We start from the raw sequence: 134,556 nt of genomic DNA on the forward strand, positions 1-134,556 counted from the left end.
CAGAGCCCCAGGCTTCTCTCCTGCCCTTGTCCCTAACTGGCTGCATCCTGGCCACCTCCAGCCAGGAGGCTGTGTGGAAGCCCCTGGACCTGACCCCAGGGGGAATATTTTCCCTTGTCAATAATTAAGCATGTGGTGTTGACTCATCCAGGCAAGTGATGATGAAAGGCATGGCAGCTGGGCATGCCCCCAGCCCTGGGCACTGCTGGATGCTAGCGCCCAGTTCTGTCCCTGGCACGGACCATCACCCCAGGCTGCTGCAGGCACCACCCACACCTGCTGGGTGCCTCGAAACGGGCACTGGGGTTTGTCTGTGCCAGCCCTGTGTCCTTACATGCACCATGCCAGTGCGTTTTTGTACCCATTGTGCTGGAGCCCTTCCCTGCATACCCCCAGGTGCCGAGGGGCTGCCCCAGAAGCAGGGTCTCCTCTGCACAGCTGGGGGGCAGGTGCTGCCCAAGGCAAGGAGCAGCAGCAGTTCAGGGAACGAGCTGCTGTCCCCAGCTGACCTTGGCTCTGTGCCTGTGTCAGCGCTGGGGCTGCCCGAGCAGAGCTGGCTGGGAGTGTGCGGGGCCCCCAGCCTGGTGAATCTCAGGGTGAGGGGGTGCTCTTCCTGGGGGTTCCACAGTCGTGTGAGCCCCTTGGGCACAGCCTGGCACCCCGTTAGCACCAGCCCCACAGGGACCACCAGGGGCCTTGGTTTGGGAACAAAGAATCATTGAATCATTTTGACTGGAAGAGACCATCAGGATCATCGAGTCCAACCGTAACCCAACTCTAGCACCAAACCATGTCCCTAAGGGCCTCGTCTAAATGCCCTTTAAACCCCTCCAGGGGTGGTGACTCCACCACTGCCGTGGGCAGCCTGTTCCAATGCCCCACAGCCCTTTGGGGAAGAATTTTTTCCTAATATTCAATCTAAACCTTTCCTGGTGCAACTTGAAGCCATCTCCTCTCATCCTATCACTTGCAGCGTGGGAGAACAGACCAACACCCTCCATGCTCCAATCCCCTTTCATATAGTTGTAGAGAGTGAGAAGGTCTCCCCTCAGCTCCTGTTCTCCAGGCTGAACAGCCCCAGCTCCCTCAACCGCTCCTCATCACACTTGTGCTCCAGACCCTTCACCACCCTTGTCACCATCCTCTGCACTCTCTCTAGTATTTCAATGTCCTTCTTATGATGAGAGGCCCAAAATATGCCCCCATCCCGTGCTCTGGCAGGGATCTTGCAGTGCCTGTCAGGCTGCTGCCCATGCTGGGGGCTGCACTGTCCCGCTGCTCTTCCCTAGGGCATCCCTGCCCCCTCCTGTCCCGCTCCCAGCCCCTTCTCCTGCTCCAAACCCCATGCTGGGACTCTGCTCTGTTTCCACCGGGTCCCCATTCACTACCCCCTGCTGCCCCTCCCATGTGGGCACTGCCACCTCTCACAGCCCATCCTCTGGGGTGACACTGAGCAGGGAGGGGATGACCTGCCCTACACGGCCTGGCAGCATCAGGGCAAATCTGGGCTGGGCACGGTGTGGGGGCACCAGTGAAGAGCTCACCCAGCTGTGGGGCACAGCTGCCCCCCAGGCACCTGGGGGGCTGCAGCTGGAGGCAGACAGTGATGCCCAGGCACTGGGTGCCTTGCGAGTGCCCTGTGGATGCTTCGCAGAGGCACTGGCAGCGCCCAGCCGGGGTGGGAGGTGGTGACAAGGGGCTGTCCTGCCGTTCCGGGCCACTCAAATTGTGCAGGACAGTGACCAGGGAAGAGCAGTGCCCAGCAGAGACACCCGACAGCCAGAGTCAGCAGCACCATGGCAGCCTCAGCACCTGTTGCGCCGGGTACCAGCCGAGGTGGCAGGGCCAGAGGGGTCGTCCCTGCCCCCCCTGGACACAGTCACCAGCCTGGCACTTCTCCTCTCCCTCCTCTTGCTTCTCCCTGGCTCCTTCCAGGTGGGTCTGAGCATGGCGGGTGGCCCCCAGGGCCCAGGGGGCTCTGCACCCCTTTCTCTGACCCATCCACCCCTCTGGGTGCTGCAGGAGCCTCGGGGAGCTGGGGGACACACGGCCTCCCGGTTGCCCTGCATGACGCCATTCTGGAGGATGGTGGGCAGCAGACCCCTGGGTGCCCACTGCCGGCATGGCCTCGAGTGCATCACCAGGGCCTGCAGGTGAGCAGGGACCCCTGCCCCTTCCCTGCATCACTCCCTGCCCAGCCTAACCTGCACCCCTGGGATCCTGCACGCATCTCCATCCCCACAGTGTCTCTAGCCCTGGGACCTACCTATGTACCTCAATGTCCCCAGCCGTGGGGCCCCACAAGTGCCCCAACCCCACCAGCCCCCTCAGCTTTGGGAGTTCTCCACTCTGGGACCCCCCACTCCTATGCCACTCTCTGCTGCCCTCAGCCTAGGGACCTCCAGTGCTTCCCAGCCCCAGTGCCCCAAGCCTGGGGACCCCCATGGCTGAGCTCTAGCAGAGCCCAGCTTTGCCCCCCACCCCAGGCACACCTAGCCCAGGGGTGACCCCCTCCAGGGACCTTGGCACAATGCTCATGGCTGCTCTGCCCTGCAGGGCCGGGCGCTGTGCCCCGCCACCGTTCGAGTGCTGACAGCCACCAGCAGCTCCAGGAAAGCCCACCCTGCACTGGGACCACTGGGGAGCAGGGTGTGCCATACCCTCACCACCAGGACAGGACCCCTCTGCAGCCACGTGCCCTGCAGGGCTGGGCTGGGGAAGGGCTGCAGCCCCAAGCCCCCTGGGGCAACACTGTGCGTGGCTCAGCCCCTCTGGATGCTCTGTACAGGCAATAAAGCACCTGTTCCCCTGCCTGCATCCAGCAGCTTCCTGCCCCTGCCTGCCTGAGCAAACACAGCTTACATGTGTGTTGGGGCCACATGAGCCTTGGGGTGGCAGAGGGTGGCATGCGGGACTTGTGGGCTCCTGTCTCATGTTTGATGGGTGCTGAATCTGCCATAGCACCCACTTGACTCCCACCTGCCTAAATGGGTCCCTAGGGTGAGGGATGGTGGGGTGGCTGTGGGCAGGAGGGACACAGGGTCCCCAGGAGCCCATGGCACCTGCATGCTGCCAGTGCTTCTCTGTGTATGTGTGAGCGTTTGTGCGTACACATGTATGTAGGTGTATATACATCCCTGTGCCTGTGTGTGTGTGTATTTGTGTGTGTGCATGTGACTATGTATGTGCACGGTAAGTATATGCTTGTGTGAATGTATGTCTATGCATGTATAAATGTGTGTGTATGTGGGTGTGCACATATGTGTGCATGTATTCCTGTCTCTGCACATGTATATGTGTGCATGCCTGTATGTGCCATGTGTGCCTGTATCTACCATGTGTGCTTGAGCGCTGTGCACACATGGGAGTGCAAGGCTCTGTGTGCGCAGGGTGTGTACACGTGGGTGTGCACAAGCAGGTTTGCCTGTGCACACACATGCAGGCTGGTGTGCACATATCTGTACATGTGCATGTGTGTGCATGTCCATGCCTCTGTGTCTGTATGTCCTCACCTGTGCAGGTCCATGTCTCTGTCTATATGCATGTGTGTGTCTGTCCCTGCACCCACAGTGGCACACATGTCCATGTGTCCACCCGTACACACACACTGGCACACGTGTGCATCTGTACAACCCCACACCACTATGTGTGTCCGTCTGTCCACGGGAGGTTCCATTTAAATTTGAGAAGAAACTTGTTCCTGGTGAGGGTGGCAGAGCCTGGCCCAGGCTGCCCAGGGAGGCTGTGGAGTCTCCTTCTCTGCAGACATTCAAACCCGCCTGGACACCTTCCTGTGGAACCTCAGCTGGGTGTTCCTGCTCCATGGGGGGATTGCACTGGATGAGCTTTCCAGGGCCCTTCCAACCCCTCACATTCTGTGATTCTGTCCGCTCGCAGCGCTGCGCAGACTCCAACCGGCAGGGGGCGCCGCTCGCCGCCCGTCACTCCGCCCCCGCCGGGGCCGCCGCGGCGGCGGGTCCTGCTCGCTCGGTAGTGTCCGCCCCACGGGCCGGGAGCGCCGTGGGCGGCGGGGAGCGCAGGGCAGCGCGGGCGGGGACGCCGCTCCGGAGGTGCCGCGGTGCCCGGGGTGGTGCAGCGGGTGCCGGGGCGGGGCGGGGCACCCCCGACCTCAGTGCCGGCCCCGCCTCCTCAGCGCCGGCCCCGCCCCCTCAGTGCCGGCCCCGCCTCCTCAGTGCCGGCCCCGCTCCCCCAGTGCCGGTCCCGCCCCCTCAGTGCTGGCCCCGCCCCCTCAGTTCTGGCCCCGCCCCCTCAGTGCCGGTCCCGCCTCCCCAGTGCCGGTCCCGCCGCTCGGTGCTGGCTCTGCTCCCGCCGCGCCGCTCGGTGCCGGTCCCGTCGCCGCCATGCGCAGCCGGAGCAACTCGGGCGTGCGGCTGGACGGGTACGCGCGGCTGGTGCAGCAGACGATCCTCCGGCACCAGGTGCGGGGGGGCTGGAACCCGCCTCGCCGCGGGCCCCGGAGCGCCCGCCGGCTCCTGGGCTGGGGAACCGCCAGGCCGGGTCAGGCGGTGTTAACTGGGAAAGGGGCCGCGGCCCCTCGGTTGTCCCTGCGCAGGACGCGGTGACGGGCCTGCTCCCCGCCAGCGCCGACCACCGCGATGCGTGGGTCCGGGACAACGTGTACAGCATCCTGGCCGTGTGGGGGCTGGGCCTGGCCTACCGCAAGAACGCGGACCGGGACGAGGACAAGGCCAAGGCCTACGAGCTGGAGCAGGTAGGAGGGAGCGGGCGGGACAGCGGGCACGGGCTGGCAGTCCCAGCCTGGCCGGTGGTACCAGGGAGCCGCTGCCACCTCCCGGCTGGTTTACTTGTGGCACGGCCTAGCTCTGGGGCCAAAAGGGCAGCCGTGCACTGAGGGCAGGGACAGGGCTGTCCCCGGCCAGAGGTGGCAATAGGGAGACAGGGCAGAGCCAGAGAGCTGCAGCTGGAGCCCAGCCCAAGGGTCCAGCTCTCTGGTTTGGGGGTGACCTGGGGACACAGCCCTTCTTGCAGGGGCTGGGGAGCTGTGCCCTGCAGCCATGCCCTCGCTCCCCCTGCACAGCACAGCAGCTCGGCCTTGCTGGCAGGTCAAGAGATCTTGCTTTGCTCTGCTGTCGCCTGGGGAGCAGGGGCCATGGAAATGTGAGCAAGGTCTCCGGTTACAGACGCCAGTGCCCTGCAAAGGTCAGCGGCCAGCTGATCCTGAGTCAGGGCTTCTTCTGGCTGCGTGGGGATTCATGAGGCTGTTTTCCTTGTTCCTGCAGAGCGTGGTGAAGCTGATGCGGGGACTGCTCCAGTGCATGATGAGACAGGTAGGGGCTGGGGAGCGCCCCTGAGAGCTGAGCGGTCTCCTTGCAGCCCAGCTCTGCTACAAAGACTGTCAGTCCCAGCTGTGCTGGCTCTCCCCTGGCGAGCGGAGGGAAGGCCTCCTTCTAGCAAGTCTTGAAACATGCTCTGACTTGGCATCTGTCCGTGGTGGAATGGAAGTCCCGGTACTGTGGGCTGGTGGCCAGTGGAGCCTTTGCCAGCTGCTCTCTGGCTGATGCTGAGACTCTGCAGCTCTTTTCCCTGAGAGCATTTGGGGTGACCCTTTCTCTCCACATAGTGCCACTATGACTGTGGGCCCTCCAAGGCTGCACTCGCTGCCTTGGTGCGTGAAGGGGCTCAGCCCGGAGGTTGTAGGATTTCTGCCCTGCTCCACATGCTGGGTTGATGGCACGGGGCAGCCCTTGGCTCTGGGGCTACCAGACATTTCTGGAAACAGCATTTGAACCCCTGCATCTCTTTGTCCTTCTTAAGGTGGACAAGGTGGAGGCGTTCAAGTACAGTCAGAGCACCAAGGACTGCCTGCATGCCAAGTACAACACCCACACCTGTGCCACCGTGGTGGGGGACCACGAGTGGGGCCACCTCCAGATGGATGCCACCTCCCTCTACCTGCTCATGCTGGCACAAATGACGGCCTCAGGTGACGCTGTTGGGGATGCCATTTCACCTGGGAGCCTGCTGATCTCCAGGGCCCTCCGTGTTGTCGGTTTGAGTGCAGCTTCCTGGGTGCCAAACTACTGTGGTGGCCTCCCTGGCTTCATGGTTTTCTTACGCTCACAGCACCCATGGTCTATTTGGGCCCCTCAATGTCCATTTCTCTAAGAGCCCCTGTTTGCCTGAAACCCCAGAGCTGCCACAGGGGGGTGGGGACAGGAGCCAGCCAGGACGTGGCTCCCGAGGGAGGGTCTGCAGTGAAGAGGAGCGATCCAGCCTGAGTTACTGCAGCCCCTTCCTAGAGATGGTTGCCTGAGGGCTTGGAGCAACTAATGTGAATTCTTCCCCCTGCTTCAGGCCTCCACATAATTCACAGCCTGGATGAAGTCAACTTTATCCAGAACCTCGTGTTCTACATTGAAGCAGCCTACAAAACTGCGGTGGGTAGCCCATGCTGGGGAAGGGGGGTGTGCCCCAGGGGTGCGGGTGGTGGGCTGGTGTCTGGGGGCAGCTGTGGGTCCCTCCTGAGCCTCGGTGGGCAGAGTCCCATGGGTCCTCCTGGGAGCACCACTGATGGGTGGGATTCAGAGGCTTGCTGGCTGTGCTGTGACCGCTGCCTGCTCCAACGTGTCACTGCCTCTGCGCAGGACTTCGGGATATGGGAGCGTGGGGACAAGACAAACCAGGGCATTACCGAATTGAATGCGAGCTCTGTCGGCATGGCCAAGGTGAGCTGGGGGGAGGTGCTGAGTGGGTGCTGGAGAGCAGCAGTGGCACTTCACTGCTTTTTTTACAGGAAAAGTTGGGCATCTTGAACTACTGAGGCTCAATGCCTCATGCACTGTTGCACCCCTGGGAAGGAAGACCTTTCTCCTTGCGTGCTGGGATACAACTTTGACCCTCTTGCCTTGGTTTTGCCTAAACTGGGAGTGAGAAATTAATTGGGGTGTGTGGCAGAAATGTCCATGGTCCTGTTGATTTCTGGCTGCCTGTGGCTTTGGAGATGTGGTCACACTCTGACCAGTGGTTGTCTGCAGCCACAGCGGGATTTAAATTTGCTTAGATTTGGGCAGTGCATTACACAGAGGGGCTGGCATGAGGTGGGAGCTCTTACAGACGAGCAGCACGGTAGAGGAGTCGCTGCTTTGGGTCTCGCCCTGCTTGCAGGCTGCCCTGGAGGCACTGGATGAGCTGGATCTCTTTGGAGCAAAGGGAGGCCCACAGTCGGTGATACGGGTGCTGTCAGACGAGGTGCAGCACTGCCAGGTGAGACCCGCATGGGCTTTACGCCACTGCAGGATTAACCGTCATCTGCTGGGGTTGTGGTGTGACTGATGCCCAGCAACCTAAACCCCTCCTCATTCCCCTGCACCCAGTCCATCCTCCACTCGATGCTGCCCAGGGCCTCCTCGTCCAAGGAGGTGGATGCTAGCGTGCTCTCTGTCATCTCCTACCCAGCGTTTGCTGTGGAGGACAGCGAGCTGGTGGAAATCACGAAGCAAGAGATCATCACGAAGCTGCAGGTGGGTGGCTTTGCCCTTGTTTTGCCCTTCCTGGGAGCCAGCTGCCCTGTTGTAGCCCTTTTTTCCCCAAAAACGTGCTCAGGGAGGGGTGCTGCTATGTCCTCTCCCAGTCTGTGACTTGTGGCAGGGCTGTGCAGAGAACCAGTCCAGCGCACTGTGGCCCTAGGCTATGATTGTATTGCCTGAGCACTAGGTGACCAAGTGAAGGGGTGTCTGGCTGGAGGAGACCCCCCGTGCATCTGTACTGAAGGTACAAGGCATCTCATGCTGCGCTTCCTGCTCAGCACCTCTTTCCTCCTCTTCCAGGGGCGCTATGGCTGCTGTCGCTTCCTCCGGGATGGATACAGGACCCCCAAAGAGGTGAGAGTCTTCAGCCCTGACAGAACTTGAGTACCGAGCAACAGCTGCCCTGGGTTGTGCTTGCAGACCCCCCAGCAGCAGCACAAAGGCGGTGGGAAGATGAGAGCCCTGAGTAGCCGCGGGCAATGTTATGTGTCTTGGCAAGGCTTCCCAAAGTGCCAGAGCCTGCTGCAGAGGTGGCACATCCCACCCATGCCCACAGCAGATGGGCAGAGCTAGGCTCTGCCTGCATCTTGGGACCTGGTAGCGTTGTGTATCTCCTGGGCTGGGGGAGACGGGGCCACTGCCCCGTGTGGGAGCCAAGGTGGGCTCTCCTCAGCTCTCCCAGGTTTGCACAAGCCCACAGCGAGGGCCAGAGGCCTGAGAAGGTGACCGTACAGTGCTTGTCTGTGACAGCCAGGGCTCTGCCACATCACTGGAGATCACAAAGCAGCTTCTGCTTCTCCCAGCACAGCAGGCAGCTCGTGTACTGCCACACTTGGCTCTCAGCGGAGCGAGCAGAGGCTTTCCTCTGCTGCTTTGGGGAGGGAAACCAGGAACATTTTATAAGCAACAGTCGCATTTGATAATGCAGAACCAGGAAACTGTACTTGGAGGCTCTTAAATTGTCACTGACTTTTGAGCCCATAAGTTGGTGAGGCTCCCTTGAGAGCCCATCAGCTTAGTGCTTCTAAGTGCTTCTCCTCTGCTGTTCCTCTTCAGACCTGACCATAATAGGCAGTGTGTGTGGCTGCATCTCTAGAGCCAGAGAAGAGCAGCAGCATCTCCAGCTTCCCAGCGCTCACGAGCTTTGCCAGCATGCAGAGCTGTGGGTTATTTCTGGGGAGCAGGGAAGCACGGGAAGGGCAGCGCTGCCTGCAGAAGCACTGCAGCTGGCTGCAGTCTAGTGGGAATCTGGAAGCTTGTGGCTGGTGTGCAGGCACTATAGAAAACATCTGGTCTCTCTGTCCTTGCTGTCACCTCTGCTTGGCACTCTGCTAAGGCCAGCTCTCTTCCTTCTCTGTAGCAAACAGTTAAAGCACTTGGCAGGGCGGTGGAGCACAGGTCCCTCGGGGCACTGCACCCCTCACATCTGGCATGGGAGGATTCAGTCTTGAGCACCTCCCTGTGTCAGGTGGGATCCTGCTCTCTGTCCCTGTGTCACCAGCCCAACCCCTGTGCCTGAGCCAGCATGGTGATGCTGGAGGAGGCAGGTGCTGAGGGGCTGGGGCAGAGCAGGCGAGGCAAAGGGGGTGCAGGTGTCCCCAATGCAGTGAAGGGGATGTTGTGATGTTGTACAAGGGTCTGGGGTGCTCTCCTGGGGCTTCCTTTGCCCAGGAAGGGTGAGTCCCTCTGATGTCAGTGCAGGGGCCTTGGAAGGGGACACAGCCTGGAGGTGAAGCTGCTTTTTGGCTCTCAGACGCAGAGGAGGACTGGGAGGGCATTTGGGGCTGGGGCCTCAGGGGAGTAGGAGCCCTGTCTGTCCAAGGGGATCCTGCCACCCACCACCTTGCTGTCGTGCCCTCCCTGCAGGACCCTAGCCGCTCCTACTACGAACCTGCGGAGCTGAAGCTGTTCGAGAACATAGAGTGCGAGTGGCCTCTCTTCTGGGCGTACCTGATCATCGACGGAGTTTTCAGTGGAAACATGGAGCAGGCAAGGGAGGCAGGACCTGCCGGGCTGGTGGAAAGAAGTTCCTGGCAAGGGAGGTGTGTGGGGAAAGGGTGCTGGGAGCCACGACCGGGGACAGATCCCCTTTCCTCTCTCCTCAGGTGGAGGAGTACCGGGAAGCCCTTGAGGGGATTCTCATCAAGGGGAAGAATGGGATGCGCCTGATGCCAGAGCTGTACAGTGTCCCACCCGATAAGGTGAGCCGTACTGAGCTACAGTGGGAGCGGGAATGTGTCGTTACCAGATAGTGAGCTTTTAACTGCTTATTAACCCAAATTGGTAGTAAAGCAGCATATGTAGGGCATGGAAACCTCATGTAAAAACAGTGTGTCTTGGAGCTGTTTTAAAACCACATTGGATAAATAAACTACCTTTTTTCCACAAAGCGTTTCTTGCCCCCTTATACAAGGGTGCTTTGCTGCCAGTCTGCTGGCCTGGAGTCAGAGTCTTCTCTCTCAGGACACGTGGACATGGGCTGTGCTGAGCTCCCGTTCAGTGGTGGGGGTGTTTGCGTGGGCCTAGACTGAGTGCAGCGGCCTCCTGGTGTTCAGGGGGTACAGGACTGGTGCTCTCCCTGCCAGCATTGAGAGCATCACCCCGCTGCTCCTGGGGTGTCCGTCGTTCCCATGGGTGGCCCATGTTGGGAACCCAGACACAGCCTGAGCAGCTGCTTTGTTGTCTGACGCAGGTGCCTGGGGGCAATCACGAGAAGAGGGGAAGAATGTAGCCAAGGATGTTTTGGACCCTCTGTAGCAAATGCTTTCAGAGGCTCTTGTTTTAAGCCTTGAACTGCTGGACTTTAAAATGCAATGATGATGCTTCCCTCAGTATTTGGTGTCTGTGGATCCCCCCCTGACCTCCTGACTTGTCTTCCAGGTGGATGAGGAGTACAGGAACCCCCACACTGTGGACAGGATACCCATGGGCAAGCTGCCGCTCATGTGGGGACAGTCCCTCTACATCCTGGGCTGCCTGATGGCTGAGGTAAGCTCACCCCTGGTGCTGGAGAGGGCTGTGGGTCCAGGCACTGAGCTTTGAAAGGGCAAATGCTGCCACCCTGAGCCACCTACTATAGGGAAGGTGTCACCTCCATCTCCCAAGACCTCTTAAAGGAGGGTTTTCCATAGGCATCACCCATTCTACCCTGCTCATGAAATGTTTGTCTCCTCACGCCTCTTTTTCCTCAGGGGTTTCTAGCTCCCGGTGAAATAGATCCCCTCAACCGCCGGTTTGCGACTGTCCCCAAGCCCGATGTGGTGGTCCAAGGTGAGGGAAAGGGACGGGTCCCAAATCCTGTGGCTGGCAGGCCTGGTACTCTGCCTGTGCAGGATTCACAGGGGTGGCTCTGGGGTGGCTCTGTTGGCTGGGTGGCTGCCGGTTCAGCCAGATCTCAGCCCTGGCAAGGTGGGTATAAGATGGGGTGCAAGTCCTTCCACTCCACCCTGTGTTGCCCCAGGGAAATGTCTCCTGCTACAAGCTCCTCTGCAGAGAGGTTGAGAACTGTCCTGTCCTCCTGCTGCTCAGCAGAGAAGGCTTGGGTGTAGAGTCTTAGAAGGAGCAAGGTAGACCTCTGGAGTGGGACCTGGTTCTCAAAGGACCCCGGACAGCTGCCTCTACGTGATGTGGCACCTTGAATGTGTCCCCAAAGGCCAGGGGCAGTGCTGTTGCACCTTTGTGCCCATGCCACACTGAGCCTGTCATCTCTCCCCAGTGTGCATCCTGGCAGAGACGGAGGGGATCAAGGCTGTCCTGAGGAAGGAGGGCATTGACGTGGAGACTGTGGCGGATGTCTACCCCATCAGAGTGCAGCCTGCTCGCATCCTTAGCCACATCTATGCCCGGCTGGGTGAGTTGGGCTCCTTGCTCTTGCAGCAAAGGGGCTGCAGAAGGGTCTGTCCCATCTCCTGGCACTTTTGCTCATAGATTCTCATGTCCTGCCCTGCTCCTCTCTGCCTGGCTGACAAGAGCTCTGCCCCCCATTCCTGGGCCTGGTAAAGCTGCTCCTGCCCACAGGGAGCTGTGTGGCTGGCAGTGCTGTTCACGGTGACTCTGAAAGGGATAAAGCTTTTGGAATCACAGTTTCACAGTCACCCCAGGGACAGGCACAGGCTCTGATCTATATAGATGGACCCCGTGTGGGCAGGAGCCAGCTTCTGTTCCTGTACCGAGATCTCAATGGAGGATGCAAGCCAGAGCCCAGAGGAGGGTCTCCTGGCAGGCTCTGGCTGAGAGAGCCCATAGCTCAGGCTGGACAGGTGTTGTTGGAGGGTTGGCAGGGCTGAGTGTGAGGGGAGGTTGTGCTCCAGAGCTCTGCACACTCATTCCCTGATGCTGCAGCCCCTTGGACATGGGGCTTGTTGTGCAGGAGCTGGAGACGCAGCCTGGGCCACAGGAGAAACCTGATCCACCACAAGCTGCACACACACGCTAATTTAAGCCACCAAAAGGCCAAGTGTGACATGGGCAAAGGGGGCAGGGGAGCAGCCTGGCAGCTGCCAGGCCTGACATGACCGAGCGGGGATGCTGCTTCTGCACTGTTCTGGGAGTAATCCAGGAGCAACGGCAACTCTGATAGAGCTGTGAGCTTTGAGGGGCCAGTCCTCTGCAAGGGGAAACCTGCCACAGCTTCTGACATCCCCAGAGAGGGAGTGGTGGCATGTCATGGAGGTCGGGATGGGCTGTATGTCCCTGTTTCAGCAAGAGTCCCTGGGGAGGGCCTGACTGTCTCTAGCCCCCTGAACATGGCTGGGGAGCAGAATAGAACTGTCCCTTAGAGCTGTGCCAGCTCGACACAGGGTCCTGGGGTACCCCAACCACAAACCAGCCTTCTCCTGCAGGCTGGTAGCACAGGGGCCTGTCTCTGCTGCTGCACCCCCTTTTGTGGGGAGGCTTGCACTGAAACCTCCTCCTCCTGCCCTCCTAGGCCGCAACAAGCAGATGAGCCTGACGGGACGGCCCTACCGGCACATGGGCGTCCTTGGGACCTCCAAGCTCTACAACATCAGGAAGAACATCTTTACCTTTACCCCGCAGGTGGGTGGCATTGCACAGGCTCATTCCAAGCTGTCAGGTGATCGGGAACTGGGCAGGAGGTTTCTCCACTCACTGAGTGCTTGAGTGGTTCTCTGAACAGCCTGGGAGGATGGAGCAGCCTCAGCTCCACGATGTGAAACAGCGGAGTGGGTCCTGGCTGTGTGTGTGCTGGGAGGAGATGGTGTCAGCTTCTGATGGTCAGTGTTGGGTGAAAATCTCTGCTCACTCTGACAAGAGCACCAGAAGGAGGTTGATGGTCGGACAGGGATCCATCTGTCCCTTGTGTGCAGCATGGTGTGGGGACAAGCAGGGCTGCGAGCCTGGCACTGCGGGAAGCGTGATTTGCTTGGGACAGGCATGGACCGGCTGTGTGGGGCCTGGGTGCCACTGCTGCTGCTTAGCTGTGCTGTTAACCTCTGTAGCTGTTGGTGGCCAGTAGCTGCTCTGGGGTTTGAGGGTCCCTTTCTAGACTGTACTGGCACCTACCAGGTAAGGTGGGATGAGCTACCGGTGCAAAGGAGCATCTCTCCTGGGCACCTGTAGGAAGACAGAGGTGGCACCAAAGTGACTTAGTGGCTGGGGTAAGGGCTGCTCATGTCTCCTGCTGTCCTCACAGTTCATAGACCAGCAGCAGTTCTACCTGGCTCTCGACAACAAGATGATTGTGGAGATGCTGAGGACAGACCTCTCCTACCTCTGCAGCCGCTGGAGGATGACGGGGCAGCCAACCATCACCTTCCCCATCTCCCACACCATGCTTGGTATGGATGCTCTAGCCTCGCAGGGCGTTTGGCTAGAGCAGCCCTGGGAATTGGGCTCTGTGGGAGGAAGGGGATGGGCAGATGTCTCGGTAATGGGGACACGGTGGGCTGGAACAGTCAGTAGCTTCCTGTAAAGCTCAAAAGAGCCACACTGAGCTGGCAGCTGTCCTGGCAGCGCGCAGGGCTGCCTGCCAAGCACAAGTGCCGGCAACTCAGGGGAGGTTTGCTGGCACAGGGGTATTTGGTCTCCGGGCAGCTGGGCTTGTTGGGAGGCCTTTTGGGAGCAAGACCAAAAAAAAGTAATTCCCCTGTGAAAGTGTTCTTGGGGCTCTTCCTGCATCTTAATTCTTCACTAAGACTGCCTTCTAAAGGCTTTCCTACACAACAGGGAGGGGAAAACAGCAACCCAGAAGGAGCAAAGAGCTTTGCAATGACGCAGAGCAAACTGGCTTATCTGGAGCAATTCACAGCTTTCCTGTGAGCCTGGTGCAGGGAAGGGGCTCTGTTCTGCTTTCTGGCCTTTTTGACTCTCCTCATGTACTTGAAGTGCCTTCAGTGTCTTGAGTGTCTTTGCTATGGAGCCTTCTGCCCCCAGCAGCATTGCTCCCTCCACTGCCCCGTGTGAGAGCCAGGGACAGGGCAGGGGCTGGTTGGGTGCTGCTGGCTGGTACTGTCGGCTTCAGCTCAAGATGAAATCCCAGGAGCCTGGAGTGCACCTTCGCCTGGCTTTCCTGGAATCCAACCTGGACAGTCCTGAATTTCCCTTTTTGGGTGGTGCTTTTTGTGCCACAGCCTGGCCGTACACTCCAAAGCAAGAGTCTGGCCGATGCTGTGTGCTTTGTGTGCTGTGTTACCCTCTTTGAGCGAGAGAGCCTGACGGCCTGTGTCTTTGTCCCCAACAGATGAAACCGGCAACAATGTGCACCCCACGGTGCTGGCGACACTGCGAAAGCTGCAGGACGGGTACTTCGGTGGCGCAAGGTGAGCACAGCTTCCTGGGGTGCAGGAGGGGAGCGGGCTGGTGGCCCCCAGGAGCCTGCTTGTGAGGGTACCTGCTGAGCCTGAGCATCAGCTGCTGGGGAACAAGCTGTGGAGGATACATTGGGCTGTGCTAGGCTGTGAGTGCGACCCAGGGCTACTATCCCAACAGAGGAGATGCAAGAGAGGACATATGTCTTTCTTCCATTAAACCCATGGCTGCAGGATCCCTCTAATAGCTTTTGGACAGCCCTTCCATGCAGGAGGAGTTGCAGGCAGCTAAAGCAGGCTCTGGGGCTTGTGTTCATTCCTGGGCGAGTGTGTCTCCCCCTGCCAAAGGGCCTGCCCTGGGTCCAAGGAGGCAAAGCCAAGGGTATTGCCTTCACCTTCTTTCTGTGTGACCTCCCCTCCTCTCGCCCAGGATCCAGACGGGTAAGTTGTCGGAGTTCCTGACAACGTCGTGCCGAACGCACCTCAGCTTTATGGACCCTGGGCCAGAGGGTAAGGTCTTTGCCAAGAGTTACGAGCTCAGCATTGGCAGCTTTGAGGAGCTAAACGCCGAGGAGTGGCTGCATGGCTTGCAGATAGCAGAGGATGGTAAGGGGGAACAGGCCAGTCGCTGCTGTGGCGTGGCAGATGCCACACTCACCCGTAAACCTGTAACACCCAACCTCCCTGCCAGCATCTACTACCGTGTTCTTTATATACTTGGGCTTTCACCGTGTTTTCGTTTCCATCTGACTCTCCATCAATTAATCTTATCATGGTGGTGTTCATGGTGACACCAGTGGGGTGGGACTGGGTGAATTGATACAGCTGTTGTACCGCCTCGCTGGAGGGGTTTCCCAGCCAGCCAGGGCTGAGGCTGATGGACACAGCATGGAGGATGCTCTGGAACAAGCCGTTCTGACTTCCGTAGGGTGTTGCATGGGGAAGAGACGAAGGCTCTGCAATGTGTCTCCACTCAGGAGATTTAGCCGAGCATCTTTGTTGCACAAGTGATGGTGCAGAAAGTGATGTCTCAGTGCCTGAGATGATGGGGAAGAGACACCATGTCCCTGAGCAATCTGAGTGTTGTTTTTCCAAAGCCTTTACCCTCCCTGGGCAGAGCTGCCCCAGTGGGTGCCAAATTGTGGCCCTGCTGCTGTGGATAGGGTGCCTTGAGAGGGCCTTGGCCCATCAGAGCATGATGGACCCACCTTGTCCTGAGACCACGGTGGGGTGCACGTTGTGCTCCCCTTGCAGGCAGGCCTGTGTTTGTCCTCCTGCGTGACTTAGTGCTGGTCATCTTCCCAGCCTTCCCGTCAGTCTGCTCTGCCTCTGCTGCTCCTGTAGCCAGTGTTTGCACGGCTGCGACTCTGAATACTTATTTCTCTTGCCCCCCTCGTGCTTTGCCTGTGGTTTCCTTGCAGGCTGCGCCCAGGCTTCTCCAAGGTGTGTGCTTCCTCCCGGCCCCAACGGGAGACAGGGCCTGCCTGGCCTCTGCAGCAGCTAGAAGATGCTCGATTTTAAGTTTTTCCTGTGGTCAGACGCTGCAGCCAGGCAGGATGATATTCTCAAGCCTGATGTCTGGGGGACTCCTCCAGCCGAGCCTTCAGGCGCTGGCACGAGGTGTCCACACCAGGTGTGGACAGGGGATGCTGTGCTGTCAGCCCCGGATGCCGCCTGCAGCTCAGCTCCTGGGGCAGATGCACTGTGGAGCTTGGCTGCCAGCTGCAGGGCAGCGAGGCTCTGCCCTGGCCCACTACCTGCAAGTGCATTGACAGCTCTGCGAAGTATTGCATTGCCTTGCCATGAGGCATCTTCCCCCAGAGCATCTCGCACCCCGATGGGCAGGGTGTTATCTCCCAGCTGAGCGGAGATGAGGGCTCTGAGCAGCCTCCACCATGTCATAGTCAGGGATTAGTGGCTCTGGGGCGCTCCATGTGACACTGGGAGTAATGGGAGCTGCCGGAGGCTGGGCAAAGAGCAAGGCAGAAACTCCTCTAACTCATAATTAGAAAAAGTGGTAATTTCTAATTAGAAATAACTGTTGCAACACCCGCTCTGCCTCACCCTGGTGCTGGAGTCCTGCTTGGATGAGGCCCTTGGTGTGCTGGGGTGCTCCTAAGTGATCTCTCCTGCAACAGGCTGCCCCTGGCTGTGCCTCCTCTTGCCCAGAGGGACAAAGCGCAAGGGTTTCACCATGGGGTTTGAGCAGACCCACTGTCCTTGTGCAGGCATGGACAAGACACACGCCCCATCGTTTCCTTCATCCAGGTGGGACTCGGAGGGAGCCCCAGCTGGCGGGCAGTGTTGCAGGCAGCGGAGCAGTGCAGAAACAGGCATGCCACGGCTGCTGTGCTTTGTAAGCCTGGCTTCTGGCACTGTCCCCCTTGCTGCCAGCACTAGCCCCACGTTGTTGCTTTGTGCAGCCAGCAAAGCTTTGCCCATGTCAAGGCACAGCTGAGGAGCTCTCCAGGGCCTGGGGGTGCCCTGCCACAAAGCAGCTGATCCCCCCCCTTCTGCCTCCCCTTCCAGCGGACACATACGATGAGGTTGCTCAGTACTTGGACCACCTGCTGCAGCGCACGGTTCCGCAGTCGAACCTCCCTCCCACTGCCCAGCGGGGAGGGCTGAACCGCTTCCGAGCTGCTGTCCACACCACCCGCGACCTCATGTCCCTGGCATCCAAGGCCAAGGACCTTCACGTGCAGGGTGGGTAACACCAGCACCCTCAGCACCTTCGCTCAAGCCCAGGGGTGAGGCTGAGGTGCTTTGGGAGCTTTCCCAGCTGGGTGATGCTGGGGCCCCAGGGAAGTGTGTCGTGGGCTGCAAAGCAACCCAGTCTTTGCCTGGGCAAGTGCACAGTATGTCCATCGTGTCAGTCCTGGCCGTGAAGTATCTTGGAGTTGGTGCCTGTGCAGTCCTCAGTGCAACTGCTGCCCGATGAGTGTTGGCAGCTCACAGTGGCATTCCTCTAACCGGGTGGGCAGGGGCTGCTGGGGAGCAGAGTGTCAGATGGGAGGTGGTTTGGGGCACAGCAGTGATGGTTGGGGTTGAGAAGTGTCTGCACCAACCTTGGCTTTCTTTTAGATGTTGGGATGTACGTCCCCACCAAGATCTTCCAGGCATCCCAGCAGTCAGTCAAGCTGCTGAGTTCACCCGACCAGCAGGATGTGGATGGCAAGGTGAGCCCTGTCCCTCCGGGTCTGTCCGAGTAGTGCTGTCCTTTCAGCTGGAGCCAGAGGGTCCTTGTGGGGCTGCATGGGGAAGGCTTGGTGTTTGGCAAGGGCAATATCCACAGGTGAATGACCTTGCCTCCATAACCAGACTGCACTTGGTGTGGAGTGCTGATGGTGCTAACCAGGATCATGGGTCTCCCTTCCCCCAGAGCCACACGCTCCATGCAGAGATGAACCTGCCCCGTGATAAGGATGGCAACGTGGACTGCAAGGCACTGGTGGACCAGCTGCGCATCTGCCCCACACTGCAGGAGCAAGCAGACATCCTCTACATGCTCCACATCCTCAAGTACACTGAGCTCCAATCCCTGCTGGCTCACTGAGCAGAGAGAGCCAGCGCAGCCGTGCATGCATCCCAACCTGCAAACCTGGGGGCTGCCAGGGAGCTGCTGCAGGGCACGTTGCTGGCTGTAACCCCACATCTCCTTTACTGCAGGGGTCCCGACTGGCACACTGGGCTCGACAGCGAGCCTGGCCCCACCGTCAAGGAGCTCCTCACTGAGCTGTACGTGCGCGTGGGGAACACGCGCCAGTGGGCTCTGATCCGGTACATCTCTGGCATCCTCAAGAAGAAGGTGGAAGCTCTGGATGAGGTAACAACCTTGCAGCTGGCCTGTAGCAGGCTGAGTCTGTCAGGGAGGAGGAAGCAGAGCGGGCAGGCAAGCCCTGGCTGCATCAGCTCTGCCTCCCTCTGCCTTGTGCTGAGGCTCCCAAACCCTTAGCTGTTGGTGACGCTTAGGATGACCCTTTCTGCCCCCAGGCCTGCACTGCCCTCCTGTCTCACCAGAAGCACTTGACAGTGGGGCTGCCCCCGGAGCCGCGTGAGAAGACAATCTCTGCGTGCGTGTGGCACCTCTCCCTCCCCGTGGTAGCTGGGTTGGATGTGAGGCTGCTGCTCCAGAGTCTGTGGGCAGGAGCGGCTCTGGGTGGCTGTCCCCAGCCTGTGTCTCTCCTCTCTGGGCTGTCCAGACCAGGAGGAATGCAGGGCTCACTCTGCCGTCCCTCACCTGCTCTGCCATTCATTCCCTCCCCAGCCCGATTCCCTACGAGGAGCTCGTTCGCCTCATTGATGAAGCCAGCGAGAAGAACCTCAGCGTGTCCATCCTCACCCAGGTGAGGGGCCAGGGCGGCAGGAGACCCCACAGCTGGATGTCTGTCCTGGCAAGGAGCAGTGGGGTGATCTGCCTCTTCCCCTCCAGGAGATCATGGTTTACTTGGCCATGTACATACGGACAGATCCTGTACTCTTTGCTGAGATGTTCCGCATCCGCATAGGGCTCATCATCCAGGTGATGGCAACGGAGCTGGCGCACTCCCTGCACTGCTCGGGTATGTGCGGTGGGCACAGCACCATGGCTGGGGTGGGTGCTGCAGTGCTGGGGGCCTGTCATCCAGGAAAGAGAAAGGCTGCTAAAAATGGGCAGCTCAGCACCAGGATGAGACCCTGCATGAAGGGGTCTGCAGCCAGGACTGTTCTCAGGCAGCACAGGGGGGTGGTTTCACTGTGGTCTCTTGAGGCGTGTGTTGGGCTAACAGGGGGAAGAGTCCCTGTTGTGGGCAGCACCTGGAGTTGGCGTATGTCCTTGGAGGATGAGATCCTGTACCAGTGCTTCCCCTACTAACAGAATGGGGTGTTGGGTAAAAATGTCCCAGGAGGGCTGTGAAGCGGGGCACAACATCCCAACTCTGTTCTCTCCAGCTGGAGAAGCCACTGAGAACCTGATGAATCTCAGCCCCTCTGACATGAAGAGCCTGCTCTACCACATCATCTCTGGCAAGGAGTTCGGAGTGGAAAAAAGTGGTAAGACACTCAGCAGGGTTGCAAGAGCATCTGTGGGCAAAGCTGGGTCCTGGTGCAGAGCGTGGCCACCTCCAGGTGTTCCCACCTGTAGGGGACGTCCCTGTCCTCCCGCACATTCAGCGCAGTGGCTTCTGCACTGCAGTGGTCCAGCGAGAAGCTGTGCTCTTCAGCAGGGTGCTGCTGAGCTCATCTCCAGGAATCAAACACAAGTCCTGTGGCTATTGGGGCTTTGCTTAGTTTTGCCCTTGGCCTGGTCGGGCCTGAATTGAAGCAGTTCTGTGCTGTGCTCATGGACCTCTGATGCTGGCTGGGACAGAGAGCAAGGGTATGCAGAGGAACCAGTGTCTGAGCAGCGATGAGGGGCAGCCGTGCCCGCTCTAGACCTCTCTTCCCTTCTAGTGCGATCAGTCGGCTCGTCGGTCACCGCTGCCATCTCCATCTGTGAGGTGGGGGCTGTTGGGGCCACCAAACCTGAGCGTGCTGGCATCGTCAGGCTGAAAAGTGAGATCAAACAGGTGAGGGCAGGTGCTGCAGGCTGGGTGACAAGCAGCTACAGGACAGGCAGGATTGATGGGAGGGCAGGAGGGAACTCTTGGGTTTCAGAAAGCTTACAGTTGCTACCAGGAGCTCCTTTTGGCTCCAGTCCTGCCCTGGGGGGAGAACTGGGGTAAATCTGTTAGTGGGGTGGAGGTTGCTCTGGCGGTGCAGTGCCGGGGAGCACAGGGGTGCTTGAGAAGGTGCGTGGGTGGGGAGGACCATGCAGTGTCCCAGGCGTGGCTGGTGTCCTGGTGGGCCTCCTTCAGCAGCAGAAACTTCATCTCCTTCTTCTTTTACAGCAACTGGAAAAACGTAGGCAGTCTCTGACTGGGAATAAGGTGAAGCCATCCTGGTCCTTCTGCAGCCTCAGCTTTTACCCATCATGCCACATAGCAGGGCAGCTTTCCGAGCATGCATGAGCTTTCCTAAACAAACCCGCTGAGCAAGCTGCTGCAGCACTGAGCTGGCTTCCCCGCTCCGCACGCTCAGGGTTCCTCTGTTTGGGGCAGGGGAAGGGGGCTGGCTCCCTGGAAGGGATCAACGTGGCTGGAGATGCTTTAGGGCCCAGCACAGCTGGGGAGCTCCCTTGTGAGTGGGACCTGCCACGTTTGGGCTGGCGGGGTGGGTGTAGTGGCGTTACAGCCAGCCGGGAGCTGTGCTCCATAGCTGTTATGGCTGAACAGGTACCACGATACCTTCAAAAACATGCACAGCATGGTGGCATGACCAGCAGTGGCCCTGCGGGGCAGTTGGTGGATCCTGTCTGTAGCTTCCCCAGCTATTTCCTCTCAGGGGAAGAGGCTCCTGCCCAGCTACAAAGGACAAGGACCAATCCTGGTGCCTGGCACGTGCCCAGGAGGAGCCCTGAGCTCTAGGGTGTCCTCAAACAGACACGGCCTGCAGGGGCCAGGCTGATGCCGCAGGTTTATGGCCACCCTGCCACAGTGTGAAACCTGGCATCGCAGGGGGACCGTGTACGTGGTGAGGTGGGCTGTCTGTGGGTAGTGACATTGCTGCTGGTCCTCTGGTCTGCCCGATACTAAATCCCTGTGTGCGGCAGCAGCCAACAGAGCAGTAGCAGCCCCGCTCCTGTGTGCTGGCCAGCATGAGCCCACTGCTGCCGCAGCACCGGCACTTGGGGGCCCTGCAGCCACTCCATGCGCTGGTGTGGTCCTTCCCCTCTGATGCTGATGTGAGGCTTCCCACAGCTCGCCTCTTGAAACTACCTCTCCATCTCCAGCTGATTGCAGCCCCTGGAATAACTGCCCTGTGACCTGAGCTTGGTCCGTGCTGCCGCTGCTCGGCTTGCTGCTCTGGCTGCCCCGCTCTGGCACAGTCTTATATTTGCCTCTCCCTTTCTCCTTCAGCCTCTCAGTTTGCAGTCCACGGAGGCCGACCTGACGTCCTCTCTGGTAACGTGCATTTGTTGGCTGAACACACAGGATCTGTCCTGTTTGTGGCTGCAGAAAGGAGCTGTGCTGCAGGGGTGCTGCGGGGTGGGCTTTGCCACGGGCAGGTGGTGGCAGCTCTGCCCTGGGAACCAGGCTGGGCGAGCACAAACTCTTGGGCAGCAGTGGGTGGGCCACGCTCTTGTGGGGTATTTGATTTTACAGCAGTCTCTATCATCCTTGTTTTGTCTGCCCAGTCTGCTGGGCACTCAGAGCTGCTGGGCAAGGGCTCCTTTTCAAGCATGCTAGAAGGCCAGAGCAGTAAGGACAGCCGCCAGGGCCAGTGGCAGCGGAGACGGCGACTGGATGGGGCCCTCAACCGTGTCCCTATGGGCTTCTACCAGCAAGTGTGGAAGGTTCTGCAGAAGGTGAGCTGGACATCTGACTGGCTCCTCCACGCACGTGAGCCTGTGGTCCCAGGCACCAGCCTTGCCAGCGGGCACCCAGGGCTGGTCCCCAATGTTGTGTAGATACGTGCTTCATGGACAAGGCCTGCAGCTGGCCCTGGAAAGCTGGGGAAGACCTGGAGCTGCCTTGTAGGCGTGCAGGACCTACCTCATGCTGTGCCAAACCTTGCATAAGGGGGTTAGGTCTGCTCAGGTGCTTTATACGTCAGCCAGGCAGGGGCAAGGCTGGGGCCACAGCTGATGCAGCTCCAGGTACAGCTCATCCTCAGCACGGTAAGCCAGGGAGCAGAGCCCTGTGCTGTTCATGGGTGGGCTCCAGCTGGTGCCGAACCGGTGGGAAAGGAACAATGCTGTACAAAGAGTCAGGGGAGCACAGGCAGCACGTGCCAGTGCTCAAGTGGAAGCAAGTTGATGGGCTGGATATACCTTTCTTAGCACAGAACCATAACCGTGGCCTCTCCTTCTTGTTCTGCAGTGCCACGGCCTCTCTGTGGAGGGCTTTGTTCTTCCCTCTTCAACAACCAGAGAGGTAGGAGGTTTATGTGAAGGGGAAACAGGGCAGGTGGGTTGGTGTTGGGTGCTGGGTTGCCCTGGGTGAGTGCCCAGCATAGCTCAGGACTTGTGCTGGCGATATGGTGCATTTCTCTCTCCCTCTTCACAGATGACGCCAGGGGAAATGAAATTTGCTGTGCACGTGGAGTCGGTTCTGAACCGCGTGTCCCAGCCAGAGTACAGGCAGCTGCTGGTGGAGACCATCTTAGTGCTCACCATGCTGGTGGACATGGAGGTGCACACCATCGGCAACATCATAGCTGTGGAGAAGATCCTGCACATAGCAAATGACCTCTTCTATGAGGAGCAGGTAGGGGCCAGGGCTGCTGGCTGCGTTCCCCACAGCTGCGCAGGGTTCACCCACCTGGAGGGTCCTGCCTGTTGCACCTATTGTGTTCATAGGGTGCAGCGAAGATGTAGTGTCCCTCTGCCGCTCGCTATCGATGTGCAACAGAGGGTGTTTGGGGTGGAAGCTGGCGAGGGGGCTGTCCTTATTCCTAATTCTGCCTTTCTCCTTTCCTGTCCAAATCCCAGAAAGCTCTGGGCGCTGATGACCACATGCTGGAGAGGGATCCTGCCACGGGCATCTGCTGCCTGCTGTACGACAGCGCGCCGAGTGGCCGCTTCGGCACCATGACCTACCTGTCCAAGTCCGTGGCCATCTATGTGTACGACTTCCTGCCCGCCGACGGCTGCTCCATGCAGTAGCTCTTGCGGCTCCTCTCCTCAGGTTGCAGACACCGCAGGAGGATTGTTTCATACAGCTTTTAAAGGTGGACATTAGGCTAGTTTGCAGGCAGCCTGTGTGGCCATCTCTCCTCCCAGTCCTGGCCTGTGGTGGGCGCAGGGGTCTCCCACAGGAGGCAGGTGTGCTGAGCTGAGCTGGGCCTGCCCCGCAGCCTGTGGAGCGAAGGTTGGCAGGGAAAGGCTGAGCTTTCAAACCTGCTTGTGTTAAAGTGTCTGCCTGTGTGGCTCCTCCTTGGCTATCGCCCCTGGAGGGGCCTGTGTCTGAGGGAGACGGAAAGTCCCCTCGCCAGGTGTGTGTGCTCGGCCCTGCAGTGCCCCTGCCCAGCTCATGCTCTCCCTGCCTCCAGCAGATTTGAGGTTTTTAACCTGTTCTGTGCTGCTTTTTATTCCAAATCTGCGGGGTTTATACTAGTGTAGGCTGGAGCTCTTGCTCTTCCTGCTGCTGATGGAAAAGCTTTGTTAGAGGAAGAGGGGATGCTGCCTCAGGCTCTCTCCCAGCACACCCAAAATCAAAGCAGTCCCGTGCAGCCCATCATGCCCCTCTCAGGGGTCCAGTGTGTGTAGCTGGGGAGACTGGGGGAGCCAGGAACATCCCAAGGTGGTAACAGATCTCTGTTAGCACCAAGCTGTGAATACAGGGCTTCTGGCTGGCTGGGGGATGTCACCGGCAGCCGCTCCCTGCTGTCTCCTCTGCCCCTGGCAGTGTTGCTAACGGGCAAGTCAAAGAATCATTCGGGTTGGAAGAGACCCTTAAGATCATTGAGTCCAACCGTAATATTAACTCCAGCACTAAACCATGTCCCTGAGAACCTCGTCTCTGTGTCTGTCCAACCCCTCCAGGGATGGTGACTCCACCACTGCCCTGGGCAGCCTGTTCCAATGCCCCACAGCCCTTTGGGGAAGAAACTGTTTCCCAGATCCAACCTCAACCTCCTCTGGCGCAACTTGAGGCCGTTTCCTCTCATCCTAAAGTCACAGGTTCCCCAGTTCATACGTGCTCTGTGCAGCAACTCTGAGCTGGCTGCTTGGCCCAGTGTTAGCGGTGCTGTCACCGATGTGCTGAGCACTGAGCTCTACCACACACCCACAGCCGTGCGCAGGACAGGGTGGGGACATCAGGGGGTCACAGCTCGGCTCTGTTCTGCAGATCAAAGCCCACACACAGTAACATGGTTGGACCGATTGGGATCAGGCACACAGAACACAAAGTGGTGGGCAGAGTGGGGTTATAGAATCACAGAACAGTTTGGGGTGAAGGGACCGTCCCAGCTCCCCCAGTGCCCCCCCTGCCATGGGCAGGGACATCTTCACCAGCTCAGGTTGCTCAGAGCCCGTCCAGCCTGGCCTGGGATGTCTGCAGGGATGGTTCATCCACCACCTCTCTGGGTACCTGGGCCAGGCTCTCACCACCCTCAGGGACAACAATTCCTTCCTCATATCCAGTCTGAATCTGCTTTAGTTTAAACCATCCCCGTTGTCCTGCCCGGAGGCAGGCGGGTGCACACGAGCCTCGGGCCTGTTTTAGTGACAGTTCTTACGTTTTTAAAGAAAACCCGCCCCTCGGACGTGCGTGGGGTCCCCAATGAACCGCCTGTAGCGCGAGTCGCGCCCCGTCCCCCGCTGCGGGAGCGGGACTACAGCTCCCGGCGTGCTCGGGGCGCCGGCGCCTCCCGCCGGGCCCGGGGCCGGAACTTCCGCGGCGGGGAGCGGGGCCCGTCCGGGGGCAGGGCCGGGGTTCCGGCGTGGCGGGCCCGATGGCGGCGCCGCCGCCGGTCTATGTGTACAGCCCGGAGTACGTGGCGCTCTGCGACTCCCTCTGCAAAGTTCCCAAGCGGGTCAGCGCCGTGGCGGGGCGGGGGCGGTGGTGCGGAACCGCGGGGCCTTGGGAGCGCAGCAGTGGGGCCGGGGGAACTCCGGGGGCTTTGGGGCGGCTGTCGGCGCCTTGGGGCAGCGGGAGGGCGCGGGCAGCTCGGGGAAGGGGCGGTGGGGGTGTGGCCCGTGTCTCCCCTCGCACCGGCGGCACTTCCCGGGCCCCCCCCGCCCCGGGGTCCCGTGCGCTGCTGGGCCCCCCGCCGCACCGGGAGCGCCCCCGCGAACCCCGTGAGCGGACCTGGCCGGGACCCGCTGCCCGTTCAGCCGCAGGTCCGCCCGCCCCGCTCGCCGAGCGTCCGTCCTGCGCTAGAGCTGCTCTCACAGTCTTCTTCTCCGTTTTTTAGGCCAGTATGGTACATTCGTTGATTGAAGCGTATTCCTTACTTGATCAGATGAAGTAAGTGCTCCTGTGTTCTGTGAACAGAATATCTTCTTTGCTGAGGTTTGGAAGATACTGAGTGACTGCAGGTTTCTGTCCCTGCTGGCAGTGTGGTTATAGGAGCACACACGGTGTGTATTTCTGAGAGCTCACAGAATCCCAGAGTGTCAGGGGTTGAAGGGCCCTGGAAAGCTCATCCAGTGCAATCCCCCCATGGAGCAGGAACACCCAGCTGAGGTTCCACAGGAAGGTGTCCAGGCGGGTTTGAATGTCTGCACAGAAGGAGACTCCACAACCTCCCTGGGCAGCCTGGGCCAGGCTCTGACACCCTCACCCCGAACAAGTTTCTTCTCATATTTAAGTGGAACCTCCTGTGTTCCAGTTTGCACCCATTGCCCCTTGTCCTGTCACTGGTTGTCACCCAGAAGAGCCTGGCTCCATCCTCCTGACACTCCCCCTTTCCATATTGATCCCCATGAATGAGTCCCCCCTCAGCCTCTTCTTCTCCAGCTCCAGAGCCCCAGCTCCCTCAGCCTTTCTTCTGTGCTTTCTCCATAGAGCATACTGTCACCTGCTGCTCTCGTTGTTCTGAGCAGAGGTTGTGGTGTAGAAACTGTCCTTGTTGGTACTGCTCCAAATCCCTGGGCCAGTGCTGATGCTGAGAGGGACCATGTTGTTTTGCTGTGTCGTGACTGATTTGGGAGACTTTTTGTGAGGTCTTGGTGCTGTTCAGGAGAGAAGATGAGGTCTGAGGCAAAAGAGTGAGAACCCTCCTGCCTCATTAGGCTCTTGACACTTGGGGAATATGAAGGGAGAAAAAGACTTAGCTCAGCTTCTCTTAGGTTGCAGTTCAGCGGGGCCAGAAAGTCCTATGGGGGCTTTTTTAAACTGTTTTTTTTTCTTTCTGGTCATTTGGTCAAGCATGCTTGGGAAGTGGTGGTAGGTACCATTATAGAGGCCGAGCCAAAGGGCTCTTCCCCCTGCTGTGGGTGAGAAGTACCCGGCGCCTGAGCTGACCTGGAGCTGGCAGCTTCTTGCAGCCTTCCAGTAGCAATAGAGCTGTACTGGGGTGCCTGTGTGTGTGCCCCCCGAGTGTGGGATTTGGAGAGGGCTTTGACATGTCACAAGATTTATTTGGGCCGATTGCAGAGCTGGGAAAAATGATGTGCAAGTTGCTGAGGACAGAGACGGGCTCTGCTTTGCATGCAGGGGGAGTTAAGAGCGTGTAAGAGGTGCTGGTCAGCTCCTGACCCAGCGGGCTGGATTCCTGCTGCAGCACTGGGCTGAGCCTGGACGTTGTCACTCGGTTACTTCCCCTGTGTGCAAGCAGTGTTAGGTCTGCTGGGGATTGCTCAAGCTGGGAGATGGGCAGAAAAGGAGAAGAAACGTGAAGCAAATTGGAAAGGTGGATGCAGGCAGCACCTGCGGTCGTTCCTGATTGGGATGGGACACTGTTGGCACACTGGGGGAGAGGCCTGCTCCAGCTCAGCTGAGCCGCCTTCTCACTCTGACTGGCAGTCCAGTGCGAGAGGAGGAGGGGATTTTGTTTCCTTATTCAACAGTGACTGCCAAAAGAAGGCTCCTAGTCCGAGGAGGTTAAAGCTGGGCATTCCGGCTGAACTCTGGAGGCTTTTGACCTGACACTCTCCCTTCCTCCTCTCTGCCCAGGATAGTCAAGCCAAAAGTGGCCTCCATGGAGGAGATGGCGAGCTTCCACACGGACGCCTACCTGCAGCACCTGCAGAAGGTCAGCGAGGAGGGGGATGACGACCACCCGGAGTCCGTGGAGTATGGACTGGGTAAGGACGCGTATGTTCAGCGAGAGATTAACTGAGCAGCAGGTCCAGGGTGGTCTTTGCTGGGGGTCGGTCAGAGGGGTGAGCTCAGGCGTGCTGCTGGGCTGTTGGCGGATGGAAGTGCTCCTTGGGGTGTTGCTGAACCCTGGCAACCAGCCGTCCCTCCTCAGGCTGGTGTGTCCACTGCTGCCGGCAGAGGGTGCTGCCAGCCCCACACTGCTGCTCGCTGCCTGTCCCTCGCACACCTGGAGCCAACGCGTTTTGCTGCTGCTTTGAGGATCCGGAGTGGGACAGAGGGTCTGATGCACTGCCCTTGGCGCAGAGCTGAGAGCGGCTGCTGCGCTGGAGGCCACGTGTGCGCAATGGCCTGAAACGCCGCCAGGGACCAGAGCGGCTGCTGTTCGCCTGGTGGCTCTGCTCCCGTCCTGAGACACCCGCGCAGTGCAGCGGTGACAGCGGGCGGGTGGCGGTGGGTACAGTCTTTGTCTCAGGAATGGGAGTGACCCAGGACTGAGGCGGTGGTGCAGGGGCTGCGCTCATCTCCTGAGTATTCCCCAAATCTGCCCTTCACGTTGCTCTGCAGAGGAGCACCCTGGGCTCACACCTTGCTGGGGTTCGGCTCTGTAGGAATAGGTGCAGATCATATTCCAGCTATAGAGCTGCAGCGTACCTAAGCCTGTCTCCTTTGTGGACGTCTGTTTTTGGCAGGAGGTACATCGGTGACTGTGTCAGGGCTCTCCTGGTAGAGCAGCCAGAGAACTGAGTGGTTTTGCGAGATGGTACGAGGGACCAGTAGGTCGGGCTGGCCGGGCACACAGGTCAGAAGTTGGTTCAAGACCCGTCTGTGAATGACCTGAGTGCAAAGAAATATTTTGATGGTTGATTTTTGCGGCAGGTCAACCCTGGCTGTCTGCCAGGTGCCCACCAAGGCTCTTTCTCTCCCTCCTCAATAGGATAGGGGAGAAGATACGATGGAAAAGATCATGGGTCGAGGTAAGGGCAGGGAGATCACTCACCAGCTACCATCATGGGCGAAACAGACCTGACTTGGGGAAATTAATTCAATTTATTGCCAATTAATAACAAAGTAGGATAGTGAGAATTGAAAACAAAACTAGAATCGCCTTCCCTGTCATACACCCCCTTTCACCGACTCAGCCTCACTCCCAGCTCTTCTACCCACCTCCCCCTGAGCGCTGCAGGAGGACAGGGAATGGGGGTTGTGGTCCATTCATCACACGTTGTCTCTGCTGCTCCTTCCTCTCACACTCTTCCTCTGCTCCACCATGACGTCCCTCCCATGGGAGACCATCCTCCACGAACTGCTGCAGCGTGGGTCCTTTCCATGGGTGCAGTCCTTCAGAACAGACCCCATGGGTCACAAGTCCTGCCAGCAAACCTGCTCCAGCGTGGGCTCCTCTCACAGATCACAGAATGTCAGGGGTTGAAGGGACCTGTAAAGCTCATCCAGTGCAATCCCCCATGGAGCAGGAACACCCAGCTGAGGTTCCACAGGAAGGTGTCCAGGCGGGTTTGAATGTCTGCAGAGAAGGAGACTCCACAACCCCCCTGGGCAGCCTGGGCCAGGCTCTGACACCCTCACCATGAACAAGTTTCTCCTCATATTTAGGTGGAACCTCCTGTGTTCCAGTTTGCACCCATTGCCCCTTGTCCTGTCACTGGTTGTCACCGAGAAGAGCCTGGCTCCATCCTCCTGACACTCCCCCTTTCCATATTGATCCCCAGGAATGAGTCCCCCCTCAGTCTCCTCTTCTCCAGCTCCAGAGCCCCAGCTCCCTCAGCCTTTCCTCACACGGGAGATGCTCCACTCCCTCCAGCATCTTGGTGGCTGCGCTGGACTCTCTCCAGCAGTTCCCTGTCCTTCTGGAGCTGAGGGGCCACAACTGGACACAATATTGCAGGTGTGGTCTCCCCAGGGCAGAGTAGAGGGGCAGGAGAACCTCTCTGACCTACTGACCACCCCCTTCTAACCCACCCCAGGTACCATTGGCTTCCTGGCCACAAGGGCCCAGTGCTGGCTCATGGTCACCCTGCTGTCCCAGGACCACCAGGTCCTTTTCCCCTACACTGCTCTCCAACAGGTCATTCCCCAACTTATACTCGAACCTTGCCACTCAAACCCAATACAATTTTTTTTCCTACTTACGCCCCCTAAATCTGCTGTGTGAGTCCAAATCCGATACCTGTTGTGAGGGTTTTGTGCCATGACTTTTTCATTGTGCCTGGAACAGAAAGTTGGAGCAGCGGTTAGAGCTCAAAACAAAGAGGATGTGCTTCCCCGGAGGAAAAGGCCCGTTGTGTCTGACACACGGACTCTCACCCGCAGGTTACGACTGTCCGGCTACTGAAGGGATCTTTGAGTATGCGGCAGCCGTGGGAGGAGCCACCATCACCGCAGCCCAGTGCCTGCTGGATGGCAAGTGCAAGGTAGCGATTAACTGGCCTGGAGGGTGGCATCATGCAAAGAAGTAAGAAAACAATCTCTTCCCTTGTGTTTTCTCACCTGCTGTCTGAACCCCACCTCTAGCTCCCTGTGCATCCAGCGGGGATCGGCTGGAAGAGAGAACAAGGTGTGCGAGGGTGAGGGAAGGCAGGAGGTGGATGGGGCAGAAGCAGAGCGTAGGGCAGAGGCCTGGGAGCCGGCTGGTTATGCCCCGTCCTGGTGCTGCCAGGGACTGCAGCGCAGGTTGGGACCGGTGTGATTAGAGGTGTCCTGCCATCCATTGGTACTTGGTTATCTCTGGGATTTCCAGTGAGAATTGATTTTGCAAAGGCTGTGGAGAGGCAAGCGATTGGTGTCGCTCCCAACGTGGAAGGGAATGAGAACGTGGCAACACGTGGCCCAAATTGTTTGGTGTGGCTTTTCTGGTTCCTTAATAAGAGGTTTGGAACAGTGTAGGACTGACCTCTGTTTTTCCCCATGCACTGTGGGTGGCTGTTTACTCTGAGCCGTAATGTCAATAATGAGCTTCCAGAAAAACAGGAGAGGAAGTGAAAATTTTGTCTCTGAATCCCGTGATTAAAATAAAGTGGTGAAAACGATTTGTTTCCATGGCTTCCCTGTTTTCCATGGGTGTATGTTTTATTTTAACTCGTGTCCCCCATCTCACAAAGCATGAGGCCTGCCTGCAAATGCAGACAATACAACACCCTCCCTTGTCCCGTTAACTGGCCCTTGCATGTTCTGTTTTTACTGGGGAGCCCCAGAAATTGTCACGAACCACGTGTCTAACCCTGACAGTTTGTACATTAATGTGTAGGTTTCTCTTCTTGCTCCAGTGACTTTTCTGACCAGGGAGTGAGGTTTCTCTGGTGATGTGCAAATCCCAGGGATGGCAGCATCTCATCAGGACCCTTTTCCTGCTCAGCGCTTTGCTGGAGGTGCCTTCAGCTACGGCTTGGTGAGACAGGAGAGAGTTGGGCTTGGCTGAGCTGCGCTCTCTTGCTCCTTGCAGGAGGGATGGCTCTTTGAAAATCTTCTGTTCTCTTTTATCTCAATTGCATGGTTTATAAAATGCCTGTAACAGAAGAAATCTCAGCAGTGTTGCTGCCGCTGAGCGGTGCTGTTGGCATTGTTCTGGGAAGCAAAAAGTCTGTGTCAAAAAGGCATTTAATACTTCCTGATCCCAAAGGACCTTCCCAGCCACCCGGGGAGGTGGCCCAGGATGCTGCGGAGTCAGCAGCAGCCGTGGTGGGTGCCAGTCCAGTGTGAAGGTCCAGCCAGACTGACACCCAACTCCAGGACTTGTGTCCTAGCAAAATACATGTCCTTTTGTCAAAACAGACCTGCTGTCTAGTAGTGTGGTTACTTTCCGAGGTCATAGAGGTAGGAATGGTAACCACTGTCACCTGGGGCTTTTATTGCTCCCAGTTCACTGGTGTGCCTTTGGGGCAGAGGGTGGGATGCTGAGCTGCTGCCTTTTCTTGACCCAGCCCTGCCCTCCGTCCTGGCAGTGACAGCCCGAGCTGTGCTGTGTGGTCTGTGGGGTCAGAAATCCCGCGTGCCGGCCCTGAGCTGCAGCTCTGGTGCTGCTCAGCCGCTGTCCGAGCCGGCGCCCTGCTCTGCTCGGCCTCAGGTTTGAGAGAGGTGGTGTGTTACAGCGTGGAGAGAGTGCCCGAGACTGGACATGGTTCGCTTTGCTTCCTTACAGGCTGGGGAAGAGGGGAGGAGTACGGTGTGCAATTACAGCTCAGGAAGATTTCCAGGACACCCGCTAACATTACTGTAAACGAACAGCGTCACTGGGAGCAGCTGTGCTCCGTGACATCTGCAGGGGATGAGAGCATAGCAGGTCTGCTGCCGCGGGCTTGCTCCTTGCTGTTAGCAGCTGTTTGCTGGGCAGGGAGTGTTGGGGGAAATGAGCCGAGTGCTGTGGCTGAAAGTCAAGAAGCATTTCCAAGAGGCAGATCTCAGATCCCGGAGCCGTTTGAGCCCGGGGCGGAGCGGTTCAGATCCTCCTGCCGCTAAGTGGGAGTGTGTATGGGCTGGTGCCAAGTGGTGACAGAGACTTAACTTTGAAGCGAGTCTGCAGTAGGCATTAAGAAACTTCCTTGTTCCTTTGATGCCAGCAATATGGCAGCTGCCCCCCCGATGTATATGAGGGATAACTTTCCTTGCAACCTCTGTCCTTTGTTTATTCTGGCTGAGCCCCGGAGCTGTATTGTGAGGGACTGCATGTGGAGCGTCCTGTTTGCATTTTCCTGGGGTGGAAGGGAGGGTGTTGCTTTGGGAAGAGGCTTAACCTTCATCCCCTGAGACTCTGGAGCAGAGCAGCAGAGTGGTGCGACTGCTTTGGACTGCCAGGACTGTTCTGGAGCAGTGACCTGGGCTGCTGCCTCTGCCTGCCCGGCGCTTGCGGGAGAATGGCCAGGCAGGACTGTCCGGGACCTGTCCTCTTGCTGCGGGGGGAGAGGAGGTACAGCAGAGAGTGGGCTTGAGTCGAGTGGCTCCAAACTTCTTTAAAATATCTCAGGTGTAGAAAGCTAATGTTCTATTTGCGTGACAGTGCAACGTTCAGGGGTGCCCTGCCAAGCGCCCATGGGGCAGGGCCTCTCTGCAGTACAGCCAGCGTTACCAGCCACCAGCAAGCCCAGGGCTGAGAAGCAGTTGGCATAAGGAGTCGTGTCCTCTGTGCTGCCCAGACGTGCTTTGAGATGTTCCTGACCCATCCCTTTGTAGCTGCTGGGCCTTTGCCGGACTCTTCATCCTCCTTTGTGCCCCTGTGAGCTGCAGGCTCATGAAGTAAAAGTGACAACTCTGAGGTCAGTGGCGATGGCGATGTTCAACTTCTCAGGCATTGTTTTTACAGAGATGAAGCTTCTGGCTTTTGTTACCTGAACGATGCTGTCTTGGGGATCCTGCGGCTGCGCCAAAAGTTTGACCGTGTCCTTTATATCGATTTGGATTTGCATCATGGGGATGGTAAGGCTCAGCACAGGCTGCAGACAGCACGGCCACGCAGACTCGGGGAGGAATGGGAGAGGTCGAGGTCTGTGGGGACAGGAGGGCTTCACCTGCTGCAGCCGCTGCGGCTTTGCCTCCTTTCAGTGCAATCAGGTTCCCCAATCCCTTTCTGCCTTGTCCTGCTTGATGAATTTGCCCTGTGCTGCTCATCAGACCTCTCTTGAGGCTCTGGGCAGCAGTCTTGTACCTAAAGCCACGAACAGCATGTTTGCATTCCAGTAATCCCCTGTGGCAGTGGCTCTCCAGCCAGGACGTCCCCCAGCCCCTTGTCTCATCCCAGCAGAACAGCTGCTGACAGTGTTTGGTTGTTTAACGCCACCAGTGCTAGATGGAGGCAGTCAGTCAGTAGTAAATGCTGCCTTTAAGAGAAGGCTTGATGCTGTAAAGCTAAAGCCAGAGCTGGCCTTGCTGAAACTGCTGTCCTTCAGCGACATTCTTTCAACACCATTTAACTTTTCCTGCTCTCCTAAATGTTATGGTATGCTTCATTTTGCTCTGTTTTCCCCCACATTTGGTTTCTCTTAAGTTTCCTGTTACTTCTTTTTCCCTCTCCACCCCACTATTGTAACGTCTTTAAGGAAAGGCCTGTGGAGCTGCAGCAGTGCTGAGAACAAGAGCTCAGTAGCTCTGGTTGCAGTCAGAGCCATCTCTGGCCGGGGCGTCCCTGCTCAGCTCCCTCCCTCAGACAGGCGAGTGCTGCTGGCGTGGGCGCTGACCTGGGCTGTCGAGACCCATCCATTGCTGATTAGCGTGACACCCACCAAATGAATGTCAGTTGTGACCTTGCTGCAGTTGAATTCGGGTCTCTGTTGATTAAGGATGGATTTATTGACCCATGTCTGGTTTTCTGCCTTGTTCATTCCGTTCCCGCTCCGCTTGCTGCCCCATGGTTATTGAGCAGCTTGTTTGTGTGTTTAGACTCTGTCATTTATGTGAACGATGCATGGAAGCTTTTTCCTCTTCTCTTTTCTGGTAGGAGTTGAAGATGCCTTTAGTTTCACCTCGAAAGTCATGACTGTTTCTCTGCACAAGTTTTCACCAGGATTTTTCCCAGGCAAGTTGAACTTATGAAGTTGGTGCTAATTAGGTTCACACATCAGTGACAAGGCCCTGGCAAAGGCAAGTCCCATCCGTTCTGACCAGCAGAGATGTCTCGCTGCCTCTGCTGTTGACTCGGGAGAAGAGGGGCAGCTACATTGGGCATTTCCTCCTTTCTGCTTGTGGAAAGGGTGAAACTGGGGAATGAGCTGTTGGAGAGCAGTGTAGGAGAAAAGGACCTGGGGGTCCTGGGGACAGCAGGGTGACCATGAGCCAGCACTGGGCCCTTGTGGCCAGGAAGGCCAATGGTACCTGGGGTGGGTTAGAAGGGGGTGGTCAGTAGGTCAGGGAGGTTCTCCTGCCCCTCTGCTCTGCCCTGGGGAGACCACACCTGCAATATTGTGTCCAGTTGTGGCCCCTCAGTTCCAGAAGGACAGGGAACTGCTGGAGAGAGTCCAGCGCAGCCACCAAGATGCTGAAGGGAGTGGAGCATCTCCCGTGTGAGGAAAGGCTGAGGGAGCTGGGGCTCTGGAGCTGGAGAAGAGGAGACTGAGGGGGGACTCATTCCTGGGGATCAATATGGAAAGGGGCAGTGTCAGAAGGATGGAGCCAGGCTCTTCTGGGTGACAACCAGTGACAGGACAAGGGGCAATGGGTGCAAACTGGAACACAGGAGGTTCCACCTAAATATGAGGAGAAACTTGTTCGGGGCGAGGGTGTCAGAGCCTGGCCCAGGCTGCCCAGGGAGGTTGTGGAGTCTCCTTCTGTGCAGACATTCAAACCCGCCTGGACACCTTCCTGTGGAACCTCAGCTGGGTGTTCCTGCTCCATGGGGGGATTGCACTGGATGAGCTTTCCAGGGCCCTTCAACCCCTGACACTCTGGGATTCTGTGAAACTGCTGGGTGGCCACCCCAGCCCTTGAAAGCTGCAGGACAGAACTGGGCAGAGGGTGAGAAGCGGGTCTGTCCAACCCCTCCTGTGTTGGTGCTGGCAAGTGGGCTTCACTAGCACACCAAGGGTTCTGGCTCTGCTCCCATTGCACATCTGTCTCCTCCTGCTGATCCTCTTTCTCTCATCCTTAACCATGGGGTGTTTCTGGTTTTCAGGCACTGGCGATGTGACAGACGTTGGCCTGGGGAAAGGTCGCTATTACAGCGTGAATGTACCTATTCAAGATGGCATTCAGGATGAGAAGTATTACCAGATCTGTGAAACGTAAGCCTTCTTGCTCTGATGCAGTTTACTTGGATGGGATTTTAGAGGACAGAGACTGCACAGATTTTGTTTATTTACTATTTTCAATTATAGTCCTTCCTTAAGGCTTCTTGCACCCTCTGCTCTTGCCGAGGCGCTGCCAGATCAGGCATTCCTGGAGAACAAAGGCAAAGAGAGTGTGCGAAACGGTGTCACCTCCCTCGGTGCCAAGGACAGCCTCCTGCCCAGTGCTGCTGGAGACTGATCTGCCACAGCACAGTGATACAAATAAATGGGGAGGCAGTTTGGTCCTGGCATCTTGGAGCATGTGCACTTTGAGCTTTCCTTTTTATGATTTGCAGCGCTTGTGTTTGATCACTTGTGTTCTAGTAGATAAACCAGATAAACACCGCTTTCGAGGCAACGTGGCACATGGATCATTGCCTGTTGTTTCTGGAAGCTGAGTGGCACAGGCTCCAATTAAAGTATGTTGTTACTAATTTGTCCTCCTTACTCAAGGCAAGGGTAGGACAACATGGGCTTTGGGCAGAGGTGACGCCCCTCTCATCCATCCTGTCCTTGACATATGCCGTAGAGAGGCTGACTCAGGGTCACTTCAGGAAGGACGCTTATGCCGACTTGGCCGCTCTTCCCTTGGCACTGTGATTTTTCTCTGCCTCAGTCCGTTCAGCTTGGTGAGACTGTGGTCAGCGTGGGCTGGTAGCTGTCAAAACACAAATGGTGTGAGCAGCCAGCCCTGCCATGGTGCTGGGGCTGCGCTGCTGTCCCTGGGGTGAACACGCGTGCTGAGTGCAGATCCTGCTTTCACCCAGGCTCGTGTATTTACCTCTCAGTTTTTTCTGGACATTTTCTCTTCACCAGTCAAGTTTTTCCCCAATGGTGCCTGAATTTCAGCAGTGAATTTGTGGTGTTTGTAGAGCTGGCGGCCTCGGCCCCGCAGGCCCCTGCCTTGGCACTGGGCTCAGTGGGGCTCCTTGTCTGGGCGCAGTCACTGTTTAAGTTTCTTCAGGTGACTGCTCATAAATGCTCTTTGTCATGGAAGCTGCTCTGCAGTGGCTTCTAATTCCATATGAGATAAGAACTGGTGCTGCTTTGGTTCTCTTAACCAAGGCAAGAGCATTTATTCCAGGGGTCACATCTGTTTCTAGTTTAGCAAAATAGAAACTTTGTTGTGAAAGGGACATGTTTTTTTCCATTATTTGCGTTGTATTTTGGGCTTTGGGGCACAGTGCTGGGAACGGGATTATTCCCTTTGTGGTGTTCATGATACTGAAAGCCTCCTGGAGCAAAGCCAAATGTCTGACGTGCCCAACTGCCTTCTGCAGGAGAGAATACTTGGAATAAACTGGCTCCGGGGGCTGGCCCTGCTGCACCCCAGCATCCTTTAGAGCTGCAGGGAAATGTATTTCTGCCTCAAGAGCCATGTGGGAGAGAGGAGAGTGAGGACCTAGACAGAGCCTTGCTCTGCTCAACCCGGCTGGTCCTGCTGAGAGGTGTGTGAGAGTTCAGGATTGTTTTCCCAGATCCTTCTCTTCAGCGTAACTTTTACAGAGGAGAAAAGCCCCTGCATTTGGCTCTTGCAGCCCTTCAGCTCTGGGCACCGATGTAAGCGTGTGGCTTGGTGCTGTCACCAAGCTGATCAGGACTAGATCCCCCTCCCCTGTGTGTTCTTAGTGATGTTTTTGCCTTCGCCAGCCCTGTGATCAGTGCTTTGAGAGAGAAACTTACTGCAGGAGAGTAGCAGAGGGCTAACTGGGACCAGAGGGAGCTTAACGGGTATGAGGGGAGTGTGAGAAGACAATGCAGAAACCTGGAGGGGCATCAGTGGATCTGAGGGACCCAGCACCCCCCGAGCTGTGCTTACAGTAACCCCCCGCTTCTCTCCGCAGCGTGCTGAAGGAGGTGTACGCTGCCTTCAGCCCCAACGCGGTGGTGCTGCAGCTGGGGGCGGACACCATCGCTGGAGACCCCATGTGCTCCTTCAACATGACGCCCGAGGGAGTGGGCAAGTGCCTGAAGTACGTCCTGCAGTGGCAGCTGGCGACTCTCATCCTGGGGGGAGGTGAGTGCACACGCGTCCTGCTGCTCACAGGGAAAGCGGTTTGTCCTCCCACAGCCCTTCCTCGAGTGTGTGCCCGTGGGCTGGCGCTGGCTGGAGTTCAGCAGGGTGACCACTGGGCAGCATCAGGAGGACACTGTGTTTTCACAGAATCCCAGAGTGTCAGGGGTTGAAGGGCCCTGGAAAGCTCATCCAGTGCAATCCCCCCATGGAGCAGGAACACCCAGCTGAGGTTCCACAGGAAGGTGTCCAGGCGGGTTTGAATGTCTGCAGAGAAGGAGACTCCACAACCTCCCTGGGCAGCCTGGGCCAGGCTCTGACACCCTCACCAGGAACAAGTTTCTTCTCATATTTAAGTGGAACCTCCTGTGTTCCAGTTTGCACCCATTGCCCCTTGTACTGTCACTGGTTGTCACCCAGAAGAGCCTGGCTCCATCCTCCTGACACTCCCCCTTTCCATATTGTTCCCCAGGAATGAGTCCCCCCTCAGTCTCCTCCAGCTCCAGAGCCCCAGCTCCCTCAGCCTTTCCTCACACGGGAGATGCTCCACTCCCTTCAGCATCTTGGTGGCTGCGCTGGACTCTCTCCAGCAGTTCCCTGTCCTTCTGGAGCTGAGGGGCCACAACTGGACACAATATTGCAGGTGTGGTCTCCCCAGGGCAGAGCAGAGGGGCAGGAGAACCTCTCTGACCTACTGACCACCCCCTTCTAACCCACCCCAGGTACCATTGGCCTTCCTGGCCACAAGGGCCCGGTGCTGGCTCATGGTCACCCTGCTGTCCCCAGGACCCCCAGGTCCCTTCCCCCTACACTGCTCTCTAATAGGTCATTCACACAGACCTGAAATCCTTAATACCAACAGGTGTAAATCTCAATCCTGACCCTAAGTTTTTGAGTTAAAGGCTGCTTGGCTCCTCCAGGGAAGAGCAGAGGCTGTTATCCCTGATGTTAACCAGTCTGAAATCTGTGACTGTGTCAGGACTCCATCACAGGTCCATGTTTTATGCCGTAAACACCAACCTGCCTCAGTTCTCCAGTTCAACACTGCATGCTTTATTCTTTGAGAAACAGAGCCTCTACAAGTTCAGCTGTAGGATTTTCCCGTCTGCCTCCTTTTTCCATGACGTAGAATCACAAACCCATAGCACATTTTAAGTTGGAAAAGACCTTTAATATCATCATATATTAGTTTCTGATATTTTCTCACATCTGTTATTTGCTTGCTGAAGCTGCTCCATTCATGGAGTTCAATAAATGGTGTTTACCATCAGAACAATTTGATTCTAGTATGATGACCTGTATGGTTCCTGATGAGCTGTCCCTGGCTTCTCAGTGGCACCTCTTACTCCCCTCTCTGCTGATCTCTTCAGCCATTCTCTTTAAAAGTGAGCACTGTGCTCCCAAACCTTGGGCATCTGGCAATGAATGGTTCTGTTTGGATTTAAGCAGGGGCTTGGGAAAGGACCCAGGTGCCCGCACGGAACAGTGGGGCTCTTGCACCCACAAAAGCTAAGGTGGACCTAGCTCTGCCATGCTGCACAACCAGCTGCTTGTCCAGTGGGGACAGCAAAGAGTGACCCAGCACTGCGCTCGTGGAAGCATTTGAAGTGGAAATTGGGGGAAGAGTCAATACTTGACCAGGGGAAAACCACGAGAATCCCAAAGAGAAAGGAATGTTGAAAAATACAGTCTCCCTCTCTTCAAAGTGGTTTTCTATTTTACTATTTTAGTTGTCTTTGTGGGAAGACAACTCTGAGTCTCCTGCAGGATTGCTTTCAGCTCAGGTTTCTCCTTGTGGGCTCATACACTGTTACCACAGAGGTGGCCATTACCATAGTGACTATGGAACTTCATTTACTTGTAAAGCAGTCACAAGTTGTACTAATGAGCTTCCTATTTGTCCTCTCAAACATGACAGTGCTGAAGAGCTCACCAGCAAATGGCTGGGTGAGTGTGTTGTGCTTGATGGGTGGAAAACGCAGTAAGAGGGAAGAATCCCCCATCCCCAGCGCTGCCCTTCGCTGCTCCCGTCACCTTCCAGCACTCGTCCTTGTTGCCAGGGGCTTGTGCTGGGTCTGATATGGTGGCTGGAGGATCCTGGCGTGTGCCCTGTAACTGGGGTCCGGTTTGGGAGGTCTGTCCTTGCATATGGTGTCATTTGCACCTGGCCTTGTGTAGCCAGCAGGTGCACAGTGTCAGTTTTGGGCACAGCTTGAGTGGATGGAATAAGCTGAATGGATGTAAACTGTTCATCTTCCCTCTGTGGGTTTTTTTTTCCCTTCCACTAAAATCTCTCCCCTTTCTTCCCTTTCCCCACTCTTCCCCCTCCAAAATCACAATTCTTACTGGAGACAGGAGGCTACAACCTTGCCAACACAGCTCGCTGCTGGACATACCTGACCGGGCTCATCCTTGGGAGAACGCTGTCCTCCGAGATCCCTGACCACGAGGTAATGCCTTGACAACCCTCCCTTCTCCCCGCACGAGAGCCGAGTCACCCTACCGCATCCACATGGCGTCCTCGCTGCTCAATACTGTTTTGTTGAGACACTCTTGTAACAATAATGCACTGTCCTAGCAGCACAGTGGCTGCTTGTTCCCAAAACCTGAGGCTGTCGCATCTTCTTGCAAAGGATCTCAGGTGCCAATAAACTCCAGTCTCAGGTGATTACAGAGAGGATGGGGAGGGGGAGTCACTGGTTTGCTCAAATTACTCTTCAGGATGGGCGTGTACTAATGCCAGGAAAGAGCCAGGCCTTTCTCAAGGGCTTAAATGTTGGCCTTGCTTTCCTCAACTTACAGAAAGTACCAAGTTGCAGCTCAGGTGCTGTTCATCGTGACCACATATGAGCTGTCTCGGTTCCAGGGCTGCTGCTTTTAAAGTCTTGAATGGAGCTGGGCAGCTGGTTGGAGGGACACAATCTGGACTGAATTTTGGTGGAGTAAATACAAGTTCATAATAGGTCTCAAACCACAGATCAGTGTTACTGACCCTACAGAAATAAAACTGCACGTGCAAGGCCGTTCAAGCCTACAGTGACCACAGAAAATTATGGTTTTGCCTTTGTCTAAGGATCTCACAGACCAGGATACGTGAGGAAGTAAAGTGTTTGTGTGTACTGAAACTGGGAATTCGTCATTACAGACACAAGATGCATTTTGAGAGGTGTTGTGCTTAAATATGATCCTTTAGCCAGGTTTCTGCAGAAACGGGTTTTAAACAAGACTTGATATTTCTCTTGTATTCAGGAAGTCAAAAGAGTGGGTCCCTCTGCAGGAATTAACTGCTGAAAGTGTTAGGGTTTGGCAATTTGTTGTTGCTCTGAACAGTTTATTTGCTGTGTTAATGATTTCTGTACCAAGAAATGGTACAGAAATGAGGGAATAAGTTGATTGCAAGATGTCACAAGGTGCACGGCAGGGCCCTGCGTGCTCAGGCTGCTCCTTCTCAAAGGAACTGGTATCTCCGCTTGGGCTGCAGAGCTGAGCCAGCTGCGAGTTGGTGCTGCTGGCCGTGGTCTGTTTGTGTTCCCATTGCAGCAAAAACAGTGCTTGTGGTTTTGTTTCTGGAGATGAGATGAGATGAGATGAGATGAGATGAGATGAGATGAGATGAGATGAGATGAGCTGAGCTGAGCTGAGCTGAGCTGAGCTGCTCGGGGTTCACCATGGAGAACAGTTGTGAGAGATCAGCCCAGCTTATCTGTTGGAGCTGTGGTGCAGCACTTGAAGAGGGAGGAGAAACATGGGCTGTCTTGGATGGAGCAGTTGCCAAGTGCTGCTGTTCTCACTTGGGCACCTGTAGGAGACTTTTATGGCAGGCTCGTAAAACCAAGTTCCTGGCATGAACAAGTCTTGAGTCGTGCACCACGGAGAGGGATCGTCCCTGGGGTGGTGACGTTACCCAGCAAAGCAGCCGGTGAGGATCAGGAGCATGGGAACGCTGGTGGGACGCCAGGTAAAGTGTCTGGAGCGGCAGTTTGTCACAGCCAGAAAGCTCTTGGGCGAATGGAGTTTGAATTGGGAACAAGTCAGAAATCCACGGTGCTCTGCTAGAATATACATCAAGTCCACAAAGAATGCATGGGGACAGTGGCATGTGATAAACTGATTGTTTTAAGGCCAATGGCCATGTGCTTTATTGAAGCCTTTGAGATAAAGTGACCTTGATGATAAGAAATAGCCTTGGTAGGTGAGTTGAAGGGTTCTGGATCAGATAGCAGCTGAAAGATGGTGATGTCCATGTCAGTAAGCAGGGAGCAGCAGCCTGCCTTCCTGGGGTCTGCCTTTCTCTTGGTACCCAGAGGATGCAGGTCAGTGAGTGGCAGCCGATGCAGATGCCCAGGGACCAGGCCCCTCCGTTACCAGGTGGGAGCGGTGAATGGTGTTTGAAGCACGGCCCTTAGGTCACCGTAGGAACCTCCTGGTACAGCTCTGCTCCCTGGCTTTGCAGCACTGATGAACTGCTAATTAAAAGACATTGGGAGGAGCGTTCCTTGTCAACAGGTTTATCCCACAAGTGCCTCACTAGTGGCACCAGATGCTATTTTTAATTTACATTTATAATCCTGTTCTGAAATGAGTTAAGCAGTTTGTATCAACAAGTATCCTGAAAGCCAGGGCCACCGGCTGATGCTGAGAGTTTTCCAAAGGATTTCCTTTATCAGTTTTAAATGTGTTCTTGCCTCTTCCCATCAGCATGATCTGTGTTTTTAGCTCCTGAACTCACAACCAAGATCAATAATTTCTGTAAGCAACTGTGTTGACAATAACATTGAAGAATCATCTTTGTTTTCTTTAATATAACTCTGATGTAGTTACCTGCCCCTCCCTTCTAAACAGGGTTACTCTGTAATGCTGAGCGTAAGATTTACTTGCCATGGGGTAAGGATCCCTCTCATATTTTCAGATTGGCTTGTGTGCAGTCGTGCTCTGTCTTCTGGGGTCCTGGGGACAGCAGGGTGACCATGAGCCAGCACTGGGCCCTTGCGGCCAGGAAGGCCAATGGTACCTGGGGTGGGTTAGAAGGGGGTGGTCAGTAGGTCAGAGAGGTTCTCCTGCCCCTCTGCTCTGCCCTGGGGAGACCACACCTGGAATATTGTGTCCAGTTGTGGCCCCTCAGTTCCAGAAGGACAGGGAACTGCTGGAGAGAGTCCAGCGCAGCCACCAAGATGCTGAAGGGAGTGGAGCATCTCCCGTGTGAGGAAAGGCTGAGGGAGCTGGGGCTCTGGAGCTGGAGAAGAGGAGACTGAGGGGGGACTCATTCCTGGGGATCAATATGGAAAGGGGCAGTGTCAGGAGGATGGAGCCAGGCTCTTCTGGGTGACAACCAGTGACAGGACAATGGGCAATGGGTGCAAACTGGAACACAGGAGGTTCCACTGAAAGATGAGAAGAAACTTCTTCCCAGTGAGGGTGTCAGAGCCTGGCCCAGGCTGCCCAGGGAGGCTGTGGAGTCTCCTTCTCTGCAGACATTCAAACCCGCCTGGACACCTTCCTGTGGAACCTCAGCTGGGTGTTCCTGCTCCATGGGGGGATTGCACTGGATGAGCTTTCCAGGGCCCTTCAACCCCTGACATTCTGGGATGTTCTGTGATTCTGTGATTCTTAGGACTGCCCGATGACGTGTTTATGAAGTCTTGATAACCTTGTTTAGTCCCCCCAAACCACTCACAAAGCGGAGATGGTAACACTGACAGACTTTGAGCAGGGAAGGAAGAAACCCACAGCACGAGACTGATGTCCCCGAGTGTCTCAGTGGACCATGGGTGTTCATAAGACATACGAGGAGCAGTTGGGGTCACTTGGCTTGTTCAGCTTGGAGAAGAGAAGGTTGAGGGGAGAGCTCATCATGGTCTGCACCTTTCTCAAGGCAGTAGAGGAGGAGCTGCTGATGTCCTTTCTGTTGTGAGCAGAGATAGGACACGAGGAAATGGAATGAAGCATCAGTAAACAAGTGTGGAACGCTTTCATAAACGATGTTGAGATCTTTTTGTGGGGTGAGGTTTTTGTGGGGTTTACAGAATGGAGGAGGCCGAGGGTGCAGAGTGCGCGGTGTGAGGTGGCCGGGTGGGCTCTGCTCATCGGGCAGGGCCGTGTGCTGCCTGCTGGAAGGTGGCTCGCTGGGGAGAGGTTAAATGGAATCACGGGATCATTTCAGTTGGAAGAGAGCCTCAGGATCACCAGTTGAACCATAACTCAGCTTAACTCCAGCACTAACCCATGTCCCTAAGAACTGCGTCTAAACGCCTTTTCAACCCCTCCAGGGATGGTGACTCCACCACTGCCCTGGGCAGCCTGTTCAAAGCCTGACAGCCCTTTCTGGGAAGAATATTTTCCTAATATTCAATCTAAACCTCCCCGGCGCTACTTGAGACCAAACGTCACCCGGTTTTGCACCCAGCCGGGGAGGTTTTGCGTCAGTGTGACGTGCGCTTCGGCTGTGCCTGCAGGAATCAAGCGCTTTGTGTGAGATACTGGCTGCGTATAGAGAATCATAGAAGAATCATTTTTTTGGAAAAGAACTTTAAGATTGAGTCCAACTGTTAACCCAACGCTGGCTCCAAACCATGTCCCTAAGAACCTCATCTCCGCATCTTTGCCCATTTGACATATTGCGATGATCTTAAATAGCGTGGGAGCGGGCAATCTAGAGGATGGCGCCTCCTTCTCTGCAGTATTGTCCGGGAAGCTGTCAGTCTGTCTGTCTCACCTCCTCTCTGCCACAGTAGCTATGCCTGCTCTTTTCTTCCTCCAGCATTTCTCTCCCTGCAGTCATTGCACATTCCCATCTCCCGAACCCTGGACACTGCTCCTTTCTCTGGGACATCCCGTGATGGGAGGGAAGACATGGGTACGTCTCCCTCTGGGTTAAACCTCAGCTCCCTTTGGCCTGCTCAGAGCTTCAGGGTTGCCCATCAGACATCTGTGATTCTCAGTTTGGGCACGCCTGAGTTTTAAATAGGAGCAGTTGGGAGCTTCCCGGTGAGCTGCTGATGAAGGGGAGGATTTTTAGCTCTCCTTGTGAGTCTTGGTTCTGAACACTGCTTGTTTCATCCCTGAAAATGGCAAGGTTTTTTTCAGTGTATTTTGGGAAGTGTTATTTTCCCCTGTTACAAATAAATGGATGAGTGATTAGTGCAGGCATTTTGCTGTTGCTGAAGCATGAGCTTGCCTGCTTGTAATACAATATCTTCCTTATTCTGAGAGATTAAGGAGAGTTCTGAAGCACTGGAAATGACCTCTTGAATCCCCTCCAGGCTGCAAGAGAGTGGATACAAGGTGCTTGTACTATGGCTCTTCTGTAATGTCTTCAGAAATATTAAAGCTCAAGCCTCCCGCCTCAAAGAGAAAGCCTACGTTATGGGTTTGTTTTGGTGGATTTGCCTCTCTGGATCCCTGTGGTGGGTCAAAACTCAGCTGATTCCCAGGTGCTGCTTTTTGCTTCTGTCAATTGGTGAGTGGTTGAAAGAATTTCCTTTGTTAGTGCTTCCTCGAAGACATGAAGCATCTCTAGGGGCAGCAGTGAGAGGTGGCCGTGTCCTCATCCTGCTGCTGGCACAGGGCAGGAGAAGTGGGCAAGGGATCCTGTCTCAGCCCTTGTGTCTTGGTCTGGGACCGGGGGTGACACATTTTCTCCTGCCTCCTGCACAGGAACCTGCACTGGAGGGGTAGGAATGTGTTGTGTTGAGCAGCTGGGGCTGTTTGTTTCAGAGCAACTGCATCAGAGCTCTTGAATCGCAGCATCACAGAATAGTTTGGGTTGAAATGCCATCCAGTCCACCCCTGCCATGAGCAGGGACATCTTCACCAGCTCAGGTTGCTCAGAGCCCCGTCCAGCCTGGCCTGGGATGTCTCCAGGGATGGTTCATCCACCACCTCTCTGGGTACCTGGGCCAGGCTCTCACCACCCTCAGGGACAACGATTTCTTCCTCATGTCCAGCCTGAATCTCCTCTTTTTTTAGTTTAAAACCATCAGCCCTTGTCCTATCAAACAGGCCCTGATAAAAAGTCTGTTTTTGAAAGAATGCTCGTGGCTGTTCTTCAGAGACAGCTCTTCACACTCGTTCCATCTCTTGATGTAGAGGGCAACCCCTCCACCCTTCCTTCCTCGCCCGTCCCTTCCGAACACCCTGCAGACATCGATCAGCACCCTCCAGTCACAGGATCCACCCCACCACGGTTCAGCGGTGGCCACGAGGTCGTAGCCTTCGAGCAGCACGGTGGCTTCCAGCTCCTCCTGTTCGTTGCCCACGCTGCTGCGTGTGTTGGTGCAGAGGGATCTCAGCCGGGCTGTTGGCCGCGTCGCCTTCTCAGAGGAACAGCCCTTCATTCCTCTGCAGTATTTCACTGGGCTTTCCTGTTGGCCTCCATTAGCTCAGGAGCCCCTGACTCATCTCCGTGAGACTTCAGGTGTCCTCCAGTGAGGCCAACACAGTTCAGGGCCATGGCTGCGGATCCTCACAGGCACCCTGCCCCTCTAGCCTTGGCGTCTCGTCCCACTGCTTGTCACGGGTGGCTCTGATATCATCCCTGTCCCCGATCACAATGGCATTACCCAGTTCCAGATTTACCAGGGGTCCGCTGCCACTGCCTGTGCAAGCAGCTGGTTGTGCAGCCGAGACCCGTTACTGGGATGTGTGCTTTTCCATGGATGCTGCAGTCAAGATTTTAGGTGTATTTCCTTTTTTCCTGCAACTAAGCCAGCTGGCTTGGTTTGTGGAGTCAGTGGGCTTTGCCAGTGGAGCCTGTTTGCTCCGGGAGTAACCGTGTCCTGTTCAAGAGCAAACTCAAACCAGTCTAGAGGCGCCAGCTCTCGGTGAGGACTTCGCAAAACGTATCGGCTTCTTCTGCTTTAGCCATTTTCAGTCTTTCTAAGCAGGAAAAATGTCAGTGTTCCCCTCTCATGTCAGTATTTCAGCAGGGACTTTGCAAAACAATCTCTAGGCGGAGGTGGGGAAAGGAAAACGTTCAGCTATAAAGGAGATTACCTAAGAAAACTGTAAAAATAGTCTCCTTGAAAAATATACATCAGTCGTTGGGCTGACTGTGGAGAAGCTAATGAGATAATTAGCTAAGCATGTGCTCCCAATGCTGCTTGACACGGCTGGATAGGGCTCCCATTCAGGCTGGCCCTGGGTCCATCTCTGATCTGAATAGTCATGGTTGTTTTGCAGCCACAATGTACTGCAGCTTCTGCTGCCCACGTTGCTTTGGGGTTGGGTGTGATCTCATTCGCACAGCACGGAAAGCACGGATTGCATCTTTACCACTGATGTTTTGAACCCTGGTGTGTCTACTTCTTCGCTTGCTGTGGTGTGCTTGTGCAGTAAAACTGCTGGCAATCATTTGCAATTCTGCATTGTGGTGCAGAGCCCACGTGCTGCAGGTTTTTCTCCTGCAGGCTCAGCTGCGTGCACAGCCAGGAAAGACGCGTTGTTCACCTCGAAGCGCACTGATTTTTCTCCGAAAGTAAGGATATCTAATAGGCAGCACTTGAATCTTGTTTGTTAAAAAAATCAAGTTTGCAGGTAACCCTGTGTAAAATGGGCAACAACAGCTTTCCCAAATAAAGCATTGGGGTAGACATGAGGCTATTCTGGCTGTACCACTGAGCCCTTGAGTTGGTAGCAGTTGCAAACTTCAGGTGGGCACAGACACTGCAGAAGCTCCTCATTGATGTAGTTAAGCTCCATGTGCCCAGAAGATGGGGAAAATGTACCCATGGGGGGGCGTCCCTCCAGCCTCTCTGCTGACTGCCCTCTCCTCTTCCCCACAGTTCTTCACAGAGTATGGCCCTGATTATGTGCTGGAGATCACACCGAGCTGCAGACCAGACCGCAACGAGCCACAGAGAATCCAGGAAATTCTTAACTCTATCAAAGGTGAGTTGTCCAAAGCCAACACTCCTGCTTGTAGGTCATTTTGGAGAGGACTTCAGGAAAACTCGCTGAAGCCTTTCTCGCTGATGAGAAAGTTGAACCACATTCACCTGGCTGCTCATCGTGTATGACGGCATCGGTCTCCTGCTTCGTGTGTGGTTTCAGCGTTAGTGGCCCATCAGCTCGGAGATGTGGGTCCCTGTCGGCAACAGGTGCCGTTGCCTTTTCTCTGGCTGCGCAGAGCAGTGCGGGGCTTCGTCCTTGTTGGACTCATGGAACAGCCCAGGTTGTAAGGGACTTCACAGGTCATCTGGCCCAACCTTTCATGGGAAAGGGAGCCCAGGTGAAATTATTTAGCACCCTGTCCCGTATCATCTTGAAAACTTCTAGCCATGGGGACTCTCCCGTGTCGCTGGGGAGGTTCTTCCAGCCATTAGTTGTATAAAAAGTTTCTTTCTTATAGCGAGGTGATACCTCTCTTGGTGCTACTCACACCTATTGCCCTTTATCCCCTCCATGTGGCTCCTTGTGAAGAGAGAGCCCATGTCGTCTCTTTAGCTGCCCTTCAAGTACTGCAGTGCAATTATGAGGTCCTCCCGAGCCTTCTCTTCTCCAGGGAGGAGGCCCAGCTCCATCAACCTTTTGTCATAAAACAAGTTCTTCAGATCATCTTTGTGGGCCTCCTGTGGACCCTGCCTGATCCGTCCATCTCTTTGGATTTGTGGGGAGCAGAACTGCACACAGTACTCCAAGTGCAGCTGACAAGCGCTGAGGAGAGTGGGATGATCCCATCCCTATCTCTGCTGGTAATGCCCCTGCAATTGCTGCCCAGGATCCAGTTTGCCCTGGTTGCTGCGGTGACACGCCGCTGTGTCATCAGATTGCTGTCCCCCAGGACCCCCAGGTCCCTTTCAGCAAGGTGGATCCAGCCACACAGACCACATCCTGAGCTGGGTCTTCGTTGTGCTGTCCCAGGTGCTTTACCTTGCCCTTGTCTTTGTTAAAGTTCATGCTGTTCTTGTCAACTGACTCTTCCAGCTTGTCCAGGTCTCTGTAAGAGGGTTCTCCCTTCTGCCGTGTCCACCTCAACACTCAGCGTGGTGTTACCAGCTGACTTGGTGAGGTTGTTTTCAATCCCATCATCCAGATCGTTTATGGAGATGTTGAACAGCGTGGGGCCTGGTATCGATCCCTGGGGGACCCGCTTGTGACAGGCTGCCAGCCTGAGTGAAAACCATTGGTCACCACCCTCTGTGTGCTGCCTGGATGGCTGGAAGAAAGGAAACATCACGCCTGTTTTAAAAATTATAAAAAGGAATACCCTGAGAACTACCAACCAATCAGCCTCAGGTCTGTAAGGTCATATAGCTGGTCCTCCTGGAAGTTAAGTCAAGGTATATGAGTAACAGAGAGGTGATCAAAGACATCTGGTGGTCTTCTAAAATGGAATGACAGCATTGGTGAATAAGGGAAGAGCAACTGATGTCATCTCGCTGGACTTCTGTAAGGTGTTGGACATGGTCCCACACAACATCATTGTCTCTAAACTGGGGAGATATGGATTTGATGGACGGATGGATGGATGGATGGATAAGGAAAAGCTGGATGGGCGCATCCAAGGAGTTGCAGTCAATGGCTCGATGTCTAAGTGGAAATCAGTAACGAGTGGTGTCTCTCGGGTCCACACTGGGGCTGATACAACTCAGTATCTTTATTAATGATATGACAGTGGGATCAAGTGCACCCCCAGCAAGTGACACGCCTGAAGGATGGGATACATCCAGAGGGACCAGGACACGCTGGAGAAGTGGGTCAATGTTAACATCATGAGGTTCAGCAAGGCCAAGTGCAAGGTCCTGCACCTGGGTCAGGGCAACCCCCAATATCAATACAGACTGGGGGATGAAGGGACTGAGAGCAGCCCTGAGGAGAAGGACTTGGGGATACTGGGGAATGAAGGACTGGACATGACCCAGCAATGTACGCTTGCAGCCCAGAAAGCCAGTTGTAACTTGGGTACATCACCAGCTGCATGACCAGCAGGTGAAGGGAGGGATTCTGCCCCTCTGTCCCCCTGGTCAGGCCCCCTGGAGCTCTGGGGTCCCCAGCACAAGGAGGACATGGACCTGTTGGAGCAGCTCCAGAGGAGCCACGGAAATGGTTGCAGGGCTGGAACCGCTCTGCTGGGAGGAAAGGCTGAGAGAGTTGGGGTGTTCAGCCTGGAGAAGAGAAGCTCCGGGGAGACCTTATCGTGGCATTTCACTTTATAAAGGAGGTTTCTAAGAAAGACAGAGAGGGAGTTTTTCCAAGGCCTGTAGTGACAGGACAAGAGTTTTACACTGAGCAAGGGTAGGTTTATGTTGGACATAAGGAAGAAATGTTGTGTGATGAGGGTGGTGAGACACTGGAACAACCTGCCCAGAGAAGCTGTGTATTCCTGGAAGTGTTCAAGGCCAGGTTGGACAGGACTTAGAGCAACTTCATCTAGTGAAAGGTGTCCCTGCCCATGGCAGGGAGGTTGGACTAGATGGGCTTCAAAGGTCCCTCCCAACCCAAACTGTCCTGTGATTAATTCAATGAGATGAAACCCTTGCTGGACATGGTTCTGGGTGTCATCAGCCTCAGACACGTGCGCCTACCCAGAGTCTTCCTGCAGCAGAGGGTGACTGATTAGAGCTGGGCACAACAAGCTGGGCTGCAAACACGGGTCTTGGCCTGGATGCAGGGAAGGTAGGATGGCTGGGATTACTCTGTCCACAGCAGAGGAATCTCTCAGTGGGCTGCCTGGAGCTGGGGGTTAACGTTTGGATGCAGGAGGACCTGGAGGCTGTGTGGGGCTCGGAGGAGAGCAGCAGCCTGGGGACAGGGGTCTGCGCTGATGCGGTTCGTCCTGTATCACTGTTTGGTCCATCAGGCGTAGGGGTGGCAGCCCTGCCCCTGGCTGGGCCACTCCACCAGGGTGAAATATCCATGGAAATACCTCTTCCTGCCTCCTTTTCTTTGCAGGAAATCTGAAGCACGTTGTTTAGTGGAGAAGGAAGACTCAGGTTTCCGCAAGAGGATTTCCCGTGGGGAAGACAGTGTATTTATGTGAGCAGCTGGTGAAATTTGTGGCTGCGGGTGAAATTTGGAAGAAGTTACTGCTGGTTGATTCATTTTTTCTCTCTTTATAGAAGAGAATAAGAGCACTGTGGCTCTCCAGGCAGGAGTGTGGGCCCTCCAGCAACAGCCTGCTGGTGCTGGCAGAGCCTCCCTTGCTCCTTCCACTCTCCTTTATTAACACCGCAGAGTTCATTCTCACAACTGGTTTTCCATGTTTTTTAAGAGAGGGGCTGTTTGGAGCTGTGAACCCTCCCCGGCTGGAGCCCAGCACCACATCACCGTCCTGGCAGGAGCTCAGCCCCTGAGCTGCCCCAGGAGCGGTGCTGAGGGCCAGCCGGGCCCGGGCTGCGCCTCTTGCCCACAGAAAGGCGCAGCCGTTGTGTTTTTAACTGGGACTTTTTTTAAATAAAGTGTTTGAAATATTCCTTCAGCAGTTTCTTTTCTCCCTGCGCCACCCTGCCTTGCCAGCGCTCTTTCCTGTAGCACTTCACGTGTGCACTGAAGGTCCAGCCAGCGCTGGAAAGCAAAGCTCTGCAGTTGCGCTTGCGACCTTCCCTTCCAGCCCAGTCACTGAAGGAGCACAGGGCGAGGGGTGGGCTCCTGGAATCCTGTGTGACCCTATGGGTGCTGCAAGGGAGATGCAGAGCAGGGTGGCAGCTCCTGTCCCGGGACATCTTGGATGAACCTCCAGATGCTTCAGCATCTCAGCGAGGGGACAGGTAAACAGATACCTGGGGCTGATCCCTCCCAGTGCCTCTGGCCATGGAGCCTGGCCTCTGCTGCCCTTGTCTGCTCCTTCACCTGGCCCGCAGAGCTTTGGTTTGTGCTGTTTCTTTTTAAAGATGCCCAGTCACCGTGGGAAAGCGTATTTCCCGTTGCTTTAATTAGCTGATGCTGGAACAAATAGCAAGAGGAAGAGACTGGCAGCCTGGAGAGTCTTTGTTTTGATCTCTTGTTTTTCACTGCTGATCTAAACAACAGGAAGTGCAGTGTGGCAGGAGTTCACCTGGACGTGCTCCCGTGTCCCCACGAGCGACTCCTGACCCCTCCCTGTTTCTCCCATGTCCCCCCAGCACCTGCTGCCGTGGGCTGTGGGGAGAGCGGCCGTGTGTGGTGACTGCGGGTGGGTGCTGCCGCCAGCACAGGAGACGCTCTGGGTGCCAAGGGAAACTGAGGCATGGGGTGAAGCATCCCCTCTGCTATCTCCATCCACATCCCTGAATGTGGAGTGACAGTTGGAGCTCAGCTCGCTGCAAAGGAAGAAGATTGCGGAAGGTGGGACAAAGGCTTGGGGGGTGGTCCCAGTGCCCCCTCAACAGCCCCCCTCACACCCACACCCCCTCCAGCCGGCCGAGGGCAGCAGCCCACATCACCTTTGCCAACCCTGGCACCAGCTGAACCCACCTGTTGTCCCACAGCCTGGACAGGTGTTACAAGTGTGTCCCAGCCTGGACGTGGGGGACATGGAGGTTCCCACCCAAGAGGCTGGGAGGCAGGTGGGAGAACATGAGGGTGTTGGGGATGTCCAGTCAGGATGGGGAAGCGTGGGAGGCTCCATACTGGATGGGGTGACACGGCGGGTCCCAGCCTGAACGGGGAGGACATGGAGGGACCCAGGTGGAAGCGGGGGCGCGGGGGTCCTGCCAGGGTCCGGAGGAGCAGGTGATGCCGGCACCGCCCCGGGGGCCGCCCCGTCTCGTCCCATCCCTCCCAGCCCGTCCTGTCCGCCCGCCGGCCCCGCTCCGCTTCGCCTTTCCCAGGGGCTCGGCCGCACCGGGGCCGCTATAAATCCGGCGGCGGCTGCCCGACCCGTGCGGGGAGCCGAGCCGAGCCGAGCCGAGCCGAGCCGAGCCGAGCCGAGCCGAGCCGAGAGCGGGGCCGCCCAGGTAAGCGCGGGGGAAACCGGGACGCCGCTCCCTGCCCCGCTGCAGCCTCCCCCGGCCCGGGGACCCTGCTGGACCCATCCGCCCGCGCCCCGCTGAGCGCCGCCGTGTCCCCGCAGGCCCCGGAGGAGATGAGCTCGCTACGGTGCCCTCCGCGACCCTGCGCTGCCCCTCCGGCAGTGGCACCGGGGAGCTGCCGGCTCCACCGGCCCCCGCCGCCTCCTTGGCGCTGCAGGCGGGTCCTCACCTCCTGACCCTGCACCTCCAGAAGCTCCACCGCCAGCACCGCGCCGCGATGGGGCCCCGGCTCCCCGCGGAACCCGGCTGGGGCTTGGGAACGCAGCCGCGGAACGCGGGGAGCCGCCTGCCCCCGGCCAACGGCCCCGGCATCATCGACTCGGACCCGGTGGACGAGGAGGTGCTGAGGGCGCTGGTGCTGGAGCTTGGCCTGGACAGGCCGGACGAGCTGCCGGAGCTCTGGCTCGGCCACCATGAGTTCGACTTTTCCGCGGACCTGCCGGCCGGCTGCTGAGCCCCAGGGCGGCTGGGGCGGGGGGGCTCCCGCATCGCCCCACCGGGGACCTGCGGGCCGGTGCCGCTGGGCGCGGTGCCATCCCGGCTGGGCCAGGGGGGCGAGAGGCGCAGAGAGCGGGGAAGGGGCCACCCTGGGGGCTGAGGGAGCGCTGAGGCCGCCTCGCTGCGCCAGGCAGGCGGATATCTCAGGCTGCTCTCTAATAAAACCTGGACGGACCCTTGTCCCCCCGGCTGTGTCCCTTTCCCTGCCCAGCTCAGCGCTGTCGCTGGGGGACGATGACAAGGGAGTCCATCCGCGCGGGGCACCCCGGGGTGGGAGGAGAGTCTGCCCTTCGCAACTCCCATGCCCCTTCCCGGCTTTACGGTGGCTCCAGGGGTGCCACCTGCGCGGTGTCCCCATCGTGTCACCCTCGAGGATGCAACCTCTGTCGCGCCCCGCTGCGGGAGCGATGCTGCAGGAACACACTGGATGCCCCGGGACCGCTCCACTCGGCTGCCTGGAGGGGCGCGGGGGCCTGGGGGTGTCCCAGGGACCCTAGTACCCCGGGAGGACATGCCAGCCTCCCCGGAGAGTCCAGTCGGAGACCACTGATCCCCGAGCTGCCTTCGGGAGCAGGTGCTCAGGCCGGGAGTCGGGTTCGGGGGGCTGCGTAGGGCCCCAGCTCCACCCGGGACGGGCCGCGGGCGAGGGGAGGGCAGTGGCCGGCATGCGTGTCCCCGCGGTTCGTCTCCCGGGACAGCCAGGGTACCCGGAGTCTCCGAGCCCTCCAGCCCCACCCCGGCGGGGAGCTGGGGTATGTGAACCACCGACACCCTCACACCCTCTCCCAAACCGCAGGAGCACAACGTGGGGGCTGTCTCACGGCTCCAGCGAGGGCCGGGAGGGACCCACTCATCCTCGCCACACCCCTCGGATCCCCCATCACAGACACAGCCGCTCGCTGCCGGGACCCCTCGTCGAGACCGCTTGCAGCGGGGAGAGGAAGGAGCACCCCACCTGGCTGGTGGTGGCTGCCCAGCCCCCCCACACCTCCCGCGGGCAGCGCCGAGCTTGTCCCGCGTGGGAGGCACACGCACCGCACTGCCCCGCTACACCGGGTGGTACTGGACCACCGGACCGACAGGGGGCGCCAGGCGGCGCGGCCACCGCCCCCGAGCATATCCGCGGCAGACCGGAAGCGGCGGCCCTTTCCCGGCGGAGCGCAGCCATGGTGAGAGCGCGGCGCGGCCGCTCCCCGCCGCCATCCGCCCCCATCTGCCGCCCGCCGCGGGGCCCCCGCCGCCCCCGCCGCCTCCGGGGCCGTGGGGAGCAGCCTGCCGCGGGCGCCGGGGGGAGCGGGAGCCCGGGGGGGCTGGGGAACCGTGCTGGGGGGACCGGGGAGCCCTGCTGGGGGGGCCGGGCCTGGCGGCGGCCGGTAACACGTCCCGTCCCGTCCCGTAGGCCCGCGGCCCCAAGAAGCACCTGAAGCGCGTGGCTGCGCCCAAGCACTGGATGCTGGACAAGCTGACGGGCGTGTTCGTGAGTGCGGGCCGGGAGCGGGCGTGGAGGGGACGGGCTTGGGCCCGGGCGGCTTCCCGGGCTCGCTGGGGGGTTCCCGGGCTCTGGCGCAGTGCTCGGTGGGCTGGGGCAGGGCAGGGGAGAAGAGGCTTTGCGAGCAGCTCCCGTGTTTCCCTGTTTGCAGTGGGGTAGTTGGCTGCTCTCCTTTAGCCGCCTTGTTGTGTTTTCCGTTCACCGGGCCGGGTCTGTGGGTGGTCGTGCTGTGTTGGGGGTGGTGTTCTGTAAAGACTTGGGGGGCAAGGCACTGTGAATACCAAGAGCACACTCCTGCAGCCCATCGCTGCAGCCTGGCTAGCAGTGCGGCTCCACGGGTGCTGCTTCGCGTTCTGTTCTTCTCTGGGGTCAGGCGATGCTGTTGCACTCGAGCACCTGGCAGAAAGCTTCTGTTTGCAGGCACCCCGTCCATCGACAGGCCCTCACAAGCTGAGGGAGTGCCTGCCGCTCATCATCTTCCTGCGGAACCGGCTGAAATATGCCCTGACAGGAGACGAGGTCAAGAAGATCTGCATGCAGAGGTTCATCAAGATCGATGGCAAAGTCCGCACAGACATCACCTACCCTGCGGGCTTCATGGGTGAGTGGGAGGGCTGGGGCAGGTAGCTCAGTCCGCTCTGCTGCACTGTGGGGGCGAATGTTTTGTGAGGCTGCCATTATTTGGGGAAAAGATGCTTTCCTTGTGGAGTTAAAGATAAATATGAACAGTTGTTACTTAGTTTGGAGTTACACGCTGCAATGAATACCAGAGCCAGGTGTCTGTAGCTTATAACTGCATGCATATGCGTAAGTTGCTGTTCAGACTTCAGGTTTTGGCAGTTTTTGGTAATTTGCACTGTGTCATGGTAAAAGATGTGAGCCTGTGGTCAAGAGGAGATACCAACCTGACCGTTCAGGCCTGAAACGTTGTTCAGTTGTTTTTAAATGTGAGCTTTGTGCTGAGCTACTGTGTTGGTAATGTAGCTGGTAACAGCTGCTATTTGATTTCCCTCTCTGAAATCAGATGTCATCAGCATTGAGAAGACGGGGGAGCATTTCCGCCTGGTGTACGATACCAAGGGCCGGTTTGCTGTTCACCGCATCACAGCTGAGGAGGCCAAGGTGAGGGGCTTCAGCTGGGTTTGGTTGGGATGGTGTTGCCTGTTTGGCATCTCCCTGAGGGCTGAGTCTGTGCCACCCTTGAGAAGATGAGGGTCTTCAGGGCTGGGGTCCAAAGCCTTTGGTGCAGGGAGATCTTTTGGTGACATGAGAGCGGCTCCTAGGTGAGTGCTGGTGCTTGAAACGAACGCTGTCAGCATGGGCTGGCTTCCCTCCACAGGGAACTTTGGGGTGGGGAGGGCTGTGCTGTGCTGTGCCTGAGTGTAGGGTTTTGCAGTCCAACAGTGATCAGAAGCATGAGACTGCGTGTGGTGCAGAAGCCTTGAATTCCTTCCTGGGTCTGTTATAGAGGTGTTTACACATCTGCCCTCTGGCCCTGGGCATTGGGGAGCAACTGCTGTGTGTTTCCTTAACCTGAGCACATTGACATGGCTGAGCTGCGAGTCTGTGCTCTCTTTGGCATGTCCTTCCTAAGGCCGGGCTGTGCAGGCAGGCAGGGGTGCCCAGCGGAGAGCTGGCTGTGCTGTAGCGGCCTGTGGTGTGCGTCTGGGGACTCTCCACACCCACATGATGGCTACTGCTCTGTGCCGACTCCTGAGTCCCAAAGTAGCTGTGAAGGAGTTAGGAGTGAAAGGCAGGAGGGAAATGCCCTGGAGGAGGATACAGATCTGTCTCAGGTTCTGAAGAAAGGCAGCGTCTGCCTCTGCTGTGTGACCACAGGCTTCAGGGCAAAGGGTGGAACCTGCCAGGACAGCAGGGTGACCATGAGCCAGCACTGGGCCCTTGTGGCCAGGAAGGCCAATGGTACCTGGGCTGGGTTAGAAGGGGGTGGTCAATAGGTCAGAGAGGTTCTCCTGCCCCTCTACTCTGCCCTGGTGAGACCACACCTGGAATATTGTGTCCAGTCGTGGCCCCTCAGCTCCAGAAGGACAGGGAACTGCTGGAGAGAGTCCAGCGCAGCCACCAAGATGCTGAAGGGAGTGGAGCATCTCCCGTGTGAGGAAAGGCTGAGGGAGCTGGGGCTCTGGAGCTGGAGAAGAGGAGACTGAGGGGGGACTCATTAATGGGGATCAATATGGAAAGGGGCAGTGTCAGGAGGATGGAGCCAGGCTCTTCTCTGTGACAGCCAATGATAGGACAAGGGGCAGTGGGTGCAAACTGGAACACAGGAGGTTCCACTTAAATATGAGAAGAAACTTGTTCCTGGTGAGGGTGGCAGAGCCTGGCCCAGGCTGCCCAGGGAGGTTGTGGAGTCTCCTGTGCAGACATTCAAACCCGCCTGGACACCTTCCTGTGGAACCTCAGCTGGGTGTTCCTGCTCCATGGGGGGATTGCACTGGATGAGCTTTCCAGGGCCCTTCTGATCCCTGACATTCTGGGATGTGTGATTCTGTGCCTGGGTGTAGGCTCTCCTGGGAAAATGCAGCTGGTGTTGGTGGGGAGGCCGAAGCCCAGGGTGGGCAGCTGTTCCTGATGTGCAGGCGTTTCTGCTAGGGCTGTTGCATAGCCACGTGGCAGCCGGATGAGAGGCACTGCTGGGCCAGTGACCTGGGCAAGTTGCTGCCTGGGCTCTTGTTTTGAGCCCTGGAGTGTCGCATGTTCTGCATGGGACTGAGGGCTGCTGTGGCTGGTGGCTCTCTGGGGGACAAGAGTGCTGCTCGCTGCCTCCACTGAGCACTGTTGGGTTTTGTTTGCAGTACAAGCTGTGCAAGGTGAGGAAGATCTTTGTGGGCACCAAAGGAATCCCTCACCTGGTCACCCACGATGCCCGCACCATCCGCTATCCAGACCCCCTCATCAAGGTGAATGATACGGTGCAGATTGACCTGGAGACAGGCAAGATCACAGATTTCATCAAGTTTGACACAGGTAGGTCTTGCATCTGGTGCAAAACACTGAAATCTTCCCCACCATAGAGGGCAGTGGGGAAGTTAAATACAAATGTTAGATACCTTTACTCTAAAATAGAGAGGCAGTGGTGGCAGCCTTGAGAAAGCGCTTGTTTCCCTGGGTCATCTCTGTCTGGTGCTGGAGCAAGGATTCCTCCCCTGTGCTGGCAGTGGGAGACATTTGGTGCAGGGACATAAAGTGATTCAAGAGCGGGCTGGCACCAGGTAGAAGCAGCGAGCTAGTGGAGAGTTTGCTCGAGCCTGACTCTTGTGCATCTGTGAGCCGAAAGCCCTGGGCAGCTGTAGAGAGATTCCTGGCTCTCGCCTGTGGGGAACGTTTCGGTTGCAGAGCTATGAGCAGTGCCAGGACAAGTGGAACACGTCCTGGGTGCTGCACAACCGAGGTGGTGGGAAATGTTTGGGATGGGCCTTGGGGCCAGAGAGCTCTTTGGCTTCCTGAGGTGTGCCAGGGTTCCTGTGGGACATAGGTGTCACCATGTCCTCTGGTGGCTGCTCTGTCCCTGCCCTTCTCCAGCGCTGCTCCTCAAAGAGCCCAAGTGGAAGGGCTTCCCATGGCACGTGCTGCCAGCTCTTGTCACACTGATCTTCCTTCACTCCAGGTAACCTGTGCATGGTGACTGGTGGTGCCAACTTGGGCCGTATTGGGGTGATCACCAACCGGGAGAGACACCCTGGCTCATTTGATGTGGTTCATGTGAAGGACGCCAATGGCAATAGCTTCGCCACCAGGCTCTCCAATATCTTTGTTATTGGCAAGGTAAGCCTGCACGCACACAGGGCGGGTGGCTTTTCTCCTCTTGTTGGGGGCTGCTGGCTGAAGGCAGCTACCTTCCTGCACCATGAAGCTCCTCCAGTGCTGGCATCAGTTCTGGCTCCGCTCCCTGTGGTTCTCCTTGCTCCAGGCTAACTGCTCTGGGAAGGGGAAGCATCTGTAAATTTAGGAACGGGTATGATTTCAAGAAATAGCCCCGTTTTGTTTTGTTTTTTTTAAACCGAGAGTTGGGAGCTGAGCAGTGCTCAGTGCTCAGGTCTAGATGTGACCTCAGCTGCTCTGAGTGTCCCTGCTGTCTGGCCATCCCCGATGGGCAGTTTGGTCCACGTTATAAAGGGGTGGTTGTGTGCTTTTGGCTGGAATGTGTTCTGCATGGACGTGACCAAAAGAGGCAGGTGTAGGCCTTTAGACTTTTGTCACCTTCTTAAGGGGCTTCTACTGGGTCAGTGCCACAACCACATGGACATGGCCCAGGGTGAGAGGGTGAGCTCTGCTCTGTTCTGGTTTTCTGATGTGGGGTGACTTCTCCTTTGCTGCAGGGCAACAAGCCATGGATCTCCCTGCCCCGTGGAAAGGGCATCCGCCTGACCATTGCTGAAGAGAGAGACAAGAGACTGGCAGCCAAGCAGAGCAGCGGGTGAAGCCCAGCTCAGGCCAGCGCTGGTCTTTGCAGTATCTGATTAAAAGGTTTACCAAATGGCTGTGTGACTGGCTGGGGAGCATCCCCGGGTTGGGGGGAGCCGGGCTGTGCCAGTGCCAGTGCCAGGCCATGCTCTGCTCTCCAGAAGGAGCTGCTGATCTGGAGATGCTGCTGGTGATCTGAGCAACTGCCAGAGCCATCTTCCAGAAAGGCAAGGGGAGCGGTGGCAGAACCTCCAGGCTGCTCTGTTCCCCGGAACGTGTTGGCACAAACACTCCCGGACATCCTTCTTGGAGAGGGATATGCTGGAGGAGCCAAGATGGGGAAGAACCAGCTGGGCTCTCCCTAAGGCTGATGGTGCCAGCCGGGCTTGAGGCCCTCAGGGATTGTCCCTGGCCAGGGGACTGAGCTCTGTCACCAGCACCAGGGGTGGGTGGTGCATTGGCTGCTGGGTTGTAGAGCAGCAGGGGCTGTGGGAATGGCCCTGGAAGCCAAGGTGGGCAGGGGTGGGCAGTGCCTGGGCAGCAAGGCCAGTCCTGCCCCCTGGGCTGTGCTAGCAGGTGTGCACGCAGCATGACATGGCAGGGGCTCCTCTGCACTGCTGGGCCCAGCAGAGCTGCTGTCTGCCAGGCAGATCAGGAGTGAAGCCAGTGGGGGCCACAGCTGGTCAGGAACTGGAGTGCTGGAGGCACAGGCTGGAGAGCCCAGGGGCTCTTCTGCTGCCTTGAGGTGCCCACATGGCGGTGAGGATAGGGAGATTGTAGCAGTTCCCTGGGCAGCCTGTTCCACTGCTTTGTCACTCTGTGAAGAACTTCTTTCTAATATTCAATCTAAACCTCCCCTGCTGCAACTTCAGGCCATTTCTTGTCCTATCATCATCACTTGCTACTTGGGAGATGAGTCCAACACCTTCTGTGATCCAACCTCCTGTCAGGTAGCTGTAGACAGTGAGAAGGTCTCCCCTCAGCTCCTGTTCTCCAGGCTGAACAGTCCCAGCTCCCTCAACTGCTCCTCATCACACTTGAGCTCCAGACCCTTCACCAGCTTTGTCACCGCCTCTGCGCTCTCTCCAGCACCTCAGTGTCCTTATGATGAGGGGCCCAAAACTGAACACAGGATTCAAAGTTTGGCCTCACCAGTGCCCAGCACAGTGGCACAATCACTTCTCTAGTCCTGCTGGCCACACTGGTGCTGATACAAGCCAGGATGCGGTTGGCCTTTTTGCCGACCTGGGCACAGTACATGCTGGCTCATGTTCAGCCAGCTGTGAATCAACACCCCCAGATCCCTTTCCAGATCATTGATAGAGATTAAACAGAACTGGCCACAATACTGAGCCCTGGGGACACCACTCGTGATCGGCCACCAGCAGGACTTGGCTCCATTCACCACAACTCTTTGGGCCCAGCCCTCCAGCTGTTTCTTCATCCATCGCAGATACGCCATCCAGGCCATGAGCTGCAGCTTCTCCAGGAGATGCTGTGTCAAAGGCTGGCGAGCTAACTAGGCCAGACCCTCACTGCAAGTATCCGTGTGAGAAGCAATTTCAATTAGTGTTTAAGGAGAATATTTTCCTTGTGGTGGTAGATCAAGCACTGCTAGAGGGGCCCAGGGTGGTTATGGGATCACCATTCTCATGGGACACAGTCCTGAGTCTGATCAAACAGTTTTGTTAAACTTCATAGGAAATGGGCAGCACAGATCCCTCGTCCCTGTTCTGATTTGAGATGCCTGTGTATACACAGCCCAGCCGCTCTACTTCTGCTGCCGCAGATCTTGGTGCAGCCCATTGTCCAGGGTTCAGGGTTGGGCATTGGAACAGGCTGCCCAGGGCAGTGGTGGAGTCACCAGCCCTGGAGGGCTTTAAAAGTCATGTAGCTGTGATGCTTAAGGACATGGTTTAATGTTGGCTTTATGGTTGGAGACTCGGTCATTGGAAAGGTCTTTTCCAACCAAAATGATTCTAAATGATTCTATGACAAGGTGACCCGCTCAGTGGATGAGGGAAAAGCTGTGGATGTTGTGTACCTGGACTTCAGTAAAGCCTTTGACACTGTATCCCACAGATTTCTCCTGGAGAAACTGGCAGCTCAGGGCTTGGACAGGCAAACTCTTCACTGGATGAAGAACTGGCTGGATGGCTGGGCCTAAAGAGCTGTGGTGAATGGAGTCAGATCCAGCTGGCAGCCGGTCACGAGTGGTGTCTTCGCAGTCCAAGCTCAGTCGCAATTCTCTACCAGATTCTCCCTCCCTGCAGCTGCAACCCTGGGCCCCTTCTCCCATTTACACTTGCACCTTATCCTGAAACAGAGCAAGGCTGGAGCCTGGTGTCCTCTCCTGTGTCATGTCCAGGCCCTGCAGGGATGTGCGCCAGCCCTCCTGGCCTGGTGGCTGAAGGTCTGCAGCACTCACCTTCCTGCCACTGATTCATCAGCTTCTCAGCCTGAGGAACTGCTGCAGCATGAGCAGAAACACTATTGCAGACCACAGGCTGAGCTCTCTGGTACACTGGGGCACTCCTGTGCCAGGGGAAGTCGGAGCAGCCTGCAGCTCCTCAGCTGCACACACCTCCCCTTGCATGCCAGAGGCACGAACCTCTCCCCAGGTGCACAGTGAAACGCTGCCTCTCCCTCCAAGTCCTGTTCCCGCAGCCCTTCCACCTGGCACGCACAGTGGGGAGCACAGCACTTAAAATTCCCCCGTAGCAGCTGCAGAGCTGACAACGTGCTCCCACCACCATCACACCCCTGAGTCCAGCATCTCCCCAGCCGCCTCAGCCTGTGCTTTCCAAACCTCCATCAGTGCGCGTCCTCCATCGCTCTCATGATTTAGTCCCTTCTCTCCTGCCTTAGCAACTCTAGGCCTCTCTCCATAATCTTCCCAACCGTTCTATACCCCACCTTATACAAGTCACCAGGCCTGAGCACGCATCTGGCTTTGAATGCAAGCTCACAGGGGAGCCGCTGCATCAGGTACTATTTCATCCCACCACGAGGCACTTTTCCAAGAGCATGGCCCTCACGCAGCCAGGCAGCAGGACTGCAAGAGAAGCAGCAGCTCTGCAGGTTTCACCATGGTTGGTATGAGGGCAAAACTAAGAGCAGCACACTCCCCTTTCAAAACCAGCAACGCAGAGGTGGAGGAAGAAGGCATTTGACTTAGAACAACCTGACTTTATTGGTGCAAACATTAGAATTCTAGGTTGACTGAAAATATTCACAAGGACTCGGAGGAAGCTGTGTGAGATGAAGGGGTGTGCACAGCCCCCTGCCCTGCTCACTCCTACGCAGTGTTCCCATTCCGCAGTTTAGTCTTCGTGGATGTTGAAGAGCTTTGCTACTTCATTGAGATCATCGTGCTCCTCCCCATCTTTGATGATCTGAAGGAAGGAAGAACGAGTTAAAACCCGCACGTACTACGAAGAGGCAGCGCTGCGAGGCTGTACACAAGTCACCAGCCAGCAGGATTAATTGCTCACATCCTCTCTGAAGCTCACCAACATGACAACAGTACTTACTGCAGCCACAGCTATACGGGACTCTGAAACGTAGCACTATCTGCCTCCAGGAATGGCCGGAGTTAAAACCAACCTCGCTGTCCCTGTTTCTGATGTCTGGGTTTCCCTTTCCAGCTGGGGAGAACAAGTATCTTCACCAAGCGCTTCACCTCAACACTGAGGAGAAGAGCCAGTCCCTTTGCACTGATTTAGAGGGACCTGAACATACCTGGCGCTCTGATTTAGACAAAGAGCTGCTAAGAGAAGGAAGGAAAGGATCTCTCTTTCCTGGGGACGGGAGAAGTAACAGGTCTAAACTGCATCGTGAAAGCTTCAGATTAGATACCAATGGAACCTCCCAACATGAAGTGGAGTTCATCTGGGGACAGATCGCCTGGAGATAGCGTGGCATCCCTCTCATAGTGACTGCTGACGTTCTCCAAAGATGTTAAAAATGACCTAAGTATAGCTGATCTGACCTTGGAGGATGCAGACAGACTAAGCACCTACTCAAGGCTGCTTCTAACCCCAACTTTCTGTTGCTGTGTATCTAGGACGAGAGATGTTTAAGACTTTTAGACACCTGCCCATTAGACAAAGTAGCACAAAAAGAGGACACTTCATGCTGATGCTTTGTCGTTTGTGATTCTTGCCTGGACTTATTACAGGCCTGGAATTTCAGCCATGCAAAGGCAAGGCTTGAAGCATAAACGCGATTCAAGTTGTTTCTATAAGAATTTTGAACATGCAGAAAAGCACATGGATATCTCCCATAATTCACCTGAGACAGGGCTACCAATGGGTATTGCACAGCCCTGCTCCAGACAGAGCATCTGCATTACTTTATCCTCATTTTAAACTGGTAGATTGATTTTGCCACAAGAAAACCCCCAATCTAAGCAGCCTCGCTGCTCGGCACTGACCTTCCGAGCAATAGGCATCCTGTTGAAGATGTTCCATAACACAATTCCCACCACAACTTTATCCCTGAGGTAGAAAATGACACCTTTGCCATAATCTTCTCCTTGCTTTGGAACTTGAGGCGTTGGGGAAGAGCTTGAAGAAACGGGAACTTCGGAGGCTTCTGCTTCTGTTTCACTCTCTGATCGAATACCTGTCCCTAAAGCAAAGAGAAGAGGTGTCAAACATCCAGGGCAGAAGAGAAGCAGCAGCTCTTTGCCGCTGATGTTGAGAGCGGACTAAAGAGCAGGGCCCTGGAAGAGACTGAGGCGTTTTTCTTGGAGTTGCATCCGGCAAAAGTTAAGTTTCAGTAAGACGAGAATGAAACCATCCGAACATGAAGCACAGCGCTGGCCATTCCCGACTTCCATCACCAAAAGCAAAAGGCAGAACAGCCTGCTGCTTTAAGGCAGCATCGACAAAATAAAGACGCTTGGAACCACAGCAACTCTTCAGTGCAAAACCTGATCCTTTGATTGCTATGGAGGAAATTCAGCCTCCCTGGGAAAAGAAGTCTGAATTTTGGCAAATGAGTTACATGATGTCTTCTTAGAGAAACATTATGTGTTAATCACATTTTAATACCAAAACCAGCCTTTAAAGCTTGGTGTAGAAAAGAAGCAAACAGATTGATGTCTCCTGGAACTCTGCAGTGCAATGAAACTGAGGCCACTACCCAGAGAGCCACAAAACCCTCATGCATGGAGGCAGCTCCTGAGCACAACTCCAGCCCTACCTGATTGCTCCGTTGCACTTTTCGGCGTGTCTTTTGCTGTTGCTTTAGCAAAAACTCCTACTGTTGGCAAGCTGCTGTCAACAAGGCCAATGGCTTCGTACCCTACATTAGGACCCAGGTCGCTCCTACGAAGGAAGTGGGGAAAAAAAACCAACTGTAGCCTCAGTGAGACAAATACAAGGCAATACCATCCAGCCCCAAATCCTTAATGATGGTGCCATGTGAGAGAGATTGTGGTACGCAGGCTGAGCGGTTTTCGGTATGGAACAAGGCGTGAAGACCCAGCCTGTCTAAGGCCATCTGCTTCACAAAAACAGTTCAATGAACAAAAATCTAGCATACTTTAGGCCTGCGCCCTTGAAGGAAGCTGGGTGGCTTCTAAGAGCCGCAAGTATCTTCACCCTTTAGAAAGCCACACATCTGACATTCAAATATGAGTATTGGGACACTGTTGGCTCCTGCAGTGTGGCCAAGGAAGAAATACCAAAATAAATCAGCATTACCAGAACATGGACTGATGCCAGTAGGGCTTCGCAGCTCCTGTCATGTTTTCTCCAGCGAGTCTCCCGCTCACAACGGCGTGATCGTGGTGCTCCACGCGCCTCCTGCCTAGTTTGATATCATAGAAGCAAGCAGCATCCCCTGCCTGAAGAACAACCGGTGAGGACTGAACACAGACACTGAAAGCTTAAATTAATGCACAAACAAAACAGGCATTGTGGACAGCAATGTGGAACAAAGTGGAACTATGAACTGACTTTTTCTGACAAACGCCAAACAGCAGCACCTTACCCCGCTCCCCACTCTACACAAATCCCAATTTCTCAGCATTTTTCACTGATCTTTGGAAAAATAAGGCAACATCTGGAATCAAAGTCTCAATTCCCACCAAAAGGACTCTCACGCAATAGAGCTCCACAACTTGTCAAGAGCACAGACTGTACTGTCCACAAACAGCACTGAAAGCTGGAACCTGAGCAGGATCACGGGAGACTATAAAGCCCTGGGGTGGCAAGTGAAAAATACTGGTGCCCATGTTATCTTTTCCTCCATTCTACCAGCTGGAGGAAAGTGGGCAGGCAGAAACAAATGCATAATGCACAGTAACTCCTGGCTTCGAGGTTGGTGCCATCGTGAGGGGTTTGGCTAATGGAACATTTAGGAAAGACAGGCCAGTGAGGTGAGGTGGAGGAGCTGCTCTTGATGTGAGAGAGCAACTGAAATGTATCAAACTGCGCCCAAGGGGGTGAAGAACAGGTTGAGTCCTTATGGGTAAAAGTTATGGGGTGGGCTAACAAGGGTGGCACTGTGGTGAGTGTTCAGAACAGGCCATCTGAGCAGGACGAGGGAGTCGATGAGTCAGACCTTACTGATGCTGATAAATATCTCAAGGGTGGACCAGACTCTTTTCAGTGGTTCCCAACAATAGGATGAGGGACAGAAGGCGCAGACTGAAACACAGGAGGTTCCGTCTAAATATGAGAAGAAACTACTTCATCTTGAGGGTAACAGAACACTGGCCCAGGCTGCCCAGGGAGGTTGTGGAGTCTCCTTCTCTGCAGACATTCAAACCCGCCTGGACACCTTCCTGTGTGACCTGCTCTGGTGACTCCACTTTAGCAGGTGGGTTGGACTGGATGATCTCCGGAGGTCCCTTCAGCCCCAGCTATTCTGTGATCCTCTATGATTGTGTGATCTTTAGGTCACCCCTATTCCTCTTACACAGCATAAATATGCAAAAACCGGCACAGTTGTTACCGCAGCACGAAGCGTGTTGTGCACGGACAGACCCCACGGCTGCCGACAGCAGCTGCACTACAACTGCTCTCATGACTTGCTGCTTTTTGCCCCATGGAGGTACACCAGCCCCCAGAACTCCGTGTACTCCAACTGCCTCAGCGTCACCAGCAGACAGAAGACTCCTCTGCAGATACTCACCACCCAGATATTGGAGCGTGCCTGCAGCTCCGCGTTCACCCTGAATCCTCCGAAGTCCGAGTCCACCTCCAGCCCAGCTGACTTGGCTAGTTCCACATTAGGCTCCAGCCCTACTGCGGCCACAATGTGATCAGTCTCCACCTGTTTGGGGATTCATAATTAGCATCCTCATTCTCTCAATGCCCCTGTAAGCTTTACCCCCTCCCTGCTTTACTATTTACCTTTCGGCCATCTTTCAGTTCAATCACCAGCCGCTTGCCACGGACACAGACAGACTTGACCACAGCATTCGGCATGACGGTAACGCCCTCTGCAAGCAAACACAGGAAACGTCACTGCCTGCTCGGGGTAGAGAGATTTCAGCTGAAGCAGGCTGCTGTGGGGCAAACTGATGCAGGCAGAGCAGGGGCCACGTTAGGAACCAAGAGAGAGTCCACCTGATCTTTGCTGCATGGGCCAGTGCAGCTTTGAGTGAAGCACGAGGAGAAAGAAGCCCAGCTACCAACAACTTCCCAAGGTTTTCAGGCACTAAGGACATTCATTTACCTATTGCTCCGTCACAGCCAGACCCAGAGGTCCCACAAGGCAGCTTCCGTGAACAGAAGAAAGTAACTCAGACCTGTAGGTTATCAGGCCCTGCAATCTGCAGCCCCAGCTATATCCCTCCTCCCTCTATCCCCACGCCGCTCACCAATGCACCGGAACAGATTCTGCACTTAATAGAGCAAATGGCAAAAAGGCATCTCACCTCTTACCAACTTTATCAGCTAAACACTACAGCAGCTGGCCTTACAACGGTGTGTGTATAACACACGGGGCTGCACAACCCTTCTCTCACAGTGACTCTAGAATGACAGCATTGCGCTGTCACAAGTCCAGCTCAGATGAGAACAGGCAGTTATCGTTAAGACAACTTTGGTTCCAGATTACAGGGCAAGTATGGCAGCACGGATCATCTGTGCGGGAACTGCCAGAGGGATAATCTCACGGGCATCAGCATTCATATTTGCTGGGCTTTCCCAGAGGAACTGCCAGGAAAGCAGAGACTCATGGTAGCTGCACGCTACCCAAGCTGCCTGAGCTGCAGCTTGCTCTGCTCTGCACCCGTGCTGCCTCGCAAGGTCTTCCTGTGACCCCACCGACAAAACAACCGGGAGCTGTTGCACAAGGAAGTGCTGACAACAGCTTGAACACCGCAGCCCTGGCACCCGCGCAGGACAAGCACTGAAGTGCAGCTTCACCTCGTCTGACTTTCTCTGTGGTCCAGTTGCTCAGATATTCAGGCAAGACTTTGCCCATATTGCCGTTCTCTGGAAACAGCTGAATGACCTCCAGGCCTCTGGTTCGTGCTGAAAGGAAAGCAAAGAGCAGGCTCCTTAGCACCCACTGATAAAGAGCAGCAGCGCAGGCTTCAGAACACAAGCACAGGCTTTCCTTTCCACAAGGAGCTTGACTCAAGTCTCCAACACTGGGAGCTCCGGCTCCCCAGTTTTCCATGGAAGTCACAAAGTGACTGACCGCTGTGTCACACACACCTGCAAACTCCAGGGTAACACACAGCACACTTCTCATATTTTGGAGAAAACTTCCCTTCTTAGAAAAATGACCATAAAGCCGCTACTCAAGAAGCTGCGCCACTTGACAGTACGAATCCAGTTGTTCACAGCCCCTTGGAAATAACAGTTTGAGGGTGGTTTTCAGCACCGAGAGAGCAAACACAACCTTTTACAGGGTGGAATGACTTTGCGCTGGCCTGCAGAGCTTCCCGGGAGCCCAACTTACACAAACCTTTGGGGTCAGGGTGCTGCCAACTAACAAGAGACAACGGAAAACCAGGCCAGGCTGTACAGCCAACAAAACACATGAAGGTTATTTCAGGCAAACCAGAAGTCTGGGCAAAAAAAATCAGCAACCATGGGATGAAAAAGAAGCTGATCATGTCAGGCTGCTTATAGTCCATGTCTGTCGCTTCTGTCAAGGTGGCAGCTGAAGAGAAGCTGCCTGCAGAAGCACCTTACCTCTTCTCCCCAGAGCACAGGCCAGCTCGCTGCCAAGAAAGCCACCACCAATTATTGTGACAGACTTGACTTGTCTTGAAATCTCCTCCAAATTTTTGAAGTCCTCGATCTGAAAGAAGATTTATTCCCATTTCAAATATCCTCAAACAGCAATGGCAGCAGAAGACATTTCTCTCCAGCTTCTCCCTTTGAAATAAGAGCAACGCTCTCCCCAGCTCAGAAAGGGACACACGTTTCTCCTTCCTCCTGTTCATCTATTGCACACAAAAACCACTCTGGCTTCCTAAAGTTTGTGTGAGCTTTTCTCTGTCCAGGCAATCTCAGATTCCTGCATCTTCTCTCACCTTTCAAGAGACATTACAATGACATTTCTAGGCACACACGTACTACAGTACATGCAGCACCACAGAGATGCCACAGCTCGCATCATCCACCCTTCCCTTCCCACAGTTGAGCAAACCAGACCTCAGGGGAAGTCCAGCACAGAGCAGAAAGTTCCCATTCGGCTTCTTATTCCCAGTTAATTTCCTGAACTGGAGTAAGGATAAGGTTGCAGGCCTGTTCTAAACCCCATGTTTGCAAGAAAGCAGAGTATGTATTTTGTCTTTGTCTATGTTCTGTAAAACATTCCACAACAGCTTTTCTGGGGCTGTATTCCTTATTCCAGTGTTGAGACCAGACCTCTGAGGATGAATTAAGGTAGCTTTCTGAGTCATTAAGTAACTGCTAGGACATCACCATTAATACAGAGTCACATATAATGCAGGCACAGAATTTAAACGTGTTGAGAACATAGAATCATCACAGAATCACAGAACAGTTTGGGGTGACGGACCTTCCCAGCTCCCCCAGTGCCACCTCTGCCATGAGCAGGGACATCTTCACCAGCTCAGGTTGCTCAGAGCCCCGTCCAGCCTGGCCTGGGATGTCTCCAGGGATGGTTCGTCCACCATCTCTCTGGCCAACCTGGGCCACCCTCAGTGTACAGTTCCTCCCTCGTGTCCAGCTTGAATCTCCCCTCTTTTATTAACAAACCATCAGCCCTTGTCCTATTGCAACAGGCCCTGCTAAAAAGCCTGTCCCATCTCTGTTACAGGTCCCTTTCAAGTACGGAGAGGCCACAATAAGGTCTCCCTGGAGCTTCTCTTCTCTAGCTGAACAGCCCAGCTCTCTCAGCCTGTCCTCCCTGTTCCAGCCTCGGATCATTCCTTTGGCTCCTCTGGCCCCTCTGCAACAGGTCCATGTGTGTCCTGTGCTGAGGACCCAGAGCTGGACCAGCACTGCAGGGGAGTTGCTGAACAACTGCAGCATTCACTTATTCACTGGTGCTGTCAGGCTGGAGCGCTGAGCTACCTACTCGTGGTCCTGCGGGCACACACTGCTTGCAGTCCAAACTGACTGGCAGTTTACATTTCTCCTGGTTTTAAAAGGTCTGGAAGGTGCAGCAAAGTCATACAGGAGGGGAACTAACTAACTAAAATGAAATCACACATTATTACAGCTCCCGGGGCTGAGGCAAGCGGATGAGCGGTCTAGCAGACTCTATCCTCTTTACCTGCCCAAGGAAAGGGAGTAAATAGCAATAGTTGGTTACCAACTGAGGGGAGCAGCTGCCAAGGCAAAGCTGTCCTGGCCCCACAGCAGAAGAGTTAAAAAGCTGAAAATAGTGGCAGTGGCTCCGATATTTTCAGCCTCCCCCCGGGAGCGGCAGCACCTGCAGGTTACCTTTCGGAACAGCGTCAGCCTCTGTTGTACATCCTTTCCTGCTCTTTCAATGGCGGGGAGGTTCCTTGGGGAACCACCTGAGGACAAGGGGAGAGAGAGAGAGAAACTAATGATACCATGGCCATGTCACTGGCAATCCAGACAATGCAAAGCTACCTTTAATGTGGACTGTGCTTTCCAAACTGTTAGTTTGCTCTGTTCCCTGGGTTTTTAACATGGAAGACCTTCTGTGTGAGCACTACACACAGAAACTTTCTTGTCAGATAAATACCACTGAATGAAAAAGCCTGGCACGAGACAAATAACAAAGAGAAAAAAAACAACTTACCAGTGGCAATGAGACATTTGTCATAAGATATCTGGGTACCATCATTGAGTTTCACTGTGTTGCCTCTAACATCCATATGCACAACCTGCAAAATTAAACAAGGAGGAGAGCTCAAGCTTCCATGCTGTGTCAGCCATTCGAGCTAAACAGCACAGACTATTGATGGGAGAAGCAAACTTGGAAGTGACATTCTCCCAGCTTTAAGATTAAGAAGAAGGGAGAAGACTGGAAGTAGGAACTGAGACAACTTCTTTGGTAGCCATCATAGATCAGGTTGATCTTCCCAAGATCTGAGGCCAAGAAACAGACTCAGGTGCCCACTGTTGTTCAGCAGTAAGGGGAGTCACTGAAACCTTATTTTAGCAACATATAAATAACTGGGGAAGCAAATCTTTTACAAGCCTCACCATAAACTTTTCTACCTTCCTGCTGCCTCTGTACAATGCTCCTGCTCACATTATAACCCGCTGCTCAGATCGCTCTGCTCTCCTTACCTCCTCCTCTAACATACAGCCTGATTGCCATTCTGTCACACCCCGTCTCTAGGCTCTGCATATTCCTGTCCCACACCCAAACTCTAAACTTACCTTTCCCCTTCCTCATCTTCCCTCAGATCGCTACTACTCCTCAGAGTATGTTCAAACTTAACTCATGATGTCCTTAACATTATATAGCCTCTTCTCAAAGTTGCGCACATTCTCCTCCTCAGCCACCATCTACAGTTGTTTAGTTTCAGTTTAGACCACAGGCTCTGCTTGGGGGGAACTGTATGAGGCCAGAACAACAGCCAGTGCTGTACCCACCTTCTTGCCACAGAGAACTGCTACTCCACCGTTCTCTACAAAAGGCAGATCACGAACAGGCACATAGAACGACGGCGGCTGGAAATATATACTGAAAAAAGCTCCATCATCAAACGGGTTCCACTTTCTCTGTGATACCAGCTATTCAGCAATTGGCAGTGATACAAAGACAACTTTATGCATTCACAATGAGCTCCAGAATTCTTATTTATCTATTTTTAAGAATTATGGTCTTCACACTGTTGAAGTTCAAGGGTTTAGGTCAGTAAGGCTTTATCACAAAAGGCACAAGAATCAAATGTGAGCCAGGGTCCCCGCAGCTCTGAACTGTGAAGTGACACCCTCACCTTCACTGTTAGCGTATTCCACAGGATTTGTGCCAGTGGTGGCATCTGTCTGAGGGAATCACAGTAAGATTCAAGAGCTATTAAGTACCAAGCTAACTCTCATGGGTGAAGCGGCGCCCCTCTTGACAACTGCCAGCACTGCCACAGCTTTCAGTCTGCTCCGCAGTGCTCGAGTGACTTGTTTGTAACATCCCAGCATCTCTGGGAAGCCACACTCAAGTCCACAGCCTGCATCGCGGAGTCTCAGTCAGCTACTGCAGCGCACAGCACCACACAGGCCCTGCATGCACCATGCCACGCTCTGGCCCTTCTCCATCAGCCGAGCAACAACGCACACAGACACACGCACACCCCAGGGCTCCCTTCACAGACACCAACACAGAAATCTGCCCACTCTCCTTCACCCTTGCTACTCGTTAGTGACATGTACCTCCTCTCCTTGCCATTCCACTGTTTGAATCGCAGAGTCTCTGTCACATGTGGATCATCTGAAAACCATAGTTCTTTGGAAAGAGGTGGACGCATATAGGGCAGGGCAGGATCTTCAGACACGATCAGCACCTTCACAGAATAGCAGAATGTCAGGGGTTGGAAGGGACTTGGAAAGCTCACCCAGTGCAATCCCCCCGCCGGAGCAGGAACACCCAGCTGAGGTTCCACAGGAAGGTGTCCAGGCGGGTTTGAATGTCTGCACAGAAGGAGACTCCACAACCTCCCTGGGCAGCCTGGGCCAGGCTCTGACACCCTCACCCCGAACAAGTTTCTTCTCAAATTTAAATGGAACCTCCTGTGCTCCCCTCCCTTCAGCATCTTGGTGGCTGCGCTGGACTCTCTCCAGCAGTTCCCTGTGCTTCTGGAACTGAGAGGCCAGAACTGGACACCATATTCCGGATGCAGGCATTAAACACATCAGCTGTACCAAATGCCAAAACACACTACAGGGGCTCTGAAGCAAGCACAGTGTTCAGTCATTCACACGGCTCTGCACTAGAACAGGGCATATCTTACCCGGGCACCAGGGTCACGAGCCCGAATGGATCTGGCAGCAGCAAAAGCAGCAGTTCCTCCACCGATCAGCAGGAAAGGAACGTGGGATGGGACCTCAGGGCGAGCTCCCGGAGCTGCAGGTGACAGATTGGACAGCTTACTGCAAATACAGCAGGGAAAACAGCCCGGTCCCAAAGAAGAGTGTGTCAGCAGATGCCTTTCACATACAGATGTCCTTTGGCAAACTGCCCTTCAAATACCTTCTCCCCGCCTTCCACCCCACTGTACTTCCCCAGGACCACGCTGCTGCTTCACTCCAAGCTGCCTCCCTGCGCAAATCGAACTGTCAGATTTCAGCAAAGGGCTTTTTCTAAGCCAGATCTGCACAGCTGAGCTCAATGGTAGTTGCAGAGTTTTGGAACAGGCCAGTGGCACAGCCCTTACCAGATGGGTTGAGCTCTGCTTTTCTCCGGTTTAAGATATTAAGAATAAGAAAGATCCACATAAGAAGCTTGAAATGCCGCTATTTGGACAGCCTGTTAACAGGTTTCAAGCCTTACCCTGCACAGGTGCCACATGTCCAGCAGACTCTCATAGGGTTTCATTTTATAAACTGATCTAAGAATGCCACTTACATTTGCACAGCTGGATGAAGTGGTGGCAAAGTCAAAGACCCACTAAGTTCATTTCCAGCATTCAATACACAATCAGAAGCTTCGTGTCAGATCAAGACAGTCTCTGGACAGTAGAATCAGGACAGCAAAACCACGCTTGGCCAGACAAGGCCCTAGAGATCCAACGTTCAGGTTTTACAGAAAGCGACACTTTGCTGAGCTAGTGAGAGCGACACAACCAAAAGATGATTCAAAACATCAGGAGAAGAGATGTGGCCTAAGCGTAATTCAAATCAAAAAACAATTTTCAAAATTATTTGGTAAAGATGAACTGCAAAGTGTTTGATGTACCTGCATGTCGTCTATAAGAACAAAAATCAACTTGTGAGCAAGACCAAAACTCTGCAGTGGCCATTCAGTGAAGAGCTTATAAGAAAGTAAAGTTCCCTAAAATGCCAAAGCATGTTTTTCTGTAATTGTGTTCTGAAAGGAGACCAACTTTTGACTTCCTAGCAGAACGCATTTCCTCCCACATGCAGGTTCTGTTTCTAAGCAACATGCAGTTAAACCGTACATAGGAACAAAGCAGTCAGTTAAATGTTACCATCAAGACTCACCTGCTGTGCCCTGAGAAGCAGCATCTGTATCTGAAAGAGAAGAGTCTGGTAAAGCACGGGCTATCAGGCTATCACCAGAGCCCCCTGTGCTGGGCACTGGGGAGACCAAACCTCGAGTCCTGGGCTCAGTTTTGGGCCTCTCATGCCAAGAAAGGGCTTGAGGTGCTGAAGCGAGTTGAGAGAAGGGAATGGAGCTGGTGAGGGGCTGGAGCACAAGTGTGATGGGAGCGGCTGAGGGACCTGGGGGGTTCAGCTGGAGAACAGGAGCTGAGGGGAGGCCTTCTGATCTCTGAACTGCCTGAAAGGAGCTTGGAGCCAGGGGGGGTCGGGCTCTGCTCCCCAGGAACAAGCGCCAGGAGCAGAGGAAATGGCCTCAAGTTGCACCAGGGGAGGTTGAGGTTGGATATTGGGAACAATTTCTTCCCCAAAGGGCTGTGGGGCATTGGAACAGGCTGCCCAGGGCAGTGCTGGAGTCACCATCTCTGGAGGGGTTTAAAAGACACGTAGATGAGGTTCTCAGGACATCCCTTAGCGGTGCACTTGGCAGGGTTGGGTTAATGGTTGGACTTGATGATCTTAAACGTCATTTTCAACCAAAATGATTCTGTGATTCTATGACACTGCAGTTCAGGGCTGACTCAAGGAGAGCAAAGGGTTAACAGGCTCTCCATTATAAAGGGACAGCGTCTCCAGAAACACAGACTTACCAAGACCTCTGCTTCAGCATTTAGGATCTCACACTCTGTCCTCCAGCCTCAACCCTGACAATCATGTTTTATCCTCTCCCTCAAACCACAGCAATCAGTTTTCTGTCCTGTCTGCAGGATATTTTTTCTGTTGGGTTCCTAGTAAAGTGACATAACACACCCTATCTTCTATGACCTAAAGCCACTGTTATTACAAAACATATCATCCTTTGGCTCACTAGTTCAGACACTGCGGTTTGAGATCCCATCAATTAAAAGAGACTTTCAATGCCAGAGGTAGTCCACTCATGCTTCACATACAGCTTGCAAAGCATCATCAAGACCATCACTAATTGCCCCAATTCCTCCCTCTACATGCGGCCCAAACGTGACACTTCTCGCGTGCCCAGCACGGGACAGCGATGTGGCAGGTGCAGAGGATCTTGTGCTGGCAGATCGTGTTATCCCTCTGGAATCATGGTGTCTCTGCCAAAAGCAGGGCTGACGCTTTGTTTTTAGAGGTCTCGATTAGCAGCTTATGAAACGCAGACCCAAACCTAGAACCAGCAGACAAGTACTCACCGGAACGAGATGATTCATCTTCTGGAGACCGCCCAGTTATTGATGAGACGCGGCTGGTGAATCGCTCTTTGTTTTCTCTCAATGTTTTGTATACCTGGAGAGAGACAAGGAGATATTTACCTTGTGTATCTTACAGCATCAAGGCACCACTCTGCTTCTACCCCTCGACAGGCTTTTGTCTACCCTGCTTGCTCAGAAAAGCCTCCGCTTTCAGTTAAAGCACAAGGACCAAAATATACCTCACTGAAAAAAGCACCCATAAAGGTTTGAATACACAGCTACAAGAGGAATGCACTCAGAAAACATTCTGCTCTACATAGGATGTGATGAATCTCAGTTGTCTGGTTGCTTTCCATAATCAATCAAACTTTCTGCAGGTGTCTGGCCTTTGGGCTACAGACCTGTTTCAATAGGAACCAGACACAACAAAGGAAATGCAGTCAAGCGAACTCAAGGCTATCTGCAAGCTAGACCATGGCACAGGGCACAACACAAGGCTGCAGAAAAAGAAACTGAAAGCAAAAAGCAACTTCCAGCTGCAGGAGAACAGAGCAGCTGCAGAGAACAAGCAAACAGCCTTGCTGGCTTTCTGCAGGCCCGGCGTGCCGGGCCTGGCGCTGGCAGCGGTAACGTCACCCACCTCAGCAGCTCCTCAGCCAGAGCCTGGCTGCTCAGGTACAGCCCGCGTCTGAGCACCCACCTCCCGCTTATTTGGGTGTGAAACTCAGGGTATAGTACAGGTATAGCCTGCAGGTCGCGGGGACACAATTTAGGGGTACAAATGAGGAGGGAACACCTTTTAAGACATCATATTAACTTCCAAGAAAAATGAGTAATGCAGAGAAGCAAAACACATTGAGACTGCTGGAAGCAGGTCACGGTATGATGTTTGTCTCCTCAGTTAACATAGAAGGAAGCAAACCATTTTTTTAAGGCAAAACCTAGCCTGGGTAATAACCCATCTCACATGTGCACGACATTAACTTTCCTTTTGCATTATTTATAAAAGAGGAAAAACCCTATTGAGACAGTCTGCAGCACAACTGTCTATCCAATTACTGTATTTCAAATTATGGAAGAATACTAAAACTGGAACATTTCCAGCAAGAAGCAGAAGCCTCCCAAACGTCAAGGCATGACAGGTAATGCTGCAGCTGACGGCAAAGCACTTACTGTTAGCTGAGTGCTATGACAATCAAACTCTCTTTGAGCAGAAGTTAATGCCTTTGGGGAACTGAGATCTCTTTTACTCCCAAGCCATTCTGCATGTTGCCCATCTCCACAATTAGGTGTTTTGTAGCATAGTAAATAGTCCCAAACAACTGCGGAATGTAACACCAGGCATGAAAAAGAGCACAGGCAGACAAAAGCATATCTAGGGAACTGAAGCAGCATCAAAAATATCAGAAAACGAGAACTCGTCAGCGCTGAAAAGAATGGAGATATTTTTAAAGTCTTTTGCTTAAACATAGAAAAGTCACGGTTAACAAAACTCCCTCTGCTTTGCAAGCAGAACCATGAAGTGTTTAAGTGAGCCTGAAGGGCAGCACAGAGCAAATTAAATCTGATCCCTTAGAGAAAAATTACTATTGTATACATGCAAAATATCAAAGCAGGTCTTCAGGAAAACTGTTTTCAAAGGGACAGTGCCAAGCTCCTTCTAGTCAGGAACGCAGCTGTGTGCGCTGCCCCATAATACAGGGATATTTCTTCTCTGAAGAAATCACAAAGTTAGCCAAACTTCTTTCCTTTCCTCTAGCATACTTACGTTTAGCTGATTATTTCCCTATTTTGTATGCCAACATTACCGATGTCAGAATAGATATGTTAATTAATTTGTGCATCCCTGATGGTTACAAATCGAAGATGGCCAGTTTTGGCTTGAGATTTAACATGGAAAAGTTAAACCTAAGGCAATTTTTCCCACTTAGAACTCTGGTGTTTGACACTATCAAATCTGTAAACTTCAATTATTTGATAACATCCCTTGAAATTAAATATCTGAGGGAGCACAAAGACAATTTAGGTAGCATACAGAAAGATACCCTCCCTCCACCCGCTCACCAAATCACAACACATTTATTTAAGCGTCTTACATAAGCTCCTGTCCCAGTGACTGTTCCTCCTACAATTAAGTACAACAATAGGTTGCTGCCAGCTTTGCCAGGAACACCTGAAGACGTCAGGGATCTAGAAGGGCATCTGAGATGGTGACATTGCAAAACTGTAGGTGAAGACAGGCAACGAAAGAGAAGAAAGGGAAAGAACTGCATATTAAGAAGGACTCTTGATTAAACAGATCTTGAGAAAAGTAGGATGTGCTCTATAATTTCAGTTACCTTGTTTGTCAAAAAAAGCACAGCAAGGCACAGTAAAGAATATCCAGCGGGAAGAGGAAAAAGACAATGTAAAGTTAGGGCCCATCCACTCCCAGGTAATGCTGCTGCTCTGCTGGGAAGGTGATTTACTCTCTACGTTGGGCTGAAAAGCTTTATTCTTTTGAATCTTTCGGGTAGGACAAAGATGTATGCTCACCCATTTTGGGTTGATTTGGTATGCTTACACAGGCTAAACACCGTCGCTCTGAATTGAGATGGGGCAAAGAATGGTTTATTTTGGTATGAAAAGCATATGCCATCCAACTCTCCCTGTATTATACACTGCTATCACATACAAGACACCAGACAGAGCTGCAGTTGGTCATAGTATTTAAAAAAAGAGTGCCTTTGTAGCTAAAGAAACCTAAAAGGTAACTGAAATTACAGTATTAAACAAACAAACATCATAAGAAGTTAATTTCCAGCCAGCTCAGTTAGCTCCCCTTGAAGATTTCTGAAGGAGGAAATAGCTACAGAGATAAAAAGCTAAGTAAAATTAGCTGAAATACACAAAACGCTTGACAGGAGAGATGGATTGCAGCTTCTTTTCATGAACTACCTTTCTACTTACATAGGCACCCGCTCCTAACGTTGATAAGCCCACAATAAGGACAAAAATAGAACTATCGCCTTTGCCCCCGGGCACACCAGAGCCAGCCACTTGTCTGCTCATCTGCAGTTCTATGGGAACATTCCAGCGCTGCAACAAGTTGCCTAAGGAATACAATTTATTAGAGAAAAATGCAAAAAAGACTGTCAACACACAGTTATGTTTTGAAATTTCGAGAGCAAGTAATTTCTGAACCAAGTAAACGAGCTACTTGTTTGCAACGCCCAGTACCACATCTGAGTGACTGTAGTGAACTCTCTGCCACGAACAAACGGCTCCAGGCAGTTGTGGATACCAAAAACATCTGTGAGATCAAAGAGTAACTGCACAAATTACTAGCAGGAACAGAAAACGCAGAAAACTCCTTTCAGCTCCTCTGATACTCAGGTGCCACACCAACCGCTACAGCCCTTTGATCGCTCTGCCTAAATGCACATGTTTATGCTGCAAACCGCCTGCAAAGTCACAAGCATCCAAATGGAGCCAAACAGTTCCTACTTCAGCGCCAAAAGCGTTTTGATCCAATCACCTCCTAACTCACAGGGGTTGGAAGGGCCCTGTAAAGCTCATCCAGTGCAATCCCCCCATGGAGCAGGAACACCCAGCTGAGGTTCCACAGGAAGGGGTCCAGGCGGGTTTGAATGTCTGCAGAGAAGGAGACTCCACAACCTCCCTGGGCAGCCTGGGCCAGGTTCTGACACCCTCACCCCGAACAAGTTTCTTCTCATATTTAAATGGAACCTCCTGTGTTCCAGTTTGCACCCATTGCCCCTTGCCCTGTCACTGGTTGTCACCCAGAAGAGCCTGGCTCCATCCTCCTGACACTGCCCCTTTCCATATTGATCCCCATGAATGGGTCCCCCCTCAGTCTCCTCTTCTCCAGCTCCAGAGCCCCAGCTCCCTCAGCCTTTCCTCACACGGGAGATGCTCCACTCTCTTCAGCATCTTGGTGGCTGCGCTGGACTCTCTCCAGCAGTTCCCTGTCCTTCTGGAACTGAGGGGCCACAACCGGACACAATATTCCAGGTGTGGTCTCCCCAGGGCAGAGCAGAGGGGCAGGAGAACCTCTCTCGAGCGCCCAAGGGGTGCGGGTGCCCCCTGCCCGGTACCGGCAGCGCAGAACCAGCGGCAGCTCCGCCAGACCGCGGGGCCCGACCGCGACCTGCCCAGCCGGGCACACAGGCCCGGCGCGGCGGGAAGGGACGCCCCGACCCGCGTGTGCGGGGAAGCCAGCGGTAGGATCCCGCCCGCCGCCCCACGCCAGACCCCCGCACCCGGGCCTACCGCACCGGCAGGGACCCGCAGGGCCGCCCGCCGTCCTGCCGGGATAGAGCCGTCCCGTCCCGTCCCGACTGACCTGCGGCGGCGCGGCCCCGAGCCGCGGGGCTGAGAGGCCGCAGGGCGCGCGCCAACCCCGCCGCGGCGGCGGCCACGCGGCAGCGGAACATGTCCCCGTGCGCCTCAGGTCGCCTCCCGCCGCTCCCGGCCCCGCCGGCCCGACCTCGCCGCCCGCACGGCGCATGCGCCACCGCTCCGCTTCCCCCCCACCATTGGCCGCCGCCACCGCACCTCCCCCGACCCTTCCGGGCGGCCACTCTGTCCCGCCGTCTCGGTGGTGGCGCCGCCATGTTGCGGCCGCCCCTCCGCCTCCCGCCGCGCCGCTTTCCGCCCCGCCGCGCCACCGCCACCGCCGCCGGGCCCGGCCGCCGCCTCCTGCTCTCCACGCCCATCTTCTACGCTAACGGGCCGCCGCACATCGGCCACCTGTACTCCGCTCTGCTGGCCGACGCGCTGCACCGCTACCGCGGCCTCTGCGGCGCCGGCCCGGGCCGCCTCTCCACAGGTGAGCGCGGGCGCCACGCTACCCGCACCCCCCGGGTCCCCCGGGTCCCCGGGCCCGGCCCGAGGTGTCCCTGGGGACGCGGCCCCACGGCCTCTCTGCCGTTTCAGGGACGGACGAGCACGGGCTGAAGATCCAGCAGGCCGCGGCCGCCGCGGGAACGTCGCCCCCGGAGCTGTGCGAACGCGTCTCGGGGCTGTTCCGCCAGGCCCTGGCCCGGGCCGCCGTCTCCTTCACCGACTTCACCCGCACCAGCGCGCCTGCTCACCAGCGAGCCGTGCGGCACTTCTGGGGCGCCCTGCGGGATGGCGGGGCTCTCTACAAAGGGGCGTACGAGGGCTGGTACTGCACGGCCGAGGAGACCTTCCTGCCCCCCGGGCAGCTCGCCGAGCGCAGGGACGCCCAGGGACAGCCCTGCAAGGTGTCTGTGGAGACCGGCCACCAGGTAACGGCACCTGCAACATCCTGAGCGAGCGTGGCCGCTCCTGTGAAAGCACTGCATGCTCCTCTGCTGCTCCAGCCTGGCTAAATTTGGGGGTGTTTAATGTTTCCTTTTGTAATTCACGTCAGCCAAGGCTTGCCTGTATTTCGTAGGTCTCTTCTGCATTTATAGCAATGTGTCACTGCACAAGGGAGAGCTGCCAAATCCCCAAATGGGAGACGCAGATTCACAGAATCCCAGAATGTGAGGGGTTGGAAGGGACCTGGAAAGCTCATCCAGTGCAATCCCCCCATGGAGCAGGAACACCCAGCTGAGGTTCCACAGGAAGGGGTCCAGGCGGGTTTGAATGTCTGCAGAGAAGGAGACTCCACAACCTCCCTGGGCAGCCTGGGCCAGGCTCTGACACCCTCACCATGAAGAAGTTTCTTCTCATATTTAAGTGGAACCTCCTGTGTTCCAGTTTGCACCCATTGCCCCTTGTCCTGTCACTGGTTGTCACTGAGAAGAGCCTGGCTCCATCCTCCTGACACTCCCCCTTTCCATATTCATCCCCATGAATGAGGTCCCAGTACTGACCATTGAGGGACTCCACTAGAGTGCCATGGGAAGGATTCAGCTGCTACTGGGTTCCATGGACCGTGGGCCTGGAAACAGTGTTTTAAAGCACTAATGAAAGGGTTTAGCTGTGTAGAAGGATAAAGGTGTTTATAACTGAGGTTTGCAGAGTTTCGGACCTGGTTTGTGAGGCAGTTCAGTTTGGCCTCTGGACACTTTTCATCAGTCTTGTTACGTGGGTTTTGGCCCTGCGTAAAACGCTGTAACATCTGTCTGTGGTTTGGTCCGATGAGTGAGCAGTGCTCCCGGCAGGAGTGTGGTACTTGACCGAGCGTCTCTGCCACTCTGCTTTCTGTGAGGTGTCAGGAGTGCCATGATTTAATGCAGCACTTCCAGGTAATCGTGCTTCAGAGCTAAGCAGGGGTTATTCCCTTGTGACACTTGGGCAAGGCTGGGGCATAAGAGTGTTGGTTCACACAGAAAAGGGTATGTTGGCAAATAGTATCTCTTGGTGAAGTACCTGATGTAGTTGGGGAACAGATGAATTTTCCAGGCAAATTAATGATTCTTTAGATGTAGAATAGAGTCAGCAGGGTTCAAAATCAAATATACCCTGAGAACAATTACTTGCCTTAGCTGCATATCAAACTGTCCAAGAGAAACAGTAATGTTCCTGGTGCAGAGGAGATTTTGCCAGGTGGTGGGAAGACATGGTAGGTGTTTTTCTCCAACCAGAGGCAATTGGGTAGTTCGTTGCTTGAGGATTTTGTGGAGGAAAAGGGAGAGTTTACAACATGCCATAAAACCCATGCTTCTGATGAATCTTTGCTTCGGTATCCATTAGAGCCTGGGGGCAAAAATGTGTAGCTCATCTTTAAATGTTGTTCTTCAAGTCTTCCTTGCACACTGAGAGATCAGGGTCTGCTCTGTAGGAAACTGTCCTCATCCTTCACTCTGTTACTGCGCTTTTGTGTCATTTATTGTGCAGAGCAGCTGGAGGGGAGGCTCCCAGCGTCGTCAGGGTATGGAGCGCCGGCATACAAGACCTGGAGGGAGCTGGGCTACTTAGTTTGGCAAACAGGAGGCGGAGGGACCAGCTGATAGCAGCTTACACCTGTTGGCAGGGCAGTTACTCAGAGCACAAAGCCTTATGCTTCTTGGGGGTGCAGGTCCTGGAATAAGGGGTGCAGGAGGGCCCGTCCCACCTCCGCTGCTCTCGTTTCATGGGTTCATTCTGGTGCAGGGTGGTGGATTAGTTTAGCTGTGAGTGAGCAGGTGCTCCATGGCAGGAGCAGGAGCTGCGCTGTTCTGTACTTGCTGGGAGGGCGGCTGCACTGGCAGCAAAGGCAGCCAACAGGATTACCTTGGGTTTTACAAAGAGGAGCAGTGATCTCCCGCTACTCAGCACTCCAATGACCACATCTAGGTACCGCATCCAGTTTTCTGTCCCCCAATAAAGGAAGCACTGTTCAGAAACTGGCAGAAGTTCAGTGGAGGGCCACCAGGATGGTTAGGGTGCTGAGCACTTGTCATTTGAGGAAAGGCTGAGGGAGCTGGCTTCTTCAGCCCTATGGAAGATGAGATTTTGGAAGAGCCTAGTGGCAGGAGCTCTACAGTAGCTACAAGATCATCATCAAGACGATGGAGCCAGGTTCTTCTAATGGTACGTGGCAGGACGGTGAGAGAATGAGTGTGAGTTGAAACAAGAGAGGTTCAGACTGGATTTAAAGAGACACTTTCGCCATGAGGGCAGCCAAGCAGCAGAACAGGCTGCCCGGGGAGGATCTGCAGTCGCCATCCTCAGAGGTTTTCAAGCCCTGAATAACCTGTTCTGACCCTGTAGGTGACCCTGCGGTGAGCGTGAGGCTGGACTAGAGGCTTCCCGAGTTGTCCTGTGCTCCTGAGGTCAGAGCTGTCAGAAGATGGGGAGAGATGGGGTGCAGACTTCTCTGCAGGGCACGTATTCCAGTCCCTGTTCACAGGCAAGCCTTGAACTAAGACTCCGGTTTTGCAGGTTGTTATAATTGCTCTGCCCTTTATCAGCCTCTCTGTGTGCTCCAGGCTCTAACTTACCGGTTCTCAGGAGACGGCCTGTGTCTAATCTCTTCTCCCGCTGAACTGCTTTCTGCTTGCCTTTTCTGCGGCTTCCTGGTTGATGGGGAGCGCAGCTCTGAGCAGATGATGTCAGGTGGGCCCTTCAGAGCCAAACACCAGACTTGGTCAGCGTTTCAGAAGAAGCACTTGCAGGTCATGCTTTGAGATGGCTTTTGTGGCCTGAGTTGCTACCAAAAGGATCACTGGATCGTGTAAAAGGGAATATTGGATGGAGGACACGGCATAAGCTCTGCGTGAAGCATCACCCCTGGGAAGCTGAGAGTTGATACCCAGAAACTGAAAAAGATTATAGGAAAACATCAAGAATTCAAGGGGTGGGGGGGCAACCAAAACATTTTTGTGTAACTTGTTTATGATTTGCGTAGGGAAGAATATTTCTCTTGAGGTGATAAATTCAACTACATAGTAAAGCAGTTTCATAGCACTGGGATTAGTTACCCCTTGGGCTCTGTCAGCCTGAGGTGTGGTGGGCTCTTCACTGTTTGTATTGAGGCTGAAGCACTTTCTGTCTGAGTCAGAAGTTGTCGGGTTCAGTGCTAGAAACTGAAACTCTCCTGTGTAATGCCAGAGCCTGTCGTTTCTTATCTTTGAGCCTTATTTAGCTCTAAAAAGTAGGAATTCTTGACCTAGACATAGATCTCTTTGAGTGCCTTTATGCAGCTCACTCATACTGTATCTACCCACAAAGTTTTCATTGTTTTAGCTAAATGTGTCATTTAATGAATTTAAAGGTGTGAGAGAAGTGCTGTCAGTACTTAAACATGATTATTGGCTAACAAAGTTAGAACCTAAGATGCGCTAATGTTTAGATTGGGGAAAAAGAGGGACATAGTGCCTAGGAGAAAAGCAGAGGCACCCACCAGGATGGTTAGCATTGAATTAACGATCTCATTCTGTCTTTTCTGGATTTTCTACTATTATTGCAATACTATGCATTCTCTTCTCCATAATTCTTGCCTGATGACACACAAATCTGGCCGGTGTGAAGGTAGTTCCTTCCCTGGGGGCACGAGCGTCTTGAAAAGCAGCATGCGGAGCCATCCCGAGTGCCCGTGTCCTTACGTGTTGTGTGGGGGAACCCGGGGAGGAGCCTCTTACTAGTCATAGAGAGACACACCAGACACAGAGGGAGCGTGCGACGAACACCGCGCTGTGACAATGCTGTGTGCAAATTGCAAAACTGTTTGCAGGCCATTTGGGCTGTAATTATTTTCTCTCCTGCTTCCTCAGGTGCACTGGACCAAAGAGGAGAATTACATGTTCAGGCTCTCGGCGTTCCGGGATCCGTTGTGGAAGTGGCTCCGGAACAACCCCCGTGCCATTGCCCCTGACCCTTTCTACCAGCACGTGCTCCGCTGGCTGGAGGAGGACTTGCCGGACTTGTCGGTCTCCCGTGAGCGAAGCCGGCTGCACTGGGGTATCCCTGTCCCTGGGGACTCCACACAAACTATTTACGTGTGGGTCGATGCCTTGGTGAACTATCTGAGTGTGCTGGGCTACCCAGAGACGCACGGCGAGTGGTGGCCTGCGGCACATCATGTTGTGGGCAAGGACATCCTCAAGTTTCACGCTGTGTACTGGCCCGCGCTGCTGATGGCAGCAGGGCTGCCCCCCCCCGAGCGGATCTTTGTGCACTCCCACTGGACTGTCCGTGGGCAGAAGATGTCCAAAAGCCTGGGCAACGTGATTGACCCCTTTGCTTGCTTTGGACAGTACACAGTAGATGGATTTCGGTACTTCTTGCTAAGGCAGGGGGTACCTGAGCGGGATTGTGACTATTATGATGAGAAGGTTGTGAAGCTTGTGAATTCGGAACTGGCAGATGCGCTCGGAGGGCTCCTGAATCGGTCAACAGCCCTCAGCATTAACCCCAGCAACACTTACCCGTGTTTCTCAGAGTCCTGTTTTCCAAAGATCTTGGATTCCAGGGAGACAAAAGGCATGGGTAGAGCCTCTGCCGAAGACTACGAGTTCGTGGCATCTGTGGCTTCTCTGCCTCTGCAAGTGGCTGGTTATTTTGAGGGTTTCCAGATCTACAAGGCTTTAGAATGCATTGCCGTGTGCGTAAGGCAGACCAACGGTTTCTTCCAGAGACACAGGCCTTGGAAACTCAACCGAAAAGACCCTGCAGAGCAGCTCTGGCTCGACACCATCATACACGTTACGCTGGAATGCCTGCGTGTCTATGGGACTCTGCTGCAGCCCGTGATCCCGCACACTGCGGACAAGTTGCTTTCCAGACTGGCTGTTGAACCAGAAGAGAGGGGTCTCTCCAGTTTGACATTTCTGCCACGCTACAATGGGCAGCCGTGTCCCTTTGAAGGGAGACAGCTTGGCCCTGACACTGGCGTCTTATTTCACAGACTGGAGAAGTCAGGACAGCATCAGACAGAAACCAAGAAGCTCTAGTCTCTGACAAATGGCTTCTGTAAATGAAAGCCTCGGGAACTCCTGGAAAACATTGTTAAAAGAGTGTTTCTCCTATCTCTTGGTGGTGGTATAAAGGGGATGAGTTGAAAACTGAGCTGAGCAGGGCCGTGGCACAGGTCTGCCTGGTGGGGGAAGCAGGCACACTTGGGCAGATCGGTGCGTGAGTGGGGCTCAGAGCTAGGAGAGCTTCCAGAATGAGCTGAAGACACAGCCTAGGGTTTGAATATTGCTGCTGCTTTTTTTCCCTGATGTATTTTATGGGACATAAAAAGCAGCTGAGGCAAATATTTATCCCCTTTAAACAGGGAACCCTTCCTATGCAGTTGTGGGGCTCCAGGAGCCTATGTCTCACATCTTCCCTCCTGGCCCCTTCTCTTTTCTGGTGTGAGGAGCAGGTCAGGTGCTCTGCTGAGGACATTTGAAGCCTGACTGTGGCAGCCAGTCTGCTCAGCAGCCTCTTCCAGAGACAGCAGCTCCCCGACTTGCTTCCTTGCTCGTTCCAGGAACCCCTCCTCAGGCTGGCATTCAGGCTGAGTCTCCAGGAGGATCAAACTGCCTGAGGAAAGAATGAGTCTTTTCTGGGGCCTTCTCAGTGTCGTCTCTGCTCACGCAGGGAGAGGGCTGAGCAGCAGTTCTGCAGCTGATGTCCTCATCTCAACTGGTTTTGATCAGGAGAAGCAGCTGGGAGTAGTCAGGAATGGTTTTCTGGGACATGGTCCAAATGGACCTGTTGGGTCTATCAGCTGAGATTGCTTTATGGGCCAAAACCCCGGTTCATCTGATGTCTACATGAGCCTTGAGGGGGAGGATCCCTTTTGTGTGACTGCTCTTTATACCAGCGGCAGTTCAGTGGGACAGGATGGTTCAGTGGTCAAATGGGTGGTCTCACCCAGCTGCATAGACCTGCAGACATGACCACAATTGGAAAGGAAAGAGGTGTTTCGGGCCGAGACTCAATTTCATTAGGCTTTTCTGCTAGCTGGGTGATTTACTGCACCCTCTGCTTCATTTCAGTGCTGCTGGAAGCAGGCAGCTGAGCACTGATACTCTGGGGCAGTTGTGACCTCTTGGGGGCCTCTGGTAAATCCTTCCCAGCCTTTTGCTTCCCCACTTCTCACTGCAGGAGCCTTCTTGTACCAGTGGCCGATTTTAGGGGCTGTGATCTCTCCTGGGCTGCGTTACCGGGGCAGCGAGAGCAGCGCGGGGAGCGCCAGAGCCTTCCCTGGGACGGAGTGGCAGTGGAGACAGCCCCGGTGTGAGGTGTGAGCAGGGAGACGCTCTGCTCAGCCCGGCGGGAGAGCTGCAGGGAGAAGGGGCAGGGTTAAAGAGCAGCAGGGTGTCTGAGAAGGAGGCTGGTGGGACCATGCTCTGGCCTCCCTGAGACAGGACAGCCACCAGAAAACAAACCAAGATCGAGGGTCCTGTATCCTCCCCACCCAGGCTGAAGACAGTAGCTCAGGAGAAAGGAGTTGTAAGGAACGTTTAATGAAGAACTATTGTTTTCACATAACTGAGGACCTGGCGCCTGACCCCTGCTATGCATACTGACACCTGTATTTACAAGTTAATTTAGGGGGAAGGGCAGCCGAAGTACCAGGAATCCATATATTAAATTGATTGATAAGGGGAAGGGTGTTGTATGTAAACTGAGGCAGGGTCGGGTGCTCTGTAAACCCTGCAGTACCAACCAATGGGCAACAGGGGAGGGAAATCGCGACAGGGATTTTGGGGGATATAAGCAGGGGCTTTTCGCCCTATTAGCTGTGCCTGCCTTTAGGTAGAACACCCGGTGTTGCAATATCGTTATTAAAAAAATTGCTTTGCTGGGAGATCCTGCCTCAGCCCATTATATTTGCAAAATAATGGTTTCCTACAGAGCGAATGGAGGCGAGTCCACACTCAGGGCGGCAGGAGAACCCCCTCCTTGCCCCCCTCCCCCTCCCCGCTGCCGCTGTACAACAGGTATGAGGCTCTGGATGTGGAAGGCCAGACAATGGATGATGAGGACAAAGATCCATCTACACCACAAGTGCTGACATGATCAGTATTATGGCCACCTCCACAAGGCAGAAAAGACAGGTTATAGTTGTAGGTGACTCCCTGCTAGGGTGCACAGGGCGTACACCATGCCAGACAGACCTTCCTCTCAGGGACGTCTGCTCCCTTCCTGGGGCCTGGGTTAAGGACATTGCCAAGAAACTTCCCAGCTTGGTACGGCCCTTGGGCCACTACTTGTTACTGATCTTCTATGTGGGTGCTGATGAAGCTGTGACCCGTAGTCCAAGGGTCATCAAAAGAGGCTTCAGGGCCTTGGAACAGTCGGTGAGGGAATCAGGAGCACAGGTGATTTTTCTCCTCTCTCCTTTCATTTGCGGGCAGCAACACTGGGAGAAACACATGGATGCGGTCTGTTAATACGTGGCTCTGTGGTTGGTGCCACCGCCACAGTTTTGGGTTTTTTGATGGTGGGATGGCCTACACGACAGCGGGTTTTGCTCGTGCTGGATGCGATTCACCTTTTTCAAAGGGCAAGGGCTTATCAAGAGAGCTTTAAACTAGATGTGATGGGGGGAGTGGGACAATACCAGGCTGTCACCTCCCGGCCAGAGGTACGAACAGGGGGAGAGATGACTCAGGTTCATGGGTCCCCTTGGTAGGAAAACAGTATACGTAATACTTAAGGTCAGTATTTCGCAGCTTGGCCCGATTAACAGATGATTCAGTGGCAGAAAGGTTCACCTTACTTAAGCCTAATAGGTGAACAGTTTAACAGCAGAAGGATTTACATAAAGGAGTTTGTGGCACATGTGGGGTTGTAAGCCTTATGTTATTATACTGCTCACAGGAGGAGAGGCGAAGAAACAGGAAGGAAGGAAGGAAGGAAGGAATTCTACCACCCTTAGGGCTCTGCAGCGTGGATGATGGGACTTGTAGTCTGGGTCCAGTGATGTGTGGCCTCTGGTGTCTCATGGCGAGGATGCTGGGATTTGTATTTTGGGAGTGCAGTGTGGGTCTGGTCCAGCTCCTGAGATGTGCTCCTCAGAGTGGCCCTCAGGATGGTGGGTTACCTGCCAGTGCTGGTATAGCTGAGCCTTTTTATAGCCCTCTGGGTTGCCTGCTTGCGGAATTTTTTTGTCTTTTGCGGAGGTGTTGTTGCAAAATAAAAGTTGGGAGGGGGTTGCGAAAGATGCGCTAGTCTCGGGCCATCTTGAAGGGTCTCAGCTTTTCCCTTTGTGCCATGCTGGGACTATCAGAAGATGGAGCTACGTGTCCTCTGGCATGTCCCCCACCTCCTACTGTCAGCCAGCCGCCTGTGTCTGTGTCTCCTTGGCTCCTTGTTGGTATGTAAATGACAATTCACCTTAGCCCGAGTGTCCCGTCTACTAGGCAGCAGTGTTTGAGCCATGATTCTTTTCAGTCTTTGACAATGTCCCATCTCCTGCGGCTGGAGGAACTAGTTTCAGCACAATGTTTGAGGCATAATTCTTATCAGTCTCTGATACAGGCTCACCCATGACAAGCAGTGGGACGAGACGCCAAGGTTAGAGGGGCAGGGTGCCTGTGAGGATCCGCAGCCATGGCCCCGAACTGTGTTGGCCTCACTGGAGGACACCTGAAGTCTCATGGAGATGAGTCAGGGGCTCCTGAGCTAATGGAGGCCAACAGGAAAGCCCAGTGAAATACTGCAGAGGAATGAAGGGCTGTTCCTCTGAGAAGGCGACGCGGCCAACAGCCCGGCTGAGATCCCTCTGCACCAACACACGCAGCAGCGTGGGCAACAAACAGGAGGAGCTGGAAGCCACCGTGCTGCTCGAAGGCTACGACCTCGTGGCCACCGCTGAACCGTGGTGGGGTGGATCCCGTGACTGGAGGGTGCTGATCGATGTCTGCAGGGTGTTCGGAAGGGACGGGCGAGGAAGGAAGGGTGGAGGGGTTGCCCTCTACATCAAGAGACGGAGCGAGTGTGAAGAGCTGTCTCTGAAGAACAGCCACGAGCAGGTTGAAAGCTAAAAAGGGTAAGAATCAGAAACTGAGGCAACACCCGGCATCAACACAGACCAGGGGATGAAATGGTGGAGAGCAGCCCTGTGGAGGACTTGGGGTGCTGGTGGTTGGAATGCTGGACATGAGCTCGCAATGTGCATTTGCAGCCCAGAAGCCAATTGTATCTTGGGCTGCATCCCCAGCAGTGTGGGCAGTGGGTTTGGGGGGATTCTGCCCCTCTGCTTCGCTCTGGTGAGACCCCCCTGCAGTGCTGGTCAGCTCTGGGTCCTCAGCACAGGACACACATGGACCTGCTGGAGAGGGGCCAGAGGAGCCCGACAAATCATTTGAGGGATGGAACACACTTTTTAGCAGGGTCTCTTGTGACAGGACAAGGGCTGATGGTTTTAAACTAAAGAGGAGATTCAGGCTGGACATGAGGAGGAATTGTTGCCCGGAGGGTGGTGAGAGCCTGGCCCAGGTTGGCCAGAGAGGTGGTGGATGAACCATCCCTGGAGACATCCCAGGCCAGGCTGGACGGGGCTCTGAGCAACCTGAGCTGGTGAAGATGTCCCTGCTCATGGCAGGGGGGGCACTGGGGAGCTGGGAAGGGCCCTTAACCCAAACTGTTCTGTGATTCTCTGTGATGCTCTCCCTGCCCAGCACGCGAGAGTTGCCATCTTTCGGGTTTTGAGCATGTGGGTGTTTCCGTCACCCGGTTTCTAGTCCTGCCTGCCCCGTTCCCACCGCAGCCCTCGGACCGCCCTCCCTCTCTCCCGGGGGTACGAGTGTCTCTGCCCGCCGCCCCGCCGGTGCCCGGCCTGCCCGCCGGTTTGGTCCCGGATCTGGCACTTGCCCCGGGGATGGGGCTCTGAGCCCGGTGCCATGTCACCCTCACCCGCCGATGGGGCGCCAGCCGGGTCCCACTGCCCAGCGAGTCCCCGCGGCGCAGGGCCTGGCGGGGACAGCAGGTGGCGCCGTGTCGGGGCGGGGCCGATGCCGTAGCCGGTGCAAGGAGCGAGGCCGGGGCCGGTGCGCGGGGCGGGGCTGTGCTGGTGCCGTAGCCGGTGTGCGGGGCGGGGCCGGTGCCGGTGCCGCAAGCGGTGCGCGGGGCGGGGCTGTGCCGGTGCCGGTGCCGTAAGCGGTGCGCGGGGCGGGGCTGTGCCGGTGCCGGTGCCGCAGCCGGTGCGCGGGGCGGGGCTGTGCCGGTGCCGGTGCCGCAGCCGGTGCGCGGGGCGGCGCGGCCCCATGCGGCGGTGAGGCGGCGGTGCGGGATGGCGGCGGGCGGCGGCGGGCGGCCGCCGGGCTCCGACTCGTCGCTGGAGCCCTACGTGCAGACCCGCATCTTTAAGATCATCGTGATCGGAGACTCCAACGTGGGCAAGACGTGCCTGACCTTCCGCTTCTGCGGGGGCACCTTCCCCGACAAGACCGAGGCCACCATCGGCGTGGACTTCCGCGAGAAGACGGTGGAGATCGAGGGCGAGCGCATCAAGGTGGGACGCGGCAGCACCGGCACCGGGCCCAAAGGCAGCCGGGCCCTGCCCGGGGCTGGGTTTTGCACCCCAAACCTCAGGGGCTTTTCCATTCTCAGCCCAGCTGGAGGGAGGGAGCAGGGGAGGCTTCTTGCCATGCAGAGGGACCTTCCTGAGCAGTCATGGCCATGCTGTCACTTCCAAAAGGACAGCGCGGGGTGAAGCGCTGCTGTCCTGCTCTCCCGACAGTCAGCACGACTGGGTCCTCAAAGCGACTGGGTGGCCTCTGGCTTCAGCACCTGGACCAAAAGACCGGCACAGCTGCAAGCAGCTGGGGAGAAGCCGTACACAGGACCAGCGTGGTCTGGGGAGCAGATGGCTCTGCGCTGGAAGGCAGGGAGCCTGCAGGAGCCGGTTGCAGAGGGCTTGGCAGCTGGGATATCAATGCTGAAGGCCGCTGCCAGCGAGCACTGGGGGTGCAGTTCCAGCAGAACTAGAATAGGATGCATTTGCTGTGTGAAGGCCAGTGTGACATCTGTAAGAAATGCATTAGCCCAGACCTGAAGAGCTCTGGCTGATGTGTCAGAGCAGATCTGGAGATCAACAGCAGCTGGTAGGAAACAGCCCAGGGAGCAGAGTTTACGGCTGAGCTTGGCCTGCCCGGCCGGGTGGATCAGCACTGACAGCCACCCGCATGCACGACTGGCTGCTGGAAGAACCAAATATTGCTATTTTGCTGGCAGATGGGTGATCAAAAGTTAAGGGACTAATCAGAATGAAATCAGAGCTACTAATGGTGGATGAGAACTTCAGCTGTGCTTTTATGTTGTCCACAAATGTTTTTCCCTCTGTCCTTTTAGAGGAGAGGGGCTCATTTCCTTTCCCCCATGCCTTCCCCAGCTCTGTACAACACCACGGAGCTGTGGTGCTGTAATGCAGGTTGGTGTGAGGCCTGTCTTGCTGCCACGAGCTGGAAAACGCTGGCAGGCATTTCCTACCTTTGGATATTATTAGTGCTCAGCAGGCAGCAGTGGGAGGCAGCGCAGCAATTTGGCCTTTTCCTGGGACCACGTGTCCAAGAGGGGAGATGAGAGGTGGGAGAGGTGCCCTCCCTTTCCTCCTCTGCCCAGATGGAACAGCCTGGGAGAGATCGGCAGGGAGATGAATGAGCTGCACCTCTTATTTGCCATCGTTTCTCCCCTTGGAAAGGCTCTGGGGCAGGCACTGTCTCAGTGGGGTACAGGGTGATTTGGATTAACCACAGACACTTGTTTAGAAATTGCCAGTTCTGAGCTTTAAGACATAACCTACAAGGACCAGCAGAACACATAGAACCACAGACTAACAGCAAAGTGTGGGTTGGCTGAGACCTCTGGAGGTCATCTGCTCTGCTCCAAGCCTCTGCTGAAGCAGGGCAACCCAGAGCTGATTGCCCAGGATCATGTCCAGGTGGCTTCTGAATATCTCCAAGGATGGTGGCTCCAGAACCTCCCTGGGCAAACTGTGCCAAAGCTTGGTCACCGTCAGAGTGAAAGGTGTTTTCTGATGTCCAGAGGGACCCTCCTGTCCTTCAGCGTGTGCTCACTGCCTCTGATCCTGGCACCAAAGAGCCAGAACCCATCTTCTTTGTAGTCTCCCTTCAGGTATCTATACATATTGGTAAAATTTCCCCCTTGAGCCTTCTCCAGGCTAAACAGTCCCAGCTCTCTCAGTCTTTCCTTGCAGGAGAGACACTCTGGTCCCTTCAACATCTTGGTGGCTCTTTGCTGGACTCTCTCCAGTCTGTGCCTCTCCTGTCCTGGGGAGCCCAGAACTGAACACAGCGCTCCAGGTGTGGCCTCAGCAGCACTGAATAAAGGGGACGGATCAGGAGCAGCTCCTTCAGCCCGCTGGCAACACTTTGTTTAACGCAGCCCAGGACACCATCCGCTGTCTTCACTGCGAGGGCACACTGCTGGTGTTAAAGCTGGTGTCCATCAGGACGCCCGGGTCCTTTTCTGCAAAGCTTCTTTCCAGCTGGGTGGTCCCCAGTGTGTACTGCTGCCTGGAGCTGTTCCTCCCCAGGGGCAGGATGTGCCACGTCTCTTTGAACTGCATGAGGTTCCTGTCAGTACATTTCTCCAGCCCATCGAGGTCCCTCTGGAGGGCAGCACAACCACCTCACATCCTAGCCACGCTCCTCCCAGCCTGGTGTCACCTGCAGGCTTGCCGAGAGTGCACTCTACCCCACCATCCAGATCATTAACAAAGATGTTGAACAGGACTGGGCCCAGTATTGACCCCTGGGGTACACTGCTCGTTATCAGTGTTCAACTTGACTTCGCACCGCTGGTCACCACCTTCTATGCCCAGATGTTCATCCCGTTTCCAGTCTACCTCACTGTCTGCTTATCCAGCCCAGGAGCTTGTTGGCTTCTCTGTCACTTGGGTCCCAAAGGTGTCATCAGAGCAGAAGGGCAGAAGGTCGCTTGATCTTGACTTTCAGTATGAATACAGACCATGAAAGCAGGCCCTCATGATCCTTCTGGCTTTTTGGGTTTTAAGCAGGAGGTGTCAGAAAAGTTACCACAGGGATAACTGGCTTGTGGTGGCCAAGTGTTCATAGCGACGTCGCTTTTTGATTCTTCGATGTCGGCTCTTCCTATCGCTGTGAAGCAGAATTCACCAAGCGTTGGATTGTTCACCCACTAATAGGGAAGGTGAGCTGGGTTTAAACCATCGTAAGACAGGTTAGTTTTACCCTACTGATGATGTGTTGTTGCAACAGTAATCTTGGAACTTCCTGGATTGCTTGTGCCCTGCTGCGTTGTCTTTTCTGTACCTATTGGGGTGGTTGAAGTCCTCCACAAGCACCAGGGCCTGACACGTGTCCTGTGCGTGTGCAGAGCACCTCGTCTGCTTGTTCTTCCTGGTCAGGTGTACTCTAGCAAATGCCCACTGCAATGTCACCCATGCGGGTCTGCTCTGTGATCCTCACCCACAAGCTCTCGGTTGGCTCCTCACCCATTTCCGGAGCTCCGTGCCCTCCTGCTGCTCCCTCACACAAAGGGTGGCTCCCCCTCCTCCTCTTTGCCATGACTCTCTGTACATACCAGTGTGTAATCGTTGGGGTTTTCTTTTATGGCATAGGATTAGGTGGACAAATGTCCTGATCTGGCACAAGAATGTTTGTGAAATGAGAAGTGCGTTGTGTGGTTTGTTCCTCTGATGGGGATGGTGGTTGAGCGCATCAGGAAGAGGACAAGAAGCAGGGAGCGGTCCAGCAGCAGAGAGCTGCAGGAGGGCCACCTGACAGGTGTTACAAAGTCAGGTAAGTCATCAGGCAGAGACTTCTCTTGCTGAAAAGCGTGCTGGCAATTCTCTTGAATATGTAGGATGAGCCGCAGTGGCCAAAAAAAGGGATATGCTGCACAGAGCCTTGCACTTATCTCTGAGTATTGAAAGTGAATTAAAGTGCTAACGTGATTGCTCTTGCTAGATAAGCTGGGCTTGCTTGGTTGAATTACAGAAGCGTGTGCACTGGCCTATACAGCCTTGAGCACTGTCGGCATAGGCCTTAAAGCTTGTGTAACTCATCTGTCAATCCTGGTTTGTCTGATAAGAGGTTGCTGCGCCCTGCAAGGCTCACGGTGCTGTTCCCCGGGGCTGTGGCAACGCTGCCAGAGCTGGCGGAGCAGGAATCTCATGCCCCTTCCTGCGGCAGCTGGAGGAGCCAGCCCAGGGGCACAGCAGGACAGGAGACCTGAGACCCTTGGTCAATTGACAGGGTCCTTAACGGGACCCTGAGTCAACTGACAGGATCATTAACAAAGGAGGTGCCCAGAGTAGCATGAAGCTTCTGGACCATGTTGTAATGCCCACAGCCACATCTGACCAGGCTATAAAACGGGGTCCCTGCTGAAGGCCCCCTTGGAGTGGTCTTCTCAGAGCAGCGGGTCTGCGAACTGGAGCCCTCTCCTTAGACTGGGACGCTGTCTAAGGAGATTCCCGGCATTGAGAGCGTCTCACCTCCTTGTTTGGGTGAGTGGTTATTTACGGGATATATATGTGAATGAGTCTTTGCCCAACCAGGCAAGTGAGAGTCCTTGCCTAATCCAGGCGAGTCAGAGGGCTCTGGTTTTGTTTCTTGTGAGTGTGTGCGTGGACGCTGTGGATCCTCATTATTCTTATTTTGCTGTACCCCAATAATCTCCTCAACTGATATACAAACCTGTATTTTATGTTGTCGGAGTGTTAATTAATTGTATAAACCCCGTTTCTGGTCAGTTGATTGGCTGCACTTTTCCAGCCAGAATAAAGTCTGTTTTGGAACTTGTTGTCCGCTTAAAACTGACTTTGTGGTGTCTCTGTGACGTTTAAATTGGAGCCTGTCTTGTCTGCTTCGCTTCCCAGGTGCAGGTGTGGGACACGGCCGGCCAGGAGAGGTTTCGCAAGAGCATGGTGGAGCACTACTACCGCAACGTGCACGCCGTCGTCTTCGTTTACGACGTCACCAAGATGACCTCCTTCACCAACCTCAAGATGTGGATCGAGGAGTGCAACGGGCACGCCGTGCCTGCCCTGGTCCCCAGGGTGCTGGTTGGGAACAAGTGTGACTTGAAAGACCTGATCCAAGTGCCATCCAGCATGGCGCTGAAGTTCGCCGATGCTCACAACATGCTTTTGTTTGAGACCTCGGCCAAGGACCCTAAGGAGAGCCAGAACGTGGACGCCATTTTCATGTGCCTGGCGTGCCGGCTGAAGGCGCAGCGCTCGCTGCTCTGCCGGGACCTGGAGGGGCGGCCGGGCCAGGCCCGCAGGCTGGAGCCAACGCAGGACGCCAACGGTAAAACCTCCTGCCCGTGCTGAGCCCCGCGGCTCCGTCGCCCCTGTCACGGTCACCCCAATAAAATCTCTGCAGCTCCCACAGCTCTGGGTGGTGCTTTGCGCGCCTCGGCCCGGCTCGGCTCCGCTCGGCTGCGTTCGGCCCGGCTCGGCTCCGCTCGGCTGCGTTCGGCCCGGCTCGGCTCCCCTCGGCTGCGTTCGGCCCAGCTCGGCTCTCCTCGGCTGCGTTCGGCCCGGCTCGGCTGCGCTCGGCCCGTTTCGGCAACGCTCGGCTCGGGCAGAACGCGGCGGAGCCCAGCGCGCAGGCGCGGCGGTTGCGCATGCGCAGTGTGCGCCGCCGCCATGAAGTAGGTGAGGGGGATGCGGCGGGAGCCGGGGGGGAGGTCCGGTCGGTTCCCGTGCTGACGGTGCCTTCGCCCCCAGCCCCCTGACCAAGGTGAAGCTGATCAACGAGCTGAACGCGAGGGAGGCGGAGCTGGGCGTGCAGGAGGCGGTGTCGTGGCACGCGGAGTACAAGGACAGCGCCTGGATCTTTGTCGGTACGGACGGGGAGCGGGAACTCGGGCCCGCTTTGCCGGTGCTCCCATCCCATCCTTCCCTGTCTCGCTGTCCCCGCAGGCGGGCTGCACTACGAGCTGACGGAGGGTGATGTCATCTGCGTGTTCTCGCAGTAAGTGCTGAAGCCCCCGGCCCGCCGTGCCCCTGCCACCGTCCGGGCTGCTAACAGTGTGTTGCAGGTACGGGGAGGTCGTCAACATTAACCTGGTGCGGGACAAGAAGACTGGGAAGTCCAAAGGCTTTTGCTTTCTGTGCTATGAGGACCAGAGGAGCACCATTCTTGCTGTCGACAACTTCAATGGGATCAAGGTGAGTGAAGCAGCTGGGGCACGGTCCTGCCTGGCAGCCATGGCTCCCGAGGTGCTGTTGTGTGACAGACCAAGGGGTATAAACTGGAGCACAGGAGGTTCCATTTAAATTTGAGAAGAAACTTGTTCCTGGTGAGGGTGTCAGAGCCTGACCCAGGCTGCCCAGGGAGGCTGTGGAGTCTCCTTCTCTGCAGACATTCAAACCCGCCTGGACACCTTCCTGTGGAACCTCAGCTGGGTGTTCCTGCTCCATGGGGGGATTGCACTGGATGAGCTTTCCAGGGCCCTTCCAGCCCCTGACATTCTGGGATTCTGTGAAACCAGAGCTCCAACAACACCGGTGATGGCGACCCGCAGCGGTGCTGGTCTGTGCCTTCGCTAACAGCACAACTGCTCTCATAGATCAAGGGAAGGACGATTCGCGTGGACCATGTGGCAAACTATCGGCCCCCCAAAGATTCTGATGACTTAGATGACGTCACAAAAGCCCTCCATGCGAAGGGTTGTGGAGTTAAAACGCCACCTCACACGTCATCCGATTCCCTGTCAGAAGATGATGAAGTACCTGTGAGAAAGCAAAAAGGTGAGGTGTGTTCTGCACAGAGCCTTCAACCTTGCAGGGGCACTTTGCTCAGGGGAACACCAAGGATGGGTGTGCTCTTGAAAAGAGCCACAGCCCTGATGTCCAGGCTTTACTTTGTGATCCCCTGAAGGGTATCACAGTGCCTTTATTTAGCTCTTTCCTGGGAATGTCCTCCCAGAGCCTCTGAAGAGCTGTACCTTGCAGATAATAGTAGCACTTTTCCTGGGAAAAGTCTGTCAGGCTGCAGAGTTACTGTGCCAGACAGGGAGAGTGAAAGCTTAGCAAAAGCACCACTTAATCTGAAAATCTGGATACTGCTGCTATAGGACTAGAGTGCTGCAGATATATGGAATGACCATTATGTGGCCTACCCAAAATAGCTGAATAGAACATAAACCCAGCAGATCTAGATGAGATTCTGTGGCTGGAAACTGAAGCCAAGGGAAGTAGGGGGGTTGGAGTAGACGACCTTTAAAGGTCCCTTCCAACCCCAACTATTCTCTGATTCTATGAACGTGAGCCTAGAAATGTAGCATCAGTTAAACCATTTGAGTGCCTGAATACCTCCTGTTCTAAGTGAATGCAGCAAGATTTGTTGCTCTACGTCTTTCAGAAGAAAAAGATGTAGAGTACATCCAAACTGAATGAATGTGCCACGTAAAGGACCAGCCTGTGTGGCTGTCCTGATGGATTTTTAAGAAGCCATTACATTTAGTTTTTTGTATCTGTGCAGCAGCAATCCTGAAAAGTTGCCCTTGTCAGAGGCAGTGGGGTGCTAGAAGCAGTGACTTGCTGCAGGAGCTGCTTGCTAATGGCACCCTAGCTGGTTAGGTGTGGTGACCGTGGGGTGGGGGCGTCTGGTGTTCTGAAATGGGCTCTGAGCTGCACGGCGTGCAGAGAAACCTTACCTGCCACAGCCAGGCTGTACTGGCAGCAGACGGGTGTTAGCAGCAGCAATTTGGGGCAGCTACGGAGGAGGGATGGAGGAAAAGAGGCAAGAAAACCAAGGCTGGGGACAAGGCGTTGCTCCAGAGTGCTGGAGAGATGCACAAAAATGAGAGAGGCAAAGAGGGGAAAAGGTTCTTTGGGTCTGGAGAAGAGAATTTCCACAGAGTGGATCACGATGTTCTTATTGCGTGGATGTTACTGAGAAAAGAGAATGAACGGATGTGGTGAGTGTTAAAGAAGGAAGCAGGATGGCTGAAGCTGGAGGAGAAAAGTGTTTGGGTTGGAAGTGGGATAGGATCTCTTTGTGAGGGGAAGGGAGAGAACACGAAATGGGAGGGGAGCTGGAACAGCGCTGTGGCGCTAGGCAGAGCCTGGGGAGTCGATGCGATCTGGGACTGTCCGTCACAAAAGATGAACCTTGTATTTCAGATAAGGAGAAGAGCAGACAGGAGCGGCACAAGCAGAGCTCCCAGGCTCTGAAGAGGGTGGCATCCGCAGAGGAGACGCAGCCCAGGATCAAGATTAAGAAGGAGAAGGAGGACCCGGCCTACGAGCGCTACGCCAGCGGGAGCCAGCAGTGCCGGAGCGGCTCCGAGAGGAAGGCTGGGAGCAGGATGCAGCGGGATGAGGAGGACCGGAGGCACCAGAGGCCGTCAGAGGGAAGAGGGGAAAAGAGCTGCCAGAACCAGAGGGGACAAAGCGGTTTGTGGGACGAGAGGGAGAAGAGAGAGGAGGCTGGCAGGAGAGGTGACAGGCACAGCAGCCGGCGAGAGGAGTGTCCTGAGGGAGGCAGATCCCGGGAGCGCAGTTCTGGGGAGCCCCATCCCAGGCACAGGCAGCGGGGCTCTGCCAGAGCCTCCAGCCGCTGCTGAGGCCTGGGGCGAGTGCTCCGGGGGCTGAGAGAGGCCCTGAGCCTGCCCCAGAACCTCCTGGAGCCTCCCTGGGGGGGCACCGCCCCTGGACCCTCTGCCTCCATCAGCTCCCACTGGGTTTGTCAGCCCACCCTTGGGCAGAGATGTCCTCAGCGCCTGTGCTGTGCACTGGGACATGAGTTTTGTTGCCTCCTTCAACACTTCTTGCAGCGTTGGACTTGCTGGGGTGCTGCGGTGTGAAGGTGGTCGCTGGGAGCAGCAGGATGCTCCTTCCCAGAGCGGCCCACTTCCCCTGGTCCTGCTGGGGGCGTCACCACAGGGAGAGGCCCCGGGGTGTCTGACTGGCCTCACGCACCCAATTGGGATCCTGAGCCCACCCGAGGGCTCCTGGAATGGATCTCGACGGATGCGCTGCTGCGTCAGGGTGATTTTTCTGTGGTTTGTTTTGTTAATAAAAGGTTTCTGTTAACCAGAACCCAACCCTGGGAGCAGCGTTTCTGTCTCCGGTGGCGAGGGATGGCGTGCGGTTCTCTCACACCGTGTCGGGGCTGACGTGACCTGCAGCCCCCAGGTGATGGACGTGGAACAGCCATGGAGGGAGGGCTGGTTTTTAGCCAGATCTGATTGCTACAAGAACAACTCCTGGCGGTGTTGTTGCTAAAGCTGAAAGTCACCTGGAGCACAAAAAATGCCAGTTTGCACCCAGAGATGAGCTAGTTTTATTAGAGTTGTGCAAGTTTGGATGCTGCATTGAACTAGCATACCCGAAAGGAATTCCAGGGAATATTTATATGTAAAAAGTAACAAAAAGTAAAGTAGTAAAAGTAGAGGAAGTAAGTAAAGTAGTAAAAAGTAACCTCTTACCTGATACAAACCTGTCTAATGCATATTCATAACATCATGCTCAAGTGTGCTCTGTAATTTTGCTGTGTCCCATTGTTATTTCTATGCTTGTTATTTCTCTAGTGGGGGTTTCGGGATGGAAGCCCCTCACTCCAATTGTCCGTACCTGGTGCTGAGTCAGCTCAGGACACCATTCTGCTGACCAGCGTTGGCAAAGTTTCTGCATGTCCAGGATGTCCTATGAAGTAGCTATAAAACTACTGTTACCAGCTCCAGTCACGTTTTGAGCTGATTGGTGAGTTTCTCACGCCCGCAGCGTCTCACACGTTTCTTTGGCCAACTTGTTCTCAAGGCCTGAGCAAAATGTCATCCTTATGTCAAATCTTAGTGGCTGCCGCGCACTTAGGATCCAAGTAGACACAATGAGACAAACCCCATAGAGAAGGTTTCTCTATTTGTAAGGCGTTAGGTGCGTCAGCTTAAGAAGAGGTTTTGAAGGTTACACTGAGATATGAGAAGAAACTTGTTCCTGGTGAGGGTGGCAGAGCCTGGCCCAGGCTGCCCAGGGGGGTTGTGGAGTCTCCTTCTGTGCAGACATTCAAACCCGCCTGGACACCTTCCTGTGGAACCTCAGCTGGGTGTTCCTGCTCCATGGGGGGATTGCACTGGATGAGCTTTCCAGGGCCCTTCCAACCCTTGACACTCTGGGATTCAGTGCCCGGTGCTGGTTCCAGGCAGGTGGCTCCATGCCCGCGGGAGGGGGTTTTACCCCCGCAGCGGCCGGGCCGTGAGGCGCTGGGCGGCGGGCGGGGGTTCGGGAGTGTCGGTGATCAGCGCCGTTGTGGCGGGGCCGGCAGGGGGCGTCCGCCCTCCCTCCCCTTCCCCGTGCCCTTAGCGCTTCCGGTTCCGGCCGGCCCGCCCCGCCATGCCATGTCCGCGCTCAACTGGAAACCGTTCGTGTACGGCGGGCTCGCCTCCATGGTGGCCGAGTTCGGTGAGGCGGCGGGGGCCGGGGCGGGCTGGGCGGGCCCGGCGGGGCGCTGACCGGCCGCTCTCCCCGCAGGCACGTTCCCCGTGGACCTCACCAAGACGCGGCTGCAGGTGCAGGGCCAGAGCGCCGACGCGCGGTTCCGCGAGGTCCGGTACCGCGGGATGTTCCACGCGCTGTTCCGCATCTGCCGGGAGGAGGGCGGCCGGGCGCTCTACTCGGGGTGAGTCCCCCGGGCTCCTTTTCCCGGCCGCTGCCACCCCGAGATCCGGCCCTGAGCGCCGCGGGGCCGGGCAGCGGTGCTGCCGTGCAGCCGGGAGCTGTCCGGTTTTCCCTGGACGGGGAGCGAGGGAAGGGCGGGGGCTGCGGGGCTGCCAGGCTGTCACCGCGGAGGGGGCGTGGAAGGGCTCGGGCACCCGGGGGTGTTCACAGAATCCCAGAGTGTCAGGGGTTGAAGAGACCTGGAAAGCTCATCCAGTGCAATCCCCCCATGGAGCAGGAACACCCAGCTGAGGTTCCACAGGAAGGTGTCCAGGCGGGTTTGAATGTCTGCAGAGAAGGAGACTCCACAACCTCCCTGGGCAGCCTGGGCCAGGCTCTGACACCCTCACCAGTAACAAGTTTCTTCTCATATTGAAGTCGAACCTCCTGTGTTCTGGTTTGCACCCATTGCCCCTTGTCCTGTCACTGGTTGTCACCGAGAAGAGCCTGGCTCCATCCTCCTGACACTGCCCCTTTCCATATTGATCCCCATGAATGAGTCCCCCCTCAGTCTCCTCCAGCTCCAGAGCCCCAGCTCCCTCAGTGTTTTCCTGGGTGCCTGGCAGAGCTGGGCTTTGGGAGCAGATGGGTGTTCTCCTGAGTGCCCAGCCTGTGCTCAGCCCCGCAGGGTTTGGGGGCTGGTGAGGAGGGGCTGGTTTGGTCTGTGATGGGCCCACCACACTGATTGGGTTCAACTGTCTCATTTGTTCCTCTGCTCAGGATCGCCCCGGCGTTGCTGAGACAGGCGTCGTACGGCACCATAAAGATCGGCATTTACCAGAGTTTGAAGGGGCTGTTTGTAGATCGGATGGAAGGTCAGTGCCAGCAAACGTGTCAGCACAGGCACCTCTCCTCTTGCCAGAGGTTCAGTGTGAAACCTCGTGCTCCTGTGCTGTGTGGTTTTGCTCATACCTTTCTTTGTCTTTCTCAGTTATAGATTCCTACAGAAGCGGAGTTTTTGTTACTTTACACTGTGGTTTTGTTTGTATGGTAATAGCATGGATAGATCCAGTACAGATGCAAATTAGTCCCCAGGTCTGCTCTTTCCCCGGCCTTTAGCTCTCTTCGCAGTGTCAGAACCAAAAAAATGTTATAGCTGACCTTGGCTCATCTCTCCTCTCTGATCAGTCTCAGGGAAGACATCACATCCCATCAGTCTGTCAGATGTGGACATGGATTGAAAGCTTCTGTAGCGAGTCCTTCTGGGAGCCTTTGAGTCCTTGTGCCTGAACACAGCACATATGGATAGAAATTGTGCTGTCCAGCCCTTTGGCTTTGGCTCCAGCTGCAGAGATGGGACGCTGCGCATGCTCTGACCTGTGCACCTGGTAACTGAGGCCTCTGCGGCTCCTGTGTAGGGACTGGATCACAGAATCCCAGAATGTCGGGGTTGAAGGGGCCTGGAAAGCTCATCCAGTGCAATCCCCCCATGGATCAGGAACACCCAGCTGAGGTTCCACAGGAAGGTGTCCAGGCGGGTTTGAATGTCTGCAGAGAAGGAGACTCCACAGCCTCCCTGGGCAGCCTGGGCCAGGCTCTGGTACCCTCACCCCCAACAAATTTCTTCTCCTCTTTCAGTGGAACCTCCTGTGTTCCAGTTTGCACCCATTGCCCCTTGTCCTGTCACTGGTTCTGACTGAGAAGAGCCTGGCTCCATCCTCCTGACACTGCCCCTTTCCATACTGATCACCATTAGTGAGGTCATACCAGAAGCCTGGTATGTGTTCACAGAAGGAGCACTGAGGTCTGCATGTGCAGTTTTAGACCCTGGTGTGACACAAGTGAATATTGTAACGCAGTTCTGACCTGGGAAGGTGGTTGGGACCGGTCAGCAGGCCAGTGGGAGGACTGGGAAGCACAGTGCACTAGCGCTTCTTTCCAGGACCTGCTCTGTTCTTGTAACACCTCTCCCGTGCCTGGTTCTGTGCATGTACCCTGGCCCACACGTCTCTCCTGGCTCGCTGTTGCAGCGTTTCCAGCTGTGAGTACTGTTCTCTGAATGTTTGTCTCCCTACAGGCCTGGGGCAGCCAGGGGCCTGGTCTCCTCGGGGAAGTGCTGTGGTCAGTACCAGCAAAGGGCTGTGCCTTTTCCCAACGTAACCATCACCCTAATACTGGGCCTGGAAGCCGTGGATTATTCCACCCCCTGCCCCTGGGACTAATTGCATCTAACTTTCTCTGCCTGGGTCGCCTATTCTCTGTTCTCTCAAGGTGGCTGCATGTTCTGAGCGCAGCCAGCTGGGGCTCCCGATTGAAACAAATTGGTGTCAGGTTGCCTTGAGAAGAGTTGGGTTGTTCCTCTTGGTCTGCCTCTGTCTTGGCTTGTCTCTATCATGAGAAATGCATCACTGGATGCTGATAATTGTTCAAAATTTTCATGTATCATGGTCTCTCCTTGTCTGATCAGCTATACTCATCAGTACGACCCGCTTCTCTCTGAGAGCGTGTTGCTGAGTGTTTCAGCTGCTGCTTTCTGTCTCCAGCAGGTGTGGGACAGATTTGCCATGAGCTGGTGGTTGCTGGCCAGTCTCTGCTCATGCAACTTCATGTGATTTGCAAACTGAGCTGCTCTGCTCTTCTCGCTTGTTCAGTACAATCTCTGCACCCACCTGCTCTTTGGATCTTTAGGATTTGACTCTTTATTTTTTTCCTTGATTGCAGATGAAACGTTGCTAATCAATGTGATCTGTGGGGTGGTTTCAGGGGTGATCTCCTCCGCAATTGCCAACCCAACAGATGTGCTGAAGGTGAGAAGTGCACCTGGCCAGAGGGCACTCCTGGCCGGCTGCGGTTGACACGTGCAAGCTGCTGTTTCCAGGGAAGGTGCAGCTCTCCCAGCTGCGGTGAGGGGCTCTCTGACCCACGGCTGACATCCGTTCTGATAATTTGGGTTTTTTATGAATGGGAACAGAAGCCCAGGGCAACATACAGATCTTAAATACTGCAGCGTTGAAAGATCATGAAATCAGTTATGGCAAGGGGCTGTTACCTTAAGTGGGTAAAGTGAGCGGGGTGGTAGCCAGCGATTCATCAAACCTCCTTAGCTCACTGTGCTGTGCTTTGCTGCCACGAAGTCCTGCATGGTACACGGAGTGACCAGAGTCCCCCTCGCCCCTCCACGCCCTGCTGTGCAGTTACTGGGGTCCGGGTAGCTCTGGAGAACATTCCCACACATCTCCCTGTGTGGATCAACCTTTTCAGGCTGCTCGCAGAGCGGGAGGGCCTTGCCTGTCCCTTCTCTGTCCCGGCTGGGTTTTGCACCGTGCTTCCACCCTGCTCCTTGCCCCCCAGCATCATGTGCTGCGTGGTTCGTGGGGGGACATGCGGGTGGCAGTGGCTGCTCGGAGTTGCTTGTTGTTCTTCCTACCAGGAGGTGCAGGGGGCTGGTACCCCCTCCCTCTTGGGATGTCATCACTCTGACACTCACATTTCTTGCAGATTCGAATGCAGGCTCAAGGCAGTTTGTTCCAGGGTGGCATGATCGGCAGCTTCATCGACATCTACCAGCAGGAAGGTACCCGAGGGCTGTGGAGGGTGAGCACCAGCTGCTGGGACCCCCAAACTGGTAGCAGAACTAACAGCTTCCTCAACTCATTTGCTACACTCAGGTGCAGCTCTTGAAGAGAACTGTGAACCAAGGGCGGTAGAAAGGTTCTGGTTCAGGTTACTGGACAAACAGAAGCGCGTCTGTGGTGGAGATGGGGTCTGTGCTAAGGCAGCATCAGCACCGGGCTGGGCACACCTGGTGTATAGGACTGAGGCTGGTGTCCTCATAGTGCAGTGACCGTCCCTGTGCTGGGCGCTGGGGAGGCCAAACCTTGAATCCTGGGGTAGGTTTTGGGCCCCTCAGACCAAGAAAGGCCTTGAGGTGCTGGAGTGAGTGGAGAGAAGGGAACAGAGCTGGTGAGGGGCTGGAGCACAAGTGTGATGAGGGACTGGGGGGTTCAGCTGGAGAACAGGAGCTGAGGGGAGACCTTCTGATCTCTGAACTGCCTGAAAGGAGCTTGGAGCCAGGGGGGTCGGGCTCTGCTCCCCAGGAACAAGCGCCAGGAGCAGAGGAAACGGCCTCAAGTTGCGCCAGGGGAGGTTGAGGTTGGATATTGGGAACAATTTCTTCCCCAAAGGGCTGTGGGGCATTGGAACAGGCTGCCCAGGGCAGTGCTGGAGTCACCATCCCTGGAGAGGTTGGACAGACCAGAGATGAGGTTCTCAGGGACATGGGGCAGGGACAGGGGTGGGTTATGGTTTGACTCGATGATCTTTGCCAACAAAAATTATTCTGTGTGTCCCTCGATGGCCCAGCACTGGGGGCTGGATCCTCTCCATGCTCTGCCTTGGGAAGGATGCTCAGCCTGGTGCATCTCGGAGTCAGCTGCACTGTGCACAGTGAGTGGGGTGATGTACCAGGCATGGAATGTGGGTGGCTGCACACCTCCTCATGTGGAGGAGAAGGAATTCTTCCAAGTAACCTGGGAGGCACTAATGATAATAACTTTCTGAAGTTCCAAAGGGACAAAATTACTTGGTGTCTCTGCTTATTTGGTCTTAGACCCCTGGAAACTTCCCCTCTGAGCACGCAAGGAGTAGGATGGAGCGGTGCCTTTTGGGGAGGCTGGTGGTGTAAGGCTTTGGGCTTGGCTGATGGGAGTTACCTGTGCTCAGGCCTCACTGTTTGGATTTTAGTGGCAGTTCTTTGGCTTTTGTTAGAGAACCTCACTTTGTCCTTCTTCTACAAGTCTTCCACACTCTCCGTTACCCAGCAGCCTGCCAAGTCAGGCCTGGGAAGCACAGAATCCCAAGGGTTTTTTTAAGGCAACAGTCTGATCTCTCCCTTTTATGGTCCCTGAATCTTTCACAAAAAGAGCTGTTGCAGTGTGGGAAGGGGAGGAGGAGTCGATCAGCTGCCAGTGGTGGGTGACACAGATTTCTTTTGAGATTATTGTTGCTTTCTAGGCGAGGACACACAAGAGGGGAAGAGAGACTAGAAAAGAAATGAAACCCTGTGTGTTGCAGATGTGTGCTGCAGACAGGACGCGGTGCAGAGACAGATCAGACCAGAGGTAGATCCCAGTGATCAAGCCAGTCTCTTTGCTCTCTGATCTAGGACAACCACTGCCTCCTCCCTCCAGTCTTCCCTCATGCTGAGTCAAAGATGGTTGTGCTCACCAGTCCCCCCAGTTCTGACATTTATCTTGTGGGGATGTTTGAGCTGCCAGGACTGGCTTAGGCAAGAACCCAGGAGGAGACCGTTAGGTGTTGCATTAGCACAGTGGGATGGGACAGCAAGAGCTGTAAACCTGGAAATTGCTTTAACTTCTTAGAGTTGCTTTGGTTTTGTGTGGTGAGAAAGCTACCGTCCTTATGGGCTGGCTCGTAATTCAGCCACACGGAAGGGTCACTCCTCGCCCCAGTGACCGCAGGGCTCTTCCATGGTGCCGTGGATCTCCCCGAGTCACTGGGGTGGTGTTACGGTTCTGTGAAATGGTCCAACTCTGCAGTGCTGCCAATAAATCTTTGCATATATTTTTATCTGATCCCTTATGCGGGGTTTCCTGGGGTGTTTCTCAGACAGAAGGTAGCTGGTTCCTCTTACCTAAGCTCATAGTTGGTCCTGCCAGCAGCAACTCCTTTAATACATGAAAACCTCCTAAGTCAAAAACAAGGCAGATGCTCTCTGCTGTTACGTAGCAAGGAAGACCTGGAGCCACACCTGGCTCCTCAAACACCCGCTCCTCTTGTGGAGCAGGATCTTCTCTGGTATTGAAGTTGCTGGGGGAAGATGAGTGGGTTACAGCCCGATTCCTGTGCGCTGCTGGCTGGGAGGGGAGAAGCAGCGTGTGGTTAATCAACCTGGAGTAACGCGGCCAGGTGGAGGAATGCTCCTTGGCTTTGGAGTAAAGTCGGGAGACAGTGAGCTGGTCTGCCTGGGGAGCTACAGCTGCGAGATGGGGCAAGGAGCATACAAGGTAGATTGGCAGCAAAAAGCCCCTGAGAGGGAGCTGGGGGGAGATGTCACACCAGCTGTGTCCCCAGGCGGCAGTTTGCGCTTGTGACTGGTGCTTGTGCTCCGCAGGGTGTTCTCCCGACAGCTCAGAGAGCTGCCATCGTGGTCGGGGTGGAACTGCCGGTCTACGACATCACCAAGAAGCACTTAATTCTGTCAGGCCTGATGGGTGACACCATCTTTGCCCACTTCGTGTGAGTATTTGCTGCAGCTGCTGCGCTCCCCAGGCTTGGCGGGGGATGTGAGGCAGAGGAGCGAGGTGGGTTTGGACTGAGACTTGTTCATAGAGCAAGTGCACTGGAGCTGCAGAGAGCAGGCTGGTACTTCTGAGGGATGTACAGTGTCAACTGGAGCAGCTCAGAATGACCAGCAAGTTCCCCAGAGAGACTTCGGTGGAGAAGGAACCCAGCAGAAATCCTTTGGTGATGTGAAACGTCTGCTTGATTTCAGCTTGCTGATGACCCCAAGCGCTGTTGCTCTGTGTCTGTGCCCTGGTGTGAGCAGGGCTGGAGTTGTGGGTGTGTGACTGCCCATAGCAATCAGCTGAAACTGCCGCTCCGGTCCGAGTTCCTCGTCTGCGCAGACACTGCCAGCTCACAGCCATTGCTGTCAGGGCTTTATGAGGCGAACAGAGCTTTGCAAAGCTGACAAGACCCTGAGCAATCTGACCAAGTTTGGAAGTCGGCCTGCTCTGAGCAGGGGGTGGGTTAGAAACCTCCCGAAGTCTTTTTCACCTACATTTTCCTGTTCTTCTGGCAGACACTTTAGCTGGAGGTGCTGCAGTTTGGGTTTGCCTGCTGTGGGCTGAAGGTGACGAGCACTAGACCAGACGTGGAGGGAGGAGAGTAGCAGCTGCATGCTCCCTCTTGCTGCCTTTGCTCTTCCTCCCTCCTTTCCCACCCTGAAGAATGTGTGCTTCCACGAGGCTGCCCCAGGTCTGTGCCACCTTGACAGCGCCCTGAGACCCTTGCTGGACCTGCCCCTGTGAGGACCCAGCGGTGGGCTCTGACGGGGTCTTAATTACACAAAGCAGAGCGTGGCCCTTCCCCAGCTCTCCAGGGTCCCGAGGTGTATGGCTTCTGCCTCTGCCCGTTTTCTGGGTGCAGCTAATGTTCATAGCTAAAGGCCTGTCAGAAAATCCAGTGAAAGGTATGCTCTCGTGCGTATGTCAAGGCCCGTGTGAGCCAGCGTGGCCGTGTTCAGAGCTGTTCCTCTCTCCTGTTCTGCTGTGCTTGTAGGTCCAGTTTTACGTGTGGGCTGGCCGGGGCCATTGCGTCCAACCCTGTGGATGTGGTGCGGACTCGGATGATGAACCAGCGGGCAATCGTGGGCAACACGGAGCTCTACAGGGGCACTCTGGATGGCCTGGTGAAGGTAAGGATGTCAGAGGGGGACAAAGCCCAGTCTTTAGGAGACCAGCCAGATTCCAGCACCACTGGTAGGAGCAGTGAGATTCTACAGCAACAGAACATGCTCATCAGTGAGTGCGTCGGACAAACCAGAGAAGGGCCTAGAGTCACTTTCCTGAGGTCGCCATCAGTTTGAACATCCTCCCAACCTTATGGGACGAAACTTTGTCAGTGATGCGGTTTGATGAGCTTCATATGCTGTGAGACTTCCCATAACTGCATCTCCTCTGGCCTGTCTGGTTATTGCAGCAGCTGTAAAGGTCCGTTATATCACAGGTGCCATTAGGGAGATGGGCAGAACATGGACCTGGTGCATCTCATAATTGATCTGTCTCTTCTCTCCTCCCAGACATGGAAGAGCGAGGGCTTCTTTGCACTCTATAAAGGCTTCTGGCCCAACTGGCTTCGGCTGGGTCCCTGGAACATCATTGTATCCTTCAGTGTGCTGCTGCGAGGTTGTGGATATGGACAGGCAGGGGAAAACCAAGCTGTGAAGGGAAAAAAACCCCACACTGGTGGGCACCTCTCTGCCTGCCCTGCAGCAGCACAGAGCAGACTGTGCTTGGGGACAGACATGAGCTGCCACGTGGCGGCTGCTGATTCAAATGCCAGAAGATGCCACTGGTTGTGGCTGCTGCTTGTGCCAGCTCTGGGTGGCCAGTACAGGGCACGGGTGGTTTCCTGCAGAGTGAGCGCTCTCGGGTGTTGGATTGAGACTTTCCCCTTGGCCTGAGCTGCGGGAGGTGCTTCCCTGGTCAGCGTCTGCTCCGTGAGTGAAGCCTGGGGAATGTTCTCCTGCTCTGAGATGGGTGCTGACCCGCTCTGCAGGACCAGGGCTTCTGTGTTGCTGTGCGAGATCCTTCTTGCCCTCTGAAAATGTGTGCAGAATTTATTTTAAAGAAGTCCCAGTCTGGGGTTAGAGCCACCTCAGTTTCTCAATGGTCTAGGCAAGCCTGGGCCAGTTTGCTTCGGGGTCACAGAATCCCAGAATGTGAGGGGTTGAAGGGACCTGGAAAGCTCATCCAGTGCAATCCCCCCATGGAGCAGGAACACCCAGCTGAGGTTCCACAGGAAGGTGTCCAGGCGGGTTTGAATGTCTGCAGAGAAGGAGACTCCACAACCTCCCTGGGCAGCCTGGGCCAGGCTCTGACACCCTCACCAGGAACAAGTTTCTTCTCATCTTTAAGTGGAACCTCCTGTGTTCCAGTTTGCACCCATTGCCCCTTGTCCTGTCACTGGTTGTCACCGAGAAGAGCCTGGCTCCATCCTCCTGACACTCCCCCTTTCCATATTGATCCCCATGAATGAGTCCCCCCTCAGTCTCCTCCAGCTCCAGAGCCCCAGCTCCCTCAGCCTTTCCTCACACGGGAGATGCTCCATTCCCTTCAGCATCTCGATGGTCAGTCTCTCTCCTGCCCTGGCGGCTCGTCCCACAGCTCTCCCTTCCGCTCGTGCAGGTGCGTTGGTGCTGCCTGCAAGATTCCCCACATTTGTCTTCAGCTGTACTGTGCTGATGCTCTACCTCCCACAGCCTGGTCATGTCAGGAGCCCCAGCGCAGCTGCCTTATGTAATTGGCCCAATTCCTTGACATTTCCATCAGTTTTTTATCACATACGAGCAGTTGAAGCGCCTTCCATTCTGACAGCTGGCTTCATTTCATGAGAGTCATCTTGCAGACTTGCAGCAGAGTGCTTTGCTGCAGCCTTCCTCTTCATTTCACCGTCCCCATGTCTTGATGTTTTGGTCCACGTGGGTCTGGGCTCTCCCCCAAATGCATGGTCCCTGGAGCATGATCTGGCCGACGTGTAGCTGGGAGGCTGATGGTGGGTGCTGCATGTTGTTTCACACAGAGGCGAGTATTACCGGTGTACAAGTGTCTGGGCCTGAAGCGATATCTTCTGTGAAGATCTGTGCATTCCAGTGGCCTTTTGGTGCAGCTGTGGTTTGTTGTTTGGTGTGTGTGCGTTTCTGTGCCCGCAGGGCGAGGCTGGAGGCTGGGAAGGGGCGCTGTCATGTTTTCTTGCAGAACCGTAACCTCATTAAATTATTTATTGACTGGATGGCCTGAGTTTGTGTCCGTTCAGATTTCCTGCAGGTATATTCCAGAGCAGATGCTTTGTCTGCCCTTGGAGAGAACAGAAGCTGTTTTTTCAGCACACAAAGTTTAATTGTTAATGTCGGAAAATACCAGTTTTGTAGAACTTCATTCTCTTAACCTTATTGTTCATATTATATATGCTTATATCATTTTTAAAGGAAGGTAATATGATTTAAAGCTGAGCTCAGATGTCCCACTACATTAAAACTTGCTCTTATGTCCCTCCCCTCTTTCCCGTTTGTGGGGTGGCTTTAGTGTGGGTGATGGCCCGTTGTGACACAGCAGCGTGTCCTGCCTGGCTGTGCTGGGATTTCCTCTGTGCACACTGCACAAGGGATGTTCAGCCCAATCCAGGCTGGACAAACGAGAGAGGATTGTTTGCTGGGGTTTTGCCAAGGCATCGCTGTCCTGTACCAGCTGCGGGCACGACGACGGTGACTCCGGTCAGCTCTTGGACTTCAATCGCGCCTTGAATAGAGAGATGACTGCAGGGCTGCAGCTCAGTAGGCTGGGAGGATCCTTTTCACAGTTAAACTGTATTTACAAGAAAAGGGGAGCAGTGGATTGAAGGGGAGTAAATACACGGTGAGCGAATGCAAGTCTGTTTGAGAGAAGTATTTTGTTATGGTTTCAGGCAAGGCGGCAATAAACCATGGCAGACGCTCCCTGTTATCCCCTTTACCTCCCACCACCCCTTTCCTTTAGCTCAGAAGGATGATAAGAAAGATAAGGGGAAAGGAAGAGAGACTTAGACTTCAGGTTGGAGAGTTTTAAGGGGTTTTACTAATAAATAGAGAATATATATACAGAATATACAAACCCAATCTAAGTGCTGGCTGTGGAGCTGGCGTCGCTGAGCAGCAGAGCTGGGTGTGCGGAGCTGGCGGCTCCAGCAGCTGCAGCTCAGGCCCTGGAAGTCACGGGCGGGACTGCACAGCAACCAGAACCTGGGTGCAGGATGCAGGGCCTGAGGCCTGTGGATCACAGACAGACAGACAGACAGGGGCCTCTCTGGATGCCAGCCGTGGGCGAAGAGAGAGTGACCCTGTGATCGCCCTCTGATATAGGGGGTATGACGATTATGGGATGGAATACTTAGCTGGTCAGTTCTGGTCACCTGTTCATCCACCCCTCCTCAAACATGCTCCTCTCACAACGGAACAGGGGAAAACTTACCGGTCTTTCTTAGCCACCATAGGAATAAATCTAAACATGAGCTTCCTTAGCATTGCGTTGGTCTCTGATCAGCACTGAGTGCAGCATCCTAGGAAAAATATGCAGGCTAAAACTCAGCGAAGTCCAGCCACCTAGAAGAACTGAGCTGAAAGAAAAACCACTAAAAGTGAACCAGTCTTGTTTTTAACAAAACCAGGACATATTTTAACTGCAGTTCACTGCATTCTTTTGGTTTTCTTCAGTGTCATCGTAGTTTAGCCCCAGCCCCCACCCCCAGCAGGGAGCAAACCCCAAAACCCCTTCCCTGCCCCTGGTGGGACGTGGAGGAGAATCGGGAAACAAAAGGCTTTGCAGTCTCCTACCTGCACCCGTCTGGCAGACACACTGTGCCCTCCCTGCCCCATCAGAAAATTCCAGACCAACAGACCACCATGGTCGTGCACACACATCCCTCCGTCGGCAGACGGGGCCCTTGAACAATGAGAAGTTTCCGCACCACAGCTCAGATTCGGGCAGGGTAGGAGACACCCATGGAGATGGTGTCCTCGGAGCAGCGGGTCTGCCCTGGAAGAGTCTCCTCCTCAGACTGGGAGGCCGTCCAAGGTAAGTTCCTCAAGGACTGAGACATCTTGTGAAACCCGTAAGCCATCTGGGTACCCTTGAGAGTCCTCACTTCTTATGAGTGGGAGGATGCGCGTTTTGAGTCGTTATTCTAGAGTTTTGGGATCCCTTGAGTTTGAACTGTCTGGGTAGTAATCAAACTCCTAACCGGCATCTGGATCTGTGGTTTATAATGTTGTCAGAGCACTGAATAATTTTTGATAAACCCCATTTCTAGTTGGTATTTTCCACTAAATAGCTCTGTTTGGAACAAAGTGTTCGGAGCTCATTGCCCACCTAAACTGATTTTTGGGGTGCCAAGGATGTGCTGGCTTCCCAGGCTGGCAGGCATTTTATCCATCTGTATTTTAGCAGACATCTCTTGTCAGTACTTGTCCCTGTTACAACCAGGTTGCCTTTATGGCTGCTGTTCTTTGGTCCCTGCGGGAAGAATCTGCCCTTGGTCCGGCAGTGACCCCGGCTGAGCCCCATGAGTTGTGTCACCTACACGTGCCAGCGGGGCTGGGCATCTGGAACCCTCTTTACTTGTCCCCTGTCACTAGCGTCTGTGCCAAAGCAGGGCACTGGCTCAGCTCCGGTCCTTGGAAACTGTAATTTCAGCTAAACAGAGAGCTGGGGATTTAATTTATGGCACAGCCCTCAGCCACAGCATCCTGCTGTAACCAGATCCACCAGCCAACCCCATAATGGACTATTCCAGCTATGTCAGCGCTCCCCGCCCCAGAGCTCGTGTTTCTGGGACACAAGGCGCCTCACAGGGCAGTTTGGAGGGTCTTAGACCCAGCAGCCTTCCAGAGGAGCTTCAGGAGCTCCCGCAGCACCCCAGCTCCATGGCAAAGCCAGCGTCCTTCTCAGCTTCCCAAGGCTGGGGCATGGCCACCACCCCGTGTTCCACTGCGGCAGCTTCCTGCCCAGGTGCTCGTTGCTCACCCTCTGCTCCAGGGTTGTCTGGAAACGTGGCTGGAGGGGAGGGACCTCTGTGGGCACAGCAGGTACTGTGAATGCTCCGGTGCTTCTGGCAGAGCTCTGCTCCCGGCTGGAGAGACGCCACCGCACCCAGGGCTTTCACCGCAGAGCGAGGGGCTGCGCTCGCTGCTGAGCTGTTCGCGCTGAGAAGCCCCAGGTGAGGGATGCCCTAAAATCGTGCTGGGGACGTGCCGACCTTGGGCTGTGCCCTGCAGGGGACTGCCATGGCTAGCTTAGCCCTGGGAGCCATCCTCGCTGTGCTGGCCTCGCTCATCATCGCTGCCAACACGCTGGTGGCCATCGCTCTCCTTTGCCTCATCCTGAAGAGCGGCTCCAAAGGGCTCTATTTTGTCTTTAATCTCGCTGTTGCAGATGCCATGGTTGGCTTCACGGTCGTGGGTCTGGCCAAGGATGAGTTATCCCAGCCCCTTAATTCTTCCCAGATCTTCTGCGCCCTGAGAATGGCTTTTGTGACCTCCTCTTCTGCCGCCTCTATCCTGTCCCTGATTCTGGTTGCGTGTGACAGGCACCTGTCAGTCAGGAAGCCTTTCCACTATGTCCAGCTGGTGACAGGCCTGAGGGTCGGGGTGCGCTTGGTGGTGCTCTGGCTGGTTGCTGGCATCGTTGGCTTCCTCCCAGTCCTCACCCCGTGCTTTCAGAAGATCTCCACCCATAAGAAGTGCTCCTTCTTCGAAGTCTTCCACCCTGTCTACATGCTCACCATCTTCTGCGTTGGCTTCTTCCCAGCACTCTTTCTCTTCTTTTATCTGTACTGCGACATGCTGAAGATTGCCTCTGTGCATGTGCAGCGCATCCGACAAGTGGAGCACGCAGGGCTGGCGGGGGGCTCCCGCCCGTCCCGCACCGCCAGCGACATGAAGGCCATGCGCACCGTCGCAGTGCTCATCGGGTGCTTCACGGTGTCCTGGCTGCCGTTCTTCGTCGCCAGCATCGTGCAGACTGTCTGTTCTGAGTGCTTGCCCTACAGAGTCATTGAGAGCTGGCTCTGGCTGCTGGGACTGTGCAACTCCCTCCTGAACCCGCTGCTCTACTCCTACTGGCAGAAGGACGTGCGGCTGCAGCTCTCCCAGCTGGCTGCAGGCGTGAAGAGGAGAATCCTCCTTCTCCTGGGGAATGGCCACCGATTCCCTGGAAGAGCCGCCAAGTCTCTCCCCACTGTGTCCTGCCCACGGCTCCAGAACTGACACGGTAAGGAGCAGCTGTCACCGGCTTTCCAGCTCATCTCCAGCATTGTCACCGTGAACTTGGGGCCTGTCAGCTGTGGAGGAGCTCACAGATGGGGTGGGACCAGGCTGGATGGTATTGCATGGTCCAATTCCAGCCTGCCCACAGCCCCGCAGAGTCACAGCACGGCCTGTATTGCATCTGCCCCAGGCAACCCAAACGGCGGGTGCGCGGCACGCGTGGGATTTTGCCTTGTGTCTCCAGGCAGCAAGCCTCAGCACTCGCTCCGCAGGCTAAGATCTTTGCTGCATCCCTGCCCAGCTGCCCCTGCCCTCCCCTCTGCCTGCAGCACCACCTTTCTGCTGCTTGCACAGCGTTTGCTTTGCTGCCTTTGGCTCCTGGCCCTGGCAGCAGAGGCTGGGAGGTGTGTGCATGTCCTACACCTGTCCTGGACCACAAGTCCTCCCAGGTGCTGCCCTTCCTCAACCAAACTCATGATGCTGCAGCTGGAGTCTGGGCCATCCCCCAAACCTGCGGCTGGAGCGGCAGTAGGGTGTCCCCTGCTTGGATCTGAGCGCTCAGCCATGGCACTGGGGACACGGAGAAGGTTCCTGCTGTTCCTTGGCAGCAGCTCTGTCTGCACCGGAGCTGGGAGGATGAGTGCGGAGCAGCCCTGGGCGCTGCACGCCCCGGAGAGGTGCAGGGCAGCATGGGCTGTGCTGTCACTGTTTGGTTTGGGCTGTAAAGAGAGTTAATGAGTAACTGGCTGAACGCTGAGCTGTGCCAAAGGAGCAGCTGCTGTGGAGACAGGGGAAACCCCAGGCAGGAGGGCTGCTTTGTCTCACCAGGGCTGGATTTGGGACCCCAAGGGTCCCTACACACTGACACACGTCCCTTGGGAGCACACAGCACCTCGGTGTGCCCCGCCACACTGCAGCGGTGGCCAGACTGCTGACCCTGCCAGAGGCTGTGATATTGAATTGCTACTCGTAAAATAATGTCCATTTAATCCACATGAAAAAAAAAAATCTTAAAAGAGGCTTCTCAGCTAGGAATGTACCCTTATCTTAAAATGAGGGTGCTACGCATGAAATAGCAGTTGTTTCCAGCTCTGTTGTTTGCCCCACCAGCAGCCATGAAGGCTCAAGGCCGTATCCAGAACCTGCCTTGGTCCCGAGGCCTTCCCCATCCTAACGAAAGAGACAAAAATTAAAGTGTCTTTAAAAATACACCAAACCACAGGCTCTCTGTGGCACGTCTGTACCTGGGAATGGCCTGAGACCAAATACAACGTGGCAGATGTGGTTCCTTGCTGTACAACACGGCACGAGCCTGAGAGCTGGTGCCGCAGCGCAGTCCTGGCTCTGTGTGCGCCTGTGCCCTGGAGGCGGCTCCGTGGGGCAGGGTGCGGCGCGGGGATGATGGAGGGGCCTGACTTTGTGACAGCACCAAGGCCACCTTCTGTTCCTGGATGACAGCCAGACGTGGAGGAAGCCCATGGAGCTGATCACCAGCAAGTTCAAGGTACTGGTGTGGGAGGTGGCTCGACCCACTGGTGTTCAAGAGCCTGTGCAACGTGGGTGGGGAAGGACCCTTTGCAGGGGCAGCGGCACAGCTGCAGCATCGCCCAGCTGCACGAGCACCACTCCGTGGGCTGTCCTGACCTCAATGAGCTCCAAAATCCCTCGCCTCTCATCTCTGACATCAAAGTGTTGCAGGTAGAGGCGCCAGCTCGTACCAACAGGACCTGTGGGCCATGCAGAGCGAGGAGAAGCTGCAGGCTGTGTGTCTGACACACAAGGAGGACAATGAGCACCGGCGGGCTAAGGTGAGGAGGCAACTGCCAGATACTGTGATGATGCCATCACCTGGCTCCAGAACCTGCAGATGAAGGAGCAGCTCAGCTCCCAGACTGGATGGAGCTTGACCAGAAGATCACACCCCTGCTGTTAAATTACAGCCAATGCAAACAGGAGTACTACGAGGTGCTGCATCATGACTCCTCCTGTTGCCAAATAAGTTTAATCAAACTAACTTTTAAATTGTATTCTATTCTTTTAGCCGTGTTCTTTTGCACAACCTATTTTAGCAGGAGTTGCCAAACTTAGCGTGGGTGTCCAGGCCTTGAGAGGTACCCAGTCCAGACTGTTTCTTTTCTGTACATTTCACTTTATTTTTTTATTTTATCTTTTAATTAAAGTATTTTTTTTAAGCACAGGCGTCTTAGACTATGCTGTGGGAAACCTAGGGGCAAGAACATTTCTCTAACACTTTAATACTCCATTAAGGGAGTGGAGCATCTATCGTGTGAGGAAAGGCTGAGGGAGCTGGGGCTCTGGAGCTGGAGAAGAGGAGACTGAGGGGGGACTCATTCCTGGGGATCAATATGGAAAGGGGCAGTGTCAGGAGGATGGAGCCAGGCTCTTCTCGGTGACAACCAGTGACACGACAAGGGGCAATGGGTGCAAACTGGAACACAGGAGTTTCGACTCAGGTATGAGAAGAAACTTGTTCGGGGTGAGGGTGTCAGAGCCTGGCCCAGGCTGCCCAGGGAGGTTGTGGAGTCTCCTTCTGTGCAGACATTCAAACCCGCCTGGACACCTTCCTGTGGAACCTCAGCTGGGTGTTCCTGCTCCATGGGGGGATTGCACTGGGTGAGCTTTCCAGGGCCCTCCATTCCCTGACATCCTGGGATTCTGTGATCCTCAACAAGTACAAGGACAACACCAGGGCTTCGTTCAAGCGGAGGAAGGCCCACGCAGCGGTGTGGAATGTGGCGGGGGCGCAGGCTGACTTTGCCACAGTGCTGTCCCTTGAGCCCTCGCCGCGCGCCATCATCTCTGAGGAGCCCGGAGCCTGCAAACTCACCTGCACCGAGGACAAGATCCGCTTCGAGGGTGTCTTCTCACAGGAGACCCCAACGCTCCCTGAACAGGTTCTTTTAGATACTCCACACGTGGAACGTTTTTTGAAGGTTGTTAGCATTTAATACAAATTTTACTTATTTACGTATTTGAGGTGGCCCAGGAGCTTGCCAGGGTGTAAGAGTTGGTCTGAAGGACAGTATTTGCCTGAAAATCGCCATCAAGAGCTTGAACGGACAATGACTTGGAAAGAGGCCTGAGGAAGAACTGTGTTGCACAGGTCTCTCTGACCCGGGGGCTACCCTTAGCAACAGCCGCTGTGTGGGCTTCACCTGCTGCCTCAGCCAGGCTAGCCCCCACCTCCTAAAAGGAATTGTGTTCTATGGGTCTCTCTGACCTGGGGACAACAGTTGCTGTCCAGACGATGGATTTTCACCTGCTGCTTCAGCCAAACTCTCCTTCCACCTGCTCCCTGTTAGTAAAGCCAACGAAGAAGAGCATGCGCAGAGGCTCGCCAAGGGTTTTGAGGTCACCCAATGGACCATAAAGAAAGCCCTGAACGTGAGGCCACGCAGGCGCAGATGGGTTCTGGCAAACGAAGCAAGGACTTTTCGAGCCTGCGCAGTTAAGCCTCGGTTGGGAAACAAAGGCGGAGACTGGCCTCAACTCGTGGGAGAAAAGGGGGTGAAGACGCATAAAAGATGGATCCTGACTGGACATCATTGAGATCTCCCCACCAAAGGATCCTGAATCACAACAGAGGACCGGCAGGACTCTATGGGACTGGAGACCAGAGGGTCGCCTTTGGGACTCGTTTGGTGGTAACCAAATCCTCTTTCCCCCCTTTTCATTTTTCTTTCCCTTTTTCCTCTACATTCTCTTTCACAGGCCGCTTTACGGGCAAAATAATAAAGTAACACTGTGTGATAGAATTATAACCCCTTAGCATTTTGGTTGCCTTAATTTTGCGCTTCAGGATCAAGGTAAACAAACTGTAATGAGTCCATCACCAAATGGAGCGTGACAGCAACTAAGCAGCTGGAAGCTGGGAAGAGAGATGCTGCTGCTGCCCACTGCTGCCCCAGTCATTGCAATCAGCTCTGGTTCTGTGCAGTGCGCGGAGGTGCTGGGGAAGAGGAGGATGCTGCGAAGGCTGCAGCCCAGGCTGTGCAGCAGCCACAGACAGCCGTGGCTGGTTTGCAATGGGCCACACAGGGATCAGCAGCTGCTGCGGCTCTTGGCTAACCGGGTTTATACCTGAGCCTCCCTCCATTTTTAGAGCCCAGAAACCCAGGGCGGAGGAGCATGCATTGGGCCAGGTCCTGCTGTTCCTCCGCTTGCTGGCCAGGTCCCTGGATCTCTGCCTCAGCCCTGCGCACGGCCTCACTGACGATGTACTCCACGATGTCCGACAGAGCCACACCGTCCTCTGTGGGGCTGTGCTGGGCAGGTGCCGGGCTCCCTGCTTCTGCTGCCGCCTCCGTGTCTGTGCCGCTGGGCAAGCCAGAGCCCTCCTGGGGACCTGCAGGGGTGTCCTGGAGGAGCTCCTGGACCGAGGGGTTGATCCAGATGCTGTGGATGGAGTTGTCTCTGCCTTGGCACCCCTCTTTGCTGGTCTCATCCTCTACATCCATGCACTGGGCCAGGTCCTGTTGTTCCTCTGCTTCCTGGCCAGTTCCCAAGATCTCAGCCACAGCCCTGCGCACGGCCTCACTGACGATGCGCTGGGCTGTGTCCCACAGAGCCGCGTCGTAGGCTGTGGGGCCCTGTGGGGCAGGTGCTGGGCACTCTGCCTCTGCTGCTGTCTCGGTGTCGGTGCTGCGAGGCCAGCCAGACCCCTCCTGGGGACCTCCTTCGTGGTCCTGGAAGCTCTCCTGGACCGAGGGGGTGACCCAGGTGCTCTGGATGGTGTGCTGGCCCGGGGTTTGGCTGACCTGCGGGCAGGAGGAGGAGCAGGACACGTGGGATGGAGGCGACAGCCCCGGCACCGCAGCAGCTGCTTGCGGCCCCATCCAACCACCGGCCTCTCCCTCCTGCCCTGTACCATCCCTCCCCTGTGGCTTATGGAGCAAGGGGGGCAGCCCGAAGGGCTGGGAGTGGGCGTTCGCCTCCTTGTCAGTTGGCATCTTGGGTCTCGCCTGCTGCAGAGCTGCAACGGGCACCCAGGGGAGCTGCTGCCTCGTGGGAAGCTGCTGCCTCGTGGGAAGCTGCTGCCTCCTCAGAAGCTGCTGCCTCCTCAGAAGCTGCTCCTTAAATACCCCCACGGTCAGGGCGGGGACCCCCATGTCACAATGGCCTCTGGCTATGACGACCCCGTGTCACAATGGCTTCTGGTTATGACAAGGTGCCCACATCACAGAGCCCGGGCGGTCGCCATGGAGACACCCACCTCCGGGCCGGCTGGGACTGGCTGTGCACGGCGTGGGGCAGCCCCTGCTTGAAGGAGGAGAGAGCAGAGCATGGCGAGGGAAGCTGTCCCCAGCACAAAGGAGCCCGTGCCCCAGAGCTTGGCTCAGAGATGCTGCTGCCTGCTCCGCTACACCTGCAACAATCCGCCTTCAGAGCTTGTTTGCAGGACACACCAAGGGCCGCTCTACAGCCTCACCACACTGATTCTTTGTTTTCAACATGATCGTCATGAGTTTTCTGAAGTAGGCATGAGCCTACTTTGAAGAAAAAGGCTGAAGCCACATTCACAAAACCACACAGTCCGTTTGCAGCAATAGAATCTACCGTTTCCCCCTTTTGTGACAACCAGGGCTCTCTCAAGGTGCGCTTTTACAGAACTTCTGAGCTGTTCCATGACTCACTTGCTAAAGGAGGTGGCCTCATCCAACTCCCAGTTTTAGCGTGCCAGCTCTCCAATGCATTGCCTCTGCCACCTTCCTTCTACCGGGCCCGAAGTGCATTCTACTGCCTGGTTAGGGAGATGCACGTGCCACCGGCCCCAAAGCATCACTCTGGGGACCCATCATGGCCCTTACCTCTCAGCTGCTGCACAAGCCAAATCTTTCTAGGATGGCTGCAGGCCCTCAGAATCTGCTACAGGTCCTTGCAAGCTCTCTATCTCCTTTTGCTCCCCTAGCACACTTACTCCCCCCTCCATGCAGTTTGATTTGAGCCTAGGGAGCAGGCAAATCCTTGGAAAATTACGCTTTATTTTCATGTCATATGTCAGAGAATCCCAGAATCCCAGAGTGTCAGGGGTTGAAGGGCCCTGGAAAGCTCATCCAGTGCAATCCCCCCATGGAGCAGGAACACCCAGCTGAGGTTCCACAGGAAGGTGTCCAGGCGGGTTTGAATGTCTGCAGAGAAGGAGACTCCACAACCTCCCTGGGCAGCCTGGGCCAGGCTCTGACACCCTCACCCCGAACAAGTTTCTTCTCAAATATAAGTGGAACCTCCTGTGTTCCAGTTTGAACCCTTTGCCCCTTGTCCTGTCACTGTTTGTCACCGAGAAGAGCCTGGCTCCATCCTCCTGACACTGCCCCTTTCCATATTGATCCCCAGGAATGAGTCCCCCCTCAGTCTCCTCTTCTCCAGCTCCAGAGCCCCAGCTCCCTCAGCCTTTCCTCACACGGGAGATGCTCCACTCCCTTCAGCATCTTTGTAGAACCTGGGGTTGTTCCTACCCAGATTCAAGACTCCACACTTGCCCTTGTTCTATTTCATTAAATTTTTCCCGCCCAACTCTCCAGCCTGTCCAGGTCTGTGATGGCAGCACAGCTTCCAGTGTCAGCCACTCCTCCCAGCTTGGTGTCACCAGCAAACTTGCTGACAGTCACTCTATTCCCTCATTCAAGTTGTTGATGAGTATATTGAATAATCCCAGCCCCAGCACTGCCCCCTGAGGCACTGCACTGGATCCAGGCCTCCAACTGGACTCTGCCCCGTTGACCACGACTCCCTGGCTTCTTCCCTTCAGCCAGTTCACAGTCACCGCACTACCCCATTGTCCAGACCACACTCCCTCAGTTTAGCAGCAAGGACACTGTGGGAGGCTGTGTCAAATGCTTTACTGAAGTCAAGAAATGAAGAAAATCCCAAAGTGAGGGGAAGTGAAGACACATAAAAGATGTTTCTTGACTGGACATCGTTGGGATCTCCCCACCAAAGGATCCCGAATCATGACAGAGGACCAGCAGTGCTCTACGGGACTGGAGACCAGAGGGAGGCCTTTGGGACTCGTTTGGTGGTAACCAAATCCTCTTCCCCCCTTTTCTTTTTTCCTTCCCTTCTTCCTCTACACTCTGTTTCGCGTGCCGCTTTACGGGCAAATAATAAGGTAACACTGTGTGACAGAATTATAACCCCTTGGCATTTTCGTTGCCTTAATTTTGTGCTTCGACATCAAGTTAAACGAAGCATCATGAGTCCATCACAGAATGGACTGTGACACAGGGCCTGGTGACACAGAGGTGCCCTGAAGTCCCAGTACTAAGCAGCGCACAGCAGTGACAGCGCACGGTTGAGGCGCAGTCTAAAGGTGAAGCTCCTTGCTGCGCTCTGGACAACGCTCATCATCACGTCAGGAAGGGACGCGTAGGGTGACATGAGCTCAAGCCCGCTGCCCTCTGCCAGGCTCTGTTTTTCATGTTTTCATGTTTTCATATGTTATGTTGGGCTGAGCCCCCGTGAGTGGTTTATGCGCCAAGCCTCAGCCCCATCTCTGACCCCTTTGTGCCTGCACTCAGCGCCGCATCCTGCGTTGTCACATCCCAAGGCTGCTGCTGTCACCCCAAGCTGGTGTTTCCTCTATACTACATCATCATGTCAACATTGTAAATATTTTATATAGAATAATTGTTACTTCCTACAGTTTGTTACTGCCAGCTGTGTAAAACTCTTGTCCTACTCTGCCAAGATAAACAAAAGCTGGACATGTTGCCTCTGAAAACATGGCAGCTCCGTGCAGTGGAGGATCCCTTGCTGAGGCACTGACCTGTCTCCTCTCTCCAAGCCTTGGGCTGGAAGGGGTGCTCGCAGGCTGGAGTAGTTGGGGCTCCATGCCTGGAAGTGTCCCCAAATCCTGCTAGGATGGCACGGTTCTTAGGTGATTTTCCATTAATAATCCAGAGAGTTTGCAAAGGTACACATGCTGTTGGCCATGATCATGTTTCTGTGATGGCAACTACATTGTAGCTTTTCTGCTGTACAACGGCTTCCAGCTCCTCTGTTCATTGCCCATTCTGTGTGCGTTGCTGCAGCTGCATTTCAGCTGGGCTGCTGATCTGTGAAGGGGTTTCGTTAGAAGGAGATATGTTGTTGAATTAGTCAGGCCCAAAGGAATCTCAAGGCCACTTCGAGAAGCTGAGAACAGAATCTGCTGTGAGAAAGAGGGGCGTTTCTTCGTTAACAGGGCCTCAGCATGGCGTGAGTCGTCGGACCTATCATCGGTGGGGCTCCAGCGTGTGGACTGCCCATGATACTCATTTAGCGAATCCATGCTTGGAGCGTGGATTCGTGATTAGAGAATAGTTGCGTATATAAGGAGACATGTTTCTGTAATAAATGGCTTTTGCGTGATTCACATTGAATCGGAGTGCTGAGTCCTTTATCGTTCCAACAAATGGTGACCCCGACGTGACACTCCGAACGGCGTCTCACTACGGTCGGGGAAAAGCCTGGAGCGGCCCAGCCGGAGGCGGCTCAGCTGGACTGAGAGCCGGGCGGAGACGTACGGACGTTCCGCGGATAAATTTTGTTGAAGAAGGCCCCGGGAAAGGTGAGCGGCTGGGAGCAGGAGGAGGGAAGAGTGAAGTTATGGGGCAGAATATATCACCTGAGGAAGAAGCTATAGTTAAAATCCTCCTGCATATTCTCTCTATGAGAGGACTTAAATATGAAGAGAGTAACATACGTAGACTGTTGGTTTGGTGTAGAACTAACGGCTACCCGACAGAAGCTGAGAAAGCTTTTAAAATTGAACTTTGGGACGATATAGGGCAGAAATTATGGGATAAGGTTAGCGACGGAGATAAAGAAGCTAAATCATTAGCGACTACATGGAAGCTTATAATTTCCACCTTAAAAGAATTTAAGGCTGAGCGGGTTGTGGCTACTGGAATTTTTGCAGCATTACAGCCTGAAAAGAACTCTAAAAATAACTGTGAAGCTTATCCAGTTCGTGTTTTTGATACCCTCCTTACTCCATCCCCTGTTGTGCCTTCGGCACCCCCGATGATACAGCAGTCTGGGGCGGAGGGAGGAAGATTACCAAGTGTATGGCCTCCTGTACGATCACACGACCCTGGAGAGACCAAGAAGTCCAAAGAACTGGAGTCAGATAATTTGTCAAAAGGACTGGTGAAAGTTGAGAATGCTAAAGTCGTAAATAATTGTAATATCAATTATTTTACTGATTCGTGTCCGCCTTTACCGCCTTCTGCCTTTCTAATTCCTACAAGAGAACAGAAGGAGTTGCCGGATAAGAACTGGGCAAAAGAACTGTGTGAAAGATCAGATCAGCTATTAGCGAGTGAATCCAACAGTCAGCCATATCAAGCTATGAGAGAGGTGCCTGAAACCAACAAAGCAGCCAAATTGTTTGCAGCTATTAATCAGGGTCCCAATGAGAATTACATGCAATTTATTGACCACCTTCAAGAGACCATCAATAAGCAGGTTGAAAACTTAGAAGTTAAGGAAGCACTGGTGTTGAAATTAGTAGTAGAGAATGCTAATGTTTGCTATCAGCATGTTATTTGCGAGTTTTACAGTACATATTATGTGTTCCTGTGTACCGTCTCTCTGAAAATCAAGCAGCTTGTCAGGAATGTGAGTTAATTGTTTTACTAGTTGTTTTTAAGTGCGCCATAAAACCTTCTGCCCGCTCTTCCCACTCAGGCTGCAAGCAGCCCTGTGCTTCCCCCCCCCACCAAGGTTTTTACTTGCAAGATGGGGTCAGGAATGATTGTTTTCAGTTGTGTTCCTAAAAAAATCGGTATTGGGAGGTGTTTTAAAACATAGGAGAGCACTCGGACAAGAAATCATTAAATCGTTTCAGACAGTTTTACAGGCGGGGCGATTTGAACTTCAACAAGCTGAGAGAGACTTAACTGATAACACACGGGTCAGAAAACTTGTTAAAGTCTGCAAGATGCTTTCCTTATTAACCTGTTTTCTCTGTGGGTATCTGTTTAAGCATGTTGCAATTTTGATAGGTCTTTGTTATATGATACGATAAGTTCACAGACTGTTAAATCATGAGATTCCGTTGACTCAAAATGTGCATTTTGTGATAATACAGAAGAACATGAGTAATTTAGTTCTTTACTGCTTGAATGTGATGTCTATCCCTGTTTCTCTATTAGGACGGGATGTGTTAGGACAACTAGGAGCAACTCTGGTGACAAAACAACAGCATTTCTAGAAGCGGCCATTGATGACGGGTGACCAGTACTGAAATTACAGTGGAAAAATGATGATCCAGTATGGGTAAATCAATGGCCGCTCAGTAAAGAAAACTCGCCCATGTTGAAGAGCTAGTACAGGAACAGCTTGAAAAAGGGCATTTAGAGCCGTCTACAAGTCCCTGGAATACTCCTGTGTTTACTATTCAGAAAAAATCAAAGAAATGGAGGTTGTTACATGATCTTCGGAAAATTAATGATACCATGGAAGACATGGGAGCATTACAGCCGGGATTACCATCCCCTGTCATGATTCCAGAAAACTGGCAGATCTTAATAATTGACTTGCAAGATTGTTTTTTCACCATTGCTTTGCATCCTGATGACTGTAAATGTTTTGCATTTTCCATAAATTCTGTAAATAAGGCTGAACCTGCAAAAAGGTATCAATGGGTAGTTTTGCCACAGGGAATGAAAAATTCCCCAACTATGTGTCAAATTTATGTAGCTTGGGCCTTGCAATCAATCAGAAAGTCTCATCCTGAGTTAGTGATTTGTCACTACATGGATGACATATTGATAGCTGTGGAAACTTTTTCGACTGATTTGTTGATAAATGAAGTATCTGATACGTTGCAGCATAGAGGATTGCAAATTGCTCCAGAAAAGGTACAAATTCAACCAGCATGGAAATATCTTGGTTGGGAAATTTCTCAGTCCACAGTGAAACCTCAGAAAACAGTATGTCGGCCTGTCATTCAATCCTTAAATGATGTGCAGAAACTGTGGGTGATCTGAATTGGGTCCGAACCATTTGTGGGATCACTAATGAGGATTTAGCTCCAATTGTAAAACTGCTAAAAGGGGATAGTGACATTAGCTCTCCTAGAACGCTTACTGCTGAGGCGGATGCTGCTCTGAAAAAGATTATGTCCAAACTTGTAAAAGCTTTCAGCCATAGGTGGAACCCAGATTATGTAATCGGACTACTAATTGTAAACAATACTAACTATCCTTTTGCTCTCATAATGCAATGGACAACTGGTAAGGAGCCGTTAAAGATCTTAGAGTGGGTGTTTTTGCATTTTCGACTCAAACAAACCATTACAACCAGGGTTGAGGTCTTTGCTCAGCTTATAATGAAAGGTAGGCAGAGAACAGTCAAAATTTCAGGGGCTGAGCCTGCATATATCATTGTTCCCCTTGTTTCAGAATATTTACAGTGGGCTTTGCAGAACTCCTTACCTTTTCAGATTGTGTTATTAGATTCTCGAGTTTTAATTAAGACATTTTCCCCTCCACACAAGTTAATGTCAGTTTTGAATATGGGATCAATGGAGGAGGGTCCCCCTCTTCTCTCAGAATTTCCTGTTAAAGGACCCACAGTGTTCACTGACGCAGGGGGTAAAATGCAGAAAGCAGCAATTACATGGAAAACAGATGGAAAATGGCACGATGTGATACTAACTGACCTGAAAGGACCAACTCAGCATTTGGAACTCAGGGCTGTAATAGAAGTGTTTATCAGATTTGCTCATAGCCCAGTGAATATTGTTTGCGATTCTTTGTATGTGGTAGGTGTGGTAGCTCGCATTGAAAGATCATTGCTCAAAGAGGTTCAGGATGCACAACTGATGTCTTTGTTCAAGCAACTATGGTTGTTGATCGAAGAGAGACAACACCGATACTTCATAACACATATCCGTAGTCATCTGACAATTCAAGGCGATTTAGCTGAAGGAAACCGCCGAGCTGATTTTCTTGTATCTCCTTCCTGGGTTCCACCTCCAGTAGATAGGTTTGGGCAAGCAGTACGCTCTCATAATTTCCTCCATCAGTCTGCTCAGGTCTTACAGCGGCAATTTTCATTGTCCGAAAGTGAAGCCCGAGGTATTGTTAAAAGTTGTGCAGATTGTCAGCGCATCTCAGTAGGGCTGGGCGCAGGAGTCAATCCAAGAGGATTAGGAGCCTTGGAATTGTGGCAAATGGACGTCACACATGTCCCTGAATTTGGCAGGCTGAAGTATGTGCGTATGTCTATTGATACATATTCTTTCGCCATATGGGCCACTGCTCAGGCTGGTGAAACTAGTTCACATGTGCAACGACATTTACGTTCTGCTTTTGCAGCTTTGGGAGTTCTTGCACAGGTCAAGACAGGCAACGCACCTGGTTATATCGCCAAAGCTACTGCCACCTTTTTTCAATTGTGGGGTGTTAAGCACATTACAGGGATACCAAATTCTCCTACTGGTCAGGCCTTAGTAGAAAGGATGAATCGAACTCTCAAGCATCAGCTTGACAAACAAAAAGGGGGAACTGACTGTACTACTCCACATGACAGACTAAGCAAAGCATTATATGTCTTGACCTTTTTACGCCTTCCGCAAGGATTCGACATTCCACCTATGATTCGTCATGGAACAAGCTTAAGAGGACACTTGACAGACCTTAGAGAAAATCAATGTCAGGTCAAAATGCGCAATGGAGTTACTGGTGAATGGGAGGGTCCTTTCCAATTAATAACTTGGGGAAAGGGTTATGCTTGTGTCATTACAGATCAAGGATCAAAATGGATTCCTGCGAAATGGATCAAGCCATGGCTGAATAAAGACAACAAAGATTCGACAGATGCAGAAGGACAGGAGGGAGATAAGTTGTGAGAATTGTCTCAAATGTAAACCATGAATTCTTATTCAGTGTTATAGATGCTCTTAGACCCAGTGGTCTAAAAGCTTATTAGTAAACAGATAAGGTACCTTCCATAGAGAATGCTAATTTGAACAGATGGTAAGAGTTCCAAAAGGGTGATATTACAATTAGATAATCTATGCATAGATAAGGTAAAAGTATAAGATATTTCTACCATGGTAACCTAATTTAGCAACTGGTAAGGTTTTAAAAGAGATATTAAGATTAAGCTATAGATCTTTTAAATAGGTTAATATAAGTTTAAAGATATTAATTCAATAATTAGCATATGAATAGGTTAATATAAGTTTTAAGATATTAAGTCAATAATTAGCGTATGCTGATGGTATTAAGTACGTTACTCTATAAACCGCGCAGTTATAGATCTTCTAGGAATTTCAGAGAATATATTGTATTAAGTTGTCTGACTATTCTAAAATAGTGCGTTGGTAAGGTTGTCATAAGTAGAATTAAGGTTTTATATATGATATGAAGGTTTGAGTATAAGCAGATAGTTGTTTAATCTTATTAAGTAAGGTTTAGCTACATTATATGTAATTGTAATTATGTTGTTAATCACGTATCCAATGTTGCAGTGTATTTCAAAGACGATTCAGCATGCTGTTTAAGGGGCCTGACTAGTTCAAGAACAAAAAGGGGGCATAGTGAAGGGGTTTCGTTAGAAGGAGATATGTTGTTGAATTAGTCAGGCCCAAAGGAATCTCAAGGCCAGTTCGAGAAGCTGAGAACAGAATCTGCTGTGAGAAACAGGGGCGTTTCTTCATTAACAGGGCCTCAGCATGGCGTGAGTTGTTGGACCTATCATCGGTGGGGCTCCAGCGTGTGGACTGCCCATGTTACTCATTTAGCGAATCCATGCTTGGAACGTGGATTCGTGATTAGAGAATAGTTGTGTATATAAGGAGACATGCTTCTGTAATAAATGGCTTTTGCGTGATTCACATTGAATTGGAGTGCTGAGTCCTTTATCGTTCCAACACTGATCCCAGCACCTTTTTGCAGTGAGAAGCCCCAACTCCTTTGCAGCCATTCCCAGGCATTTCTGTGTTTTCTAGCACATCTACAACCCTTCTGTTTCTTCTACCACACTGCTCTCCATCCCCTGCCTCTGTTGAGACAGCAGAGCAAACGACCTGGGTAGCAGCCCATCCCTGAATTTAAAAAAGCCAAGAAGGCCAATGGTACCTGGGGTGGATTAGAAGGGGGTGGTCAGTAGGTCAGAGAGGTTCTCCTGCCCCTCTACTCTGCCCTGGGGAGACCACACCTGGAATATTGTGTCCAGTTGTGGCCCCTCAGTTCCAGAAGGACAGGGAACTGCTGCAGAGAGTCCAGCGCAGCCACCAAGGTGCTGAAGGGAGTGGAGCATCTCCCGTGTGAGGAAAGGCTGAGGGAGCTGGGGCTCTGGAGCTGGAGGAGACTGAGGGGGGACTCATTCATGGGGATCAATATGGAAAGGGGCAGTGTCAGGAGGATGGAGCCAGGCTCTTCTGGGTGACAACCAGTGACAGGACAAGGGGCAATGGGTGCAAACTGGAACACAGGAGCTTCGACTTAAGTCTGAGAAGAAACTTGTTCGGGGTGAGGGTGTCAGAGCCTGGCTCAGGCTGCCCAGGGAGGTTGTGGAGTCTCCTTCCCTGCAGACATTCAAACCCGCCTGGACCCCTCCCTGTGGAACCTCAGCTGGGTGTTCCTGCTCCATGGGGGGATTGCACTGGGTGAGCTTTCCAGGGCCCTCCATTCCCTGACATCCTGGGATTCTGTGATTCTCAACAAGTACAAGGACAACACCAGGGCTTAGTTCAAGCGGAGGAAGGCCCACGCAGCGGTGTGGAACGTGGCGGAGGCGCAGGCTGACTCTGCCACAGTGCTGTCCCTTGAGCCCTCGCCGCGCGCCATCATCTCTGAGGAGCCCGGAGCCTGCAAACTCACCTGCACCGAGGACAAGATCCGCTTCGAGGGTGTCTTCTCACAGGAGACCCCAACGCTCCCTGAACAGGTTCTTTTAGATACTCCACACGTGGAACGTTTTTTGAAGGTTGTTAGCATTTAATACAAATTTTACTTATTTACATATTTGAGGTGGCCCAGGAGCTTGCCAGGGTGTAAGAGTTGGTCTGAAGGACAGTATTTGCCCGAACATCGCCATCAAGAGCTTGAACGGACAATGACTTGGAAAGAGGCCTGAGGAAGAACTGTGTTGCACAGGTCTCTCTGACCCGGGGGCTACCGTTAGCAACAGCCGCTGTGTGGGCTTCACCTGCTGCCTCAGCCAGGCTAGCCCCCACCTCCTAAAAGGAATTGTGTTCTATGGGTCTCTCTGACCTGGGGACAACAGTTGCTGTCCAGACGATGGATTTTCACCTGCTGCTTCAGCCAAACTCTCCTTCCACCTGCTCCCTGTTAGTAAAGCCAACGAAGAAGAGCATGCGCAGAGGCTCGCCAAGGGTTTTGAGGTCACCCAATGGACCATAAAGAAAGCCCTGAACGTGAGGCCACGCAGGCGCAGATGGGTTCTGGCAAACGAAGCAAGGACTTTTCGAGCCTGCGCAGTTAAGCCTCGGTTGGGAAACAAAGGCGGAGACTGGCCTCAACTCGTGGGAGAAAAGGGGGTGAAGACGCATAAAAGATGGATCCTGACTGGACATCATTGAGATCTCCCCACCAAAGGATCCTGAATCACAACAGAGGACCGGCAGGACTCTATGGGACTGGAGACCAGAGGGACGCCTTTGGGACTCGTTCGGTGGTAACCAAATCCTCTTTCCCCCCTTTTCATTTTTCTTTCCCTTTTTCCTCTACATTCTCTTTCACAGGCCGCTTTACGGGCAAAATAATAAAGTAACACTGTGTGATAGAATTATAACCCCTTGGCATTTTGGTTGCCTTAATTTTGCGCTTCAGGATCAAGGTGAACAAACTGTAACGAGTCCATCACTGAATGGAGCGTGACAGCAACTAAGCAGCTGGAGGCTGGGAAGAGAGATGCTGCTGCTGCCCACTGCTGCCCCAGTCATTGCAATCAGCTCTGGTTCTGTGCAGTGCGCGGAGGTGCTGGGGAAGAGGAGGATGCTGCGAAGGCTGCAGCCCAGGCTGTGCAGCAGCCACAGACAGCCGTGGCTGGTTTGCAATGGGCCACACAGGGATCAGCAGCTGCTGCGGCTCTTGGCTAACCGGGTTTATACCTGAGCCTCCCTCCATTTTTAGAGCCCAGAAACCCAGGGCGGAGGAGCACACATCTGAGATGAAGCTCTGAGCGGGCGCATTTCTTCTCAAGACCAGCATTGTTTGCGGCGCTTCTCCCCGGTGTCTCAGGCCTGAACGTGCTCTCGTGACGCTGGAAGCCTTGTGCGTCAGAGCCTTGTGCAGAGATGGATCATGGCTCAGATTTCCAGCAAGGGAGCGAGCAGCCGGCTCTTCCTCACTTGGAAGACCCTCGGTGGAGGTGAGGCACCGCGTGTGGGTTTGGAGGGTCTCGCCTGTATCAGCTCAGGGAGGTGCTCCGAAACACCCCCGCAATGGGGAGGTTCCTTGTGAGACGAAGGGGATGCCGTACGGTGCATGGATTAGGTCAACCAGGCCAAGTCGGCGATAGATCTCAAATGTTCCAAGTCCTTGACTCGAATTGGAGACAGGCAGGTGGGAAGGGAGCTTGAGGGGGATCCAGCCAGACTGCCGGCTTGCGGCAGCACCAGCCCATGGCTTCCCGAAAGCAATGTCGGGACACCCCGAGGACAGAGATTTCCTGCAGCCTTCTTTGTCCCGAGGGGGAGCAGGAACAGATGAGCACAGGGGGAAAACTGTCATTTTTTTTTTAATTGGCTTTATTGATTTCTGAAAACAATCCAAGGCCGAGCAGAGGCTGGCAGCACCATGTCCTCAGGGCAGGTGAACGCCGCGGTCGCCGTCCATGCTCCCATCCCTGGTGTGCCGCCCTCAGACGCTCCCTCTGGGCGCTGTGCAGGCTCAGGACCAGCCGCATGTCCAGGGACCCGCGTGGCGCTGGCAGCCGGGCTCTACTCCTCTTGCTGTCCCGCGGTGCAGCTGCAGCGGAAAGCCCTGCGCAGAGCCCGGAGCACCCTCCTGAACCGGGAAGGCCGTCGCCGTGGAGCTGGGCCCTGCGCTGGGCAGGCGATGTCTGTGCTGGTCTCTCCTCCATGCTCTCCAGACATTGAAGAAACCGCCTTTTCCTCTTGATCCTTTGCAGCTGGGACGAGAGGGGCTGTGCTGGGCTGTCCCTCATCCTCTCCTGCCAAATGAGCCTCAATGACTTCAAGTGCTGCAGGTGCTGGTGCTGCCGCTGGAACATCCATGCATTGGGCCAGGTCCTGCTGTTCCTCCGCTTGCTGGCCAGGTCCCTGGATCTCTGCCTCAGCCCTGCGCACGGCCTCACTGACGATGTACTCCACGATGTCCGACAGAGCCACATCGTCCTCTGTGGGGCTGTGCTGGGCAGGTGCCGGGCTCCCTGCTTCTGCTGCCCCCTCCGTGTCTGTGCAGCTGGGCAAGCCAGAGCCCTCCTGGGGACCTGCAGGGGCGTCCTGGAGGAGCTCCTGGACCGAGGGGTTGATCCAGATGTTCTGGATGGAGTTGTCTCTGCCTTGGCACCCCTCTTTGCTGCTCTCATCCTCCACATCCATGCGCTGGGCCAGGTCCTGTTGTTCCTCTGCTTCCTGGCCAGTTCCCAAGATCTCAGCCACAGCTCTGCGCACGGCCTCACTGACGATGCGCTGGGCTGTGTCCCACAGAGCCGCGTCGTAGGCTGTGGGGCCCTGTGGGGCAGGTGCCGGGCACTCTGCCTCTGCTGCTGCCGCGGTGTCGGTGCTGCGAGGCCAGCCAGACCCCTCCTGGGGACCTCCATGGTGGTCCTGGAAGCTCTCCTGGACCGAGGGGGTGACCCAGGTGCCCTGGATGGTGTGCTGGCCCGGGCCGTGGCTGACCTGCGGGCAGGAGGAGGAGCAGGACACGTGGGATGGAGGCGGCAGCCCCGGCACCGCAGCAGCTGCTTGCGGCCCCATCCAACCACCGGCCTCTCCCTCCTGCCCTGTACCATCCCTCCCCTGTGGCTTATGGAGCAAGGGGGGCAGCCCGAAGGGCTGGGAGTGGGCGTTCGCCTCCTTGTCAATCGGCATCTTGGGCCTCGCCTGCTGCAGAGCTGCAACGGGCACCCAGGGGAGCTGCTGCCTCGTGAGGAGCTGCTGCCTCCTCCGAAACTGCTGCCTCCTCTGAAGCTGCTGCCTCCTCCGAAGCTGCTGCCTCCTCAGAAGCTGCTGCCTCCTCCGAAGCTGCTGCCTCCTCAGAAGCTGCTGCCTCCTTAGAAGCTGCTGCCTCCTTAGAAGCTGCTCCTTAAATACCCCCACGGTCAGGGCGGGGACCCCCATGTCACAATGGCCTCTGGCTATGACGACCCCGTGTCACGATGGCTTCTGGTTATGACGAGGTGCTCACATCACAGAGCCCGGGCGGTCGCCATGGGGACACCCACCTCCAGGCCGGCTGGGACTGGCTGTGCACGGCGTGGGGCAGCCCCTGCTTGAAGGAGGAGAGAGCAGAGCATGGCGAGGGAAGCTGTCCCCAGTACACAGGAGCCCGTGCCCCAGAGCTTGGCTCAGAGATGCTGCTGCCTGCTCCGCTACACCTGCAACAATCTGCCTTCAGAGCTTGTTTGCAGGACACACCAAGGGCCTCTCTACAGCCTCACCACACTGATTCTTTGTTTTCAACATGATCGTCATGAGTTTTCTGAAGTAGGCATGAGCCTACTTTGAAGAAAAAGGCTGAAGCCACATTCACAAAACCACACAGTCCGTTTGCAGCAATAGAATCTACCGTTTCCCCCTTTTGTGACAACCAGGGCTCTCTCAAGGTGCGCTTTTACAGAACTTCTGAGCTGTTCCATGACTCACTTGCTAAAGGAGGTGGCCTCATCCAACTCCCAGTTTTAGCGTGCCAGCTCTCCAATGCATTGCCTCTGCCACCTTCCTTCTACCGGGCCCGAAGTGCATTCTACTGCCTGGTTAGGGAGATGCACGTGCCACCGGCCCCAAAGCATCACTCTGGGGACCCATCATGGCCGTTACCTCTCAGCTGCTGCACAAGCCAAATCTTTCTAGGATGGCAGCAGGCTCTCAGAATCTGCTACAGGTCCTTGCAAGCTCTCTATCTCCTTTTGTTCCCCTAGCACACTTACTCCCCGCTCCATGCAGTTTGTTTTGAGCCTAGGGAGCAGACAAATCCTTGGAAAATTACGCTTTATTTTCATGTCATATGTCAGAGAAACCCAGAATCCCAGAGTGTCAGGGGTTGAAGGGCCCTGTAAAGCTCATCCAGTGCAATCCCCCCATGGAGCAGGAACACCCAGCTGAGGTTCCACAGGAAGGTGTCCAGGCGGGTTTGAATGTCTGCAGAGAAGGAGACTCCACAACCTCCCTGGGCAGCCTGCGCCAGGCTCTGACACCCTCACTCCGAACAAGTTTCTTCTCAAATTTAAGTGGAACCTCCTGTGTTCCAGTTTGCACCCATTGCCCCTTGTCCTGTCACTGGATGTCACCCAGAAGAGCCTGGCTCCATCCTCCTGACACTCCCCCTTTCCATATTGATCCCCAGGAATGAGTCCCCACTCAGTTTCCTCTTCTCCAGCTCCAGAGCCCCAGCTCCCTCAGCCTTTCCTCACACGGGAGATGCTCCACTCCCTTCAGCATCTTTGTAGAACCTGAGGTTGTTCCTGCCCAGATTCAAGACTCCACACTTGCCCTTGTTCTATTTCATTAAATTTTTCCCTGCCCAACTCTCCATCCTGTCCAGGTCTCTCATGGCAGCACAGCTTCCAGTGTCAGCCACTCCTCCCAGCTTGGTGTCACCAGCAAACTTGCTGACAGTCACTCTATTCCCTCATCCAAGTTGTTGATGAATATATTGAATAATTCCGGCCCCAGCACTGCCCCCTGAGGCACTGCACTGGATCCAGGCCTCCAACTGGACTCTGCCCCGTTGACCACGACTCCCTGGCTTCTTCCCTTCAACCAGTTCACAGTCCACGTCCCTACCCCATTGTCCAGACCACACTCCCTCAGTTTAGCAGCAAGGACACTGTGGGAGGCTGTGTCAAATGCTTTACTGAAGTCAAGAAATGAAGAAAATCCCAAAGTGAGGGGAAGTGAAGACACATAAAAGATGTTTCCTGACTGGACATCGTTGGGATCTCCCCACCAAAGGATCCCGAATCATGACAGAGGACCGGCAGGGCTCTACGGGACTGGAGACCAGAGGGAGGCCTTTGGGACTCGTTTGGTAGTAACCCAATCCTCTTCCCCCCTTTTCTTTTTTCCTTCCCTTCTTCCTCTACACTCTGTTTCGCGTGCCGCTTTACGGGCAAATAATAAGGTAACACTGTGTGACAGAATTATAACCCCTTGGCATTTTTGTTGCCTTAATTTTGTGCTTCGACATCAAGTTAAATGAAGCATCATGAGTCCATCACAGAATGGACTGTGACACAGGGCCTGGTGACACAGAGGTGCCCTGAAGTCCCAGTACTAAGCAGCGCATAGCAGTGACAGCGCACGGTTGAGGCGCAGTCTAAAGGTGAAGCTCCTTGCTGCGCTCTGGACAACGCTCATCATCCCGTCAGGAAGGGACGCGTAGGGTGACATGAGCTCAAGCCCGCTGCCCTCTGCCAGGCTCTGTTTTTCATTTATTCATGTTTTCATATGTTATGTTGGGCTGAGCCCCCGTGAATGGTTTATGCGCCAAGCCTCAGCCCCATCTCTGACCCCTTTGTGCCTGCACTCAGCGCCGCATCCTGCGTTGTCACATCCCAAGGCTGCTGCTGTCACCCCAAGCTGGTGTTTCCTCTATACTACATCATCATGTCAACATTGTAAATATTTTGTACAGAATAATTGTTACTTCCTACAGTTTGTTACTGCCAGCTGTGTAAAACTCTTGTCCTACTCTGCCAAGATAAACAAAAGCTGGACATGTTGCCTCTGAAAACAGGGCAGCTCCGTGCAGTGGAGGATCCCTTGCTGAGGCACTGACCTGTCTCCTCTCTCCAAGCCTTGGGCTGGAAGGGGTGCTCGCAGGCTGGAGTAGTTGGGGC

The 134,556-nt window shown here is 54.7% G+C and overlaps 10 protein-coding genes and 1 pseudogene across 23 annotated transcripts; 10 read left to right on the forward strand and 1 right to left on the reverse strand.

The window, feature by feature from the left end:
- The first annotated feature begins 4,273 nt into the window (after positions 1-4,273).
- On the forward strand, positions 4,274-23,809 carry PHKA1 (phosphorylase kinase regulatory subunit alpha 1). Of its 4 annotated transcripts, none has more exons than XM_065846416.2 (33): positions 4,274-4,439; positions 4,574-4,732; positions 5,262-5,309; positions 5,797-5,965; positions 6,337-6,419; positions 6,627-6,707; positions 7,147-7,245; positions 7,356-7,502; positions 7,809-7,862; positions 9,375-9,497; positions 9,614-9,709; positions 10,389-10,496; positions 10,700-10,778; positions 11,224-11,358; positions 12,436-12,545; positions 13,162-13,306; positions 14,209-14,287; positions 14,706-14,881; positions 16,805-16,981; positions 17,360-17,454; positions 17,658-17,797; positions 17,945-18,101; positions 18,269-18,348; positions 18,543-18,621; positions 18,708-18,837; positions 19,208-19,309; positions 19,709-19,824; positions 20,146-20,184; positions 21,214-21,258; positions 21,492-21,662; positions 22,177-22,230; positions 22,363-22,563; positions 22,788-23,809. In XM_065846416.2, the coding sequence occupies exons 1-33, from the start codon at positions 4,362-4,364 to the stop codon at positions 22,959-22,961; spliced, it is 3,729 nt and encodes a 1,242-aa protein (XP_065702488.1). In that variant the 5' UTR covers positions 4,274-4,361; the 3' UTR covers positions 22,962-23,809. The 4 variants fall into 4 exon arrangements, with proteins under 4 accessions (XP_065702488.1, XP_065702491.1, XP_065702489.1 ...); XM_065846419.2 differs by having other exon boundaries at positions 14,706-14,785; XM_065846417.2 differs by lacking the exon at positions 20,146-20,184.
- An 874-nt stretch (positions 23,810-24,683) lies between these two features.
- HDAC8 (histone deacetylase 8) lies at positions 24,684-50,255 on the forward strand. Its single transcript, XM_065846728.2, has 11 exons — positions 24,684-24,835; positions 25,217-25,269; positions 26,920-27,050; positions 29,395-29,536; positions 32,378-32,490; positions 33,509-33,586; positions 34,679-34,787; positions 36,677-36,849; positions 39,202-39,296; positions 46,626-46,731; positions 49,735-50,255. The coding sequence occupies exons 1-11, from the start codon at positions 24,755-24,757 to the stop codon at positions 49,755-49,757; spliced, it is 1,104 nt and encodes a 367-aa protein (XP_065702800.1). The 5' UTR covers positions 24,684-24,754; the 3' UTR covers positions 49,758-50,255.
- Positions 50,256-50,891: 636 nt separating this feature from the next.
- On the forward strand, positions 50,892-52,359 carry CITED1 (Cbp/p300 interacting transactivator with Glu/Asp rich carboxy-terminal domain 1). The gene is made up of 4 exons (XM_071813665.1): positions 50,892-50,987; positions 51,249-51,326; positions 51,545-51,641; positions 51,833-52,359. The coding sequence occupies exons 1-4, from the start codon at positions 50,892-50,894 to the stop codon at positions 52,243-52,245; spliced, it is 684 nt and encodes a 227-aa protein (XP_071669766.1). The 3' UTR covers positions 52,246-52,359.
- A 748-nt stretch (positions 52,360-53,107) lies between these two features.
- On the forward strand, positions 53,108-58,276 carry RPS4X (ribosomal protein S4 X-linked). Its single transcript, XM_065846880.2, has 7 exons — positions 53,108-53,458; positions 53,689-53,766; positions 54,199-54,379; positions 54,803-54,900; positions 56,595-56,766; positions 57,407-57,564; positions 58,119-58,276. The coding sequence occupies exons 1-7, from the start codon at positions 53,456-53,458 to the stop codon at positions 58,218-58,220; spliced, it is 792 nt and encodes a 263-aa protein (XP_065702952.1). The 5' UTR covers positions 53,108-53,455; the 3' UTR covers positions 58,221-58,276.
- A 3,095-nt stretch (positions 58,277-61,371) lies between these two features.
- On the reverse strand, positions 61,372-78,825 carry AIFM1 (apoptosis inducing factor mitochondria associated 1). Of its 3 annotated transcripts, none has more exons than XM_071813373.1 (17): positions 78,809-78,825; positions 77,006-77,148; positions 74,057-74,150; positions 72,789-72,818; positions 71,579-71,691; positions 71,001-71,131; positions 70,224-70,314; positions 69,421-69,505; positions 69,093-69,169; positions 67,368-67,476; positions 66,591-66,698; positions 65,571-65,659; positions 65,350-65,490; positions 63,915-64,057; positions 63,412-63,536; positions 62,639-62,835; positions 61,372-61,598 (listed from the first exon to the last, which is right to left on the reverse strand). In XM_071813373.1, exons 2-17 carry the CDS (start codon positions 77,105-77,107, stop codon positions 61,527-61,529), a joined length of 1,707 nt encoding a protein of 568 aa, XP_071669474.1. In that variant the 5' UTR covers positions 77,108-77,148; positions 78,809-78,825; the 3' UTR covers positions 61,372-61,526. The 3 variants fall into 3 exon arrangements, with proteins under 3 accessions (XP_071669474.1, XP_065702440.1, XP_065702441.1); XM_065846368.2 differs by lacking the exon at positions 78,809-78,825 and adding an exon at positions 78,402-78,553; XM_065846369.2 differs by lacking the exons at positions 77,006-77,148; positions 78,809-78,825 and adding exons at positions 76,153-76,280; positions 78,402-78,551.
- MARS2 (methionyl-tRNA synthetase 2, mitochondrial) lies at positions 78,656-86,255 on the forward strand. Its single transcript, XM_065846726.2, has 3 exons — positions 78,656-78,887; positions 78,995-79,329; positions 83,227-86,255. The coding sequence occupies exons 1-3, from the start codon at positions 78,671-78,673 to the stop codon at positions 84,403-84,405; spliced, it is 1,731 nt and encodes a 576-aa protein (XP_065702798.1). The 5' UTR covers positions 78,656-78,670; the 3' UTR covers positions 84,406-86,255.
- A 3,286-nt stretch (positions 86,256-89,541) lies between these two features.
- Positions 89,542-94,793, forward strand: RAB33A (RAB33A, member RAS oncogene family). Its single transcript, XM_065846513.2, has 2 exons — positions 89,542-89,906; positions 94,278-94,793. Exons 1-2 carry the CDS (start codon positions 89,685-89,687, stop codon positions 94,731-94,733), a joined length of 678 nt encoding a protein of 225 aa, XP_065702585.1. The 5' UTR covers positions 89,542-89,684; the 3' UTR covers positions 94,734-94,793.
- Positions 94,794-94,961: 168 nt separating this feature from the next.
- Positions 94,962-98,453, forward strand: RBMX2 (RNA binding motif protein X-linked 2). Its single transcript, XM_065846222.2, has 6 exons — positions 94,962-95,056; positions 95,133-95,248; positions 95,328-95,379; positions 95,447-95,576; positions 95,978-96,158; positions 97,536-98,453. Exons 1-6 carry the CDS (start codon positions 95,052-95,054, stop codon positions 97,976-97,978), a joined length of 927 nt encoding a protein of 308 aa, XP_065702294.1. The 5' UTR covers positions 94,962-95,051; the 3' UTR covers positions 97,979-98,453.
- A 1,264-nt stretch (positions 98,454-99,717) lies between these two features.
- SLC25A14 (solute carrier family 25 member 14) lies at positions 99,718-109,544 on the forward strand. 9 transcript variants are annotated; one of them, XR_011740826.1, is made up of 11 exons: positions 99,718-99,815; positions 99,885-100,032; positions 100,791-100,885; positions 102,732-102,817; positions 103,509-103,604; positions 104,373-104,456; positions 105,024-105,130; positions 106,144-106,268; positions 106,834-107,009; positions 107,108-107,223; positions 107,313-107,445. XR_011740826.1 is itself a non-coding variant. In XM_065846214.1 (10 exons), the coding sequence occupies exons 1-10, from the start codon at positions 99,752-99,754 to the stop codon at positions 109,124-109,126; spliced, it is 957 nt and encodes a 318-aa protein (XP_065702286.1). In that variant the 5' UTR covers positions 99,718-99,751; the 3' UTR covers positions 109,127-109,544. The 9 variants fall into 9 exon arrangements, 3 of the variants coding, with proteins under 3 accessions (XP_065702286.1, XP_065702288.1, XP_065702291.1); XR_010652088.1 differs by having other exon boundaries at positions 106,834-107,223; XM_065846214.1 differs by lacking the exons at positions 105,024-105,130; positions 106,834-107,009; positions 107,108-107,223 and adding exons at positions 107,833-107,913; positions 109,085-109,544 and having other exon boundaries at positions 107,313-107,448.
- Positions 109,545-109,668: 124 nt separating this feature from the next.
- GPR119 (G protein-coupled receptor 119) lies at positions 109,669-114,074 on the forward strand. The gene has a single exon (XM_071813374.1). The coding sequence runs from the start codon at positions 112,570-112,572 to the stop codon at positions 113,548-113,550; it is 981 nt and encodes a 326-aa protein (XP_071669475.1). The 5' UTR covers positions 109,669-112,569; the 3' UTR covers positions 113,551-114,074.
- On the forward strand, positions 114,028-116,519 carry LOC136106453 (AH receptor-interacting protein pseudogene; annotated as a pseudogene).
- Positions 116,520-134,556: the final 18,037 nt, after the last annotated feature.

The sequence above is a fragment of the Patagioenas fasciata genome, chromosome 11 (genome assembly GCF_037038585.1).
Source record: "Patagioenas fasciata isolate bPatFas1 chromosome 11, bPatFas1.hap1, whole genome shotgun sequence".
In the NCBI taxonomy this organism is placed as follows: Eukaryota; Metazoa; Chordata; class Aves; order Columbiformes; family Columbidae; genus Patagioenas; species Patagioenas fasciata.

What these genes read in the sequence shown, in the direction of transcription:
- PHKA1 (XM_065846416.2), top strand. Translation starts at nt 4,362, where the DNA reads ATGCGCAGCCGGAGCAACTCGGGCGTGCGGCTGGACGGGTACGCGCGG. An exon ending in AGCAGGATGTGGATGGCAAG is followed by an intron (nt 17,455 to 17,657) that starts GTGAGCCCTGTC and finishes CCCTTCCCCCAG; the next exon opens with AGCCACACGCTCCATGCAGA. An exon ending in TACATGCTCCACATCCTCAA is followed by an intron (nt 17,798 to 17,944) that starts GTACACTGAGCT and finishes CCTTTACTGCAG; the next exon opens with GGGTCCCGACTGGCACACTG.
- HDAC8 (XM_065846728.2), top strand. Translation starts at nt 24,755, where the DNA reads ATGGCGGCGCCGCCGCCGGTCTATGTGTACAGCCCGGAGTACGTGGCG. An exon ending in GGATTTGCATCATGGGGATG is followed by an intron (nt 32,491 to 33,508) that starts GTAAGGCTCAGC and finishes CTTTTCTGGTAG; the next exon opens with GAGTTGAAGATGCCTTTAGT. An exon ending in CCGAGATCCCTGACCACGAG is followed by an intron (nt 39,297 to 46,625) that starts GTAATGCCTTGA and finishes TCTTCCCCACAG; the next exon opens with TTCTTCACAGAGTATGGCCC.
- CITED1 (XM_071813665.1), top strand. Translation starts at nt 50,892, where the DNA reads ATGTCCCCCCAGCACCTGCTGCCGTGGGCTGTGGGGAGAGCGGCCGTG. An exon ending in CAGCACAGGAGACGCTCTGG is followed by an intron (nt 50,988 to 51,248) that starts GTGCCAAGGGAA and finishes GTTGTCCCACAG; the next exon opens with CCTGGACAGGTGTTACAAGT. An exon ending in CGGCGGCGGCTGCCCGACCC is followed by an intron (nt 51,642 to 51,832) that starts GTGCGGGGAGCC and finishes GTGTCCCCGCAG; the next exon opens with GCCCCGGAGGAGATGAGCTC.
- RPS4X (XM_065846880.2), top strand. An exon ending in ACAAGCTGACGGGCGTGTTC is followed by an intron (nt 53,767 to 54,198) that starts GTGAGTGCGGGC and finishes TTCTGTTTGCAG; the next exon opens with GCACCCCGTCCATCGACAGG. An exon ending in ATATCTTTGTTATTGGCAAG is followed by an intron (nt 57,565 to 58,118) that starts GTAAGCCTGCAC and finishes CCTTTGCTGCAG; the next exon opens with GGCAACAAGCCATGGATCTC.
- AIFM1 (XM_065846368.2), bottom strand. Translation starts at nt 78,492, where the DNA reads ATGTTCCGCTGCCGCGTGGCCGCCGCCGCGGCGGGGTTGGCGCGCGCC. An exon ending in CAGTTCTCTGTGGCAAGAAG is followed by an intron (nt 69,506 to 70,223) that starts GTGGGTACAGCA and finishes TTAATTTTGCAG; the next exon opens with GTTGTGCATATGGATGTTAG. An exon ending in CTGTGCTCTGGGGAGAAGAG is followed by an intron (nt 66,699 to 67,367) that starts GTAAGGTGCTTC and finishes CTTTCCTTTCAG; the next exon opens with CACGAACCAGAGGCCTGGAG.
- MARS2 (XM_065846726.2), top strand. Translation starts at nt 78,671, where the DNA reads ATGTTGCGGCCGCCCCTCCGCCTCCCGCCGCGCCGCTTTCCGCCCCGC. An exon ending in CCCGGGCCGCCTCTCCACAG is followed by an intron (nt 78,888 to 78,994) that starts GTGAGCGCGGGC and finishes CTGCCGTTTCAG; the next exon opens with GGACGGACGAGCACGGGCTG. An exon ending in CTGTGGAGACCGGCCACCAG is followed by an intron (nt 79,330 to 83,226) that starts GTAACGGCACCT and finishes CTGCTTCCTCAG; the next exon opens with GTGCACTGGACCAAAGAGGA.
- RAB33A (XM_065846513.2), top strand. Translation starts at nt 89,685, where the DNA reads ATGGCGGCGGGCGGCGGCGGGCGGCCGCCGGGCTCCGACTCGTCGCTG. An exon ending in TCGAGGGCGAGCGCATCAAG is followed by an intron (nt 89,907 to 94,277) that starts GTGGGACGCGGC and finishes TTCGCTTCCCAG; the next exon opens with GTGCAGGTGTGGGACACGGC.
- RBMX2 (XM_065846222.2), top strand. An exon ending in ACAACTTCAATGGGATCAAG is followed by an intron (nt 95,577 to 95,977) that starts GTGAGTGAAGCA and finishes CTGCTCTCATAG; the next exon opens with ATCAAGGGAAGGACGATTCG. An exon ending in ACCTGTGAGAAAGCAAAAAG is followed by an intron (nt 96,159 to 97,535) that starts GTGAGGTGTGTT and finishes CTTGTATTTCAG; the next exon opens with ATAAGGAGAAGAGCAGACAG.
- SLC25A14 (XM_065846214.1), top strand. Translation starts at nt 99,752, where the DNA reads ATGTCCGCGCTCAACTGGAAACCGTTCGTGTACGGCGGGCTCGCCTCC. An exon ending in ACCCAACAGATGTGCTGAAG is followed by an intron (nt 102,818 to 103,508) that starts GTGAGAAGTGCA and finishes CATTTCTTGCAG; the next exon opens with ATTCGAATGCAGGCTCAAGG. An exon ending in GTACCCGAGGGCTGTGGAGG is followed by an intron (nt 103,605 to 104,372) that starts GTGAGCACCAGC and finishes TCGATGGCCCAG; the next exon opens with CACTGGGGGCTGGATCCTCT.
- GPR119 (XM_071813374.1), top strand. Translation starts at nt 112,570, where the DNA reads ATGGCTAGCTTAGCCCTGGGAGCCATCCTCGCTGTGCTGGCCTCGCTC.